The 127,435-nt window shown below is 53.4% G+C and overlaps 2 protein-coding genes across 7 annotated transcripts; both read left to right on the top strand.

Annotated features, from left to right (window-relative positions):
* Positions 1 to 5,020: 5,020 nt before the first annotated feature.
* KBTBD11 (kelch repeat and BTB domain containing 11) lies at positions 5,021 to 26,777 on the top strand. Of its 6 annotated transcripts, none has more exons than XM_070460152.1 (3): positions 5,021 to 5,295; positions 18,512 to 18,733; positions 19,910 to 26,777. In XM_070460152.1, exon 3 carries the CDS (start codon positions 20,625 to 20,627, stop codon positions 22,566 to 22,568), a length of 1,944 nt encoding a protein of 647 aa, XP_070316253.1. In that variant the 5' UTR covers positions 5,021 to 5,295; positions 18,512 to 18,733; positions 19,910 to 20,624; the 3' UTR covers positions 22,569 to 26,777. The 6 variants fall into 6 exon arrangements, with proteins under 6 accessions (XP_070316253.1, XP_070316251.1, XP_070316255.1 ...); XM_070460154.1 differs by lacking the exon at positions 5,021 to 5,295 and adding an exon at positions 5,302 to 5,470; XM_070460153.1 differs by lacking the exon at positions 5,021 to 5,295 and adding an exon at positions 5,477 to 5,574.
* Positions 26,778 to 45,304: 18,527 nt separating this feature from the next.
* On the top strand, positions 45,305 to 110,238 carry MYOM2 (myomesin 2). The gene is made up of 38 exons (XM_070460177.1): positions 45,305 to 45,383; positions 50,795 to 50,915; positions 51,879 to 52,097; positions 54,947 to 55,109; positions 55,214 to 55,371; positions 56,675 to 56,767; positions 62,361 to 62,449; positions 62,536 to 62,586; positions 63,295 to 63,459; positions 65,330 to 65,491; positions 70,225 to 70,366; positions 70,661 to 70,740; positions 72,123 to 72,323; positions 72,905 to 72,958; positions 77,851 to 77,978; positions 80,731 to 80,914; positions 81,653 to 81,827; positions 82,198 to 82,319; positions 83,986 to 84,173; positions 87,289 to 87,415; positions 88,511 to 88,689; positions 89,425 to 89,539; positions 90,531 to 90,687; positions 90,776 to 90,882; positions 93,435 to 93,479; positions 93,984 to 94,120; positions 98,163 to 98,307; positions 98,426 to 98,485; positions 99,757 to 99,824; positions 100,226 to 100,339; positions 100,725 to 100,812; positions 101,326 to 101,364; positions 103,564 to 103,669; positions 106,397 to 106,560; positions 106,805 to 106,841; positions 108,079 to 108,101; positions 109,162 to 109,217; positions 109,615 to 110,238. The coding sequence occupies exons 2-38, from the start codon at positions 50,806 to 50,808 to the stop codon at positions 109,930 to 109,932; spliced, it is 4,569 nt and encodes a 1,522-aa protein (XP_070316278.1). The 5' UTR covers positions 45,305 to 45,383; positions 50,795 to 50,805; the 3' UTR covers positions 109,933 to 110,238.
* Positions 110,239 to 127,435: the final 17,197 nt, after the last annotated feature.

Raw genomic sequence — 127,435 nt, 5'->3', positions numbered from 1 at the left:
CCTAGACAGCATATTAAAAAGCAGAGACATTACTTTGCCAACAAAGGTCGTCTAATCAAGGCTATGGTTTTTCCAGTGGTCATGTATGGATGTGAGAGTTGGACTATAAAGAAAGCTGAGCACCGAAGAATTGATGCTTTTGAACTGTGGTGTCGGAGAAGACTCTTGAGAGTCCCTTGGACTGCAAGGAGATCCAACCAGTCCGTCCTAAAGGAGATCAGTCCTGGGTATTCATTGGAAGGACTGATGTTGAAGCTGAAACTCCAATACTTTGGCCACCTGATGTGAAGAGCTAACTCATTGGAAAAGACCCTGATGCTGGGAAAGATTGATGGCGGAAGGAGAAGGGGACGACTGAGGATCAGATGGTTGGATGGCATCACCGACTCAATGGACATGAGCTTGAGTAAACTCTGGGAGTTGGTGATGAACAGGGAGGCCTGGAATGCTGCAGTCCATGGGGTTGCAGAGAGTCATACACGACTGAGCAACTGAACTGACCTGAGCTGAAGCCTTCCTGATTTGCTCTCTGAAGCAAGGATTCATTCAATCATTTGGAAGGAGAGTGTTTCACTGTGAACATGAACCAGGGCATTGGGGCTGGACTCCAATTCCTGCTCCACCTCATACAGAATGAAAGAGATAGTGAAAGCCTCTGAGAGTTCAACTTCCTCAGCTGTAAAATGGAAGGAGTCCCCACCTCCTAGGGTCCTACACATGTGTGTGTGCACGAGTGTGTGTGTCTCTACACTTAGTATTTTGCAGAATTATACTTGTGCTTACATATAGACATACTGCATAGATTTATGTGAAGTCATACTTAATTGCAGATAACTTGCTCAAACATTATGAATTCATACCTTGAAAATAGTTTAAAGTAACTAAAATTTTTAGTTTCCAAAAGAATATTTGCTAGGATCGACACTAATAAACGTATTGGCCATTTAATGATGGTAATATTTACTTGCTTGACGAGGATTTATCGCCTCCTGGTAGCTTGCAGTCTGCTGAGAAAAGTGTGTGGATGACACCTGACATGGTCCACGCAGACCAGGGTGTCCACGCAGACCAGAGTGTCCATGGAGACCAGAGCGTCCACGCAGACCAGAGTGCAGGGCGATGAGAGAGAGGCCTTCAGCCTCAATGAGGTCACTGGATCACTGACTCAGCAATGACTGAGGATCACAGCGCTGACGGTTACAGGAGGCCACAGAGACAGGCTCTGCTGTCGTACTGACGTCAGGATAACGAGGGCATGAGTGTGGACCAGGCACTGTGTATGGTGTGAAATGACTGCACTGGCACGACCAGGGCACAGTCCGTGTGGGCGCCCTGTCCAGTCAGGAGCCAGCAGTGCTCCAGAGAGCTTGGCAGCATCCTTTGTTCTGAGCACAAGGCTCTAGGCACCAGAAACACACATGAAGAAAGGAGCCCCCGCTGTTCACGGAGTAGCTCACAAAAGGATGGAGATGCACCCAGAGTCCAACAGAGCTGAAGGGAGTAGTCAGGCTGGGTCGGGGGAATGCAGGGAAGCAACTAGGAGCAGGGCTTGCCTTTTCTACAATGTGCACAGAACTCTTAAATGAACCAGGGAATGCGGTTTCCACGCCAACACACAGATATTCTAATTAATTTTTTATGCCAAGAGACTCAAAGTACTTTGTAGTGATTGGATCAATTCCTGACAGCTACTGGAATTTAATTGCTTTTTTTTCCCTTGTGGAAGGCTGGGGGAGCGTGTGAACTCGGGGCTGTTAAAAAGAAAATGCTCAGGGCTATTCAAGGGAAAATGCTCTGCTCTCTGGTACTAGCACGCAGGGCTCAGAACCAGTGGCCGTGACCTGCCAGCCACCCCCTCTTCTACACACGATGCACACTCTATGGGGGAGCACAGAGCTGGGGAGGCCAAGGTATTTGCTAGAAATCACCCTGAGCGCAGTGACAGAATTAGAAGTGACAAGGGTGAGTCTTGTTCCCCTAAGATTACGACCTACGGCGCTGAGTGCTTTGTAGCCAGCATCGTGGTTTCTTCCCCGGGGAGGACAGTCACACCCCACTTCACAGAGATGGACAGTGAGCACAGAGGGTAAAGATCTTGTCCGAAATTCACAGAACTTGCAGTGGTGAAACTGGTGTTAGAAACCCTACCAGCCAGATTCCAAAGTCCTGTTCTCCCCCCTGCTCCAGGAAGCTTCCAAATGTGGCTTTGAGCTCCCCCCACTGCCCCCAGACTGGGACCTGGGTCAACTTCAGGGGCCTTTTAACCATCGTGACCAGGATGATTCCATGAGCTTTAGTTCTATTTTTTGGGCACAGTTTTGCACAGTGATATATTTGCACAATTGAAGTCTACCATCAAGAGCAGGCTCTGAGCCATGAGAATTTAAATAGCAAAATAGTTTTCTTGAAAGACTCTAGAGATAGATGTCTTTAAAAAATATTTAAGATAGCTAGTGCTTCTTGACATTTTTATACCCCAGGTTCAGTTTCAGGAAATCTAGAGGTCCCTGGCATTTGAATGAACTCCTAATTAAATATATGTAATGTTTCTTAGATGGTGATTGCAGCAATGAAATTAAAAGATGCTTACTCCTTGGAAGAAAAATTATGACCAACCTAGAAATCATATTAAAAAGCAGAGACATTACATTGCCAACAAAGGTCCGTCTAGTCAAGGCTATGGTTTTTCCAGTGGTCATGTATGGATGTGAGAGCTGGACTATAAAGAAAGCTGAACGCTGAAGAATTGATGCTTTTGAACTGTGGTGTTGGAGAAGACTCTTGAGGGTCCTTTGGGCCACAAGGAGATCTAACCAGTCCATCCTAAAGGAGATCAGTCCTGGGTGTTCATTGGAAGAACTGATGTTGAAGCTGAAACTCCAATACTTTGGCCACCTGACGCGAAGAGCTGACTCATTGGAAAAGACCCTGATGCTGGGAAAGATTGAGGGCAGGAGGAGGATAGAGGATGAGATGGCTGGATGGCATCCCTGACTCTATGGGCATGGGTTTGGGTGGACTCCAGGAGTTGGTGATGGATAGGGAGGCCTGCTGTGCTGCGGTTCATGGGGTCACAAAGAGTTAGACACGACTGAACTGAACTGAACTGAACTGTTTTCTCTGCATTTTCCATTGATCACATTGGGGCCATCGTGCATTAAAAAAAAAAAAAAGCATCTAGGGACTTCCCTGGTGAGTCAGTGGTTAAGACACCGAGCTTCCACTGAAGGGGGCACAGGTTCGATGCCTGGCCGGGGATCTGGGATCCCTCATGTGGCATGGCATGGTCAAAAAGTAAAAAATAAAACATCTGAAGTCTGAAAATAAATGAGGTTCCCCACACGGCTTCTCCACTAGATGGTATAGAGATTGCACGGGTGTTTCAAGTTAATTCATTTATTTTTTCATTCCTTCAGTAAATGTTTACTGAGAACCTAGTATATGCCAAGTATTGTAAATCCGCTGGGGAGAAAAGTTAATATGACTTACGAGTGGATCTCTGGAAGCTGGCAGAGTGGTGGAGAGGACAGATCGGGACCTCAGTGGTGACAGCACCTGTGGCCGGGGAAGGCCTGGTGGCCCCTGGAGGCCCCTGGAGGCTGATGCAGATAGGTGGCCGAGGAAGCCAGATGGTGCTGTGAGGCTACGGTCAGGCCCGAGTTCCTCTTGAGAAGATGCGGGGAGAGGATACATTTAAACTCCCCTCCAGATATCTTTAAATCACGGTGTACGGTAAGCTGGTTACACGCAATCTCCGTTGAAAAAGGTAAAGTTTTTACCTTTCAGAGATGCACTAAAATGATCCCATAAGATTCTAAAATATTTCTGACATCAGTTGGGCAAAATAAAAATGGTGCAGGATAGGAGTTATTTTAGCATTCAAAGGTCTGCATCCGCTAGAATTAATTGATAATTTAAGGATGTTATTTCCCATAAGTTTGCTCTATGTCTGCCTCCTTTAACCCCAATCCTGATGTATTGTACTTAGTAATTAAACGATCTTTTAAAGGATGGTCTCAGGGCACTAACTCTGGTACTGAAAACCGAAGAGCACGTTAACATTTAACTGGTGAAGACTGATGAAGGCAAAATTTTTAAAAATAACAGTAAAGACATAAGCTTTCTACACCTATGGAAATTTAATCATCACTTTTCACAAAACCTTTAAAAATAACATTGGCCATCAGGGGGCCAGTCTTTTTTTTTTCCTTTCTTTATTTATTGAATGTGATCGAACTTCGTTGCTGCGAGCTTATTTTCTCTAGTTGCAGAGAGTAAGGGATACCCTCCAGCTATGGTATGAGGGCTTCTCACTGCAGCGGCCTCTCTTGTGGAGGACGGGACCTAGGGCATGTGGACTCAGCAGTCACGCCTCCCAGGCTTCAGAGCCCCACTCAGGAGCTGTGGTGCATGGGCTTAGTCGCTCCGAGGCATGTGGGATCATCCTGCACCAGGGATCGAACTCATGTCCCCTGCATTGGCAGGCGGATTCTTTACCATTAAGCCACCAGGGAAGCCCCAGCGGTCCCATCTTAACTAGAACTGACCCTGCAGGAGAGCTGTGTTCAGTAACAGAGCCGCGGAGGCTGGGGCGGGGTTGGGGGGGGCGCACCTCGTGTGCGCTGGCAGGTCTCTGGCTTCTCCCCGAGGTTCGCGGTCCAGGTTCGGAGGGCCCCCCGTCGTCCTGCGCCCGGTCCCCGCTGCGGGGACCTGGAGGTGGGGGGCCACGTTTCTAGATACAAGAACAAGTTTCAGCGTTTCCTCTACTTGAGTGTTCTCAATATTGCCTTTTTACTCCGGAGTCTGCACGGATGTAGGCAGTTTTTTAACCACTAAATGTTTCAACAACGCATCGTCCCTAATTTTCCAAAAACTTAAACTCTAAATTCCATTATTTTATTTTATGTATATTCTTTTCTCTGGGGGGGGGGGGGGGTGAGGGGACTAGGACACAAAAGAGCCTGGTCTGTGGCGGGGACCGCGCCAGCGGGGACCTGTTTCTCGCTCGGTGGTGGCGGAGCTGTTGGATTCAAGCTCAGTCTGTACGCTGTGCGAGGGGTCCAGGCCGCAGCCCGCGCCTCCCGCGCGTCCAGCCGGCTGGCCGCGGGACCTCCCTGTCCAGGAAAGGGTTAAGCGAGCGGCGAGGGCTCTGGGCTGGCGGCCGGGGGCCGGGGCGCGCCGGCGCGCTCCCGAGCACGCGCTCACGGCCCCGGGCTGCGGCCGCCCTCCCGCCCGCGTCCCCGCCTCGGCGCGTTTCTCAGATCCGCCAGCGCCCGGCGCGGCCTCCAGGACGCGGTGAGTGCCGGGCCCCGCCGCCGCGGCGGTCGAGCGCGCGCTGCCCGGGCCGGGGGCGCCGGGGGCACTCGCTGGGCCGACTGGCGTCTCCGGGCCCCGGAAAGACGCGCGGGCCCCCGCGGGCGCTCGCGCAGGTGCGCGGGAGGCAGCCCGCCCGCCCCCGGCGTTCTTACAGGTGCGCGGGAGAGACCGGCGCGCGCGCGTCGGGGACCCCGGCGAGGGCTCCGCATCCCGGGCGCGGGAGGGCGCCGGGTGGAGGGCGCGGCGCCGACCTGCGAGGTAGGGGTGGGCCCCCAGGGGCAGGCAGCGGCTATACGCTCCAGGAGGCGGAGGGTAATTGGGCCCGGGGCCCGAGAGTGGGCACTGCCCGGGACAGGGGTGGCCGACCGGGCGGGGGCGGTGGGCAGCGCGGGGAGACCGCCCGGTGGCCCTGCTTGCCGTGGGGGTGTGGGGTCCCGCCCGGCTCTGGCTCCGGGTTGCCTAGTGGAGGGGGCGGCGCGGGGACTCCCCGGGCGCTGCTGCCTGAAGCGGGGGGCGACCAGCCCCTGCGCCGTGCCCACGGAGATCGCCTCCGAGGACACAGACCCAGGGGTGCCGTGGTCTCCGTCGTTCCCGCCGCCGATCGCGCTTCGGCGAGCGCAGCCCAGACAGAGCCAGCTCGGGGGCGGAGCGGCCGGAGCCGGCGGGGAGGAGCCAGGCCCGCGCCCCGCGCCCCAGGCCGGACGCTCCTTGGGGAGGCGGTCCCGGCCCAGTGGCCACGTTTGCGGCCAGCGGGGCCGGTCACTTCCAGCTCCCGAGGAGTGCCTGGGCCTGTGCTCAGCGCCGCGCGGGCCTGGCTCGTGGGCGGCCATGGCCGGGCCTTGCTGCCTCCCGAGCATCCGTCTCGGCGCCACAGGAAGCGGGTGGGAGGGCCCTCCCGGACCTGGGACCGCGGAGGGGTGGGAAGTGCTGGAGTGCGTGCGGGGGCTCCTCGTCGGTTCGCCCCCATCACCCGCCCTGACTGCCTTGCGGACCTCCCGGGGCCCTCCGCGACCCCCAGGGGCCCCCTCCTGATGCAGCCGGCATTGCTGGGGGCTCTCGGGCTACTGGGCTGGCAAGGTAGCCCAGCGCTTTCTTTTCTCGGAGTCTTTGCCCCACTGACCGACCAGACGGGCCACCAGCGGTGCTTGTCGCTTGGGTTGGAACGTGCCTGACATCACGATGGCCCGGGGCGGGGCGCGAGAAGAAGCCGCATTTCAATAAAGACAGCGTGTGGCCGGCTCACGTGTCTGAAGGGGAGGTTAAATGCATTTCCGCGGAAAGCCTCCTGCCCACCCCCCAACCGCATTCAGGCGGGGTGGGAGGGCACCCCAGCCTCCTTGTCAGGGCCGGCAGGGTCCGCCACTCTGGCGTGGTTGCTCCTGTAGCCTTAAGTAAGTTTAAAAAAAAAAAAAATTCCACCGCTTCTTAGGTTCCTACAAAACCACATCCTCTATCTCCACCCACCCCCCACATCTATTCTAAGGGCAAGGAAAAGAACAAATCAGTGTAATAAGCTTTATTTCTGCTCAAAGCACTGAAGGCGCCGTGCAGGCAGATTTTAAATCCCCGTGCAGCCCCTCGGTGGGTGTGGGTGGGGGGATGCGAGTTCACTCTGTTCCCAGCCTGTGATCAGGCCGCCTCCCTCCTTTTGGCGTCAACCAGCAGGTTGACTAGCTTCCAGCTAGGACCCATAATGGACCGCCAGTGTTCCCCTGGCCTCTTACGCTGAGCTAATGGTGCCCTACTATTAGGAGTCCTCCTCCCTACCCGGGAAATGCAGAAGGGAGCACTCCATCCCTCAGATTTGCCCATGGACGGTCCCCTGAATGCACTGCAACAGGAGGTTCCAGCTATCCCTTTGGGGACTAACAAAGCAAATGTTTAAAGAAATAAAGTCTTTCCACCTTTTAACGTCAATTGCAGGGGATACTGCTGATAATATAATTAGAATGCAATGAAAAGAGTTCAGAGATTTTGCTTACAGGCCATAAGGCCCTCTTGGGTTTGAGAGGAGGGGAGAGACAGTGAAGTGTCCATGGTTCATCAGGATGGGCCGCTGGGGCAGCCTGGCTTTGTGTGGTCCCCTGTGGTTCCAGTGTCTGGGTGTTCCTGGGGTGGGACCGTGCTGGCTTCTGGCTCCAGCGCTGGGAGAACAGAGGGGCTGGGAACGTGGTGAGGCCGTCTCCTCATCCCTGAGCATCTTCCTGGCAGCCCCATCGCTCCGTTTCCGTATGTGCTCATACAAGCTGCCACGCTGGCACTGGGGAAGCAGGAGGCCTCCTTTTAGCTCCAAGTCCACTCTCGTCCCTGAGCTGAAACCAGGCGGCCCTCTGTGCTGTGGGGCCTCCATCTGGGATCCTGTTTCAGTTTTTTTCTAAATACCAACAGCATAAATTGTCTGTAATCACAGCTCTGCGGTGAATCTGGAACTACTTAGGCGGCTGTAATGCCCTCGGCCTCCCTAGTTGGAGGTGTGGTGGCCCAGGAGGACGGCTGTGGGGCTGCCCCAGAGGGGCCCGCAGGGCCTTCGGGGCACAGACCAGACACCCCCCCTGTCCCCTGGCGCGCCATCCCCTGCTGACCCTGGGCGGATCTGTTCTGGGGAGTTCAGGGATTTGTGTCTCCACTGGGGCCTTGACTTGGGTTTTTCTCTTGGAATTATTGTAATTACTCTAAAATGACAGTGTTGGCACCCGCAGCTCTTTGTTAAATAGTTAACAATGAGCACTGGCTTTTGGGATAAACTAAGAACTTCCAGGAGTTTGCCTTTTGCCAGCAAGCCAGCTCCTGCTGGAAAGAATATTAAAATAAACAGCACTTTGGAAATTGAAACCGTTGCAAGTCTTATACAATATTCAATGGATTAAAAACCAATTTCTTCCTTTCACAAACACCTATCGAGTGTCTGCCCCACCCAGGTCAGGCACAGTTCTAGGTGCTGGGAATATAATGGCATTTAAAACTGACACAGCCTCTGCCTCCCCCAAACTGTCTCCCGGCAGCTTGGGTCCTGATAACGGTGAAAGTGATGTTAATTCGTGTGTGGTAATAAGCAGGCAGTGTCTCTGAAGGAAAGGAACAAACCCCTATGAAAGCACCTGATGCAGGGATTGTGAGTTGGGGTCTGAAGGGTGAAGCCTAGCAAAGGAGGATGGCAGGGGACACCTCGCAGAGATGGTGGTCAGAGACGCTGGCGCGTCAGAGAAAGAAGGCAGGCCGATGGGCACCCTGGCCATGTCAGATTTGTGACTTAATACACGTTTATCCCTCATTAACTGTGGCATTTCCTCTGTAAATTGACAGAGCTTTACACACTAGGCCTTGATGCAGTAGGACGTGGATTAACTTTGAAGAGCTGAGACCGCGTGGCTCACAGAGCGAGACTGCCCAGGGGGAGGACGTGGATGCGCGTTGTGTAAGCAGGGGCCCCTGTGCTGAGGGGGGTGCCCTCAGCGCTGTCCCTGAGAACCCTTAGTTGCGGGGCCATGGTGCAGACGCGGAGCCGCTGCCTCTTTCCAAGCCAGGGTTGCCTCCTGCTCCCACTGTGGCACCCTGCTGGGCCCCCATCACAGCCCTGGGCCCCACGACCAGTTCTCAGACCAGTTCTCAGACAGCCGTCACAATGGTCGCTGACAGGCACGAGCCTTGTTATGGCACCGGGTGGCCTGTAGCTTCCCGTGGGCTGCGGTGGCCAGCACAGATAACAGGAATCTCGCTCTAGCCGGCGGGGTCGTCTGACGACCAACCCACAAACCTAGTGGCTGCTGCAGACTAAATGCACGTGCTGCGCCTAACACCCAGGTGATGGTGTTAGGAAGTGGGGGGCTTCGGGAGGTGATGAGGTCGTGAGGGTGCAGCCCCTATGATGGGGTAAGTGCCTGATAACAGAGACCCTGTGGAGACCCCAGCCCTTCCTCCAGCTGAGGACACAGAAGATGCCGTCGGTGAACCAGGGAGCGGGTCTCAGACACTGTGAAGAGTAATGACCTTTCCTCCAAGTCTGCTGGTCTGAATATTAATCTCATCTAAAAATACCTTCACAGAAATACCTTCTAGACTGGCATTTGAGCAAACACCTGGGTGTGGCAGCCCAGCCAGGCTGGTGCATCACCACTGTCCTGTCCAGACGGGAAGGGCAACACGCAGCGGCTGCTCCATGGGCAGCCCTGCAGGGCCGTCGGACACAAGCGGGCTCCGTTCCGGCTCCAGGAGTGATTCTCAGATGCTCCTGGCTCTGCCTTCTTGATCCTCCAAGTCATTCTCCCTTTTTCATAAAAAGTGCCTGGTGCTTGCAGCTGAGTGATTTTCTCAGCCTGCCTCCTGGTTTCTTTGAGCTGATCTGTCCCATTGACTCCAAGCTGGCAGAATCTCTTCCTGTGCAATTATCTTAAAAACACTGTGGGCTTTCTATGGATCTGCTGGGATTGAAGCCATTAGACAAAGGTGTCATCCAGAAATCCACTCAGTCCTTTCTCCGCCTTGGACTCCCTGCAAGGCTGCTGTGAAAAGCATCCTTAAAATTCCTAGAAGCCCTGTTGTTTACTGCAGGACCCTTCCAGGGCCTCTGCCTGGTGCCCCTCAGATACCAGGAGGTCTTAAGGAGAGATCAGATTGTGCTGCCTGGACTGATCTTGGCTCTGAAGCCGGGTCTGAATTTGGCAGTCTTGGAGGCACTGGAAAGGAGAAGAGCTTCATCTGTGAACCCAGTGAGCCTGCTTCCTTTATGTTTCCTCCAAATTGCACTTGAAAATGGAACCCTTCCTTCTCCAGCTCCCCCCTTCTCTCAAGTCACAGAGAGCGCACTCAGCAGTCCCACCTGGCCCCCCGGAAGTCTCCTCTGGCGTCATCCCCAGCCCAGCGAGCACCCTCCGTCTCTGGCATCGTGGGCCACAGTGCTGCTGAGCCCTGCCGCCCAGCGCCCAGTCCAGGAGCCCCGCCCGCCTGTCCTTCAAGCCCTGACGCAGTTGCCCACTGCCTGCCCAGCTGGGGCCACCGTGCTGTTCCTGCCTTGCTGGCAGCCCCGTCCAGATGGCTCCATAACTGACCACTCCAGACCTGCGGCTCAGAAGTGTGCCCTCTAGACTTGTAGCCTGGGCAGTCTGGCGGGGAAGCTCGATGGATGCCCTCAAGGCCGCTCATATCCGCTGCCAGCTGGGGGCACAGGTGGTGGCGCTGGGCCTCTGGCAGCACTGTTTCTCTGGGCTCCAGCTGGGTCCCCGGAGGCCCCGGACTTCTCACACGTCGGCACCAGGCCCCTGAGTGTGGGTGCTAAGAGCGCAAGCGGCGTGATTGCCGTTTTCAGCACAGGCTCCCTCACCGCAGTGACCAGCGTTTAGGATCCGGGGGATCCCGGATTAGCACACCCGCGGGGGCTGCTGTCACCTGGGAGATGACCGCCCCTCCTCTCTCATCCTGTCCACGCGGCCAGGCTGCACCAAGGGGCCTCGGGGACCATGAGCCACGTCCTGCGCCACCCCGCCGCGCCCCCTCCAGCTCCTTCCGCTGGCTGCGGGCTCCCAGGCTGAGCTGCCCGCCCTGAGGTGCTGAGTGCGGCCCTCCACCCACCCTCCCGGGGCCCGGCGCCCTAGCCCTTGAGGTTCGTGTCCCACCGAGGCTGGGTGTCCAGGTCTGAGCGCAGGGTCCTCGTGTGGGGGAAGTCAGCCTCGCTGGCCCTTTGGTCTCCGAGGGCAGGGCGGTGTGGGGCAGGGCTGCCCTGCAGAGCTCCAAAGAGAACAAGGCCAGCGGCCCAGGCGGAAAGCCTGGGAGAGAGGGCCCCGCCCCCGGGGTGCCTGGCCGTGGCCTGGGCCCTTCGCGCGGTGGAGCCCACCCTGCCCGGGAGAGCCCGCTGTGCGAGGGGCGCCCGGGTTGGCTGTGCTGGGACCGGACCTGCAGACCCCCCCACCCCGCCGGGCCCTGGGGCATCACAGCCGCCTCCCGCATTATCGCGGGGTGCGATAATGACTTCCAGACCCCAGAAGATGGCCGGAAAGGGCGATGTGTGTGTGGGGGGGGGCGGGGGTCACACCCTCCCAAGAGTCACTGCTGCCTGGCCTCCTGTGGTGTCTGCCCGAGTGGGAGTGCTGTTTCCCAAAATAGCCTCTTCCTGAAACTGAAGTGACCCCTCACCCTGACCCCACCGCAGCCCCGACTTCACACCCACATTTGGGGGAAATGCAGTGGAAACCAGTATGTTGGCAGCCTTCACCTATAAACTCTATTTAGGCAGATGTTGGGCTTCCCAGGCGACTGAGTGGTAAAGAATCTGCCTGCGATGCGGGAGACACAGGCTCGATCCCTGGGTTGGGAAGATCCCCTGGAGGAGGACATGGCAGCCTACCCCCTGGAGAATCCCGTGGACAGAGGAGCCTGGAGGGCTACAGTCCATGGGGTCAGAAAGGGCTAGACATGACTGAGCAGCTAACACTTTCACTTTCAAAGAGCTTGCAAAGACAGCAGGTTAATAATATATTGGGTTGGCCAAAATGCTTGGGTTTTTCCATATAATGTAACAAAAGCCCTAGCTAATTTTTTGGGCAACCCAATAGTTTCCTTGGATTGAGTCTCAAGATCATTTAAATATTTCGTTTTTGCATCCACTTATTCCTGGCTGTCTCAGGACTGTCCTGATGGGAGAGACCTCTCTGATGCTCACATGGAGGAACTCCCACTGGCAGAACGTGTCTGGATTTCTGCTTCAGAAGCCAGGTGTCAACAGTGAGAGACGAGCTGGCATTTCATCTGCCTCCGCGTCCCATCCGCCACCCTCGTTGCTTAGAGGACAGAGATCACATGTTGAATTTGGATGAATTCCTCCCTGTAAGCTCTCCGCCAGGTTCCTTGTCTCCTGACAGCCAAACAGAAGGCGGTTCTGCTCCGCTGCAGTTTCCAGGCAAGACTCAGGCCCTTTCCCAGGACCTGCTGAGCCGGAGGGGGCGGGCCTAGGTCAAGAGCATCGCTCCTGGGAACGGGCAGGATACCTGAGGACACAGGGGTGGGGCGGGTTGCGGGGGGGGGGGGGGGGGGGGCTCTATTTTTACGTCTTAACCACAGCAAAGCAGGGCAGAGGTCAGAGACAGGGCCTTCTAGCTGTGGTCCATTCGTGGTAAGTAAGCAAGTGCGATTAGTAGAGAGGGGGGTCTGGGTTCTAACTTGCCAGCAACGGGTGTGTGATCATGGACAAATCTCTATAAAACCAAGAGCTTAGAGCTTTGAAAATTATAAAATGTGAGTTTTTATTTAACTTCCTCACATTTCAGTTTGACCTTGACTTTACTCATATACTCTAGCTCTAAGAATATGGCAACTTAGGAGTCTTGTTACCTAGTGAGTGACTTAATTATGTTTCAGACTGTGTGGCTTCCATGAGAGTCAGTCGCAGTCCAGATTGATTATTTAATTGATGAATACTCATTACACATATGGGATAACATTTTTAAGTTGTAAGTTATGAAATAATCAAACACCATTAACAATGTGATTAACATATCGATGTTATCCCAGTGAGCTTTAATACATGTTATCATCTTGCCGTTTACACTTCAGATCCTTAGGAAACCAGGTGCTAACCCAGCAGGTAGACAACACCTCCCCCCCTATCCTGGCCCTTTCACACTTCCATGAGTGACACAAAGGTTTTTTTTCATGTTTAAATGTATGTAAATAGTATTATGGTACTCCCAGGTGGCTCAGTGGTTAGGAATCCACCTGCCAATGCAGGAGACGCGGGAGACAGGTTCAGTCCCCGGGTCAGGAAGATCGGCTGGGAGAGGAAATCGCAACCCACTCCAGTATTCTTGCTGGAAAATCCCAGGGACAGAGGAGCCTGGCGGGGTACAGTCCATGGGCTCGTACAGAGTCAGATACGGCCGAGCCCAAGCATGAGCAGAAAATCGTATTATACGGCATCTTTCTGCAAATGGCAAACCTTCCAAAATTCAAAATTATGTGTTTGGAATTTATTCACACCGGTACATGTAGATGTAGTTCATCCATTTTAATGTGTGTGGTCCTTTTGGCAGTGATGGAAAATCAGTCTAAAAGACGTTTAATCAAGCTTTTTGTACAGAAGGACACAAAGCATTCTTTCTGAAACAGGCTGCCTTGTCACCTCCCTTCACTTCTTTGAAGCCATCAGAGGATGCCTGTTGTCTTTCGGATGCGAGGGTGGGGCCCAGCCCTGCTCACCCCGGGGCTCCTGGCCGCGCCAGGCTCTCCAATTTCTGAACTGGTCAAGCTTGTTTCCAACCTAAGGAGTCTGTTCTCTTCCGCTGGCCCTGTGTCTGGCTCCCTCCTGCTCTCAGGAATCTTCCCCAATGCCAGTAGAAACCAGGTGTATCACGCCTCTCAGACCCTTGTTTACGTGGTTTGTAATTCACTAGAATTTGTATAATGATGGCTTAGGTTTACTTTCTCCCTAGACTGGGAGCTCCGCGGGGGCCAAGGTCAAGTCTTTTGGTTCCTGCTACTGTCTAGGACCAAGGGCACTTCCTGAAACATTGTGGGTGTTCAGCTATATCTGCTCAATATGTGAACCAAGTAAGTGATAGAATACTATTAATTATTTATCACCACTAATGGGACTTTAACAGATTGAAGAACTGGGGGAAGTGTGAATTTGTTCAGCCCAGGCAAGTCTCTCACTTCTGACTCCAGCTGTCCATCTCTGCTGGAGAGCTCACCTCTGATTTCAGAGGATGCACAAGACAGCCTTATCTTAGAAGAGTTCATGTTACTCAACCGTTGTTCAGAACTGGGTCTCATGGCTACAGGTTTTCTGCTGGGACTGCACCTCTTTCACTGCACTTCCATGCACCTCTTTCCAGCCCCGGTGGTTCCGTGTGGGATCGCGGTGTTCACAGTCGTGTCTGCCCAGGCCAACACCTCCCGAACCCGAGCTGCAAACCGAGGCACATATTTCTCTTGCAGCGCGTTCTGGCCTTGTTCCCTGAAGGCACATCTGGAAACCAAGGGTGTCATTTGCACTCATCTAACTTGGGAGTCTTCCAAGTGATGAATGCACACGTTTATCTCCACCTGTTCTCCTTTCAGCTCCTCGGGGTCTGTGACTCCGTGGAGCACAGGACCATGTTGTAACGGCACCAAGTCGGGTCCTGTCTGTGTGATGTCACGTTTGGTGGTGATTGAAGGCACAGGGTCCCCGGAGCCCGCAGCAGCAATACCCCACTCTAGTGTGCTGACTTCAGGAGTGAGAGTCCATCTCCTACCAAGGGCTGTCTCGTGAGTCACAATGCTCTGACACCGTGTGTGTGTCTCGAATTAAAAACAAAGACTGGTGATCTGACGAGGGAGGCGGAGTGGTGAAGCTCTCCTACAGATCTTCATGACCGAGTTGTTCTGTTGGATTAATGTACATCTCATCCCTTCACCCTGGGCACCATCTTACCCAGATGGCTCGTCACTGGTGACAGCCAAGGGCACAGAGACGCTCCCCTGATTTCGGCTCTCTGACCCGCGGGGCCTCTCTCCTGCATAAACTGAGGCAGTGCGGCTGCAGCAGGAGGACCGGCAGGCCGTGCTCTTGATGGCGCTCTGGGAGGGCAGGGTGCAGGGTCTGCACACAGAGGCACACCTGTGTAGGGTGTGCACACACAGAGCCTAGCAGGGCTCACCAAGGTGTGGGGTCTGCACACAGGTACACCTGTGTGGGGTGTGCACACACACACAGCCATGCAGGGCTCACCAGGGCACAGGGTCTGCACACAGGTACACCTGCGTGGGGTGTGCATGCACTGACAGCCATGCAGGGCTCACCAGGGCACGGGGTCTGCACACACAGGTACACCTGCGTGGGGTGTACACACACACACAGCCACGCAGGGCTCACCAGGGCACAGGGTCTGCACACACAAGTACACCTGCGTGGGGTGTGCACACACACAGCCATGCAGGGCTCACCAGGGCACAGGGTCTGCATGCAGAGGCACACCTACGTGGGGTGTGCACGCACACACAGCCTCATGGGGCTCATCAGGGTGTGGGGTCTGCACGCAGAGGCACATGTGCGTGGGGTGTGCACGCACACACAGCCTTACAGGGCTCATCAGGGCTCAGGCTCACCAAGGCGTGGGGTCAGCACACACAGGCACACGTGCGTGGGATGTGCATGCACACACAGCCACACAGGGCTCACCAGGGCATGGGATTTGCACACATAGGCACATGTGCATGGAGTGTGCACGCACACAGAGCCTCACCGGGCTCACCAGGGTGCGGGATCTGCACACACAGGCACACCTGCATGGGGTGTACATGTGCACACAGCCTCACCGGGCTCACCAGGGTGTGGGGTCTGCACACACAGGCGCACGTGTGTGGGGTGTACACGTGCACACAGCCTCATGGGGCTCACCAAGGTGCAGCGGCAGTTCTGTGCTTGCTCTGTGGGTGGAGAGGCCTAGAATTCTGGCCAAGGACGAGGGCCGAGCTCGGGGCACACCTGGGAGCAGACAGCTCAGTGCCTTGTTTTCCAGCCTAAGGAGTTTGGACTTTGTGAACAGCTATTACGTAAAGGCTTTTCTTCAGGAAATTCTCTAATTTTACTTCCACCAGTGCATCCCTGCCAGAGAGTCAGCCCGCTGTTATTCCCCTGAATCACGCCCACACAGACAGCCCCAGCAGCCAGTTCCCGCCAGACCTGCCTGCATCTCCATCTGCTTCCCTCTCAGGGCTGGGACAGCCCGCGCCCTCAGCATGCTGACCCCCAGACACGCTGGGCAGCGGACCAGACCCACCAGCATCTCGTAGGCGTCCCTCAGCCAGGCACGGGGATGCGGCAAAGTCCCGGGCTTCACCTTCAAAACTGGAACAGACAGGAAGGACCTCCCTGGTGGTTCAATGGTAAAGAATCCGCCCGCCAACGCAGGAGACTCAGGTTTGATCAGGAAGATCCCACATGCCTTGGAGCAACTGTGCGCCACAACTGCTGAGCCTGTGTTCCAGAGCCCGGGGAACCACCGCTACTGAAGACTGCAGGCCCTGGGGCTTGTGCCCCACAACAGGAGAGGCCATCGCCACAGCTCGAGAGCAGCGCCCCGTGCACTGCAACCAGAGAATGCTGGCACCCTGCAGACCCAGCACAGCCAAAATACATAATAAAATTTAAAAAAAAACCAACAAACAGAAGTAGCAGACAGAAGGACTCAGAGCATCGGGCGGGCGCTGGGCAGCATGGATGCTGGAGCCAGGCCGTGGGCCCCATCTGGCTCAGCCACCTGCCAGGCGCTGGGCTGGTTAATCATATAAAGTTGGTGAGACTGCTTCACATCTCATTTCCTCTGGCAAAACAGGGCTAAAAACTGCAGCCCCACAGAGGGGTGCTTGCAAGGGTCACGTGTGGAACACGTACGACAGCAGTGCCTGGAGGATAGAGATAGGCGTGAGCTGTGTCACGGCCACTCCTGCGCTGAGACTGCCTTACCATCTGCGGAGTCCTAGAAATGTCCTTCAGTGCTGTAGCCTGGCAGAGTAGACTCAGGTTAATGTCATCCCAGCATTCACTGGCTGCTCACTGTGTGGGTGGGGTCGTCCTGGTGTGTGTGGATCAGCGGCGGGCAGGGTCAGGGAGTGGTCCTGGGACCCTGCTGTCGAAAGCAGGTGGCTGGACACTCGGATTACACACACGGCGGGCCTGACCCAGAGGACCCCCGGAAGGAATTGGCTACAACAACAGGCACTGCAGGTCTTTAGATAAACTTCCTAAGTCTGTTCATTAATGGTTTTTAAAAAATTGACTTTATTTGAAAGGGAGATTCTCTTTAGCAACCTATATCATGACAATGAAATATACTTAATTTTAAATGATCTGATGTCCACATTAAGTGCATAAATAATGTCCACATTTGGAAATCATACACAGTCTTTTAAAAAAAAATTCATATTGAGAGTGAAGAAATTCATAGGAAGAGGCTAAAAACTTCTGCTTTGGTATTTACACTGTGGAAAAGAGATGTATATCCTTCACGGGGAGTGCTACCTAAGTTATATTTAAAGCAGACATGTTCCTATTAAAATATTTTCTCGCCAATAGTCAGGAAGGATCCTGTTACTATCGCATACCCACACCTCTGCTGACACATCCCTCCTGTCAGTCACAAGGAGAGGCGGTTGTCCATCTAACAACCCCAGAAAGGTGGTCGGGGGAGGCCCTTCCTGAGCCACGGTAGGCGGGGAGTCTGGTAGTTTCTTTGCTGTCAGGGTGGGCGCCAGGCTCAGAATCCTCCCAGAGCCTCCGAGGGGGGGGACTCTGATTCCAGAGCCAAGTACAACATGGGGAAAAGTCCCTTTGGAAATCCCAGACTTCCAACCAAAGCAACCTGACCTGAGCGTCTTGGCAGACCCGCCAATGCCTCCGAGGACTCTTATACACCCCGGCTGATTCCTTCCCATCCAGTTTAAGGCCAAACCACAGTAACGGGTCATTCTGGGGGAGAGGGTTTCGCTCTGAAAGTTGAGTTTCTTGAACGTCATTTGGGAAAGGAAGTGGTCCCCTGCTCTCTCCTGGGGATGCTGACCATTTGTCCTGCACCGTGTGTTGGGGTGGGGGTGAGGCAGGACCTGTCAGCCTGCAGCACCTTCCTTCAGACAGCGGACTGCACACGGGGAGCGGGCACGGCCGTGCCTGCTAAGGCCACTGACCGCCTAGATTGTGTCTGTTTCATCACGCAGCTCTTGCTCAGTGCAGCTATGACAAAATTTCTGCTTTGCCCGATTCTTTCAGGCTTTAAATGGATTCTGGAGAGCTTTTAAAACATGAGAGTTCCAAACTCAGGCTTTTCAAGTGAGTCCCATGCCCTGCCTTGGCTTCGAGTCTGTGATGACTCCCAAGAGGAGAACCCACAAGGGTTGGGCCTGTGCACATTCTGATGAGAGTCAGGCCAGAGAAGGAACTAGGAAGTTCTGGAACTCTTTTCCTGGCCAAAAACTAGTTAGTTTTTCTGAGGCCCAAGACTGGCCATACCATACAGAGAAAGTGTGAAAAGAAAGAGGCAAATCAGAAAGCCAGTTCTCCGGTTTGATTTCAGACATGGAGGTGCACACATATATTTGGGTAGGATATGTAAGTATGTGTTACTTTTTATCTAATTTTCCCTGAATAACTTAGCTGACTAAGAAAACACCTCTGGCAGTTTGGGAAAAAGCCAGAACCTTTGCTTATAAAATCTGTGCTTGTTTCCAGTCTGTCATCACATTCCGGTCACCAGGGGCCGGAGTTCATCTCCACCTCAGTGGACACAGCGCCTCCCCAGCAGCTCCGCGGGCTGGGGCACAGCTGAGTAAACACGCGGCACCCCCGTGACCCTCACGCCCGTGGTCAGAGTTTCAGCTCGTCCCCACCGTCCCCACGCTGCCTTTCCACACGTCCTAGACAGCGCTCTGCACCTGGGAATATGCCCACAGGGTACTGTTAACAGTTTCTGGGAAACAGAGAGGGAGGGAGGGGAAGAGAGACAGAGGAAGGGAGAGGGAACTGAACATCTAGAATTTCCAACTCTGAGACACTTGTATTTCTGAGAATATAGGAAAGCCTTTTTCCTAACATGGCAGCAGGAAAGAGCCGGGCAAGGATGTGTGTTTATATATATACATACACTCAACCCTGCACATTTATAGGGATCAGGTAACAGTATTAAGTACGGTTAGCAGAGAATCAGAAGCAGCTGAGGGTAGGTGGTTACATGTCACTGTATCTCGTCTAAGAGACGAACACAGCCTGGAAAGACGGCGGGCCTGGCTGCGTGTGTCTAGTGGGTTTCTCTTGTCCGCAGCCTCTCTGTAGGAAAACCAGAGCACAGCTGCCCCACCCCTTATGCCAAGACCTCCCCTCCAGGCTGCTGAGCCTCAGTGAAGATTTGGCCAATTTAGGAAAGATGGTTTATTCTTCTGATTCATCTGCAGGCGCTCACCTCTGCCTTCCAAGGAGTTATGTGGGTTTTGTTTTCTGATTTGTTTCGTCTTGGCTTCTCTTTGGGGGCATGTGTGCTCTTTGGAGCATCCCTTTCTTGGAGGTTTTCAGAGGTGCGATGCGGAGAAGGAGCCAATCAAACAGGTTTCAGGTTGGAGCCTTGGAGGCCAAGCCCACACAAGAGCCCTGGCTCAGCACCTTTCTTTAAATACTGGTTGTGACCAAATTTGAGATAGCTGACCGGATCAGGTTTCAGGAAAACTGTCCCAGGGTAGAACTGAGGAGGTGTCATAGGCTAACCATGCTTTCTCACTAAGAGTTCTTAATTTCACACATAACATCTCATTAGCTTGGAGTTTGGGAACGGTTGATATTGACTGTCACTGATCCCCAAACCAGAAGTTTTGTGGTTCAACCCAATGTATTAATATTTAAGGCCCTTGGCTGAACCAGGTCCTTCTTTACAGGCCTCACAAATCAGGGGAGGAACAGTCTTTTAATTCCTAAATAATATTCACTGAAGTATCTCTCCAGCACTGAAAAGCCAAAATCCCCTTCCCACCAAATCTGAAGCCTACAGCCTGTGGGGGTGCTGGGGACAGATGGTAGGTATCACACGAAATCGCCTATGGAAAATGCAAACTCAAACATCCTCTCTTTCCCCGTAAACAGGAACACGAAGAGCTGGTGACACGACATGGAAACACCTGATATTCCGACAAAGGAAAAGGAAGGCCCCGGTGGATGAGTGAGGAAGACGGGTCTAGTGTGTGCACTGACTTGCCCTAACGCCCACCTGGTGAATGAATTAAGCATCCCCGCCCGCCCCAGGTGAACACAGCCGAGCCAGGCCCCCACTCAGCGCTAATGGCGAACCGGGGTCACACACGAGATGAAAGCTCCCCGGGCAGCTGCCTGTAAAGCAGGACTGAAAGTCGGGGTTGGGAAGCGTGGGCCGCAGCCTGGCGCCGAGCGCAGACGCGATGGGATGCAGACAGATGGACGGTGACTCGGAGAGAGAGGGCGGGCCAGGTGCTTAGTACCCAACAGCTCGGCCCGCAGAGCGGGAGCCGTGCCCAGAGCGTCCCGTCCGCCGCGCGGAGCCGGGACCGCAGAGACCCGGGCAGACGGCCGCCCGCCAGCGGGGACCGCGCTGGGGTCACAAGTTCAGCCGCGAGCGGGAGCGCGCTCCCGCCGACACACCCCTTTCTCGGGAGAGCGGGCGGGCGGGCGCGAGCCAGCGGCGCGAGAGCGAAACCCGCTGTAGACACAAGTGAGGTCTGATCGCGCGCCCGGAGCCCGGAGGAGCCATCGACCTTGGGCGGCCCGAGTCTGGGCAGAGTGATGCGGGGCTGCTGAGCGGGGACAGCCGCCCGAGCACGCGCGCATGGAGAGCCCGGTGGTCCCCTGCGTCCTCTACCCGGGCGACGGAGCGTGCGGCCAGGCCGGGGGCCGGGGCGGCGCTCCCGAGGCTCCGGGAGAGGGCAGCCTGCAGCCGCCGGACGCGGCCGAGGGGGAGGGCGCGGCGTCCCCGGCGCAGACACCCTGCAGCCTCAGCGCGTCCCTGTGTTTCAGCTCCGGGGACGACTCCCCGCCGCAGTCTCGCGCCTCCTCCGCGGCGGAGGACGCAGCGGCCTCGCCGCCCTCGTGTCGCAGCGGCCGGGGGGTGGTGGAGAGGCAGTGGGGCGTCGGCAGCGCGGGCGCCGCGTCCCCGGAGGAGCCAGCGTTCCCGGAAGACTCCGCGTCCCCCGAGGAGCCCGCGTTTCCCGGGGAGCGCCCGCCGGCCAAGGAGCCCGCGTCCCCGGAGGAGCCCGCGGATCCCGCGCCCGTGCCCCCCGGCGTCGGTCCGGAGCACGGAGAGCCCGACCTGCTCATCGAGGTCTCGGGCCGCCGGCTGCGGGCGCATAAAGCGGTGCTGGCGGCGCGCAGCGACTACTTCCGCGCGCGCGCGTCCCGGGACGTGCTGCGGGTGCAGGGCGTGGGCTGGGCGGCGCTGCGGCTGCTGCTGGCCTACGCGTACAGCGGGCGCATGGCGGGCGTGCGCCCAGACAACGTGGCCGACGTAGTGGCCGGCGCGCGCCGCTTGCAGCTGCCCTGCGCCGCGCAGCGCGCCACCGATGCTGTGGCGCCGCAGCTGAGCCTGGCCAACTGCTTCGAGGTGCTGACCGCGGCCAAGCGGCAGCGGCTGGCCGAGCTGCGCGAGGCCGCCTACCGCTTCATGAGCGACCATTACCTGGAGGTGCTGCGCGAGCCTGCCGTCTTCGGGCGCCTGTCGGGAGCCGAGCGCGACCTGCTGCTGCGCCGCCGCCTACGCGCCGGCCGCACCCGCCTGCTGGCCGCCGCCCTCGGGCCGGCCGGGGAGCGCGCGGGCAGCCGGCCGCAGAGCCCCTCGGGAGACGCGGAGGGCCGCGGCGAGGCCGCCGTCTACTGCTTCCACGAGGCGGCTGGCGAGTGGCGCGAGCTGACGCGGCTGCCGGAGGGCGCGCCGGCGCGGGGCTGCGGCCTCTGCGTGCTCTACAACTACCTCTTCGTGGCTGGAGGCGTGGGGCCCGCGGGCCCCGACGGCCGCGCCAGGCCCTCCGACCGGGTCTTCTGCTACAACCCGGCCACTGATCGCTGGAGCACCGTGAGGCCGCTGCGCCAGGCGCGCTCGCAGCTGCAACTGCTGGCCCTGGACGGCCACCTGTACGCCGTGGGTGGCGAGTGCCTGCTCAGCGTGGAGCGCTACGACCCGCGCGCCGACCGCTGGGCTGCCGTGGCCCCGCTGCCCCGGGGCGCCTTCGCCGTGGCACACGAGGCCACCACGTGCAACGGCGAGATCTACGTGTCCGGGGGCTCCCTTTTCTACCGCCTGCTCAAGTACGACCCGCGGCGCGACGAGTGGCAGGAGTGCCCGTGCAGCAGCAGCCGCGAGCGCTCAGCCGACATGGTGGCCCTGGACGGCTTCATCTACCGCTTCGACCTGTGTGGGGCCCGCGGCGACGCGCCGGCGGCCGTGCCGGCCGGGGGGGTCAGCGTGCTCCGTTACCACTGCCTGGCTAAGCAGTGGAGCCGCTGTGCCTCGCACCTGCGGCCCCCGGGCGCGCCCTCGGGCCTGCAGCCCTTCCGCTGCGCCGCGCTGGAGGGCACCATCTACTGCGTGAGCCGCGCGGGCACCTGGCGCTTCGTGCCGCCCGCCGAGGGCGAGCCTGGCGCCGGTGACACGGGCCCGGAAGGCAGCTTTGAGCTCCATTCGCTCCAAACCCCGGCGGACGCCCGGGGCCTGCTCTTCCCCTTCGTGCTCAACTTGCCGGAGGAGAAGCCGGACCGAGGGGAGGAGGGCGCCGTGTAAGATGGGCCGGGTGGCCACTCGGCATGGCCCTCCGCGGCCCGAAACAGGGAACGCCCCGTGGGCCGAGGTCCCAACTGGGAACCCGGAAGGGCGCAAGGGGAGCGGAGGCGAGGGGAGAGGGTCGGGGGTGGGCGCTGCCCACGGGGATCACATAGGAGGTAGTGTTTGTTGCAGGGCCTGGGAGACCGTGTCCAACGCTGCCTCAAGGCCCCCTTTCTACTCTGCTTTCCTTCTGCTTTGCTTTGCTTTGCTTAAGGGGGGGTCGATGGCTTAAGATGCAGGATGTGAGCAAATAACTTTGCAAATAAGATACAACATACCTGAGAAAGAAGGAAACAGAATCAGAGACTGCTTCCGGGTGCAGTGGGTGGGCTTGAGTTCTGTGGGCTGCGGGGTGCCAGCCCCCTTGTTACTGCCCGCTGAGAAGGCCCTGGGAAACACGGAGGGGCTCCCAGACTAGAGTCCTAAAATGAGGCCAGTGTGAACTATATTCCTGGAAACACCTGAAAGAAGGTCACACTATTTTTAGCTTGGAGTTTAAAATTATAACCGATATATCAAGCTCTTAAAACTTTTCTAATTTAGTTTAAAAGTTCCTGCCCTATGTGCTCAACTTGCAATTGGCTCAACTCCAAATGTAAGAAGTGTTAAAGATGAAATTTTTGATTCCCAATAAGGTCTTCCGTCCAGTGAGCACTGGAGATATTTCCTGTCATCGAAGGGGCCCCAGACGGGGTCAGAGGTCCACACACCTGAGAGCAGGTCCCTCTCATCACCTAACTGAGGTGGGTTTAATACTTTCAATTTAAAGGGTGTATTATGTTCTGGAGAAGGCAATGGCACCCCACTCCAGTACTCTTGCCTGGAAAATCCCATGGATGGAGGAGCCTGGTAGGCTGCTGTCCATGGGGTTGTGAAGAGTCGGACCTGACTGAGCAACTTCACTCTCACTTTTCACTTTCCTGCTTTGGAGAAGGAAATGGCAACCCACTCCAGTGTTCTTGCTTGGAGAATCCCAGGGACGGGGGAGCCTGGCGGGCTGCCGTCTATGGGGTCGCACAGAATCGGACACAACTGAAGTGACGCAGCAGCAGCAGCATTATGTTCAAAGGTGTAGCAATGAGTGATTCTTACCTGGGTTTTAGATCAGTAGGAGAGGCTGACAGCGGCCTGGTGCTCGCCTGCTTTGAAAGCAGGGCCAGGTGTGCCCAGCCACGGTGATGTTTTATAGTGGGCTCGAAGAGAGCAGTATTCCCCCTGAAAGAGGACTGAAATCCTTTCTTGTCTGAGAGTTCTAAAGAAAAACATACAGGCATAGTTTGAACCCACTAATTGTGATGTTTTAAATATTAATTCTGTAACTCTGAGGGAACTTTACTTTTACAACCATTACTCTAAGAAAGTGTGGCAGAGTGACAGCATATTGACAGGAGAGGGAGCAAGGTAGTTGGGGGGTTTCCTGGTGGCTCTGCGGTAAAGAATCTGCCTGCCAACACGGGAGACTCGGGTGAGGAAGACCCCCTGGGTGAGGAAGTGGCAACCCGCTCTAATATTCTTGCCTGGGAAATCCCATGGACAGGAGCCTGGTGGGCTGCAGTCTATGGGGTTGCAAAAGAGTGGGACATGAATTAGCAACTAAACAACAACAACATAATGTAGTTTAGCAAATGAACTACTTTTGTCTAATTGTGAACTCCAAAATACCATTAATGAAACTAACATGAAGTTTCACTACTGTGATAGGGCACAAGGATTAAAAGGCAGGGTTTACTATTAAACATTTAAGGATAAAATATATGTTCATAAAGGGAGGCCAACTGACTTGGATTCTGAATCCAATCCACTTTTTTTTATGACAGCAAAAGTGCCCACTGAAGGTTACTGGCACAGAAGTCGATGAAGTCACGTGTAGCTTACTGTGGTTTCCTCATGAATCAGTGATGGGAGGGAACCTGCCTGTGTGATCTGTGGGTGGGCGGGGAATAGGTTATGCTTCCTAAAGTGGCAGTGGTCATTAAAGTGGTCAGTTAAGCATGCTTAGAAATTCAGCGTGACTCATGCATGTCCTGAGGACAGAGCTCTGCCGTCTCAGCTGGTGTGTTCTGTGTTCTGGGGATTTGTGCACCTGCCCATGACTGCTCCTGACACGACAGGATGTCTTGGCAACTTGGGTCAGCATCTTAGGGAAAACCAGGCTCCAGATTGCCTGACTTTGTAGGAGCAGACTGGAGACATGGCAGGAGAAGAAGAAGTGAGGTCCAAAAGAAACAAACAGTGTTCTTGTAAAGACACGAGCTTTTCACATGACAGTACATTTTTCTCCAGACTTTCATTATTTATGCTCAATTTTTATTTGAAATGGAACCGAGGTGATATTTTCATTCCTTCAATATCAAACTCATGAGATGTTATCACTGTGATTTTATTTGAGAAATCATTCCTAGGATGCTTACCATTGAAAAACACAAATGCTAAAGTGGGCTTCCAAAGTCAACGCTCCCCATTGGAGATGGGAGACATACTAGCTGTCAGACGTGGACAGCCAGACGATGACACACCCCGCTGGAGTGTTTGGATATTATTTCATCCTTGAATTGAATGAAGGGACGCCTGGCTGAGACGCAGCACTGCTTCCTGTGGGAGCTGGCCCCGAGCCCCAGGGAGTTGTCAAGACCAGATCCCGGAGGATGCCTAAGGAGGGTGATGGACTTAGAACCTTGCAGACCACGTTTCTCACAGCAGCATCACCGAGAACAGGTGCCAGAGGACCTGTGTGCTGCGAAGACCAGTTTATTTTGTTTGAGGGCCAGTACCTGGGGTGTGTGGCCAGCTGGGCAATGCGCCAAGTACACGAATGGAAAAGCCCCCCGCCCAGGATCCTTCCGCACAGGAGGGCGGGTCGAGGGGCAGGCCTCCAGGGCTGACGTTCCAGGACCGGGGCTTGTCCCATTGCTGAGCCTGTGTCCAGCTCTCTGTAGAGAACCAGTTGGTGCAAAAGTATCCCTGCTCTTCGATCGCTTGAATCAAATGAAGGCAGTGCATTTACGACATCCGTAATTCTCATGAAATTAAGAAACCCCCAAACACTGACATTTCCAGACATTTGAAAGAGCAGTGGGGCATTTTCAGGGGAAACGTAATTCGCGGAAGCTTAATCTTTTGGTTGGTTGACAGCAATGACTTCTGTGTTGTGAATCAAGGTTCATTTGGAACCAAGGGTTGGGGTGCAGTCATCTTCATTTCCTTTCTGTTTTTATTGCTGGCTGGGGAGAGCCTTGGTGCCAGCGCCAGCGTGGGCTCTGGCAGCTATGGGGCTGGCCTGGGGCCGTGGTGACTTTATCTCTGCACCAGTTTCCTTTCCTTTCAGAGAGTGAGTGCTGCAGAAGTTCTTTGGCTACTTGGTGACAACAACTGCCTGTATCACTTTTGCTACAAATACTTAAATGAATCACCTGGCCCATTTTTGTTACTTTCTAGTGTCACTTTATTAATGCTGGTAGCCACTGGTTAATTTGTTGGTCTCTTGGGTAACTTCCTCTGAAATGTTTTGAAATGAAATGTGTTTTTAAGTCTTGGCCTTTTCCTGAAGTTAAGATGGTTTCAGGACATTATCTGTTGTAACACCTTCCTGGGTCGAAATGTAAACACAAGTGCTCTTTTGCATTCTGTCTTATTGTAGATGGTTTCCTAGCTTACAAAATGTTTTATTTTTGGTGTCTTTAAAAAAACCAGTGTTCTCCTTTTCCCCATTCCTCTGTGACATCATCATTCACGGGAAGATAACAGGAACTAAGGAGGGAAATGCGTCGTGTTCTGGCTGCGTCTGAGTGTGCAGCAGAGCCGCGTTCTCTCTGCTTCCCTGCGTCCTGGAAGGCACCGCGAGGCTCCGGCTCCTAGTGTGGGAACTGGCATGGGTGAGGGCCTCCTACCTGCTTGGTGAATTGGTGTGAAATGAAACAAAAGACCAGATTTGTCCTCCTGTGAGTTGCAAGCTCCTCTGAGGCTTTGAAAGCGCTAAGCAGTGCTGTGATGTTGCTGGATGTTGGAAGACAAACAGCCGCCTTGAAGACACAGTTTTGCCCAGCTGATGCTGTACCGATCAGCGCTCGCGTTTCGAGTCCTGAGTGCCCACCCCATAAAACCCTGTCCATCTGCCTGCTTATGCCAAGATGAAATAAATCACTGGGCGATGCTAGCGCTCCTGCAGTCTGCGAGGCTGGCCTTGTGTCTTCTCTCCGGAGCAGAGCCCCTGGTGGCGGGCCTCTCTGGGAATGAGCTTCAGGACTGGGAGATTCCGGCCTGACCTGCGAGGCCTGGGGGTCGGGGGGCGACCCCTCTGTGAATGAGGCATGTGGAGTGTGGAGGGGCTTCCAGCGACCAGATCCAGGTATGGGGTCTCTTCATACTCCTCAGGCAACTGTGGGCACCTCTGCCCACCCTCCCCACCGTGCCCCTCCCAGCTCACTGCTCCTGGGGGGGCAGTGTCTATGCTAGGATGTTGCCCGTGGGCCATGGGAGGACCCAGGGCTGGGGGGCGGGGGTGGAGGCGGTCAGGGGCGCAGCACAAGGGTGAGGGGAACGCTTTACTGGGGTTTCCGTGGGAGAGGCGGGTGGGGGGGGACAGCGGGGTGCTGGCTGCTCTGAGCAGTCTCAGGGGCTGTCGGGGGGGGTCCCTGAGCTGCCCAGGGTGCCAGGCAGGGGGGATGAGTGAGGTGGGCTGGGGGCAGCCAGTTTGGGGGTGACTGAGGCTGGGAGTGCTGGGGGCTGGTGGCCGCGGGGCTGGGGGCGGCCTGGGTTGGGGCTGCAGGGCTGGGATGTGGGTGAGGGACAGGCAGGGGCCTCAGTGGGCAGAGAGGAAGCCTGTGCCCTGGAGGGAGGCCCTCCCGGGTCAAAACCTCCTGAGAGAGCAAGAAGCCAGGTGGGCATAGCTGTGGTCCCGTGGCTTAGTCCCGCCAAGGGTCTGAGGCCCAGGGGTGTCGGGCGAAGCTCGGGGCGCAGTCCCTGCTCCCTGGGATCCTCCTCCTTCCCTGAGAAGCACCTGATGCCACTCAAATCCAGGGGACACAGAGTGCCCAGGGCCTCCCCCCTGCTCCCCTCCCCACCCAGCCAAGTCACCCCCAAATGAGAAAGAGGCTCAGGAGGGGAGAGGAAGTGGGGCTTGGGTTACTTGGCGGAGTGGCTGGTACCCGCCCCCTGAATCACCGCCTGGGATGCAGGCCTGCAGACCCACGGGAGTGGGTCGGCTGTGTCCATTTAAAGTATTCTGTCTCCTGTGATGTTCTGACAGCTGAAATCCCACCTGGTGGGCAGATACCCCCCCCACCTGCCAAGGGCCTGGGAGCTGCCTGTGACCCGTGCCAACCCCCTGGGGAGGCCCGGCCTCCGCCACCTGCCCTGTCCCTGGAAGGGACACTCCTCTGCCCGAGTCACCCCGGCCAGGTGCCTGGCACCTCAGAACACCCCAAAGCCCAGAGAAATCACTAAACCCAGCCAGTGTCGTGTTCACCCTACCCTGCTGGCCTCTTCCTGGAAACCCGAGGATAGGCTGTGGCCTCCATCCCCCTCTGTCCTGTTGTCTGCCCCCCAATCCCCAACACCCACGTGCCCGGCAACTTGGGACACCCCTGTGGCCCAAAGCTCATCGACATCACGACAAATGGCCAGCCCCGTGCCTTATCTCTAGGGTTCTGCGAGGAGCCTGACGTTTCCTTCAGCAGCTTCTCCTGCTGCCACCGTCCCCTCTGCGGGCTGAGACCTGGTGTGGGCATTGGGTGCAGAAGGAAACTGGCCTTGGCAGGGGCAGGACTCACAGAGGGGGCCCAGGGTGTGACGGGCAGGGCCTGCCCCCAGTGCAGCACTCAGTGCCCCTCCCCTGGGCGAAGGGGGCAAGGTGCAGAGAGACCCAGGCGTGCCCCTGGAGATGCCCTCCGCACGGAAGAGGCGTGGAGAGGACCGTCCCACCGCAGCCATCTCCCGGGTGTGCTGGGAGGAGGAGACTTTCAGAGCTTGTCCACGGCGCTCTGCCTGGCTTCGGGCTGGAGTCAGATGGGTGCACCAGACCCGGGCGGGGTGGACATGGCCTCTGGCTCACTTGGCTCTGATCCGACTGCTCGGAATTTCCAACACAGCCCAAAGGGCCTCAGCTGCAGCCCGGCCTGGGCCGCACAGTCTGCCCCTCACCCCGTGCGCCAGCCATGTCGCCCCGCCACGCTTCTCCGGCACTGGGCCCGCCTCACTGGGCCTGGCAGGGCCCACCCCACGGCGTCCACACTGTCCCCTCTCTCCTCGCCCCTGCCCCATTCTCCTCTTTCTCTGTCTCCTGCCCCGGGACGGCCTTCCAACACCTCCTTCCAGCCTTCCAGCCATCCCAGCCACCGATCACTCAGCATGCTGTTTTCTCAATGGCTCTTGTTACTTTCTAGCTCATTGTGTCTTTATTATTATTGTCCATTACGTCTTGTCCTTATTGTTACTGTCCAGTGTATCACATGTTTATTGTCATCATCCTGTTCTATCAGACCCTTATTATTACTCAATTAGATCAATTCTTTATTGTTAATATCCCTCATGTCATATCTCTCTTTTTCTCCACTTATGTCTCTGGTCTGAGCCATTTAGGTCATGTTTCTGTTGTTAATGTGCAGTCAGAGCAGGTCCCTGTCTCTTTGCTGCTGTTTTTCATCCTCACTGGAAACCAAGCTCTTTGAAGACATGGGTGGGCGGGGTCGTCAGGACCCTTGGCTTCCAGATTCACGGTCAGCACTGGGGACGGTGGGCACTCAGCTGAGTCCACTCGTGAGCTGTGGACACCCCAGGCGGGCGTGCTACTGTCTGCAGACCGCGCCTCCCATCCAGAACATTCACCTCCGGGCTTGAGGTCACAGGTGCAAGGCCACTGCCTGCATGGCGGTGAAAACACTGGGGCCAAGCAGGGACACGGCACTGACCGGCCGGTTCCTCTCTGGAGCTCCGTGTTCGTGTGAGCCCCTGGGGCCGTGTTCTGAGTGAACGGCACCCGGGTGTTCTGTAGGAGAATCCACCAAACCCCAAACGGACAGACACACGTGGCCACACAGCGTTTTTCTCTGCTGTCTCCTCACACCTGCCGGTCCTCCGGGTCCGCAGTCCTGTGTCCACAGGGTCCTGGCCCAAGTCTCCTGCAGCCGCGCCCTCTGGTGCCCACAAAGTTGCTGAGCCGCTCACCACCCCCAAGTGTCATCAGGAGGTCGTGGGGGCCACTGTCTCTCCTCCACATCAAGGCTCGGGCAAGCGCAAGTTTCCTGGCCTTTGGAGCCCATTGAAGACAAACAGCTGGGCGTCCATTAAAGCGGATTCTGCTCACCCACGGTGAGAGGAGCCAGCATGGGGCTCAGCCAGGTGATGGCACCTTCGAGGGGGCAGGAGGGGGCAGCAGACAGTGCCGGGGCGGTTCCCAGACCGCAATGGGGCCGCGTCTGAACCTGGCAGCTGCTGAGTTAGGGCTCCGTCTCCCCCAGGGCTAGAGGGCCAGCCGTCCTTCCTCAAGCTTCCTCCAGAAGGCATGGCTCGCAGGCCCCCGAGAAGGATGCCCCGAATGGTGGGAGCACGCAGGTGTCTCGGAGAAACAGAGGAAGGGCCCATGCTCATCAGCCCTTCTTAGTGAAAGCTCTGGAAGGTCAGGGCCCAGCCGGGCACGGCGGGAGCGGACAGCGCACCCCTTGCTGCATCTCCGAGCTTCCGGGGAGGCGTTTCCACGGGGCTGGTGCCCCCAGGACCGCCTGGTGGGCGGGAGGCCCTTCTCGGGTCAGACTCGGGTCCTGGTGCTGAGCTCAGACGGAGCGGTGGGTGCCCGGGTCACCACCTTCAGACAGATGGGCCACACAGTGACTCCTACCCGCGATGAACGTTGAGTCCAAGCCACTGCTGGCTCTGCAGATTTCTAATGCACTCTGGAGACATTTCCTTCTGCTTCCAGGGCTTAATCTGAGAACTCTCTGAAATTGAGCAGCAATGGTATAATTGGGACCGCATATACAATGGAAAGAAGAGTCTAATGTATCAGAAGTATGCATCCTGGCTATGCCCGCGGTTTCAGGGCTGTATGATGCTTCAAACAGACTGCACGTGCCAAGTCAGGCTGCCCGGTTTCCACTTAGGCTTAGATTACAGGCCCCTCCGGAGCCCCTATGAGTAACCTGATTACGAGGCCGCTGCGTGCCGAGGGTGCTTTCCCTCCAGGGCGTCGGGGGCCTGGAGGTCCAGGCCCGCCCCCACGCCCAGCCCCGTCTGCCCCGCAGCTGCTGCCCCTTACAGCCCAGCGGGTCTGCCCTTCAGATGTGCTGTGACTCTGCAGTGAGTCACACAAGGCTGTGGGCAAACCGCCCCGCAGGCCGTGCGGTGCAGGCGCCGGCGGAGCAGGCAGGGCGGCGGTCCGGGCTGAGAACCCCAGGCTGGCCTGGGGCCCCCGGGGTGCACCGTCCTGGAAGGAGGCTGGGGGGAGGCGGGCCGGGCACCTGCAGCCAGCCCGGGCCGCAGGACGGCCAGGGGAGCTCTCTGTCCGCCTCCAGGATGGTGGCCGGGTGCCCCACCGGCTTTCTCGGCGCTTCTGTGCGCTTTTCCCCACAGGCTCTGTGCCACCCTGCTGCCCGCCGAGCCCGCCCCGCCCCTCTGTAAACAGCAGAGCAGTGTCCGCCGGCCTTTGTGACACAGCGGCTGTGGGAACCGGCCCTCAGGCAGACAAAGGCTCTTTCTCTCTGCGGCTCGCTCTGAATCTCCTCCTGTCCTCGGGCAGGCGGGCCGGCGTCCCCACAGCATCCTCAGCAGTTAAGGGCTCTGCGCTCTTTTCAGAAGGTCGTGGCCTGGGGCTCTGTGTCCGGGTCAGGGAGGCCACTCTCTGACCTTGGCCCTGAGGAATGGACGGGCCTCCTGCCCCCACCCACCCCATCTAGTTACTAATCACTTACTTGGCACAATTCAGATGCATTAAACCTAAAGAGAGTTCAGGTTCTAAGGAAGGATGAGTAATAGAGACATGTAAGTAGGAAGGGATGGATCATAGGACATCCTAAGTGGGAGCTGTGACTGGGGCAGCAGACGGGATGAGGGCAGCTGGGGGGCGAGGGGGCCGGATCCCCCCCTCTGTCTTTTCAGCCACCACCAGCCTGTCACAGCCCAGTTCTGGAATGCTAACTCAGTAACCTGACTTGGGCCATTGTTTTCCCATCTATTTGCCATGAAGTGATGGGGCCGGATGCCATGATCTTAGTTTTCTGAATACTGAGTTTGAAGCCAACTTTTTCACTCTCCTCTTTCACTTTCATCAAGAGACTCTTTAGTTCCTCTTTACTTTCTGCCATAAAGGTGGTGTCATCTGCATATCTGAGGTTATTGATATTTCTCCTGGCAATCACCTCATGGCAAATAGATGGGGAAACAGTGGAAACAGTGAGAGACTTTATTTTTGGGGGGCTCCAAAATCACTGCAGATGGTGACTGCAGCCATGAAATTAAAAGACGCTTGCTCCTTGGAAGAAAAGTTACTATCAATTTACACAGCATATTAAAAAGCAGAGACATTATTTTGCCAACAAAGGTCCGTCTAGTCAAGGCAATGGTTTTTCCAGTGGTCATGTATGGATGTGAGAGTTGGACTAGAAAGAAAGCTGAGCGCCAAAGAATTGATGCTTTTGAACTGTGGTGTTGGAGAAGACTCTTGAGAGTCCCTTGGGCTGCAAGGAGATCCAACCAGTCCATCCTAAAGGAGATCAGTCCTGGGTGTTCATTGGAAGGACTGATGCTGAAGCTGAAACTCCAGTACTTTGGCTGCCTGATGCGAAGAGCTGACTTATTTGAAAAGATCCTGATGCTGGGAAAGATTGAGGGCAGGAGGAGAAGGGGACGACAGAGGATGAGATGGCTGGATGGCCATCACTGACTCAATGGGTATGGGTTTGGGTAGACTCCAGGAGTTGGTGATGGACAGGGAGGCCTGGCATGCTGTGGTTCACGGGGTCTCAAAGAGTCGGACACGACTGAGCGACTGAACTGAACTATACTGACTTGGTCACTCCTTGCTTTTCCTCCTGTTCTTTGCCCAGGGCCACCCACACCCCCTTCGCCTTCACTGAGTCCTGGCATCCACCCTGGTTCCTCACTTCACTCTGGCCTCTGTGGGCATCTTCCCCTCTCATCACAGTCTCGACCTTCCCACACTCTCCCCACCTCCTGTCACCCCAAAGCACTGCCCACCAGAGTCAACGTTAAATTCATTAATGTCAAGAGGGGGCTGACCTTTTGCCCTCTGTCCTATTCTGAGCCTGTTTGTAAAGGTGACTGCATGATGGCAGGAAGTTGGTCACACATTACTTACAGTCCCCAGGAGAGACGGGAACTGCAGGACGTATGGATGCGCAGGGGGATGGCCTGGGATTGGGGCAGAGACACACCGGAGGCAGGACAAAGGCCGTGAGCTTCCCTGGGCTCCAGGATGGAGGGCAGGCGTCCGTCCTCGAAGGACACAAGGGGACTCAGTCTCAGGGCTGCAGCCCGCAGGGGGCCCGCGGTCCGCAGAGGAGGGTTCTGACGCTGCTCCAGCCACCCTGAAGCTGACGCTGAGGATGGGAGGGGCTGCCAGGACGCCCCCGCCCACCTGTAGCTGCTGCTTCGTTTTGTGTTTCTCAGTTCTGACAGTGAGTCCCTGCTCCCACCCCACACGGTCGGGCAGCTTCTACACAGCAGCAGGAATCAGCTGTCTTTGCGATCAGTGTTCTCAAACCTCAGGCTGTGACTCATTTGTCAGGATGTCAGTGTTCTCGGCTGCAACTGCACGTGTGAGTTGAAATAGAGCTGAATAACCAAAGTCAGAGCTCCTCCCCCGCCCCCCGCACCCACACGTGTCCTCTGAGACGGTGGGCAGGGGCCTTTGATTTCACATGCTCTCCTCTCCCCTCCTGTTTGCTGTCACATCCCCAGTGATCTTTGCATCATCCATGGTTTCTAGTTCAAGGACAAGGAGGCCGAATCAGAGAAACAGGAGCAGTAGGAGGTATAGAGACAGACAGGTAGGTAGATACTGGATAAATGAATGGATGGGAAGATACAGACATAGATGCACATTTGTGTCTGTGTATACACATATACCTGGGGCTTCCCTGGTGGCTCAGTGGTAAAGAAACTGCCTGCAGTGCAGGAGCTGCAGGAGGCACGGATTCCATCCCTTGGAGGAGGGCATGGCAACCCGCTCCAGTATCCTTGCCTAGAGAATCCCAGGGACAGAGGAGCCTGGTGGGCTACAGCCACGGGGTCGCAAAGAGTTGGACACGATGGAAACTACTTAGCATATACATATCTATATCTGTTTCTAGAAAGATCCTTCATAACGTGTTTGCTCACACGAGGCTGGAAGCTTAAGAGCCGGCGACCAGCCCTCCGTGAGCTGGTGGCCAGTGCGGCCGATGGTGCAGCCTGGGGCCTGAGCGGGGTGCTGCTGGGCAGACCCCGGTCTGAGCGCGAGGGCCGGGAATCCGGGGAGCTCAGGACAGAGGCTGGGTGCGGGCAGAAAGGCAGAGAGACGCATCCACCCTGCTCCGTCCACACAGCGGGTGGGATGATGCCTCCCAGACACACCCGGAAACAATGGTTAATCTGACATGAGACTGGCCCTGAGGCCCAAGGAGGTGTCAATTGAAACTGTCCGTCACAGGCAAGTCCATTTAACACAACGGACGCAGCCCTGGAGGCAGAGAACCCGGGCAGGGTCACCCGCAGAGGGGCTGTCACGGGGTAGCCGGCCGCTGCTGCTGTTCTGCTTAGAAAGATGATTTATACCCGCTCCCACGTGTCTCTACAAACCTGCACGTCCTTGGAGCCTCACTTGCTTAACTCTCAAGTGGGTGACAGCTTTGTTCGGTTTCTTCCGGTTTTGGCCGTAATTCACAGCACCCCGAGTCTACTGCACCTCCTGAATTTCTGAACTGTGACTCTCGCTGCAGACCCAGCAGGGGTAAACGCCCAGGCTTCCTGTCAGACCTGAGACTGGTCGGTTCCAGGGTCTGAGGGTCGGCCTGGGATCCCAGGCCTGAGCCCAGACTGTTTGGGCAGCGCTGCCTCCATCTGGTGGACAGCTTCAGACATTACACTTCAGAGCCCAGGGTGAACTAAATACTCATGAATTGGGGAAAGGTCAGTTCAGTTCAGTCGCTCAGTCGTGTCCGACTCTTTGCGGCCCCATGAATCGCAGCATGCCAGGCCTCGCTGTCTATCACCAACTCCCAGAGTTTACTCAAACTCATGTCCATCGAGTTGGTGATGCCACCCAGCCATCTCACCCTCTGTCGTCCCCTTCTTCTCCTGCCCCCAATCCCTCCCAGCATCAGGATCTTTTCCAATGAGTCAGCTCTTTGCATGAGGTGGCCAAAGCATTGGGGAAAGATCAGAAGGTTCTAAATTATACAGCTACTATAACATAGGACAGGGCACAGAAGATACTTGCAAAGCCCTTTTATGTACATCCACTATTATTTAAAGTGAATTCACACAATAGATGGTTGCTAATTAAAGGACTGACATGCATCTCTACTTTCAAAGGTGATGCACACCCCAGGACAAATTAAATCCTCCAGCGACACAGGTTTCTGATCATAACATGACACACGATTGGTCCCTTCATGCGTGTGCACTGTGGTGTGTGAAAGCAACCCTAAGGGGTGAACAAATGAGGATTCCTGCTATAGCAGGCACCTTTAGGAAAATCCCAAATAACAGCCCAGAGTTATTAAAGAGGCCAGAAAAGTTATATCTAGCATTTAGAATATAAGAAATCAGGAACCTTAAGTGGAAGTCTCTCGGAAATGCTAACATTTGCAACCACAAGTTCATCTAACATTGAGAAAGGATGTCTAGTTTCTTCTGACCTGGCCCTCTCCTGCTCCATCACTGTGTCCAAGGCTGCAGCCCAGCCCGGCTCCGGCCCCCAGAATGCAGCCAGCACCAGCGTGTTCCCGTGGGCCCCCTGGGTCCTGGACTACTGTGGCCTCTGTGGGCTGGGGCTCTGGCGTTTGGACACAAGCATGCACAGCGCCTGCCCAGGGGAGGTGCACGGGGCAGGGGCTGGGGGCGGCTGTGGGCTTCGAAAGGCCCCCGTGGCTCCCAGGGCCGTCAGCAGAACCAACAGGAGGTAACACAGGAAATCAGCGTAAGAGCCAAGCTAGGGTGGGAAGCCAGCTGACACCACTGCAGGCCAGCAAGCCCCAGATCTGCGGCGGCGGAACCCCGGCAAGGGTTGCAGTTCGGGTCTGAAGATGGTCTGCTGACAGAATCCTCTTTCTGGGACCTCGGTCTTTCCCTGTGGGGGCCATCAACTGATCGGGCAAGGCCCACCCACACTGTCGATAATCTGCTTCCCTCGAGCCCACGGATTTAAATCTTAATCCTTTCCAGAAAGGACCTTCACAGGAACAGCTGCATGGGTGTTTGACCAAATATCTAGGTGCCACAGCTTAGCTGAGTTGACACATAAAATTAACTGTCCCAGTGTGTGAACACACACATGCACACATATCTTCAGATTTTTTTAAATACATATTTTCAGTGTAAGAGTTACTATAAATAATTAACCTGACGTTACTCAACTTGGAGCTTTTTTTACACTGATATGTTTTTGTTTAGATAAAATTACTGTGATTAGCTGGAGCTGTGTTAGGATTATTATAATTTGTTTCAACACTGAAAAAGATTATTGGTAACACAATTATTTAAATTTGCATTTAGTGTTTTTCCTCTTTCTTAGAAAATGCTTTCAAATTTCTTGAAGGAACTGGTAATTTTTGGATAGTTCTGCCGGCTTGGTGCGCCCTCCAGTGGATGTAAGTTGAATATGCACTTGTTCAACATTTCAGTGGATGGTTCGTGGCTTTAGCATTTCTGAGCAAGGTCCGGAGTCACCCGGAGGTTTCTGATGCCGGAGGTTTCTGATGCCGCTTACAGAGCCTGGGTGTCAAGAATCATTCTCATAACGCTGATGAGATTGGTGGTTGTATCAGCAGTGTGAGCTTTTGCTCCTGTATGATGGAATTTGGAAGATCTGTGTAAATTCAGGGAACTCTTATTTTCCGAATGGCCAAGATAGGATGTCACAAAGTGTGTGAGTGTCCAAGCCGCAAGAGAGATCACAGGATGTAACAGGTGTGGAAGGTGGTGGCGGTTGTTCCAGGTTCCCTGCTGTAAAGAAGCTTTAAGAAATTATCAGAGAGCATCTGACTGCAGTAAAAGAAAAACCTATTCACTTCTGAGAAGGCTGTGAAGAGTGCCGTCTCCTGCACTGTGTATCTACAAGAGCCTGGATCTTTCCCACACATTCCAGCCAAGAAACAGACTGCAACAACCTGAACGCAGGAACACAGCCCCAGCGGACTTTTCTTAAACCAAACGTCAGTTCAGTTCAGTCGCTCAGTCGTCTCCGACTCTTTGCGACCCCACGAACTACAGCACGCCAGGCCTCCCTGTCCATCACCAACACCCGGAGTTTACTCAAACTCATGTCCGTTGAGTCGGTGATGCCATCCAGCCATCTCATCCTCTGTGTTCCCCTTCTCCTCCTGCCCTCAACCTTTCCCAGCATCAGGGTCTTTTCAAATGAGTCAACTCTTTGCATCAGGAGGCCAAAGTATTGGAGTTTCAGCTTCAGCTTCAGTCCTTCCAATGAACACCCAGGACTGATCTCCTTTAGGATGGACTGGTTGGATCTCCTTGCAGTCCAAGGGACTCTCAAGAGTCTTCTCCAACACCACAGTTCCAAAGCATCAATTCTTTGGCGCTCAGCTTTCTTTATAGTCCAACTCTCACATCCATACATGACCACTGGAAAAACCATAGTTTTGACTAGACGGACCTTTGTTGGCAAAGTAATGTCTGTTTTTTAATATGCTTTCTAGGTTGGTCATAACTTTCCTTCCAAAGAGTAAAACATCTTTTAGTTTCATGGCTGCAATCACTATCTGCAGTGATCTTGGTCAGAGAGAGTCTTAAAAATATAAAGAAGTGCCACTCTATTTTCTGTTTTAAAAATATATTTATTTTATGTAAATATGTTATTTGTGTTAACATATAATGGGTTAGATTTCATTACCATAAAGTGAACTAAATTTCTCATGTGGTAAATATAGGTAGACACAACCCATGTCACTAAGAACTGTTTGGGATATTTTAAAGGGCACATGGGGGTCCAAAAAGTTTGATTAAAATTTTCAAGAAATCTTGGGCTCAAGGAGTATTTGATAACCTGCAGATAATCAATAGTCAAACATAATGTTGAATTTATAAACTAGAATGGAGTAATGGATGATGTCTATATGTTGACACAAATAATAATGATGTCTATATGTTGTTACTTTTTTATACTTTAACATTATTTCATTTGTACCTCTAACAAGTCAAGAGTTGATACTTGTATCTTTACTTTTCACAGGATTAAAGCAGGTTCCACTCCTGCCTTGACCATATCTCTTAACTCAGTTCATTTAATTTACTTCTAAACAACCAAATCAAGGAATATTTATCAAGCATCTGTTCTTGCCAGCCCCGGGGATAGTTGTTTAAGACAAAAAGAGAATGAGACATGGTTTACGCCTCTCCTGGGGTAGAATAGCAATAGTTTTATTTATGCACACTTTTGAAAATAATTTGCTTAAATTTCTAAAATCATTGCCAAATTAGACTCGGACAGTCGTCTTTTAATTTATGAGTAACTGAGTACTCTTAGATCCTAGGCACTGTGGTCTGCAGTTTCATTCCTAATTGGCGGAAATTAGAAATTTATGTAAATAGCCGTTGCATGAACTTGGGCTATTTCAGCAGCGGGGGATTATCTGCACCCTGTTTCTTGGCATCTTCTCCGTACAATAGTCTGTGATGACGAAGGGAACCTTCTCAGGAAAAGCACCATAGGAAGCTTGAGTCTAATGAGTTGATCCTGTGACAGCTCTTCGCAGGCATGAAAAATAAAGTGCAGGAGCTCACAGGAGAGACAGCAAAGCTCCGTGAGCTCAGCTCCACATTCGGCTGGAAGGGGAAATAAGAGTCTTTTGGAGAAAAACGTCATCCTCACTGAGTGTGTCTCTAAAGTGCTTCATTTTCATGGGGCAAGTCTGGGCCCCCGCATGGCTCTGGGTCCCCATTCATGGGGTGCGCGTATGCTGGTTGTAATTAGGGTGCTGTGGTCAGCATGCTTCAGATAAACAGCCGGTGGGACAGACAGATGGACACGAGGGGAGGTTTAGAACAGGAAGTGGCCCAGGAGTCCCGCTGTCAGCCTTCGGCCTGTCTGGTCTGTTTCCGCGTTTGCAGGGGGCAGTGAAGGGCCAGGGGGTAGCAGCCGGTGCTGTCTGGCTCTGGGGGTCCTCTGAGGCTGGGCCTGTCTTTGCCCCCCACATCCACCCTGTGGCCGGGGCTCACGGCCGGCTCCTGCCACGCACAGGACACCGGCCCTGCCAGCTGAGCGCTCCTGCCACCCGCTCTGTTTTGTGACAACCACTATTTTCAAAGCACGGTGCACAGTGAGCTTGGTGATCTCCAGGCCATCAGGCGCTTATGGAGTGCACTCCTCTTGGCAGGCGCGTCCTGGGCTCTGGTTCCTGTTTCCTGGATCCTGTTCCGGGCCTGGCCGCTGGGGACCCTGTTCACGGGGGCTGCTCTCCCTTCCCTGGGCGCTGCCGTTCAGTACTGAAGTCACGGTGGATTGGGGCTTAGACAAGGACCATCTAATCCGCGTCTCGCTCTCCCACTGGGAAGCCAAGTCCCGGGCAGCGGAGCCTGTGCCCAGGGCATGCAGCTTCAGCCGCAGATTAACAGACAGGAAAACCAGGCTGGTGGCCAGTGCCCTTGACAACGGGCTCAGGGTGCCCCGGGCAGCTCTCACCTCCTCTGGCCCTGCCGTGATTATTTAGTGACAGGGTGGAGATAAACTTCCCATTAATTGAGGCCCATATCTGTAAACAAACCTGTAAATAGAATCTGCAGGACAAAGGCCATGTTCTCCCGGTTAGTAAACACGTCTTTATGGAGCTGAGATGATGCGGAGGCCCGATTCGGTCAGAGGGAGGGCGCAGCTGCCAACCAGCTTCCATCCCGGGGGGAGTCCTCGGGTGCTGGGGCGGTGGGTTAGGAAAAAGGCCCAAGGGTACAGTTCTGCTGGTCAGATGGCAGTTCTCAGCTTAAAAACACAACTACGAAAACTGCATTCAGGATTGAATTATAATTTCCAGCTTTGCCAAGACGTGGAAATCTGTGGTTGCCTTGACAACCGTAACCCACTTCAGGGCAGCCCTTCCCCTGCCATGTGGGTCTGTGGGCCTCTCTGGGTTTCTTACCTGCCGAGACAACTTTTATTCTCTAGCTGGTTGGGAAGAACCTCCTGAGTCAGGAAACACCAGCTCCCCGGGGGAGCTGGGCTGCAGGCCCCCCGTGGCCTGGGGGCTCCGACACCCCCATGTCGGGGAGGGACGCGGTGGAGGTCACTGAACAGAATGTACACATGACCCTGACGTGGTTGGGAGCTGGTGCCAGGTTTCCTAGGATTAGTTCCGATTTACAAAATATGGAAAAACTCCGGGCTCCATTACAGACACACTGAGGAATGCTCCAGGCACCCGCTCTTTGATGTCAGGGAGAGCGCGGGTTGGGTCACTCCTCCGTGTCTTGCTAATGTTGAAGGAGGCCTGTTAGCTAGTTCTGTGCGTTCATCAGGAAGCACCTCTTTGTTGAGCGTGCTTTCCCTGCGGGCCTTGAGCTGTTTTCATGGCCAGCTGGGTACCTGGTGCTCAGAGGCTGGAGGGTAGATGGACGGGCCAGGCCATCGCCCCGGTTACCGCACATGTATGTTTACCAACCACGATGAGGTCTCTCAGGGGACGTGACAGAGGAACCTGACTTAGACGGGGTCAGGGAGTGGTGCCCGAAAACGAGCTTGAGGTGGAATCTGAGTGGAAGGAGAGGGCAGCCCGGGGCCTTCCAGCTGGGATGCTGTGGCCAGGCAGACATCAGCACGCTAGTCTTTAAGGCGTGACGGGCTCTCAGAGGTTGGGATGATGGCTCAGATTTGCAGCCCAAGGCTGTCGCTTGGGATGGGGCCTGGGGAAGCCAGGGCACGTGTGGGTGCAGACAGTGGTGGTTCTGGCAGAAGGGCCCAGCTCTGCCCTGGAGGGGGACAGAGGCGTGGAGGGGGTTGTCAAGGAGGACTGTGCAGGGCCAGGTGTGCCTGGCAGAGGTGCCCAGGGTCCCTGCCTTGCGCTGCTCGTGGAGGGGGCACTGCTGGACACGGAGACCCGCGGGAGCAGAGTGGGCCTGAGCTCAGTCTTCACCTCACGGAAGTTACGAGTGCATCCACTCTGCAGGGGAGGACGGGTGTCCACATCGGGTACCCGCCCCCCCAGGCGCCTGCTCCCAGGCGGGGTGTCCGCGGGGTAAGGGGGGCAGAGGTGGGGAGAGAGGGGCTGTGGGTCGCACCCCAGGGCAGCTGCGATGTCTCTTCACGGAATCTCAAGGAGGTGGTCCCTGGGGTCAGAGGGTGGCAGAGGTGGCGGGTCACAGCCCCTGGAGGCGGTGACACGGGGTCGGGGGACTGCGGGCTATTCTGGTGAGTGACATTACGGGAGTGGAAGGCAGAGAGGCCCAAGGGCGGTGGAAAGTGGATAAACGGGGAATGTGGCCACATGCGGCCGGGAGCGGGGGAGGGCGAGGCCGGCAGAGCACGTGGGGGCTGGGGGGGCACCGCAAGGACGCCGGGGCTGAGGGGGTGGGCTGGGGGGCGAGGAGGGGAGCGGCGGGGCTGGGGTGGCGCCTGCACCCTCTGAGCACCTGGGGAGGGGGCTGGGTCCTGGGAGGAGGGGAGCAGGGCAGGGGCCCCGTGTGCAGGCTTAGCTGGCCCGGTGAAGAAGGAGGTGGCGGAGTCTGTGTGGGCTGTGATTGGATCAGGCCCCTCTGGCCCCAGCCTGGTGGGTCGGGGGGGTGGCTCGTGCTGCCTGGTTACTGGTGAGACCAGGGCACCCGGGCTCCACTGACACACCGGGTCTGAGGCAGGGGCACCTCTTGGGGGTCCCCCCCCAGGTTCCCACTCATAGCACCCCAGCTCTGTGTGTGCACGGGGGAGTCACCTTTATTTCTGAAAGTTTCTTTTTTTTTGGCTGAAGACTCTCCTTTGCACTGTTTCCATGAAAAGCCCTTCTCAGCTTCATCCCTCTGTGCAGAACGTGTCGTTTGAAGCTGTCCTGGTAATCATGACTGCTGGCTTTGAGCACTTGGATTACCATGTGACTGGCTGTAGCTTCGTTCATGTTACTTTTTATTTATTTATTTTAAAATTTTTTATTGTAGTGGTTTTTGCCATACATTGACATGAATCAGCCAAGGACCCACATGTGTTCCCCATCCTGATCCCCCCTGCCTCCCTCCCCGTCCCATCCCTCTGGGTCTTCCCAGTGCACCAGCCCTGAGCACCTGTCTCATGCATGCAACCTGGCCTGGGGATCTATTTCACCCTTGACAGTATACTTGTTTCAATGCTGTTCTCTTAGAACATCCCACCCTCACCTTCTCCCACAGAGTCTAAAAGTCTGTTCTGTACATGTTCCTTGACCTTGATGTCTGTTGAATTTCTTACATCCATGGGCTCAGAGTTTTAGCAAATTTAGAAACATCGTGCTGGTTATTTCTTCAGGTATTTTTTTCGGTCCAGCCCCTCCCTTGGGGACCCTGATGTCTCCGGTGGGACCACATGTATTACCTGCCTCAAGTCATCCTGCAGCTCTCGGAGGCTCTTATTTTTCCCCATCTTTTCCCTCTCTGTATTTTATCTTGCTTATGTCCTATTGTTGTATCTCCAATATTCAGTGAGGTTTTGATTCTGAAGGAATGTGCTGTCAATCCCATCAGTACTTTTGTTGCTGTTTTTCAGCCATTCAGTCATGTTCGACTCTTTGCGACCCCATGGACCACAGCACACCAGGCTTCTCTGTCTTTCACCATCTCCCAGAGTTTGCTCAAACTCATGTCCATTGAGTCAGTGATGCCATCCAACCTCTGTTGTCCCTTTCTCCTCCTGCCCTCAATCTTTCCCACCATCAGGGTCTTTTCCAAAGAGTCAGCTCTTTGCATCAGGTGGCCAAAGGATTGGAGTTTCAGCTTTAGCATCAGTCCTTCCAATGAATATTCAGGGTTGATTTCCTTTAGGATGGACTGGTTTGATCTCTTTGCTGTCCAAGGGACTCTCAAGAATCTTCTCCAGCAGCATAATTTGAAAGCAGCCTTCTTTATGGTCCAACTCTCACATCCATACATGACTACTGTAAAAACCATAGCTTTGACTAGATGGACCTTTGTTGGCAAAATGATGTCTCTGCTTTTTAACATGCTGTCTAGGTGGCTCAGATGGTAAAGCATCTGCCAACTATGTGGGAGACCCAAGTTTGATCCCTGGGTCAGGAATATCCTCTGGAGAAAGAAATGGCAACCCACTCCAGTACTCTTGCCTGGAAAATCCCATGGACAGAGGAGCCTGGTAGGCTACAGTCTGTGGGATCGCAAAGAGTCGGACACAACTGAGCAATTTCACTTTCACTTTAGGCTTTTCATAGCTATTCTTCCAAGGAGCAGGCAGCTTTTAATTTCATGGTTACAGTCACTGTCTGCAGTGATTTTGGGGCCCAAGAAAATAACATCTGTCACTGTTTCCATTGTTTCCCTATCAATTTGCCCTGAAGTGATGAGACCAGATACGATGATCTTAGTTTTTTGAACACTGAGTTTTAAGCCAGCTTTTTCACTCCTGGTGGTAATTAGGTATATGTATACACTGCTGGAAGCAATGTCGATGGAGTCATTCCTTTTGGATCTATTGATTAAAGTTTTTCATCAAATTTGGGAGGTTTTTGGCCATGATTTCTTCAGAAACCAGCAGTTTTGCTGTCAGAGGAAGCAAGTTTGTGGCTTGTGCCTTTTTAAGCTCAATGTGATGAGCAAAGTAGGAAATGGGATGGGGAAGCCCTCAGCTTCTCTAGCCTGAGGGAGAAGACCCAGTGAGGGTGAGCAGTGGCCCCCTGCACTGGACCAGCGGGGGGTCCCTGGGAAAGGTATTTGTGGAACTCTTCCAGGACACGCCTGCATCAGTGGAGCAGCGGCCTCGTGGGATGGTTGTGTCCCGAGGACGAGGTGCAGGGTGCAGAGTCCAGGAGGCAGAGCCCGAGGGGAAAGCCTGCAGCCCCCACGCAGGCTGGCCAGCAACAGGACAGGGATGGGATGCATGGGTGTGTGATGGGCACTGATCCCTGTCCCCCGTCGTGGGGCCCATCAGGGGGCGTCTGCAGGGCGTGCGCCCACTCCCCAGGAACAGGATGGGCCCAACAGGGGTCAGCTCCAGTGAGCTGCGGTAAGAATGTCAGGATCGCATTCTTCAGTGAGAAGCGAGGCCTTCAGCAGCAGAGGGGGAACCCGCCTGGGGGAAGAGCTGGGTTCTGGGGCTCGGGGCCAGCTCTCCAGGGTCCCTGCTGGCAGCGTCTGCCGGTGGGGACCCCCTGCAGAGGTGAAGACTGACATGCATGCCTGGTGCCACCGCAACCGGCCCTGGGCCTCCCGCTCTTGCCAAAGCCTGGAGCCTTCTTTCGATGGGCCTTCGTCCTCCGAAACGTAAGACAGTCATGAACATCTGGCCAGCTGTACACCTGTTCTCTAAACTGTGTTGAAAGATTTCTTTTGGTGCTTTCTGAGACAGAATATGTGGAAATTAACAAAATACCTTAGAATATTATGTTATTTTTTTCAAACATTCAAACAGGTTTCTCTGAACTGAGCATCAGTGTTGGCCCTGTGCTATAACTTCGAGAAATCCTTAGCACTCAGCAGATGGGGACACGGCCCGCTCCTGGCCCAGAAGCCTGGGGGCTGGTGCTGGGTGGGGCCTCAGAGATGGGGGTCCCTGGCTGGGGGGGCCTTGGAGATGGGGGTCCCCGGCTGGGGGGCCTCGGAGACGGGGGTCTCCCGCCGCCCCTCATCTCAGCGATAGGCGCCAGGTGGCAGCTGGAGCTTGATCGTGCCAGTCGTGTGTTATTTATATTTGGACTCGGGCCGCACGAAACGACGGGCACCCTGCAGTCATCTGGGCGGGTGAGATGCCACGCACGCCTGTGGTAATAACTATAAATAAGACGTAACTTGCCGACTAGGCATGGGTCTTCTTTTAGGTGGAAGTTCTGGGTAAATTAACCCCCGGATGAAACCTGGGGTGAAATTCCCAGCCGGAGTCATCTCTGAAATAAACTTAAAAACCCAGCCGGAACCTCCCCTGTCCCCGCCAAGGCCACCTTCCTGCACCCACGGCTCAGAGCCTTCTCGGGGTTTGGAGCCCAAACAGTTCAGTGTTTGCTGCAGTCCACTCTCTGTGAGAGAGCTGTCTAGGGGTGTCCGTTCATGAACCAGGGAGACTTTAGCTCAAAACTGCTGGAATAGATCTGTGGAACCCTAAGGAGAGGGAAGCTGGTGGGGGGGTGGGCGGGCGGCAGGGGGTCAGGCCCACGCTCCTTTTCTGGGTCAGGTGCCTCAGTTTCCTGGGTGTGAAAGGTGCGCCTGGGGAGTGCAGGCGGGTGCTCTCAACGTTTCCATTTTCCCGACTTGAATTGGACTTTTTCCGTCCTCAGTTCAGGCTAATGATTTATGACACAGGTAGCCCCGTGGGGCCAGGCGTCCCGGGGTCTATAAATAGCATCTCCTCGGCCATAAATGGACCGCAGCCGGGCATCGGGAGGGAGTCGTGCTTAGCTGTCCCAGCAGAGCCTGTGGCCAGCCCCTCCTGCGGTGAGTCTCCTCTTCTCTCCCTCGCTCGCGGCAGGCTGGGCAGGGAGGACTGAGCGTGGGTAGGAGCTGACCGCACTCAGACTCCCAGTGGGTGTCAGGGGGAGAAACGTGAACCAGAGCAGTCCACTCCGCGCAGACAAACGTCAGCCAGGAGTTGGAGTTGAACTGGGAGTTTCTGTGCCGGGATTTGAAACTTTCTGTGCCATTAGACGCTTCTGAGCCCGTCCCAGCCCTCGCACCTTAGCCTGCATTTTGCAGCATCTCCAGGTTGCCCAGTTGGTTGATGGATGTCTGCAATTTTCTGGAGTCTCAGAAATGACAGCCTCTGGCAGGAGAGGGCAGGTTTGAAGTGGTGTGAAATGAAGCTGGATATTTTCTTAAGAGAAAAAGAGAACCCAGGGCCATTCTGCTCTGACCTGACCACAGCGTCTCGGGGAGGGGACAGCTCTGTGCTCCTCGTCACTGTTTCCAAGAGCTCCTGTCACGGCAGTGGGCTGCTCCTGGCGCTCTTCTGTGCATTACGAGCCTGCACGATTCTCCCTCGGTTCCCCTGAGAGAGCCGGAGTGCTGGCCATGCTCTTGAAACGCTACCCCTGAGGAAGGCAGTGGGGCTGGAGCCTGCACCCGGAAGGTCCGGGGTGGTGGGAGGAGTGGCGAGGCAGGAAGGTGGGGGCTCAGCGGTGGGAATCCCATGGGAAGACTTGGGCTCGAGCCCTGGTCCTGGCCGGGGAGGGTCCTGCAGGCCGCACGGTGCCAGCAAAGAACCCAGAAATGCTGAGCTCGCCCCACCTCTGGATCTAAGGTCCTGCCCTGACGAATGCAGCAGTAACACAGGCTTCCAAGAGCACTCGGGGCAAAGCTCATTTAGAGCTCTGCCCTAGACTGAGGCTGAGTTGTACCTGCAGGGCATCTGTGTGAAGCTAACGCTGAACTGGGGAGCTTGGCCCACATGTTCTTATGGAGACAAGGAAACTGGTGGGTCAAGTTTGTGGGATGAAATCTCTGGATAATCTCCTTTGTTTCTAGTTCTCTCCATTTGTGAAAAATGCGGCAGGCCACTGGGCTGCTGGAGAGGGCCGTGCTCCTGTCCAGGAAGCAGCGCCTTATCCTGTTTCTCCGTCTAATTTGATCCTGCTTAAGCGCCGGGGCAGCATGGACCAGCTCCCGGGGAGCCAGGGACTGCGGCAGCAAGGAGGGAACTGCTAAGACATTCAGTCCCGGGGCTCAGAGGCTATTTGGGGAACACTTGAAAAACTGGCAGCCAGACACTAGGCGTCAGGCCGTGTCGGGGGGTGAGGATTTGAAGGGCTGCTCTGTACTCCGTTACACTGACTTCTGGGCTGAGTAGTCCGGAAAGCCTCAGGCAGAGCAGTGCGTGTCTTGGGAACCCGGGTGGGGGCAGCTCCCCGGGGTGGGGGAGCGGCTCCCTGGGGTGGGGGGTGGCTCCCTGGGGTGAGGGGTGGCTCCGTCGGGTGGGGGGCTCCACAGGGGTGGGGGCAGCTGTGTGCTCTGCTTCTCTGGAGGCGCTCTCACCTGGTGTGCCCGTGGACTCTGACCACTTTAGTGGCACAAACGACACTTTCTTTTACTACATGGAAGTAAATGGACATGTTTCCACGGATTAAAGCCCTTCTGGGGACACGAGTGATGACTCCAGTCTGCGCGCGGGACGGGACCAGGGCAGAGCCTCTCACGGAGGCACGTCCCTGCGCCCGAGGACAGGCTCGCATTTCATTTCGGGGTCACAATCCCCAAACGTGTCAGGAGCACCCGTGGGTGGAGAACCGGCGGTTTCGGGTCAGACAGATGCTCGGCTCTGTTGCCGGGAACCAGTGAGCAGGAGGCTTATTTGCATCACCTGAGACCATTTCCTAGCAGGAAAGGTCGAGACTCAAACCGGGACAGAAGGAGATGATGCAGCTCGAGTTGCGTAAATTCACTCACAGTTGAAAACACCGAAACCCCTGTGATTTGACCACGTTGACTGGTCAGAGTGGGGTATTGTCTCTAGGGGTCACAGAGCCGGCCCACTGGTGTGCCCAATGTCCCCTGCCCCCTCTTCCAGCCCCTCTATTCTCCGTGAAGGACACTGACCCGGGTGGGCGGCCAGGTTAGAGCTGGGATCTGGCCCCAGTGCCCCCTCCCCTGGGACTCACTCCCCTAAGCTGTGCTGGGGGCGGCTGAGGGGTCAGTGGGGGGATTGTTTTCCTAAAGAGGAGAAAGCCGAGGAAGGTCTGTGGAGATGGCCCGTCACCCCCTTCTCTTGGGGGGGTCCTCCTAGGGCAACTGGCCGTGTCCCTGTGGTCCCCTGAGACTTGGGGCTGCAACTCTGGAGCAGGCGCTGGGCCTGCAGGGCTTGCTTCCACAGGCATCCTCCCACTGTTGACAGGCCCCAGGTGGGCGGGGACGGGCACAGTTGGGCAGGTTCTAGAATCTGAGGCCCACTGAGCAGTGCCCACGCGGGGCCTGGCATGGGCTCTGGCTGTGTGGGAGTCCCGCCAGCAGGAGTTGCGTGCACAAAGGTGGGAGTTCACTGCCAGCCTGAAGCAGGCATCCCTAAGGCCTCTCCACCCTTGAGATGCAACAGGCCGGGGTCCAGGCTTGGCCGGTACGGGCAGGTGCGCCCGCTGTGGGCAGGGTGGATGTGGGGCAGCCTCCTGGATCTCTGGGCAAGATGTCTACTCAGTGAGTGGAGCAGCGTGGGGGCTGGGGGCTGGGTACCGCCAGGCCCCCGGTGTCCTGGGGGACGCATCTCGGGCAAGTCCACAGTCAGAGCAGGGGAAGTGCGGGCACTCCACTCCAGCCTTGCATCCCCATCGCTGCAGAGGGCTCGCCCGTGGCCGGAGACGGCGGACTCACCAGCCACACGTCAGCCAGCACGGGCCGGGCAACCCCGCACGCGGAGCCCGTGGGCCGCTGGCTCTGAACAGCACCGGGGTCCCGCCAAGGGGGGCTGCCTCTATGGGGCGCTCGCTGCCACACTCTGAAACGCGTCCTGACAGCTTACTCTCTCCTGTCACCTTGGCCATTTTTGGACTCTTCCCTCTGCCAAGAAAGGCGACAGATTTGACGGGTGTCTCAGCAGAGACATGTACACATCACGATGGGACGGGACACCAGTGCAACAGCAGCTGCGGGGCGTCCTGGGCTTCTCTGCTGTAGGACTCTTCCCCACAAGTGCAGGGTCGATGGGAGATGGTGTCTCGGAGACAGAACTGGCCCCCAACACATGGACTCAGAGGCCCGTTTCCAGAGATGCAATGTGTGCCTTATTAGAGGGGAAGCTTTCCTTGAAGATTTGCTCTGAGTCTGGAAAATCCCAGGGATGTAGCTGAGGGCTCTGCAGATATTAAAATGATAAGCACGGGCTTTCAGATACCCAGTCCTGCCTGCAGAATTAAGCTCGACAACAGCAGACACGAGTGTGCCAGGCCCAGACGGCCACTGGTGTTGGTGTGCGTTCCTCCCTGGGGAGCGTGGTGCCTGCGCTGTGTACATTCAGCCGGAGGTCCGGGTTAGAGACAGGACAAGAGCGCCAAGGCCACGCAGAGGGCTGCAGGTGTTGGAACCTGCGCACTTGACCTCAGCATTGGCGCCTCTTCAGAGCTGGGTGGGATGGAGCATCTGCGTCTGTACCGGCTCCCTCAGGCGGAACTTTCCATTGAGTGTTTACAGTCAGACATACACCACGTGCCACACGCCGGACCCCGGGGATCCGTGGTGGGTGGTTGACTAGCTGGTCTCTAGGAGGGAATCTGGAGATGAGTTAGTGTAGAAAAGTATAAAAGGCCCAGGAAGAGCAGTCTGGTGGCGTCTGGACTGGGTCTTCTGTGTGCTCCTGTATGCTTCTGTGTGCACATAGGTCATTTCTGTTTGCTTCTGGGAAATCAGCCCCCTCTCCGGCCACGGGGGCACCTGCCCATCCTCCTGCAAGGGCAGGAGCTTGGCTAACACCCAACGACCTTTCTGAGCTCCGCAGTTCTGTGATTCTGGGAGATCACAGTCTAAAGGGACCTGACTGTGAGTCACAGGCGAGGAACAAACCCTGCGTTTGGAAGGCTTCCTAGCCTCCGCTCAGGAGTGTGGGTGGTGGTGCAGAGTGGGGGGCTGCCGCAGGCAGGACCCCGCGCTTGCCCCTCGGCTTTCACCCTGTCCCGTGGGCTGTGCTCTGGGCCAGATCACAGTTTGAACACAGACGATGAGAGTGGACCGGGGTTTGAGGGTGTCCTTGAGCCCCTCTGCCTGGAGGTCAGCAACCACAGGGCCTGGGGGATGCTGTCTGCACCCCTCAGAGAGGCAGGCAGCTGGGAAGCCAGCGGGCTACTGGCTTGGCGAGCATGTGCAGCACACGCTGCTAACAGGCCCTGCCTCAGACCCCCACGTCCCTGCCGCAGGGGGGCCCCTGTCTCTGGGATCTAATGCTTGATAATCTGAGGAACTGATCATAGGAATAAAGAGCACAATATATCTAATGCACTTGAATCATCCCAACCCTGCCCCCTCCAGTCTGTGGGAAAACTATCCTCCTCAAAACTGGTCCCTAGTGCCAAAAAGGTTGGGGACCATTGCTCTAGCAGACTTCTTGTTTGGGGAGGATTTAGCTGATACATGCTCACTCTCCTGCACCCCGCAGGCTTTGAGCTGGGCTCCATCCCTAGGCCTGCTCCTCCCACGAAGTGAGCTGACAGGTCACCCACGAGTGTGAGCGGGTCAGGCTGTTGGAGGGGTGGGCCTGGGGGTGTCCTGGAGACACGATCCTTTCTCAAAGCCCCTTCAATCAGAAGTGGCTTCAGCCCCTGCAAGATGCCGAACCCTCTACCCATGGCCGTGGTCTTTGCAGAGTGAAAGGTCTCTTATTGGGACCCTGAGACCCTGTGTCCTGCCTTGCCTTGCTCCAGGGACACCCTCATCCGCCCTGCAGCTGCCGTCACCTCCCCACCCAAAGAGGCTCCTTTCAAACGGCGCCTTCTTGGGGGCCGCTGGCTGCCACGCTCTGAGGCCGCTTCCCTGAGGGCTTCGCGCCTCCCTCTGCTGTGTCTCCTCCTTGCTCGTGTTCTAAGCGCTTGTGTACTTCTTTGACCTGTGCTTCAATTATTTTTATCCTTATCACTCACATTGCTTTCCATGTTGCCTGAACGAACTAGGTCATCTGTAGACACTGGGTGAGTTTATTAATTAAGTGGAAAGTGTAGCTCAGTCTTCCGATTTTTTATGGACTCAAACAAGAAATGCAGTCAGGTGCCGGGGGACCTAATAGGTGTCCAACACTATTTCCTCTTATAGAATCTTCCTTTTGTTCCCTTCTTTTAGCCAGGGTTGAGTTAGTTGGAGCTGATTTCCGTGCAGGCGTTGCAGCAGCCTGGTCGGTGGCAACGCAGGGTCTCAGCTCCGCCTGTCGCTCTTGCCTGCAGGAGTCGCCAAGATGTCGCTTGTCGCGGTGCCCTTCTACCAAAAGAGACACAAGCACTTTGACCAGTCCTACCGCAATATCCAAACACGGTACCTTCTGGATGAATACGCAGCGAGAAAGAAGTAAGTCGATGAGGCAGCCGATCTCGAGTATGAGCTGTGTCTGACCTTGGAGGCTTCCTGAAGCCCAGAGATGACCTGGTTTGGGGGTTCAGGGAGGGCTGTGATCCCCGATGCCCGCGTCCAGAGCAGACAGGGGGCGTGGCTGACCCAGCTGCACAGAAAGCTGTCGGGCTACTGCATGACATCCTGGCAGGTCCCAGCAGGTCCTCTTAGATTGGCTCTGAGCCCCGGGTTTAGCTCATGAGACAGGGACCTTCCTTCACACGCCTTCCAGAACTATAATCTAGAAGCTCACCCAGAAGCAAGGACCACGAGAAGGAAATCCGTGGGGGGGAAGGCCGCTGGGACCAAGGTGTGTGGGGGTAAACTGATGATTGGATGGAAGCTGATCTCAGAGAGAACACTGCTACGTTAATGACAAATGCAGCAGAAGGCAGATTGCTCTCTGTCTGATGGGCTGGTGTCAAGCCGCAGCAGCATCAGTGAGTTCCTGTGGCGACAATTTAGGAGATGGACACTGAGCGGGGCTCTGGCCTCAGCTCCATGGCCCCTATATTTAGAGCTGCCCATGGCCCTTGTGGTCGGCTGCCATCCCAGGAACAAACAGAGCCAAACATTCGCTGCCCCTCCCCGCAGCCTTGGGGAGCTTCAGATCTCTTAAGATAGACATCACTGTGGCCTCAGGCCAGAAGGGCCTGGCGGGCACCTGCTGGCCCCAGAGGGTGGGGTGGGGGTGGCAGGGAGCTGAGTCCGGGGAGAGGGGGCGCCCCTGGGGGTGGGCACGGGCAGATGGGGCGGAGGTCACACACGGGGATTTGTGTGTGTGTGTATGCGAGCCGGTAGGTGTGTACACACATGGGTGCCCGCAGGCGTGGACACCCGTAAATTCCGAGGAGAGGCTGGGGGTATGGCAAGAGTGATGCTGTTTGTAACTACACATTTGTGCTTCTCCCCTGCACCAAGGCGCGCTTCTGCCCAGTCGTCTTTGCAGAGATCCGTCACTCGGAAGTCGTCCTCGCAGAGGGAGTCCAGCCGGGCGGCGCTGGGAGAGACCACCCTGGGAGAGACCACCCTCGGGGAGACCACTCTGGGGGAGTCCACCCTGGGCAGGACCACCTGCCGGCTGTGCGCCAAGAGGCTGAGCAGTGCGCTGGAAGAGGAGGCGCAAGAGAGGAAGCGCAGGTAACCCCCCAACCCCCACTGCCACACTCGTCCCAGCCTGGGGACCAGGGGCTGTGCGGTCAGAGAGCAGGGGCAGAGCTGGAGGGGCCTGGGAGACGCGGGGGGGCTCCTGCTGCAGCAGAAGCCACGAACGGCCGCTTTCGGCCCATCTTGCTCTGCAACCCCGTTGTCTCCATTGGTCCCTGCAAGGAAGCGCCCGGGGTGGCTTTTCTGCAACCTCGGGTCCAGGAGATGGACCCCAAGGGTCCAGGGTCCAGCGCGCAGTCCAGGGGACCCACGTCTGCTTCCCCGCGACAGAGCTGGACTGGCCCCAGGCCTCTGTCCCCTTCCCGCTAAACACACTTCCCCACCCAGGGAACATGACTGCCACACTTGGAAGCATCGAGACCTAAAGGTGTGAATTGGAGTTTTCAAATTTCCATCAACAACCTCGGGCTACTAAAGGCCAGCTGTGAGGCCTGCACTCAAGCAGGGGACCTTCCAGAGAGGGACCAGGCTGCCAGCCAGCTGTCTGTGGACCCCCGTGTTTCACATTTCTACTGGCTCAGCTCACAGGGGAGAAGCCGCTGGAATGGGGTGGGCAGGCGACTGAGAACTCTGGGCTTAAAATTATCCCAGATCACAAGAAGCCGGTGGTCAGCTGACTCCAGTCTTCTAAGAACAGAGTGCTTACGCACCTCGAGAATGCTTTGTATCTGCTCTATTTTTCCTCCTCACCTTCTACTTATTTCTAGAAATTTCTCTCTATATCTCTAAAACACTCAAAACCAGAAGGAAAAATGGGATTTAGGTCAACATGTTTCAGTCGGAAAGTTGCACTATGACTAAGGAATCTGTTTAATGAAAATATTGTATAGCTGAAAATATTAGCCTTTATTTTTGAAAATTTGAATTATCTTTAAATGCCTTATGGGAATGTTGTCCTGTAAATTAATTTCATTGTCAAGTGAAGACTTATTTTGTAAAAGAATCAATTCAAAATGTGTACATTAAGAAGTTGGGTTTTTATATGTTGGATTATTGCAGAAAGAGTTCTACTGTACTTAAAGTTTTGGCACAGCAAGTGAGAAGACCAGAGCCTTATCACTTTATCTTTATTTGAACCAGCAGTTATATTAATAACTTGCAGTGATCCTGTCCCATAAATTCCCATTCCTCAGTTTCCTGAGGTGGAATGGATGAGGAAAGTAAACTTGTATTGATTTGAACAGTTAGGGAGTTGGTGACTGTGACTCCTGTGGTTTCAGCAAAAAATGACTTTTGTGACAGTCCTGGCTGTTGGAAGTTTTCCTAAAACACTTGAAGCTGTTCTCTTGAAGTAGCAGATCTGACTCAAGAACGTATTTTGATTCTCAGTGACTGGTTATGATCTTACTGTGTCCCTGGAGCTCAGGGTGAAGTCAGTCTGGGCAGGTGCAGTGGAGATGGCACGGTTGTGCCAACCCTCCAAGGGCCCAGCACCCACGCCTTGGGCGCTGCTTTTAGGACCTTCACAGGGTTTTACTCTCACAATCCATGTGCACATCTCCCACGTGAAAGATCCTACAAGGTCTTTCCTCCCTTCAAAGTGAACCTGAGTACAACTGGAGGTTTTGGTGAGCTGAGCCAGAATTCATGGAGATTTTGTAGCAATTCCCGCTCTGTACTGGCCATGGAGGGGGATTTGAGGAGTTAGATGAATTCCAGTCCTGGTGATGATTTACTGCTTTTGTTGGCCTGAAGTGTTACTGAAAGCACATATTTATTCCTATGTCCTGTGGCAGATAGGAGTTTAATCTACAGGACAAATCAGTCTTTGGTGAAAGATGAAATTGTGGCTCCATCGGTGTGAGTTAAGCTGTGAGATCTTCATGCGAGCTAAAAGCCAACGCGGCACCAGTGTGCTCTGAAGGGTCTCGGCGTGCCCTCCTGAAAGATACAGCCGATTAGCTGTGTCCCTGTGATGCCTGTCTATCTGTCCTGGGCAAAGTGGGCCTCCTAGACTCACGCAGCTGTCCAAGGGGTGTGTCCTTAGGGCAGAAGCTCGGACACTGACATTACTCGGCGCAGGAGGACGGGGTCCTGGCCTCCTGGACAGGGACCAGCAGGGACGCGTTGTCAGTGTCCTGAGTCATGTATTTGGGGCGAGGGGTGATTCCAGTTCAATAATAAATCACTAGGGGCTGGTGGTGCCATCAACAAGCCCCGGACTCGTAGAGTTTGGACACAGGTCAAAGTGGGACTTCTGATCCTTCAGTCTTGTCAGGACAGTCTGCGGCACACGCAGAGCTCCATCAGTGCTGTGACTGTCACCTCCTGGGATCCCTGCAGACAAGAAGGCTCCGTTTCTGGGAGCCTGCTTAGCAGGCCCCCGCTGTCTCCAGCACAGACTCGCAGAGCCACTTGCGCGAGAGTGAAGTGGAGCCCAGCAGCCAGGTTCAGGGTGTCTGGAGCCGGCCGAGCCTGGATGCCTGCTGGGCCGGGGTGTTGGGGGTTGTCTGTGGGCACACGGGAGGTGGCCCTCGGCAGGAGGAATGGACCCCTCACTTCTCCGCCCCTACAGATCGAGAAGCTGCTGACTGTGTGCTCTGGAATACAGACTATTTTAGTCTGAATTTGCTAGTTCAGAAGGCTTTACATGGGTCTGAAATTCACTCAGACATGGCAGCCTCGGGGGGGACGAGTGGGTTTTGTGTGACGCTGGGTTCGCGGAACAAGCGAGTGGAGAGGAACAAGAGGAGCGGAGCTCGCGGAACAAGCCGGGTTAGGAGATCCTGAGAGGCGGGGTCGGGTCCCGGTTAGGAGATCCTGGGAGGCGGGGTCGGGCCCCGCCCGCCGTCACCGCGCCCCCTTCTCTGCGCCTCGCGCAGGTACCAGTCAATGGTGGCTGCCTACGGGGAGGCCAAGCGGGAGCGCTACCTGAGCGAGCTGGCCCAGCTGGAGGAGGATGTGCACGTGGCCCGCACCCACGCCCGGGACCAGCTGGACAGGCTGGCCCTGCAGCACGCAGGCAGACACGGCCTGCACCACGCGGTAGGCGCGCGCACTGGGGGCGTCCGGGGGCGGTGGGGTGCTCCGGGGCCCCGGGGCGCACCGGTGCGCCCCCCGGGGCCCTGACCGTGCTGGACCCCGGACAGGTGGACGACAGGCTGGCCTGGGAGCGGCACTCGTTCGAGGATCGAATAAGCCGGGCGCCCGAGATCCTGGTGCGGCTGCGCTCACACACCGTCTGGGAGCGGATGTCAGTCAAGCTGTGCTTCACTGTGCAGGGGTTCCCCACCCCCGTGGTGCAGTGGTGAGTGGGCGCCCTTCGGGGCGGCCGGCTGCTTCCCTTTGAAGGCTCCGCAGCCTTTGGCTCACCTGGGTGGACAGAGAAGGTCCGAGTGCAGGGAGCTGCACCCGCTCCAGGGACCAACACACACAAAACCCACGGGGAAAGGCAGCTGTAAACGTGCCGTGGGGCCTGGGCAGGTGGTTTCATTTCACTGCAGTTGAGCCACTGATTGTCCAGAGGTTTGTTATGTAAAACCCGGGAATTCCCTGGAGGTCCCCTGGTCAGGACTCTGAGCTCTCACTGCCGGGGGCCTGGGGTTCCACTCCTAGTTGAGGAACTAAGATCCTGCAAGCAGCACCATGCAGCCAGGAAAATACAATAAAGGAAAATAAAACCAGGTTTCCTGAAATGACCAGTGTCGACACCCACGGTTCTGCTTTTACTCGTGTGAATGGAGACACTAAACTCCAAGGCCCTGGAGCCCTACAGTAGGGTTCCTCAAGCCTTGAGACACTGACAGATGAAGTCTCTAAGCCCATCGACACTTGGTATTGATGTGCATTGCTAAAGTTGACGTATCTGTCCATTTCCTTCCCTCTTGCTCATGCTGGGTCCCTGGGGTCTGTCTGGCCACAGAAGACATTTTGCTCATGTCTCGGGTTGGGTCTCTTGGCAGCAGAGGAGACAAGGGTTGCCTGGCTCCTCTGGCTGCTTGACAGGCGGGCTAAGGAGACTGGGGCTGCCCGCCCTTGGTCTTGGGGAGCCATGGTCCTGTGTCCTGGGGGACCGCCGGGTCCAGCCTCGTCCTGGTGAGACCAGAGTGGCTGGCTATCTCCATGTGGGTCCCGGTGACCCTGTGGCTTCCAGAGGCTGTACCAAGGCCTAACCAACCTTGGTTACGTTTTTTCTTGGAATGACGTATCCTGAGTTTCTAGAAAGTTCCAGGGGGTCTTGGCCCATGCCCTGTTGCAGGCTGAGGGTTGCCCAGGCTATCCGAGTGTAGTGAGAGCTGCCCCCTCTTCAACAGTTGAGGGGGTGCTGGACGTTTCCTGAAGCTGCTCCCCCTGCCCATCCACCTGAGATGTGAGCAGTGACTCAGGCAGAAGCAGGGCAATGATGCGTGTGTGTGTGTGCATACGTGTGTGTCCATGCGCGCATGTGTGCATGCACGTGTGTGTGCACGCGCGTGTGCGTGCGTGTGTATGCATGCGCGCATGTGTGTGTGAGTGTGGGGCCAGGCGGGGGCAGGGATGGAAAACAAGCAAGGTCGGGACATGCGCCAAACCTCCACCTGCCTTCACACTCAGGTGCTTCCCTTGTTCAGGTATAAAGACGGCAGCTTGATCTGCCAGGCCGGGGAGCCGGGCAAGTACAGAATCGACAGCAAGTACGGCGTGCACACGCTGGAGATCAACAGGTAAGTGCCCGGACGCCTGCTCAGGTGGTCAGGCTCCCATCATGGGAGTAGAGGCTATGTTCCACACGGCGCTCTGGGAGCCTCTGAGTTAACTATTGGCAGGAGACACAAGCGTCCCTCCGTCTCCCTGGTGGCATCTGAGGGTTGTGGACCCGAGAGTTCTGCCCAGGCTTCTGCTTTGGGCACAGAGGGAGTAGGTGGTTTAAACAGTTTATTGAAGGACGACGGTGGCCAGTCCAGGTGTGAGGCCACGGGGAAAGCGGGGCCTCACGCCCGCCCACCAGCAGGGCTGAATCTTCTCCCAGGTTTGGGCCACAGTTCCTAAGCTCCACTCTTCAAGGAAATGTGACTTTTTTTTTCTCACAACAAATTGGAAACATGTAATAAATACAGGTGGGCTTCCCAGGTGGTGCTGGTGGTGAAGAATCCACCTGCCAATGCAGGAGACCTAACAGACACAGGTTCGATCCCTGGGTTGGGAAGATCCCCTGGAGGAGCTCGTGGCAGCCCACTCCAGTGCTCTTGCTGGAGAATCCCACGGACAGAGGAGCCCAGCGGGCTACAGTCCATGGGGTCGCAAAGTTAGACACGACGGACGCGACTAAGTATGCACACACACACGGTAAATACAGCTAAGTAAAAGATAATGACGTTCACCTGTTTCCAGCGTCTGGGGTCAGTATTCCGGAGCACTTAAGCACTGCTGTTTCTGTTATCCAACACTCACCCTCCATGCGCACTTCAAATTTTTTTTTACAAAAAGTGAAATTCTGCTGTTCATTTTCTCTCTGCTTTTCTGAATACACAGCTTTTATTTTTTTACAAAAAGATCATAACATTATGCAGGTTAATGAGGACAGAGGCTAACAGGTTACAGTTAAGATTAAAGTCTGTGTTGAGTCATGACTTTGCTTCTCTGAAGGAAAGCTGAGGCCCCACTGGCACTGTTGGCTGAGAACGTACTGTGTGCCCCACACTGTCCGGGGGCTTGGGATAAAGCCGCCAGAAGCTGGCTTCCTGACTTGGAGGTCTAGCACACGGAGGTGAGCCGTGTGGAAAGGAGAATCAGGCCCGGGTGACGGTGCTGGGCACCCAGATCCAGACGCAGTCCGGCCCTGCAGCGGGTGTGAACTGAAGAGGCAGGTCTTTGGGGAGAAGCCATCTAAGCGCCAGGCCTGCAGGCGACGGAAAAGGGACAGGGGCTCCCAGGAGGGGAACTGCCCCGGGGCTGCAGCGGTCGGCGGTCGTCGGACAGGAGGGCAGAGACGACCGCCTCCACCCTGAAGCCGTCCTGCTGGGACCGTGGCTGTTGTCAGGCACAAGGGGAAGGGCAGGTCTGACGGGTCCCCGAGAGTCACCGCTGGGAGTGGCAGGAGGGCGGATGGGCAGCTTGGCCGGAACGTAGGGAAGGTGGCGGCACGTGGGTAGGTGGATGGTGGGGTGAGGACAGGTTTCGCGGGTGGAGCAGGAGAGCTTGTGATGGAGTGGATGCGAAAGGCGAAGCCAGGCAGTCCCCCGTCCGCTGGGGTGTGGACGGCTGGGGGACGGTGGGGGGCCGGGCATCCACGTTCCTTCGAGTCCCAGAGTTTCCGGAAATGTCCACAGGCAGTGAACCATGCAGTTTATGAACAGGGAGAGGGGTCAGCCGCCGTTTAGAACACTGCTTTAATTTGAGGTGACTTTTCTCACCTGGGGTGCTCTGGGACTGCTTGGGGTGAGCTTGAGAGAGCAACTGCTTCATTTCAAAGCTGTATTTTAGTCATTATTTTGAAAAGAGAAGCAAATTCCCTTTCTCAAGTATGTGTGTGTTAATCAGTTGTGTCTGACTCTGTGCAACCCCTTGGACTGTAGCCCACCAGGCTCCTCTGTTCATGGGGATTCTCCGGCAAGAATACTGGAGTGGGTGGCCTTTCCCTCCTCCAGGGGATCTTCCCGACCTAGGGACAACACCTGGGTCTCCTGCATTGCAGGTGGATTCTTTATCATCGGAGCCCCTGGGGAAGCGCTTCTCAAGTATGAAAAGGTCCCACTCACCCTCGTGAGGCAACTTTTCATGGTGTATCGGGAATAAGAGAAGCTTTGAACTAGGGGAACTAAATAAGTGAGGCCCCAGTATACCCAGGGATCCTCAGATATACTTGGTGTTGGCATCAGCTTGCAAGCAGCCAAGGAACTGGGGACAAGGACATTCCCAAGACTGACGCTTCTCTCAGTGTTCTTACCCGTGTGGGGACATTCGTAGCAGCTGAAATGAGCATATTCTCCTGAAGAAGGGCCGGGAGGTCCCACACACGACAGCTGCGCTCAGCTGTTCATTCCAAACTGCTGAGCTGCCATCATCTGATCCGCGCCCGGTAGGTGTGGGAGAATGCGCCCGCGCCTCGCCGCCCAGAGGGAGCCAGCCCCGCCTTCTCTTACCCACTCACATTTGCTCCTATGAATATTTTTTGGCTGCTGCTGCCAGATTCTTGAAGTGCCGAAAAGGAAGCTCCGTCCCCTTCGGTGCTGTTCAAGTTGAAGCTGTAATTGACACAGTTTTACATGTTCATAAGACTTTCTCTTGGGACTCAAAGTGTGAGTTCTGTTTCTGCAAAGAATTTTCATGCTGCCGCCGTGTTTTGGTAAAGGCGCTTAGAACATACCATCTTGTGTTTCAGTCTGACCCCAACGCGCCCCACTCCTTGTAGGGTGACTCCAGGGCTGGCCTCTTCTCACGCTTTATTTTTAGACTTTGATATTCAAATTCTACTTTGAGTGAAAATTTAAATACCATGTCAACACTGCTTAGAGTTTGAGGACATGGGACCTGATGACCCAGAAGAAATTCGTGTCCTGCTTGAACGTTCTGCCCCTCTTTTAAAATAGACAAGGGACTTCCCTGGTGGTCCAGTGGCTGAGACCCCACGCTCCCAATGCTGCTAGCCTGGGTTCGATCCCTGGTCAGGAAAATAGATCCCAGGGGCTGCAACTAGGAGTTCGAATGCCACAATCAAAGATCCCGCATGCCGCAGATGAGACCTGGTGCAGCCAAGTCAATGAGTAAATATTCAAGTAAAACAAAACGGACCACGGTGGACTTCCTGGTGATCCAGTGGTTAAGACTCTGCGCTTCCACTGCAGGGGGCACGGCTTTGATCCCTGGCTGCAGAAGTTCCACATGCCACTCGGAGTGACCCCCCCCCCCAAAAAAAATAGATAAGGTTTCTCGCCTGGGGAGGCTTTGGGATGCAAAAGTGCCCCACAGACGTTTGAAACAACTGAGATGGAAGGAGCCTGCCTCTGTGTGCCCCGGGATGTCGTCCAGGTAGAAAGGAAGCTTCTCTGCCCCTTCATCACTTGTGTGCGGCTTCTGACAGTCTTGAGTTAAGACTCTGGGCTTCCCCTGGTGCGGCCTCGGAAAGGAGAGACAGATTGGGGGCCCCTGGCTGTGGTCAGGTGTGCGGGTCTCCAGGTGACTTGTGAACGAAATTTCAAGTGGGGCGCGGTCCCCTCTGAACACTCCGTCCTGCACGCCCTGGCCCTGCTGTCTGCCCCTCCACGTGGTGCCACCGCGTACGAGGCTTCCTGCGGCCCACCCCTGCACTGGAGCCAACAAATATATATGGGCATCCCCGCATGCCCGTGTGCTTATTTATCATCTGTTTATGTTCCAATGTGTTTCATAGGGGTAAAACGTTTACAGAGACATGTCTAAGAAGAAAGAGATGAAACTAACCAGAGTTCCGCCCTACCCCATGTGCCCCCTCGGCAGGCGTGCCTGCCTGGGGACCGCTGCAGTGAGTCAGCAGGTCTGGGCACTTGCAGGGGGCGTGGGCTTCTGTCCACATCACACGGCCCATGGAGCCTCTGTACTGGCTAAGTGCATGTGAGTGGGCACACACGCCTTCCACGCATCAGGACCCTGGGTCCCAGATGCCCTCTCCCCAGCCCGGTCCCTCTTGCTAAGCGCCAAGTGCTGGCGGGTTACTTGACCTGCGTCGGCGCTAATGCGTTAGGGAGCTCTGCCCCGGGTCCTAATTCTGTGAATCAACCGAGGAAGACCTCAGACTCTGGCAGGAGATGCTGTTGTCCAGGTGGGCTTGGCACCTGGGGCTTGCCCAGAACCTCTTTAGGGTGGGCCAGGGTTTCTCCGAATGTTCTGAAATACGCCCTCCTTCTGTTGGTAAAGAATCTGCCTGCAGTGCAGGAGATGCAGGTTCGATCCCTGGGTCTGGAAGATCCCCTGGAGAAGGGAATGGCAACCCACTCCAGTATCCTTGCCTGGAAAATCTCATGGACAGAGGAGCCTGGTGGGCTGCAGTCCATGGAGTCGCAAAGAGTCGGGCACGACTGGGTGACTAACACTTACTTACTGTTGGAGACACTGTGTACTTTTTGGTCAAAGAAACTATTTTTAGCCCCAGGTGGAATAGAACGTGCAGTAAAATTAAAGGACTTCTGAAGCACAGGTTTGTCTCTGGGTCACCGGATGCCTGAAGCATCTAAACATGACGCTTGAGTAAGCATTCTCCGTGGTTTTGTCACTGTGCGTGTGATGCGCATGATTGGAGAGGTGGTAGAAGGCAGAAAGCTGCAGATTTCAGGATTTTGTGTGTGTTGTTTACCCGGCTTCTTAGAGACTCTGCTTTCTCTCTGTATTGATAGGGTAACAGGACTCTCTTGCCTGGCACTTGAGACTTTAATACAAAATAGCTGATGAAAAATGACCAGCGGAGTGTGTGTATGCTAAGTTGCTTCAGTCGTGTCTGACTCTTGGCGACCCCGTGGACTGTAGCCCCCAGCCTCCTCTGTCCATGGGGTTCTCCAGGCAAGAACACTGGAGTGGGTGGCCATGCTCTCCTCCAGGGGACCTTCCTGACCCAGGGATCGAACCTGTATCTCTGGTGTCTCCTGCGTTGGGAGGTGGCTTCTTTACCCATGGCACCACCTGGAACCCAGACAGCAGAGAGTCTGCATTTAGTGTAAGTTCTCGCCTACTCGTGACGCAGTGATGTTTCTGGGGGAAGCTGGTGGGAAGACAGTGCAGATCCAGAAAATAAGCTTCAGCTTCTGTGAGATGGACATGGGGCGAGGATCCCCTCCCCGGGAAACTGGGGTCTGTGGTGCCCGGGTCACTGTCCTTCCTGGGACTGAGCACACGTCCCCATGATTCTCCGGACCCCAAGGCCTCGGGCGGGTCCAGTCCAGGCACCCGCCAGTGGGTGCTTTGGGGTCTGCACAGGGGCCCCCTGGTGGTGAGGGAGATGGGGTGATTCTCCCAGAGGCTGAGGCCATTGGAACTGCCCCATGACAAGACAAAACCACTGGTGCAGCAGGTAGGAAAACAGAACCAGAGGGAACACAGGCTCCTCCTCGAGGGTGAAACTCGGGGTTTTAGGAAGGGCCAGCACATAATTTTCCCTGCAAAGCCAAGGCATAGTGTGTGTAATTAATACCTCATTCCGAGGACAAGCTGGCATTGTTCTTAAAAAATCACTCATGGATGAGGGATCCAGGTCACCCGAGCCGCTTTCTAGGAAGGCTGTGCTTGTGTCTGGGGCAGAGCAGGGCGGTCCCAGGGCACCACCGGGACCGCGTCTGGCTTCTCCCCCAGGGCCGACTTCGACGACACTGCGACCTACTCGGCGGTGGCCACGAACGTTCATGGACAGGTGTCCACCAACGCGGCAGTGGTGGTGAGAAGTGAGTGTGCCCTCGGGGTGGCTGGGGGCTGCTCCCGCCTTCTCGCCCCTTTCTCTGCCCGCCGTGACCACCCGGCTGTCTTGCAGGGTTCCGGGGTGACGAGGAGCCGTTCCATTCGGTGGGGCTCCCGATTGGATGTAAGTTGATTATTTTCCTGTTTGTGCAGAAAAATGTGTCCAAATATTTTCTAAGCATCAGATGTTTTCTAAAACTGTATTCCAAAAGGCCCTTTCTGCTGGCTGGTGTCCATGTGCTGACAGTTGCTGTTGGGGCTTGGGGCTCAGGGTGCTACGACTTGACTTGATGGCAGCCACATGTCTTGGGGCTGGTGCAGGGTTTAGATCCCTTACTCTTGCATGGTGCTCAGAGCACACACGCCCTGCACACTCTGATTCTCCCTCCTCGTTTGGCACAAATGGCCAGATGTGACTCCACGCTGGTTTTCTGGTTCTTCAGAGGTGGCTGAGTCCACGCAGGCATCGTGACGAACATCACACATGGGCTTGAACATCAGACTCTTCCCTTCCCCAGTGCTGGAGGCTGGGGGTCCCAGGTCGAGGTGCCCGCCGAGTGGGTGAGGGATGCTGCGTCCTCTCTGAGAGGAGACACAGGGCTCTGGTCTCGTCCTCTTTGTATGAGGGCATGGATCCTGTCCAGGGCCCCACCCTCATGACGTCATCATCCACAGACCCCCAGTATCATCACAGAGGAGCTCTCCCACATGAGACCTGGGGGACACAGACATTCCATCCACAGCTGTCTGATGGAGGCAGTGGGCACAGGGGTGGTGGGGGACCCGCTCTGCCTGCTGGCCTGGCTGTGACCGCGTCTGCTGCTCTGTGCAGTGCCCCTGTCGTCCGTGATCCCGTACACGCACTTTGACGTCCAGTTCATTGAGAAGTTCGGAGTCACCTTCCGGCGGGAGGGCGAGACCCTGACCCTCAAGTGCACACTGCTGGTGACGCCGGACCTGAAGCGTGTGCAGCCCAGGGCCGAGTGGTACCGAGATGGTGAGTTGCCGTGGGCTCCTCCTGGGCCCTGTGGGCGGCCGTGAGCTCCGAACCTGGCGCTGACGTGGCGCTGTCTCCGCCTCCGTGACAACTGAGGTGGGCAGAGCCTGGGCCTGCCGTGACCTTGACCTTCCCCGGAATGCGGTTCACGGGCCTGGAAGAGATGAGGCATCAGGGCTGTTCTTGGTCTACAGAGAGAGTCTCGTGTGATTAGGGGGAGAGAGCAAGGTGTTTGTTTCTGTATGTTTTTCCTCGGCTACAGCAGTTGTGAACAGTCACTAGAGCTAACTGTCCAACTGTTCTGAGGTTGGTGACCCAGTTGATTTCATTAGGACTTTCGGAGGGACTGCGGTCAACCCCTCATGGGTGGGTAGCTGAGGCAAGGAACCGCTGACCTTGCCTCTCTGCCTCTGGGAGTCGGCAGGACAGGGAGTGGGACCTGGGCAGCCTGGCCCCGGTCTCCACGGCCCCAGGACCCTGCCCCATGCTGCCGCCTGTGCATGTGTGAGTGTGTGTGTTTTTGTGTGTGAGTTTGCATGTGTATATGAGCAAACTCGTGTGTATGTGTGTGACTACATGTGAGCTCTTATGTGTGTGTGAGCTCCCATGTGTGCATGTGTGTGTGTAAGAGAGAGCTCCTGCATGCACGTGTGTGTATGAGCAGACTGTAGGAGGAATTTCACCTCTGGAGGATTTGGTCACAGAACCCTCTGCTTTTATCAGTCCAGGGACCTAACACAATGCAAAATACCACAAAGAATCCTATGCCATATCTGTCACTGTCCATAAGGTAGTTTATAACCTAGCTGGGAAAATACACAAGATGGTAAATCGAGGTCTCTGTGAAGTATAAGGAGTGTCCCAGGAAAGCCTGTGACAATTTGCCAAATGCCTGGTTCTGGCCCCTGGTGCTGTCAGACGTAGCCAGGAAACCAGGTCTGCGGTGATGACGGAGAGCTCGATGGAAAAGAAGCTGCTGACAGAGGGGGCGGCTCTGGGGGATGCGGGGAACTGCTGCTGACCTTGCAGCCACTGCGAGGGTGCTTTAGGTTTGAGGGAGTTGACAGTTGGGATCTTGGTTGGAAAAGGACAGTGTGTCTTTATCTTCACGGCCCAGGAGGGCGAGGGGCGGGGAGAGAGATGCTTTGTGGTCGCAGAGGAGATTAATCTATGCTTTGTAGTTCTGAGTTAGGATTTAAGGTCTCATGTAAGTCCTAAGGTTCTAATTTACCCTTTCTGGAGAGAACTGACAGGGACGTGAGGAGGGGTCTCCTGATATTTCCAGAGGGTGTTGGCCTGGATGCTAGAAGGTGTTCCCGGTGCCGGGATCCCCAGACCACGTGGTGTCACAGTCTTGGTCCATTAGGGCAGAGCAGGCAGGCCGTCTCTGCACTTTCTGGTTGAGGACGTTACCGAGTCAGCAGGTGAAAAATAATAGATAATTTCTCATTATTTTATCCTGTGTCTCCTTGACGCCCAGTGTCGATTATTATTTTTTTTTATTATTTACATTTCTTCTCCCGAAATTTGCCCTTTTAGTTCTGTTCCCTTTAGGTTGTAGTTTCTTGGCACGTTATTATTACTGTGTAAGGAACACTGTGGGGGCCTCGTGGTGCGTTTCCAAGGCTCAGCAGGGCCGTGTGGGACCCTCCCGCCCTCCACACGCCGCGAGCGACCCTCTACTCTGCCCTGGGCCGGGCCCCATGCGCGCTGCCCTCCGCACGTCCTGCCGCGTGCGCCGTCCCCCGCTGCGCGCCATCCCCCGCTGCGCGCTGTCCTCCGCTATGCGCCGCCCCCCGCTACGCGCCGTCCTCCGCGCGCTCCTGGGCCCTGCGTGTCCCTGAGGCCCGTCTCCTTGCCCGTCTTGCAGACGTGCTGCTGAAGGAGTCCAAGTGGACCAAGATGTTCTTCGGGGAAGGCCAGGCCTCGCTGTCCTTCAGCCACCTCAACAAGGACGACGAGGGGCTCTACACCCTGAGGATCGTGTCCAGGGGGGGGATCACCGACCACAGCGCCTTCCTGTTTGTCCGAGGTGCGCAGGCTCCCTGGGGGCGGGGAGCACCGTGACACCGTGTGCGTGGGGCTGGGGCGGAGGCAGGGCTCGCTGCCTGGGCGCGGACGAGCCGCTGGAACCCGGGGGATGAGTCCCGGGGTGAGCACCTGCGGTTCAGGGGCCACGCCGGGCCGGGGGGGCGAGGCCGGTTCCAGGCACCTCCCTCCCTCCCCTCTGCCACCCCTGAGGCCCGTGACATCAGAGGCTGGGGGCAGGAGGAACCAACCTCAGCACGTGTGAGTGCACAAGACGGTCACAGGGCAGCCGCACCCGGAGTGTTCACACAGGACACACCCGTGCTGTCTCATTCCATCCTCACAGCAGCTCGCGGGAGGCCTCACCCACCCAGGTGTGGACGCGGGGACAGAGCTCAGGACATCGCAGGCACGATGGGCGAGGCTGTATATGAAAGAGCGTTTACCTTTAGACCCAAGTGTGACGTATGCATTTATGCATCACATACACGTGCCTATCCTTTTAGGCTTATAGGTACCCATTCATGTGTGCATGAAGTATAGGTCATACATACATATTTCATATACATTTTACATGTAAAATGGATAAAGGAATATATAAAATGGATATAATTATACATATATAATGTACATATATATGTATACATACAAGTGTATATATATGTATTAATATATATGTACACACATATATTCATATACCATATGTAATCTAAATTTCGTAACAGTTTTGTAAGGAATATTCTTCTGTTTTGTGCGGCAGGCAGAGGCCTGGGCCCTTCTGCAGGGAGGGTGTCCGAGCTGGGGAGGGTCCCCTGTGCTGTGTTGGGGGCCTCGCTCCCCCAGCCGAGCGCTCAGCCTGCATGGCCTCTGGGCGTGCAGGGACCTCAGGCACAGAGACCCCACCTGGCCAAGGCACAGCTGACTGCCCTCACCTAGGACACCAGCACGGTCTATTCTGGGTGGCCGGTGGCCACTGTCCTAGCCCGCCCGCCTCACCGTGGCTCAGCCCCCCACCTTGTCCTGGGCTTGTGTCTCCTGCACCTTCATGCCCACTCGGGCTCCCGGTTCTGTGTGCCTGGAGTAACCTTCCCCTGTCATTATGTTTCCAAACCAGATCAGTTAGATCCATGCATGAAGGAAGGGCTGTACCGTCAGAGAATATTTTAGCTTAAAAAAAAAGGCAAAACAAGTACAGACACCCATCCTCCCCACCCCCTCAAGACCGCGAGGCTGGGGTTTCAGACACTTCCACAGAGTGTTGCCATTTTTATGAGGATGGCATCAAAATGTCCCTTCCATTCTCTGGGCAGACCTTCCAGCAAGATGTTTCGCCTCATCGAAGTGCAATACATACAATGGAGCTGCAATTTCTAGCTTGTGCAGCACCGCCAACAGGAAGTAAACAATGAACATATGGTGGGGGCAGGGCTGGGGGTGGTTAACTGTTCTGACTACTCTCTGAGGATTTTGAATGTGAGAAAGAATACTTGGCTTAGTGTCAAGAAATCCTTAGGTTTCAATGTGCTGAGGAGACAGAACAAGAAATCGTATACACCTAACACTGTTAGGAGGTCCAGTGGCCACAGGTCCCAAGTGAATACACACTCCACACCAGGAGATTAAATGCTCAGTGTATTAACACTTCTAAGCAGCTCTGTTGGCCTTCAGAGCTGCTGTAATTAACATTTGGAAACAAATGCAACTGCACTGTGGTCATAAACGACGGAGGAAGGGACACATGAGTACAGACTCAAATGTGGTCACAACTTGCAGGAAAAAATGTAAGTCTTCAGACCTTCTGAGGACTCTGAAACACATGGGTGTCCAAGGTGCCGTGTCTCCAGTGTTCAAAAGGCCTCCTGATAATAGTAATATTTCATCGGTCAGTTTTTGATGACCTGACGTTATGTGACAACCAGCCATCAGGAGAAGGTGAACTTCAACTTTGGAGTCAGTTATGGAAACTCATAGACTGAATGTGTGATAGAGGACAGAACGTTTTGTGTTTGACAGTCACACATACGGGCATCTCTCTGGTTACCAGCCTGTCACAGTCGAGTCATCTGGGTGTCAGGGTTAAGCTGGGGAACGGAGCGAGCCGGGGGGACTCTGGGTTTGAGGGGCTGTCAGTGCCTCAGCTGCCCCCAGGCCCCGGCCACGTTCCTCTCCCCCTCCCCCCAGATGCTGACCCCTGGTCCCTGTCCTCTCCTCTCCCCCCAGATGCTGACCCCTGCTCACTGTCTTCCCCCCCCAGATGCTGACCCCTGCTCACTGTCCTCTCCCCTCCCCCCAGATGCTGACCCCTGGTCCCTGTCCTCTCCCCTCCCCCCAGATGCTGACCCCTGGTCCCTGTCCTCTCCCCTCTCCCCAGATGCTGACCCCTGGTCCCTGTCCTCTCCCCTCCCCCCAGATGCTGACCCCTGGTCCCTGTCCTCTCCCCTCCCCCCAGATGCTGACCCCTGGTCCCTGTCCTCTCCCCTCTCCCCCAGATGCTGACCCCTGGTCCCTGTCCTCTCCCCTCCCCCCAGATGCTGACCCCTGGTCCCTGTCCTCTCCCCTCTCCCCAGATGCTGACCCCTGGTCCCTGTCCTCTCCCCTCCCCCCAAGATGCTGACCCCTGCTCACTGTCCTCTCCCCTCCCCCCAGACGCTGACCCCTGGTCCCTGTCCTCTCCCCTCCCCCCAGATGCTGACCCCTGGTCCCTGTCCTCTCCCCTCCCCCCCCGACGCTGACCCCTGCTCACTGTCCTCTCCCCTCTCCCCAGATGCTGACCCCTGGTCCCTGTCCTCTCCCCGCCCCCCAAGATGCTGACCCCTGCTCACTGTCCTCCCCCCTCCCCCCCAGACGCTGACCCCTGGTCCCTGTCCTCTCCCCTCCCCCCAGATGCTGACCCCTGCTCACTGTCCTCTCCCCTCCCCCCCAGACGCTGACCCCTGGTCCCTGTCCTCTCCCCTCCCCCCAGATGCTGACCCCTGCTCACTGTCCTCTCCCCTCCCCCCCAGACGCTGACCCCTGGTCCCTGTCCTCTCCCCTCCCCCCAGACGCTGACCCCTGGTCCCTGTCCTCTCCCCTCCCCCCAGACGCTGACCCCTGGTCCCTGTCCTCTCCCCTCCCCCCCAGATGCTGACCCCTGCTCACTGTCCTCTCCCCTCCCCCAGACGCTGACCCCTGGCCCCTGTCCTCTCCCCTCCCCCCAGACGCTGACCCCTGGTCCCTGTCCTCTCCCCTCCCCCGAGATGCTGACCCCTGGTCCCTGTCCTCTCCCCTCCCCCCAAGATGCGGACCACTGCTCACTGTCCTCCCCCCTCAGATGCTGACCCCTGGTCCCTGTCCTCTCCCCTCCCCCAGACGCTGACCCCTGGTCCCTGTCCTCTCCCCTCCCCCCAGACGCTGACCCCTGGTCCCTGTCCTCTCCCCTCCCCCCCAGACTCTGACCCCTGGTCCCTGTCCTCTCCCCTCCCCCCCAGACGCTGACCCCTGGTCCCTGTCCTCCCCCCTCAGATGCTGACCCCTGCTCACTGTCCTCTCCCCTCCCCCCAAATACTGACCTCTGGTCACTGTCCTCTCCCCTCCCCCCAGACACTGACCCCTGCTCACTGTCCTCTCCCCTCCCCCCCAGACGCTGACCCCTGGTCCCTGTCCTCTCCCCTCCACCCAGATGCTGACCCCTGGTCCCTGTCCTCTCCCCTCCCCCCAGACGCTGACCCCTGGTCCCTGTCCTCTCCCCTCCCCCCCAGACGCTGACCCCTGGTCCCTGTCCTCTCCCCTCCCCCCCAGACGCTGACCCCTGGTCCCTGTCCTCTCCCCTCCACCCAGATGCTGACCCTGGTCCCTGTCCTCTCCCCTCCCCCCAGATGCTGACCCCTGGTCCCTGTCCTCTCCCCTCCACCCAGATGCTGACCCCTGGTCACTGTCCTCTCCCCTCCCCCCAGACGCTGACCCCTGGTCCCTGTCCTCTCCCCTCCCCCAGATGCTGACCCCTGGTCCCTGTCCTCTCCCCTCCCCCAGCTGCTGACCCCTGCTCACTGTCCTCCCCCCTCAGATGCTGAGCCCTGCTCACTGTCCTCTCCCCTCCCCCCAAATACTGACCTCTGGTCACTGTCCTCTCCCCTCCCCCCAGACACTGACCCCTGGTCACTGTCCTCTCCCCTCCCCCCCAGACGCTGACCCCTGGTCCCTGTCCTCTCCCCTCCACCCAGATGCTGACCCCTGGTCCCTGTCCTCCCCCCTCCCCCCCAGACGCTGACCCCTGGTCCCTGTCCTCCCCCCTCAGATGCTGACCCCTGCTCACTGTCCTCTCCCCTCCCCCCAAATACTGACCTCTGGTCACTGTCCTCTCCCCTCACTCCCAGACACTGACCCCTGGTCCCTGTCCTCTCCCCTCCCCCCAGATGCTGACCCCTGCTCACTGTCCTCCCCCCTCAGATGCTGACCCCTGCTCACTGTCCTCTCCCCTCCCCCCCAGATGCTGACCCCTGGTCCCTGTCCTCTCCCCTCCCCCCAGATGCTGACCCCTGGTCCCTGTCCTCTCCCCTCACCCCCAGACACTGACCCCTGGTCCCTGTCCTCTCCCCTCACCCCAGATGCTGACCCCGGGTCCCTGTCCTCTCCCCGCCCCCCAAGATGCTGACCCCTGCTCACTGTCCTCTCCCCTCCCCCCCAGATGCTGACCCCTGGTCCCTGTCCTCTCCCCTCCCCCCCAGATGCTGACCCCTGCTCACTGTCCTCCCCCCTCAGATGCTGACCCCCTGGTCACCGGGGCCCCGGGAGCGCCTATGGACGTGCATTGCCATGATGCGAACCGGGACTACGTCATCGTGAGCTGGAAGCCCCCCAACACGACCAAGGAGAGCCCGGTCATCGGCTACTTCATCGACCGGTGAGTGTCCTGCTCCTCCGGGGCTGGAACGTGCCCGAGGCGAGTCTCCTGGACAACGGGCGCAGGTGTCTTTCTCATCTGAAGCTTGGGATGCCTTCTGCGGGGTGTAGGTGGCTTCATGATGTGGTTGTTTATGGCTCCTGGCTGGGTGGTTGGAAAACATCAGCTCCTTGGCAGGGCCTTGTGAGCCCTTGATTCCTGTGTGTGCTGACCGGGCTCCGTGTGCCTGACCAACACTAATGGCGAATTCCAGCCCGCTCCAGGCCGCTTGAGGCCGCCTTGGGCTCTGCTCAGGTCCAGCTGGGGACACTGTGGGTCCAGTGAGATGTTCCTGCTCAGCCCTGTCCCTCTCTATGGGGCTAGAGCCCGGCACGGTGACATGTAGACGAGGACACCAGCTCATTCACACCAAAAGTCCATCTTCTTCTTGGTTAACTAGTATTTTCTTCTTGTTTCCAAGTAGAAAATGTTGATGTTCTAATGCACACAATATTGGGATTTGTCTTTGAGTGATAACGTGATGGTAGGTCATCTCTGATCTGGAAGGAGTTTGAACTCTTTCCTTTTCGTTCACCTGGAAAGGAACTCCAATCCTGGGAGGGAGACCAAGGGGAGCTGCAAATTTACTGGAAATGCAATTTATCATCCATTCTCATCAGTGGATGGAATTACGTCAAAGATCATGAATTCAGAAGTAAGAGAGAAGGGTATAAGCTATTTGGTTATAAGAGGATGGCTCTGGGTAGGAATTTAGGGTTTTGTATATGTAAAATGCATTAGCATAAGGGAGTTATTTCAGCAAAGAACAAGCAGCTTTTTTTGTTTGTTTGTTTGTTTAAAATTGGTTAAATTCACTTCCTCATCCAACATGTATGTCTTGGTCCTTATGTATTGGTTCCATCCTTTGACTGGTTTTCTACATGAAAGCAAAATGAATACAGGCATTCCAGGTCTTTTATCTATATAATACACACCCTATAGCAAAAGAGATTTTCACTAGTTAGTCAAGCCATGGGGTTTCGAAGAGGCAGACACGACTGAGCGACTTCACTTTCACTGTTCACTTTCCTCATTGGAGAAGGACATGGCAACCCACTCCAGTGTTCTTGCCTGGAGAATCCCAGGGACGGGGGAGCCTGGTGGACTGCTGTCTTTGGGGTCACACAGAGTCAGACACGACTGAAGCGACTTAGCAGCAGCAGCAGCAGCATCCAACAAAGCTATGTGTTTAGGTAAAACATGCACCATCAGGGTGATAATTTGCTATGCTAGGGTCAGACTTGTATTATTCAGGGTTTGCGTTGAATTAAGTACAGAAACCGAAACAGATTGGGAGATGCCCTCCCGTTGTAATTGTTCTATATGTGTGTGTAATGTATCCTGTTGTTGCTCAATTGCCAAGTCATGTCTGACACTCTTCGACCCCATGAACTCCAGAACACCAGGCTTCCCTGTTCTTCACTATCTCCCTAAGTTTGTTCAAGCTAATGTCGGTTGGGTCAGTGATGCCACCCAACCATCTCATCCTCTGTCGTCCCCTTCTCCTCTTGCCCTCAATGTTTCCCAGCATCAAGGTCTTTTCCAGTGAATCGACTCTTCACATCAGGTGGCCAAAGGATTGGAGCTTCAGCTTCAGCATCAGTCCTTCCCATGAATATTCAGGGTTGATTTCCTTTAGCATTTACGGGTTTGATCTCCTGCATACATGTACTAGACTGATGCAGTTTTACTCTCTGCTCTCTTTTGTAATCTGAAGATGTGAAGGTGGGAACTGACAGCTGGGTACAGTGCAATGATGCCCCCGTGAAGATCTGTAAATACCCCGTGACTGGACTCTTTGAGGGGAGGTCTTACGTATTCCGCGTGCGTGCCGTCAACAGCGCAGGGATCAGCCGGCCTTCCAGAGTCTCTGAGGCCGTGGCTGCCCTGGACCCTCTGGACCTCAGAAGGTTACAAGGTAGGTCCTTTGGAGTTCAACGTCCGGCAGGTTTGTGTGGCTTGTTCTTTCTCTTTCCCCCAACTTGGCTCTGAGCCTTGAGAGAATCCTCAGGGCTGAGCATGGCACGACTGTGGCCCACAGGCCCCGGAAAACCCTCGAGGTCACGTGAGGGGTGTGGACACCAGACCCATGTTTACACCTTGAAAGGAAGGTTCATCATCCTAAGGCTCTTCACTGAGATCAGCCAAACTGGTTCAGAATTAGACTTCGGCCACTGGTTCTGCCACTTCAGTGCATAATGAGAGATGGAAGGCGTTGACGCCAAGCCCCTCTCTTTCTGAATTTTAATTTCATGCGACTCAGATTGCTCAGCAGGATTGTGTCCTTAACGAATCTCCTTAATGATGTTTGAAGCGGTCGCTGCGCTGTCCCGAGCTGTGGGGTCTCTTGAATCCAGTACAAAGGACTGAGAAACACTGGCTCTCCTTAAGCCCGCTTCCAAAACGCCAACTCAGACCCCCTCAGCCTAGTGCAGATGCTGCCATCGTAATGCAGAGGCTTTCTGGATTCAGATTCAGCACCGACCTTTCTCTCTGCAGCCGTCCACTTGGAGGGAGAGAAAGACATCGTGATCTACGAGGAGGACCTTGAAGGTGAGGCGCTTGGCACCACTTCCTTCTTGCTGTTTTTGCCCGAGGGGTCTAGGGCTGTGATTAGAGAGAAGAGGGTATGCTCTTCACACGTAAAAATGAAGCCTTTGGGCCCAGCTTAAGGTCATTGAATCAGGAAGATGGGCAGGCAGAGGGCAGGGCTGAGAGAGGAGGTCAGCGGAGTCCTGGCTTCATGTGGGTCATTCCAGCGTCTGCAGGGGCCATGGAGTGGTGACCAGCCCAGCCCAAGCCCTGATTCCTGGCCAAGGAGGCAGTCCTTTACCCAGGACTACATGCATGAACAGTATTCTATTTTTTTCTTTTAAAGCACAGATTTTATTTCTAGCATTGTAACTAAGAGGGACTAGTTTTCCCATCAAATAACATCCCTGTGATTTGAAAGTTTGCATTTCCTTTTGTATACTGGCTTTTCTGAACACTTTTCCGGGATGTTCGTCCCTGCTGTAGGAAGATCGATTCACTGAGGAGGAGAATCCTGCATCATTAACCTGGGATCCAAAGATTTTGATTGGAATTATGATTATAGTCCACAGAGGACAATGAATGAAAATTTAAATGTGAAAAACTAGCTTAATTTGGAGCTTCTGTCCAGGGAGATGTACTTCTGAGCTCTTTTTAAAAATAGCCCGGGTTCTTTCCCTGGAGAGCTGCAGAGTCAGAAAGTCAGAGGTTGATTTTCATATTTGCTGCTCAATCTGCCCCCTAAACATTGTATCTTCTACCCCATAAAGATTTTCCTTTAGTGTCTCAAAACGAACACATGTCTTTCAGAGGAACTCCTTGACGAATTTTGGTTAATTCCATGGTAACATTAACGTCTCCATTAAAACCTCTGCTTCCAGAAAAACGCAGAAACTGAGAAGGAAGCCTAATAAAAAAATAACAAAAGAAAATAATTTAGGCGATGCTGACATAATGACCCCCTGTACAGCTGAGAGGGGTTTCCCTGGTGGCTCAGCGGTAAAGAATCTGCCTGCCAGTGGGGTCGCAAAGAGTCGGACACGGCTTAGCAATAAAGCACCACCACCAGACAACTGATGAAGACATGGGTGTTTGAATGAATGAAAATGACCCTGATGATGTTAGAGCAGATGTTTCGTAGGACACCAGACTGTACAAAATATGCGTTTTTGACCTGAAAGAGGAAAAAGAGGCTCTTTTTCTCCTAAAGTTATCAGTGAGGAGAGCAGTGATCTTAGTTACCCTGAGCGGACACATCAGAGTTCAGATAAGGTAAAAATTACCTAAAATGAAGGGGTGTAAGTTGTTACGTAAAGTGAAAGTGAAACTTGCTCAGTCGTGTCCAGCTCTTTGTGATTCCATGGACCGTATAGTCCATGGAATTCTCCAGGCTAGAATACTGGAGTGGGTAGTCTTTCTCTTCTCCAGGGGATCTTCCCAATCCAGGGATCCAACCCAGGTCTCCTGCATTGCAGGCAGATTCTTTACCAGCTGAGCCACCAGGGAAACCCCATATAGGTTGCTACATAGATGCTGAATATCCAGGATATTCAGCACTGTATAAAGGTCACTGTGAAAAGCGTGTGTGTGTGTGTGTGTGTGTGTGTGAAGTAATATTTCCTGACACACTTTCCAAGGCAGGAATGTGCCCCTCTGGGCAGAATATGTACCTCTTGAAACATAGATATGTATGTTCTGGGGTTGAAACAGCCAGTGATTCACTAAGCACCAAACGAAGAGATAACCCATTTCCAAAGACTTGCTTTTCCAACCGATTCCATGGGAGTGTGTCTTACAGACACAGTAGGTCTTCTTTCTAGGTCTTCTAAAGTCACAGAAAACACCTTTCGTGTCTTGCCTCCTGTTTCCTTGTAAGAAGGCAGGGTTTCATACCAGCTGGTTGTAAAGGGCTGAGGCTCAGACCCTCAGAATCGCTGGAGTTGGGCGTTGATGTGGCCTGGAGTCAGCCTCGCGGGCCTCAGCTGTTATGTGAGGCTTTGCGTGTGGGGCACAGGCAGTGTCCATGGTCTAGAACAAACCAGGTGCGAAACAAAGACTTGTGCACTCACACAGGGATTGGAGAGTTCACTTGCTTACCTTTCTTGTTTTAAACAACGGATACCTCTTCCAATCTATAAAAGTCTTTAGCGAGAGAAACGCCACGATGTTTTCAAGGAAACCATTTCTGGGTTCAAAATGGGCTATGAGGAACTTCTTCCTTTCCTACCTGTATCTCTTTTCTCCATCTAAGCTGAACTTCCTTGGCATAGCTTTAACTAGAAAAGTGCTGGGAAATACCATTTGTTTTAATGAGAAAGAAATGTTATTTTTGTTGGCTAACAAAATGCTTTTCTGTTAGTTCAGGGTATTTTTTATGTTTTTTTGTTTTTCTAATTTTTTTCTAATCATTTTAATGTTGGTTAGTGTCTTCCTGCAAACATTTAAATTAATATCTGTGCTCTTCTCTTAATATCATCTAGCTCTTGCAACCTTTCTTGAGTGGTTCCCTGGAAGAATAGATACTTCATTCTTAGAAAGACGAGAAGAGGCTCTTGCAGAAATAATGAGATGGTTTCTGTTCTGCTAAACGTCCTGGACCTGGTCCACTGCCCTGGACCAGGTCATCTGTAGCCAACACACTGAGCTCATCCTTTGCTCTGATGCTGCAGACTCATTTACAGTCGTTCATTCCTGAATCCTGTCTTTTTGGGTGTTCTAAGACTTCCAAGTAAACTTTATGTTTCACTGACTTAGCTGAGAGCCTCCTGGGCTGGCTGTGGAGGCTGGGGCTTCCTTAGGACTACAGAACAGAAAGCCAGAATTGGAGTCAGGAGACCCAGGCTGGGCCCCTGGTGGGCTGTGTGATCCCAGGAAGGCGCTGCGTTTTCCTGTGTTCCTTCCTGGGCCACCTTTGCACGTCGCATGTCTGCTTTCACCGGTGCTCACGTGGCTCCTCAGAACAGCCCCTGGAACAGGCCGTGGTGCTGAGGCGGGGCTGCGGGCCGTGCTCACCACCATCACCACCGCGAGCACATCCTTCTCTTCTTTTTTGCCTTCATCTGCTTCTCTCTCTCTGAGGCGCCTCTCCATGGTCGGAGGGTCAGTAACAGACCTCAGCTTCTGTCCGTGGTCCCCCCTTGGCTCGCCGGACCATGTAGGGACCCCTCCTCCTCTGCCTGGGCTGGGGGCACCTGCTGGTCTCAGGGGCTCAGGCTGGTGCCAGGTGTCTGGATGACAAAGTGTGCTGCCCGATTGGGGATTCCCTGCTGACAGGGAGGCTTCTTCCCTCTTGCCTGGGATCAGATCGAATGCTTGTCACTCCACTTTCCTCTGTGCCTAGACGTTACATACAAGTCTAAACGCACCGAGGCCCCTGGGTCGACCATGTGGGAGAGTCCAGTCTGCACTATCTCCCATGCTCCCCCTGTGGTGTCATCTGCGTGGCTTCCGTCCGTCCTGCAGTTTGTCCCTGTGTTGTCCAGTGCCTCTGAGACGAGCCGGGACTCAGTTTTGGAAGCGTGGCTACGTTGCTGGGTTTGGGTGATCCGAGCCCTAACTCTGTCTGACTCTCCCTGGGTGCGGATGCGGCAGGTGGGCCCCAGGGGCCCTGCTCTGCCTGCACACTCAACATCTTTCTGGACACACTCTGGCTCCATCTGAAATCCAATCCACTTGCCAGATGCTGCCAGGTAAGACCAGGCTGTGCCTCGGCGCCCCTGTGGCCTGTAAAATGTGATGAGCTGGGTCTCAGGGCTCTTGATGAAACAAACCCAGGCTTGTGTGTGCTGTTTCCCTGCAGCCGGGCAACTCCTCACCGGCAGCAGAGTCTGGAGGGAGCAACTGGATACTGAGCAGGGCCCGAGACGTCCCCGGGGATGTCTGAACCTTTTTAATCATGTGCTAATCTAATCAGAAGCTCGTAATATTTTGTATCGCAATGACTGGGACTGTGTGTCTGGAGAACCTCCACTCCTTACGAGAAGCTCTCATGTCCAAACATAACACTGCCGACACCTAACGTTTTATTAGAGAGAGACATGTGGCAGAACAGAGGAAGCGGGCTGCTCTGATGCAACGTTCTGTTATGGCTGCTTGCTAATGGATGTCACGTGGAAATGTCAAGTATACAGACCTGGAAGGCAGTGCCTGTGTTGTGGGCCAGACCTACCCGGGGAGGTGGGGGAAAACCACATGCTTCGCTAGTTGATGTATAGTCTCAGTGCTTTGAGGGCGTCGTGCAAGGAAGACAGCAGAGAGGGCTCCACTGCCTGCTGTAGGGCACGGTTGCGCATACCTTCTCTGCACAGACTCCCCACCCAGTTAGAGCTGCATGTCTGGTTAAATGCCCTATTTCTTAGGCTTCTCAGGTGGGGCTAGTGGTAAAGAACCTGTCTGCCAATGCAGGAGACATAAGAGACATAGGTTTGATCCCTGGGTTGGGAAGATCCCCTGGAGGAGGGCGTGGCAACCCACCCCAGTCTTCTTGCCTGGAGAATTCCATGGACAGAGGAACTTGGTGGGCTGCAGTCCATGGCTTGCAAAGAGTTGGACTTGACTGAGCGACTTAGCAAACACGCATGCCCTGTTTTTTCTGGGTGAACCCTCCTCCTCCCATGTCCAGCTGAAATTCTGGATGAGCTTGGGATTAGATTCTGTTCTTATGAACTGGGAACAGCTCCCAGTTATACTGGGAACAAAAGTACTTGGATGATCACCCGTCCATTACACTTTGGCTCTGGAAAAACAGTTCTTGCCATTTACTGACTTTCCCAAAATAGAAGTGGAGCAAAGGCTGACACTGACACTCGAGTCCTGCAGGGCCTGTGAAGCAGCGGAGGGACCTGCTCCAGGATGGGCCGGGGGAGCGGGGGACCGGCTTTGGCCAGCGCTCACGGTGTTGCCTCCTCCTCCAGGCGAAGTCCAGATCCCGGGACCTCCCACCAACGTGCACGCCTCAGAAACCAGCAGGACATACGTGGTCCTCAGCTGGGACCCCCCCGAGCCCCGGGGCAAGGAGCCGCTGATGTACTTCATTGAGAAGGTACGCGCCGGCCGGGTTTCCAGGAGCAGCGAGTCTGTCGGGTCTGCCCAGGCTCTGGGTTGTGTGTTCTCGGGGTGGGCGGCTTTCGGATGTCATCTCAGAGACTCCATGCGGTTTTCCATCATGAAGCTGCAGGCAGTGGCTGAGCAGCAATGCCTGAGCAGTGCTGCAGTGGACGTGGCCTCGGGAACATGGCGGGCTTGGGCTGTGCGGCCTTCGTTCGGGCCAGGTGGCCCCCCGGGTCCCCGCCACACATGAGGGCCTGTGCTGGGGGAGCCTGCAGTGTGCTTCCTGCTGGAGCATCCTAGGCCCCGGTTCTGAGGATCCGGGACATGGGGGACAGCGGCCCTGCTCTCAACTTGCTCATAAGCAGAGTAACGACTCGGTGGCGGCGATCGCATTGAGCAGTTCATGCTTCGGTGGTGAATGATTACACAGAGTCGCTGCTTTTAGGTCTGGACACATGCAAAGAAAGAGTGTGTACACAATAAATGTACACCCCCACCCAAACTCCAAGCACACGTCCTCACTGCACGCCCCGTGCCCTCCCTCCTGCTTTGGTTGGCCGATCTCACTAAAATGCAGGTTGTGACCTGCTTGTGCAGATCACTGACCTGTGACTGGGTCGTGGGCTGTTGAAAAACCCTGTGTAGCCACGTGAACCCTGTAACCGTGGTTTCATGATACTGACATTATGTTACAATATAACACACAAGCCAGTACACGCAACATACACGTAGAGTCTATACCACTTACATGAGTAAACGTCTCACCCAGTGATGACGTGAAGTACTACAAGGTGAAGCAAAGCAGAGTGAATATGAACAGTTTTCAGGCTCCAGAAGGTGTAACGACCCTCAGCTTTCCCCACTTATCTGCAAGACTTTCCTGTGTTGCAGAGTCGTGTTAACCTCTTTCTTCTGAGTCTAACTTCTAGTTCTTGCCTCATGAAAACCCCAGAGGAAGGGCTGGCAGAGGAGGAAACCTGTTTTCTCTCCCCCTCTTCAGGGATATTTCCTTATCTACTTATCCAGAGATGGAAAGGTCAAGTTTTAATTTTTCAATTAAAAATCTTAAAAGATTTTAAATTATATTAAACTGAAATATAGTTTATGTGTCATATAATGTTCTTTTTGGAAAGGAAGGCACATCTCCAGAGGGGTGGAAATTTACATTAGGCATGCAATCCTGGTTTTTAAAGTAATTATCATTCATCGCATCACTGTTTATAATAGCCAGGACATGGAAGCAACCTAGATGCCCATCAGCAGACGAATGGATAAGGAAGCTATGGTATATATACACAATGGAATATTACTCAGCCATTAAAAAGAATTAATTTGAATCAGTTCTAATGAGATGGATGAAACTGGAGCCCATCATACAGAGTGAAGTAAGCCAGAAAGATAAAGACCAATACAGTATACTAACACATATATATGGAATTTAAAAAGATGGTAACGATAACCCTATATGTAAAACAGAAAAAGAAACACAGATGTACAGAACAGACTTTTGGACTCTGTGGGAGAAGGCAAGGGTGGGATGTTGTCAGAGAATAGCATTGAAACAAGTATACTATCAAGGGTGAAACAGATCACCAGCCCAGGTTGGATGCATTAGACAAGTGCTCAGGGCTGGTGCACTAGGATGACCCAGAGGGATGGGATGGGGAGGGAGGTGGGAGGGGGGATCAGGATGGGGAACACATGTAAATCCATGGCTGATTCATGTCAAAAACCACTACCATATTGTAAAGTAATTAGCCTCCAACTAATAAAAATAAATGAAAAAAAAAGTAATTATCAGTGATAAAAATTAAAAACACTATAAAAAATTTGGAAAATACATAGATGTTATATAGGACAAAATGAAAATCACCAATAATTTGATCATGTAAAATAGTCATTATTAACACGGCACATGTTTAGTCCTTTTCTCTATGGGTATTTGTATCTTGATATATCGAGCCCATAGATATGGACTTCCCAGGTGGCACTAGTGGAATTTGCCTGCCAATGCAGGAGACATAAGAGACTCAGGTTCAATTCCTGGGTCAGGAAGATCCTCTGAAGGAGGGCATGGCAACCCACTGCAGTATTCTTGCCTGGAGAATCCCATGGACAGAGGAGCCTGGTGGGCTACAATCCATGGAGTGGCAGAGAGCCAGACGCTACTGAAGTGACTTAGCACATACATGCACACATATGCACACATATTGTAGATATGGTTGGCATGCTGTATTACATTTAACAAAATGATACACTTTCTCTCACCCCAGTGAAGGTCTTTATACAATGACTGAAGTGGCTACATTTAATAAATATGTGTCATTTTGCATTATTTAGGGAGGTGTCACTTTGTGACTACTATAGTAGCTGGGAAACAGTGAAAATTTTAAACTGACATGTGAGAAGTTATGATGGAATTTTCTGCATCTACTCCTCAATTAGCTCTGTTTACAGTTCACTTCACCTTGCCTAGAGCTGCAGCCTGTGTATTGATTCCCTGAAGTTTTCCATCATTCATTGGCTTTCACATAAAATTTTTCATTGGTAACATATCCAGCTTTGGGTAATTTCTCACCCTCTTCTCCAAATTGGCTTCCTTTTCCTAAAATTCAGAATAGGGGTGTTGATGGACTCCGAGGAGCCGTTGGCTATGGTCTCCCGCCGTGTAATCTGGGAGCCGAGCACCCCCTGGGATGCGGGTTCAGGGAGCGTGGCTCCCAGCGCAGCCCTTGTCTTCTCAGTCCATGGTGGGGAGCGGCAGCTGGCAGCGGGTGAATGCCCAGATGGCCGTGAGGTCCCCCAGGTACGCCGTCTTCGACCTCGCCGAGGGGAAGCCGTACGTGTTCCGAGTGTTGTCAGCAAACAAGCACGGCCTGAGCGACCCGTCGGAAATCACTGCCCCCATCCAGGCCCAGGACACCATTGGTGAGTAGTCCCTGCACGTGACCCGTGTGCGAGACGGGCCCTGGGCAACATCGCACAGAACAGCGAATGTTGACAAAGACATTGACGTCACCTGTGGGTTAAAATTCAAGTTGTCTTAAAATTCCACTGTACACGAGCTGACGATCTCTCTGCCTTGATTTGATCAACATTTCTCCCAAGTTCCATCTTCTTTTTATGGAGCCAATAGATGGGTTAGAAATATTTTAAAGCAGTGTCTACTTAAAACAACAACACAACCCTACATGCACCAAGGTTCTTGTCCGCGTGGCTTGAAGTTCTGTCTCTGAAGATGTCAAGTCTGGGTTAGAGGGGTTCTGACTTGCACCAGGGGAGAGGTCCAAGGTTGCATCATTGTTTGATTTGAGCCCTTGCTGAGTCTCTCCAATCTGCTGGAAATGTGTCCTGGTTTTCTTGAATGGCTAACTTTACACCCCAGTTAAGAAAGCACGTGAGTCAGTGGAGGAGCACCCTGGAGGTTCTGGGCCAGGGCCGGTGGGGCTGGGAGACTCTGTGATGGGGATTCTTTCTTGGGGAGCCAGGCTGGCACTTCGGGACAGAGCGTGAGGACTGCCTGGTGCCTCCTGGGCCCCCTTCCCTGCGCTGTCCTCGTTGTCCAAACCTCACCAAAGCCCCTGGCCCTGCAGACGAGGGGGCTGTGGGCCTCCAGCCTGGCCCCGAGACCCTGATGCCTCTGGGCCTGCATGCCTGTCTCTGCAGTGGTGCCCTCGGCGCCTGGCCGTGTCCTTGCGTCCCGGAACACCAGAACCTCGGTGGTGGTGCAGTGGGACCGGCCGAAGCACGAGGAAGATCTGCTGGGCTACTACGTGGACTGCTCCGTGGCCGGCTCCAATGTCTGGGAGCCCTGCAACCACAAGCCCATCGGCTACAACAGGTGCGGCCGCCCGCACCCCCAACCCTGCCCCCGAGTGAGACGGGAGAGGCCCAGCCCGGGACCAGGGCCCTCGGCTCGGGCCGGGGGGATGCTGAGGCGTCCAGGATGCAGGCATCCACTCTGGGCCCCCGTCAGAGTCCAGCTTCCTCCAGCCCTCAATCTGGGACCCACCAGTGGTCACAGGAAGTAGTGAACTACAACTGCAGATGAGAATGGATGGATGTTAGGTGTTCCTGAGACACTCAAAAGAGTAAACTTCCTTTCAGTCCCAGTGACTATGTTTCTGGTGTGTTCAAGGCGATTTCTGTGTCTGTTGCAGAAGGGAACAGGGCTGGCCCTGGTCGTCACGCCCCTGATTCATGTTTTCCAGGTTCGTGGTGCATGGCCTCACCACTGGCGAGCAGTACATCTTCCGCGTTAAGGCTGTTAATGCTGTCGGCACGAGTGAGAACTCGCAGGAGTCGGACGTCATCAAAGTCCAGGCCGCCCTCAGTAAGTCCTTCTCGGGCGGCTCTGCACCAGCTCCCGGTTCTCCAGGAATTAACTTACGTCTTAACTTCTGCAGGAATCAACTTTTATGATGCTGTTTGGAACATTACCAGAGAGGAAGAGTGGATGTGAATTGTTGAACAGAGAACATGCAGTTATATGGCACCTTCTCATCAACTGGCTACTTGTCTTGCAAATGCCAGTGTGAGGGGGGAAATGATAATATGCATTAAAAATAGGAAATACTATTAGAGGTCACATTGGTTTCCAAGCACACATGCCCACATTAAAATGCATGCTGTAGGGTGTGACTGTTTCTTTTCAAAATAAGATGCTAAAATAGAACATCAGTGGTCTTTTCAGCTATTCTTAGTTCAAGGAACTTACTCATTCCAGAAAATTTCAAATGTTTATGTAACTTTATGGCTTTGTTCATAAATGGTGATCTTTAGAAATTATTATATTGATCACATTGAACAATTTGGGTCTTAGCTTGTAGCATTGTGCCCTAGGAAACTTGATCTGTGCAGCTCTGCATTTTATAATTGTTTATAATTATTTCATATAAAGTGGAACTCAAGGCTTAAAAGTACCCATGAACATTTTGAAATAAGATCATCTCTTATACACATTTTGAATCAGAGTATTGATATTATTTTTACTTCAGAGAGACACATTTTGCTCTTTATTTCTGTTTCCATCTAAATCTAAAAACATCTTCAGAAATTATGATCTCTCTTCTAACAGTAAATAACCTTACTGGAGTTTCCAAGGAATGTCAAATCTGATAATACTTAGGTGGGCAATATAATGAAACATTAATGCTCCTTTTATTTTATGGTCATTGTCTTAATCTATCAGTTTTTCTCAGGAGGGACTTTCAAACATTATCACTTGCCTCTTCAAGTCATTCCTACGAAAGGAAAAGCAGTCATTTGTGTTTTAGTTCCATAATAGGGGTAACTCATTCCCGGGCACAGTGTTTGGGTATCAGTGTTTGGGTGTTTGGGTATCATTGGGGGGGTGTTTGGATATCAGTGGAGGGGGTGCCATGGGGTCTTCAGAGTCAAGCAGAGGCAGCGACATCCTTGCCAACCTGGTGGGAAAAGATGGTCCGTTTCCAAACACGGTGGTCAAAAGGGAAATGAACTAGTCTGAAGTTTCTGTAACCATGTAGGAAGTTAAGACTCACTGGCCTAAGGGTACTGGCCATCACTGGCCACGGGAGGCTTGGCAGTCCTTCACAGGCATAACGAAAAAGCTGCTCTCTCAATCTTTTCCTTAGAGGACCAGGGAGAGTCTGGACTTCACATGTCCAGGCCAGACTGAAATAATTCTTTCTTGGCCCTTGTATTATTGAAATATTGGAAGACCTGTGTATGTATTGAAGGTGTGTTTAGAGATTCCAGTGAACATGCATGAGAGGCTCTTACCCATATTTCTTAAGCCTCCTGCATGGACGGTGGGTTCTTTACCACAAGTTTCCTCTGGGAAGCCCTTTATAAAACCATTCTCTTTAAAAGAAGCAGCAGAGATGGGGCAGGGAGGCAGGACAGGAGGGAGGAGGGCACGGGGCTGGGGTGCCACCCGTGGCGGAGAGGTGGCCATGGAGGGGGGTTCGGGATGAGGCGCTGGGACCCAGGCAACTTTCCCCCTGTGTTTCCTGCAGCCGTCCCTTCCCATCCTTACGGGATCACCCTCCTGAACTGTGATGGCCACTCCATGATCCTGGGTTGGAAGGTGCCCAAGTTCAGCGGCGGCTCCCCCATCCTCGGGTACTACATCGACAAGCGGGAGGCTCACCACAAAAACTGGCATGAGGTCAACTCCTCGCCACTCAAAGAGAGGATCCTGACGGTGGGTGCCCGCGGGTTCAGTTCCTCTCGCCTGGGACTTCTCCCTGGGGGCGCAGTCCCCCATCAGCTATCTCAGAGTTCAGTGACATTAGAGAATTTGATGCGGAAGCAAAGATGAATGAAAACAGTTCAGCGTGAGACCTGAGGCCTTTAGGGAGCACCTTCTTCTGAGAAGCAGGGAGGAGGAGAGCGAGGTGGTGGGCTGTTTCCCGGGGCTGGTGGGCTGGTAGGGGCGCTGGAGGCAAGAGGCTCCATCCTCGGGGTGGGAAGGGCGGAGGCGGTGGAGAACGGCGCTGTTGGGCCTGTGCGACCCCGTCTCCCAGGCCCCTCAGCGAGTCACTTGCTCAGGTGCACATTGTGTCCGGGTGCAGGGAACTGGGGCCATGAGGACTTAGGGCAAGAAAGCCCCAGAGTCAAGTCCCAGGCAAGCCCTCGGTCACTGCTCTTGCTCCCGGAGTGCCTCCCTGTGAGCCGCCACTCAGGGTTTCTCGGAGAGAAATAAGCAAGGGGCCATTGGCCTACCAGGGTCCCGGGTGATGATCGTTCACCGTTGCCAGGCGACATGGCCGTGTGCCCTGCCCCCAGCGTGCTCTGCCACTGGCCCCTTGTGGCTCTTGTCTGAGTCCTGATCTCCATATCGGCTTGTCCTGTAGTCCTTTAGTCCTGTAGGTTGTACTCTAGGTCATCCTGTAGGTCGTCCTCTAGGTCATCCTGTAGGTCTTGTAGGTGGTCCTGTAGGTCCTGTAGGTCATCCTGTAGTCCTGTAGATCATCCTGTAGGTCATCCTGTAGTCTTGTAGGTCCTGTAGGTGGTCCTGTAGTCCTGTAGGTGGTCCTGTAGATGTTCCTGTAGTCCTGTAGTCCTGTAGGTTGTCCTATAGGTCCTGTAGATCGTCATGTAGTCCTGTAGGTCATCCTATAGGTCATCCTGTAGATCCTGTAGGTCATCCTGTAGTCCTGTAGGTCCTGTAGGTCATCCTGTAGGTCATCCTGTAGGTCCTGTAGGTCATCCTGTAGTCCTGTAGGTCATCCTGTAGATCGTCCTGTAGTCCTGTAGGTCAACCTGTAGGCCATCCTGTAGTCCTGTAGGTCAACCTGTAGGCTGTCCTGTAGGTCATCCTGTAGGTCATCCTGTAGGCTGTCCTATAGGTTGTCCTGTAGTCCTATAGGTCATCCTGTAGGTCATCCTGTAGTCCTGTAGGTCATCCTGTAGGTCATCCTGTAGTCTTGTAGGTCATCCTGTAGGTCATCCTGTAGGTCATCCTGTAGTCCTGTAGGTCATCCTGTAGGTTGTCCTGTAGATCGTCATGTAGTCCTGTAGGTCATCCTGTAGTCCTGTAGGTCATCCTGTAGGTCATCCTGTAGGTCCTATAGGTCATCCTGTAGGTTGTCCTGTAGATCCTGTAGGTCATCCTGTAGGTCGTCCTGTAGTCCTGTAGGTCATCCTGTAGGTCATCCTGTAGATCCTGTAGGTCATCCTGTAGGTCATCCTGTAGTCCTGTAGGTCATCCTGTAGGTCATCCTGTAGGTCATCCTGTAGTCCTGTAGGTCATCCTGTAGGTCATCCTGTAGGTCGTCCTGTAGTCCTGTAGGTCATCCTGTAGATCCTGTAGGTCATCCTGTAGGTCATCCTGTAGTCCTGTAGGTCATCCTGTAGGTCATCCTGTAGGTCATCCTGTAGTCCTGTAGGTCATCCTGTAGGTCATCCTGTAGGTCCTGTAGGTCATCCTATAGGTCGTCCTGTAGTCCTGTAGGTCATCCTGTAGGTCATCCTGTAGGTCATCCTGTAGTCCTATAGGTCATCCTGTAGGTCATCCTGTAGGTCCTGTAGGTCATCCTGTAGGCCGTCCTGTAGTCCTGTAGGTCAACCTGTAGGCCGTCCTGTAGTCCTGTAGGTCATCCTGTAGGTCATCCTGTAGATCCTGTAGGTCATCCTGTAGGTCATCCTGTAGTCCTGTAGGTCATCCTGTAGGTCATCCTGTAGGTCATCCTGTAGGTCGTCCTGTAGGTCCTGTAGGTCATCCTGTAGATCCTGTAGGTCATCCTGTAGTCCCGTAGGCCATCCTGTAGTCCCGTAGGTCATCCTGTAGTCCTGTAGGTCATCCTGTAGGTCATCCTGTAGGTCCTGTAGGTCATCCTGTAGGTCGTCCTGTAGTCCTGTAGGTCGTCCTGTAGTCCTGTAGGTCATCCTGTAGTCCTGTAGGTCATCCTGTAGGTCATCCTGTAGTCCTGTAGGTCATCCTGTAGGTCATCCTGTAGGTCCTGTAGGTCATCCTGTAGGCCGTCCTGTAGTCCTGTAGGTCATCCTGTAGGCCGTCTTGTAGTCCTGTAGGTCATCCTGTAGGTCATCCTGTAGATCCTGTAGGTCATCCTGTAGTCCTGTAGGTCATCCTGTAGGTCATCCTGTAGGTCATCCTGTAGGTCATCCTGTAGGTCCTGTAGGTCATCCTGTAGGTCGTCCTGTAGATCCTGTAGGTCATCCTGTAGATCCTGTAGGTCATCCTGTAGTCCCCTAGGCCATCCTGTAGTCCTGTAGGTCATCCTGTAGTCCTGTAGGTCATCCTGTAGTCCCGTAGGTCATCCTGTAGTCCTGTAGGTCATTCTGTAGGCCGTCCTGTAGTCCGTCCTGTAGTCCTGTGGTCCTGATTTCCCTACCAGGTCATCACGTCATCCCCGAGGGAGGGCGTATGGAGTGCACAAGGCAACCGTGTGAGAGGGAGAGTGGGGATGGCCCCGTGGCAGGTGGGCTGGACTCACTGACCGGCCTCTTGATCGGCCAGAAATGCCTGCTTCCCCTGATGCACTGTGGGTTGTAATGCAGCTTTGTTTCGCTTAATAATTAGAAATTGAGCCGATTTGCACTGTTGTGTCAGCTTCAGGTGCAGAGCACAGTGATTCAGCTATGCACACACATGCGTGTGAGTTTATTATTTTCCATTCTGCCACAGAACGCGTGGCAGAGTCCCTGTGCTGACTGGGAGGTCCTTACACACAGGGGTGTGTATGTCAGACGTTGATCCCAGTCTCCTGACATACTCCTTCCTTTCCCCTTTGGTGACAGAAAGTTTGTCTTCTGTATCTGTGGGCTCACTGTTAATGTAGACATCCTCTGGATAGGTGGAGGGCTTGACCGAAGGCTCGCTCTATGAATTCAAAATTGCCGCCGCCAACATGGCGGGGATCGGGCAGCCATCGGACCCCAGCGAGCTGTTCAAGTGTGAGGCCTGGACGATGCCGGAACCAGGTAAGGGGGCATCTCCTGGACACCCAGGGATAGCGCGTGCACACACGGGGCAGCCCAGAGGAGGGGCCTTCTGTGGGGCAGCCCTCCCAGCCAGCAGGTGCTCAGTCCCCCTCACAGGTTCTGACACCACTGCCCCCGCGGGCCAGGGCTGAGTGGCAGGTGGCCTTCCCTGTGTCCGGGCAGTGACAAGGGGGCGTGTGAGGTGGGGGGCCACCCACCCCCACTGCAGAATGAGCCCAGCTCCCCTGAGTCAGAGACACTGAGGCCGGAGGCTGGTCTGGGGCAGATCTGCTCCAGGGGTGGGGTGAGGCCAGCTCCTGGGAGTGGGGCGGGAGCCGGGACCAGTGTGGGGCAGCTGGACGCCTCTGGCTGTGTGTTTGTGCAGGACCCCCTCCCAGAGCACCCAGGAGCCTGGGGTCTCTGGTTCTGAAAGGCCTCAATGTCAAAGATCTGCATTTACTCAGGGCTCCACATGCACAGATGTGTTTTCACAAATTTGCAAGGACTGGGCACATCCAGAGAAACTGATCCAGCCCCTCAGGACCCATCAGGGTATCCGGTCCATCAGGGTCCCTAATGAAATGATTAATATGCTCATATTTTGAACAAAACCAAACAACATAAAACAATAAACCCAAAGTTGAAGCCTAAAATATCAGAAATTCTGAGGCACAAAATTTTCAATTTTTGGACCAGACTGTATTGCTTTTTCCCTTCTTTTTTGGGCAGGGAGGGAGGGGAATTGTTTTAGTGATATTAATCTTTGCCCCTTAGAAAACTCAGTGGAAGAGAAAGCTGTGGAAGTTCCCCGAGGCTTTGGGGGTGTAGAGTGATTAGTCAGGGTGGTGCTCTGGCCCCCCCTTTCGCTGCTCAGAGCTCCTCTGGACCTGGGGAGTCAGCTGCACCCCAGTGGTGCTGTCGCAGTGGGAGGGGTCCCCTGGTGGTGGAGCAGGTGCCTGGTCCCCCGGGTGAGTCCTGTGATGCTCGGGTGTCAGGGCAGAGGTGGGTGGGTACCGTCCTGCACGCCTTTCTCTCTGTGAGACGGGCCTGCGGGCCTGGGCGGGCATGGGGACTTGGGCATCCGTGCGTTTTCAGGCCCTGCCTACGACCTGACGTTCTGTGAGGTCCGGGACACGTCCCTGGTGCTGCTCTGGAAACCCCCGGTGTACTCGGGCAGCAGTCCCATCTCTGGCTACTTCGTGGACTACAAAGAGGAGGACTCTGGAGAATGGCTCACTGTCAACGAGGCCACCACACCGCATCGCTACTTGAAGGTGACGCAGGCCCCTCAGGCCTGTCTTCCGGGGAGCGGCTTCATCGGGGTCTAGTCTGAGGTGCCCAGGGGCCAGAGCGTGTGGTCGGGAACCCCTCCTGCTTGCCGGGGGTTCGGCACTGCCTGCCCTCTGCGGACCTGGGCAGCCACTGCGTGTGCGGACCGTCTGCACAGGGCCAGTTTCCTCTCCTTCCCGCCACCCGGCCACCCCCGACGGTGCTGAGACGTCATGGGCCTGGCTGCATGGATGTGCCTTCCACAGTGATGACTGGAATCACATCTTTTCACACCAACTCTGTGTTTTATTTACTCAATTCATGTGACTGCTGACGGACGTCTATCTGATAAACACACACATATGCATGGTGCGAACACTTCTGAAGAGTGTATTCTCCAAATGTTTCTATTTCTAGCTCCTGCAGTTCACTAGTCACTGGGGTCAGGTCAGTGGTGATGGGTTAGCAGGGATGGGTCAGGTCAGCGGTGATGAGTCAGTGGTGCCTGGTCAGCGGTGACGGGTCTGGTTATCGATGAGGGTCAGGTCGGTGGCTCAGACCCGAGGCCCTGCCCCTGGATCTCGTCTCCCCTCCTGATCCCCTGACCTCCTCTGCGTGGCTGGTTGACCAGGAAGAACACGATAGTTGTAAAAAGAAAGCATGTTCGTAATAAAATGTGATGAAGGATGAAGTCATCTTCGTTTATCAGTTCGCATGTGACTCTGCTTTCATCTCTCAAGGTGTGTGACCTTCACCATGGAAAGACCTACGTGTTCCGCGTGCGGGCAGTGAACGCCAGTGGGGTGGGGAGGCCCTCGGACACGTCGGAGCCCGTGCTGGTGGAGGCCAGGCCAGGTGAGACTCGCCTGCTCAGCCGGCAACAGGCCGGGCCTCCGGTGGGGCGACCTGGAGGAGGGGACAAGCGGGCGGGTGGATGGCGGGACTGTCGTGGAAGGAGGTGGGTTGATTCATGTGCTAAAGGGTGTCTTCAGAGACATGCCACATGCCCCGACACCCCAGGCGGAGAGGGGCGCGTGAGGTCATCCCGAGGGGGTGGGTGTCTTTACTGGCAGCGGCAGAACAGCAGGCAAGCAGTGGTGGTGGTGTTTTAGGTTATGGCTGAGTTTTGATCAGAAATTATAAAGCTTCTGGTAACTGTCTTGGTTACAAGTAGTAAGAGCTTAGTGAGGGGCCCTTGGTGGGGCAGTGGTTCTGAGTGGGGGAGGTAAGCTTCCAGAACAGGAGACGTTCTGGGAGGGGGCCCCTGCCTCCCAGAAGGGGTGGAACAGCGAACTGGAAGCCATGGCGTCCCTGGGGTCTCCCCTCCCCGAGATCGGCGAGGGTGGGTGTTCTGCCTCCCGGCTCCGTCGTCTTGGTGAGGAGGGTGTCTGCGAGCTCCCGGCTTGGCTGGCACGCCTCCTCCAGCTCTGACTCCTAAGGGGACAGGTGTCCAGCTGCGTCCAGCACACACTCCCTGACCCAGAGGAAAAGTGGGGACAGGAGAGCGGGGTGTGGGGGAGACTGCTGTGACCGTGCTGCCCGGGGCCCAGGGGTAGAAGGGGTCAGACCCCAGGGGGAGGACCGAGTGTTTGGATCTCAGCCCTGAGGGTTTCTTCAGGGGTGCCGGGTGCAGAAAAGGAAGTGGACAGAAGGTGATGTCGGGAAAGCAGACCTGCCCTCCTCTGCCCTCCGTCACTGCCGAGGGTGTGTTAACCGATATCCCGGGTGGACAGTCGGCGAAAACGGCTGATTCGATGTGACATGCGCTCTCTGCCGGGGCCACCCCTTCTCCAGAGAGAGCCCGGGGCGGATGCCGCGTCCCTAAGTGCTCCCGGCTCCTCCGCAGGCACGAAGGAGGTCAGCGCGGGCGTGGACGAGGAGGGCAACATCTACCTGAGCTTCGACTGCCCGGAGGTGACGGACGCCTCCCACTTCACGTGGTGCAAGTCCTACGAGGACATCGCGGATGACGACAGGTTCAAGGTCGAGACCGCGGGGGACCAGTAAGTTCCTCCCCGGGCCGGCCGGCGTGACCCGTTAGGAGCACCTCCCAGCACAGCAACTCACGCTCCGGGCTCTCTCCCCTTCCAGCTCGAAGCTATATTTCAAGAACCTGGACAAAGAGGACCTGGGAACGTACTCTGTGTCCGTCAGCGACACGGACGGCGTGTCCTCAAGCTTTGTCATGGATGAGGAAGGTAACGCCTGCGGGACACTGGCTCGCCTTTGGTGTTTTTATAACACTTTGAGAGATTGATGCTCATAGAGAAAAGACTTACTTGCTCAGAAAAGGGGTGTGTCTTTGCAGGAGGCTAAGGGTGGGGAATCTTTTTTAAATCCAAAAATTATTTTGGGAATTACACAAACTGTAGCCACTAAGTAAATCACTGGTCTGGGAGTATTTTATTTATTGCTGTCTATATTACATTTATTGCCTCCCACTTGCATTTTAGAGATGAGTTTTATTTACATTTCATTAGTTTGGCAAGTAGCAACTAGCATATTATAAATAAGTCCATAAAACTAATGAGAGGCGTGCAAAGAAGCTTTCCTTTCCTCCCAGCACTGAATAATCAGGTAATCGGTTAATAAAAGAAAACACACACATATGGATGTATTTGTGTGCATGAGATAACATTTAATTGCCACAGTTAAGATCCCTCGCTGTCTTACAAATAGCAGATGGCAGAAAGGAGTGAAGGAAGTCAGCTCATCACGACCCGGTGAAGAGCAGCCCTTCTCTTAGGCGGGCCCCCAGGTCTGAGTCCCCAGGCACTGAGCCAGCCTTTGGGGGAGGCTTCCCCCTGCCTGGGTTGATATTTCTTATGTCTGTGATCTAGATGGGACTGTATAACCCTGGGTAGAAGCCTCAGATCTTCTTGTTGGGTCTTTGAAGGCTTCCGAGTGCCTGAGAGTCCTCAGTCAGAAATGCCACAGCTTGCTCATCTAATCCTTTCCTTACCAGCTGGCAGTTTGTTTGACACAGCCAGAGGGTGGTCTCAGAAGAGGGATACAGTTGTGGGGGGAGGCTAGGACGGGAGGGGGGGCTAGGGCGGGGAGGGGCTAGGACGGGAGCGGGAGCTAGGGCGGCAGCGGGAGGGGACAGGGTCTGCTGATGGCAGACGTCTGAGGGTCCCATGCAGACCTTGGGTAAGTTGTGGGGAGCCCCTGTGATCTGACGGGACCAGGAGGAGAATGGCAGAGGGGTGTACCATCTCTGCTTCCTGGGGTCCCCAGCAAGCTCCCCAGCAAGTAGGAACAGGCTAGAATCTGCTCACAGGCCTTTTAAGCTGCCTTGTCTGACCCCTACATGGTGGTCTTCAAACAGCCTTTTACTTGGAAAACATCCTTTATGAATTCTGACAAGTGTTGTACTCCTCTGCTCCATTTGAGAGTCTGGAGACATTTCACCTTAATTTTAAATCATTGCGAAGGACAGACCCTTCCAGTACCTTTTGTATTGTATATGGACATCAAGTACATTCAGGCAAAACCTTGATGCTGAAGCTTTAGGTCATCTGATGTATGGGAGTTCCTGCTGCGAGACCCGCTGGGACACCCTCAGATCAGCGGTGCAGGCTGAGTTACTTCTGGTCACGAGAAGTCTGCTTCAGTGTTCAGTTCCAATGCTGTGCTGTGCTCGGTCGTGTCCGACTCTTTCTGGCACCCTGGACTGTAGCCCACCAGGCTCCTCTGTCCACGGGCTTCTCCAGGCAAGAGCACTGGAGTGGATTGCCATTTCCTCCCCAGGGGATCTTCCCCACTCACGGATGGATCCAGCCTGAGTCGCCTTTACTGCAGGCGGATTCTTTACCCCTGAGCCATGGGGAAGCCCAAAGTCTGGGGTGGATTTGCATACAGACCTTTGTAGCCATGATCTCATTTCTAAATTCTGACTTTAAGAAGGAAGGAAGGAAGGTGAAAGAAATTATTTAGAACCTTCAATTTTTCTTAACTTGTTCTTGAGACTCTTAGGAGCAATGTATTCTGTTTTTCTATTATTATTGTTTAGTTTATTATAAATTTTTTTAAACTCATGAAAATACGCCACAGTATAATTCTTGGTAGGTGAGAGAGATGTTGAGGCAGGACAGTCTGAAAGCAGAAGGAAAAATCACAGAGCAGCATGTTCTCGGTGAGCCAGACCGATTTCATGGAAGAGTTCATGCGGAATGAGAGGACGTGGAAGTGGAGCCCTCTGCGTTACCCTGCGCAGGTCGGCCTTTACTCTGGAACACACCTGCCCTCCCAGCCCCGTACTCAGGATCTCTGCCCTAATCAGTCCTAACTCACCCCTTTAGGAAGTGGGTTGTCTCAACGGTGAGGCACCACTGACTTCCTGGGGGGCTTCCCAGGTGGCGCTACTGGTCAAGAACCTGCCTGCCAACTCAGGAGACATAAGAGATGGGGGTTCAGTCCCTGATTCGGGAGGATCCCTGGAGGGGGGCGTGGCAGCCCACTCCAGTGTTCTCGCCTGGAGAATCCCGTGGACAGAGGTGCCCGGTGGGCTGCAGTCCATGGGGTGGCAGAGATTCAGACATGAGTGAAGCGACTGAGCAGGCATGCCCTGATTCCCCAGAGGGAGCGCTTACAGCTCACGTTACCCCGTCTCCTCATTTCAGTTCTCACTTCTTTCACAGCCTCAAATGAAATCCTGGTGACGTCGAATCTCTTTTGTCTAGCTTTGCTCTGGCTTAAAACTTCTGAACATACAGGTCAAAACCACTGATGATGTTTGTCTTAATTTCAGAGCTGGAACGTCTGAAGGCCCTGAGCAATGAGATCAAGAACCCCAGTAAGTGGGCCTGGGTCGGAGCAGGGCTGTGTCTGTGACCTGTGCAGTCCAGGGGGCCTGGCTTCGTGTGGCAGCTGGCATGCTTGTCAGCGTGTGGCTCAGAACAAGTCATGGCTGATACTGTAACCGGTTGTGATTTTCATTGCATGCCAAGTTTTGGATTTTGGGTTGAATGTGTCTGCTTAATCCAAGTGAGAATTGCATCCGGTGGGATCTTCAGCTGTGGATTACGTTGGATTCAGATGGATTATGTCTGTGGTCCCTGGGCCCTCGGGGAAGCAGACCATGCGTGCTGAGGCCCCCGGGCGTGAGGCTTTGATTGCAGTTCCGGGCTAACTAGAGTTTTTTCTTAGTTTTGCTTTTCATAATCAAGTCAATCTTCAGGGGCTTTTTACATTTTCAAAAAATGTAATAGTGAGGGTTGATATTTTCCTATAACATGCAGCTCTGCTTTCTTACAGGGGTTTGCGCACTGTTGACTTGTGATTTCTTTTCTTCCTCTAGCGATTCCTCTGAAGTCAGAATTAGCTTATGAGATTTTCGACAAGGGCCAGGTCCGCTTCTGGCTCCAGGCTGAGCATTTATCCCCAGACTCCAGCTACCGCTTTATCATCAACGACAGAGAAGTCTCTGACAGCGAGGTGAGTGCATGTGAGTGTGGTCTCTGGCTTTGGAGACACCGGGTACAAATGGGGAGGTCAGTTCCTGAAAGTCGGCATTCTGGGTTTGCTTTCATCCCTTTTGGGCTGTAGAAGGCTGACAAGGTGGGTGAGAGAAGGTTGAGGCTGGCACTGTTCAGAGCTTTGGTCTGGGTTACATGAGAGATGGGAAGGTCTTTAAATTAAAGCCTATTCCAATTAAGAAACGACAGTCTACGTTTTAGAGACATTGAGCTTGGTGTTATGGAAAGGTTCTGGTTACACGGGGTGAGGGATACGCTCCACAGATCCATTTATTTCCTCTTCATAGGGGTTTTGCAGGGGTGTATTTTTGCCCTGATGGGAGCAAGGCCTCCCTCACCCTGCCCCAGGCTCAGAGCTCCTGTGGAGGCAACTCCAGAGAAATTAGTGTCCGCACCCCTTGAGCTTTAGGCTGCCCCCTGGCGAATCTGGGCCAAGAAAATGCATAGGATGCTGTGATGCAATACTTCGTCCTTCTGCTGCTTTTAATTGTATAGAATGAAGCTCACAAATGTTAGAAGGTTCCTGTTTTGCTTGTGGAATATTGTGTTTTGATATACGTCATTCTGTCTAATTACTACAGCGCAACCGGAAACCCAGTTAAAAGCCGACCGCTTGACAGGAACCCTTCCTTACTGTTCGGTGGTGCCCTGGGGGCCTCTTGAGTCCCAGCATCTTTACCTCCTCCTTCCTCTTGCTCCTCGATACCCACGGCTTCGTATCTATTTAGCAATCCCACTGAGTCTCAGTCAGGTGCCTCAACCATTTGCGGCATGAGTCTGAACAGGACTGGCTGGGAGGCAGGGTCGCTCACTCTCCTGAGCCGGGCTCCTCATCCCCAGGCTGATGTCTGTGTCTGACAGGTTTTAGTAAAGCTGGGTTAGAGGGAGAGGTCGCGTGGACAGAGATCCTGGGAGTTTCTTTCCCAGTCCATCCTCCCCTCGAGAACAATGACGTCCTTGAAGGACTGTACTAGCCGGGGGTTGGCTAGTAAGCAGAAAGCACGCAGCTTCCTCTTGGCTGCAGAAGAACCCACAGTATGGACACTGTGCCTAGGAGAGCGTCGTGACTGAGGTAACTGGAGACATCTTTTATGAGCAGAGATCATGTGGGCGTGCAGTGGAATTTAGTGTAATTGTGCTTTATCTGTAGAGCGTCTTTTGCTGTGGATAGCTGGCTTTAAGAATGACATCTTCACTGCACAGCTCATCTTTTGCAATCGGGCTGTACTATTTCACGCCTTAATTAGCAATCCACAGGTGACTTTTCTGTGTGGAGATTGATGCTGTTTTGTGAAAGTCACATAGAAACCTGTATTTATGGCCCCCATAAAATCATTGAACTTTGTCTCACTGCATAATGGCAGTCGCCAGAAGCCTAATTTTTTCTCAAACCTAGACCCTGTGGTGCAGAAGCTAAGAGAACGGGGAAGGCTCTGGGTTGTTGAGGATCCGGTTGGTGAGAGAGGTTCCTTTTCACCTCTCAGGCCTAATCAGAGCAGGTTCCTGCAGGCTGCTCCTCACAGATGCTTGAAGGGAGCGAAAATGGACAGAATCAGAGTGGCTCCTTGAAATTTGCTCCTGTTTGCAAAAGCAAATACTCAGAACTACAAAGACACCCGCGGGCCCCACAAGGTACTCTGTTCAGCCCTCAGCCCCTTCCTTGTCCAGCCCCCGAGAACCACCCGAGTCTCCGGGAAGGAGACAGGTCCCATGCACTCCCTGTGATCAGCACTGTCTCTCAAAATGACCTCCCTCAAAAAGTAACCTGAGCTCACGTGTCTCATTCATTTGTCTCTCACTTTATATACACCAGTTTCCCATCAAGAAAAATACCTAAGCCATCCTGTGCAAGAACACAGCGTATGCTTCACCTGTTACAAATGGTCTATTGGAATTTGCAACTGTCAAGGTGATTTTTTTTATGTTTACCAGAAGTTAAGGCCCATGGGCATGGGCTGGCTTGATTCAGTTAAAGCCTGAAGTCATCTTTGGTCAAAGAGAACCTGAGGCATCATGTTAACCCCCGGGACCTCACACACTCATTCTCTTTTCCCCATGGTTGGCAGCTTATATTCTGCAAATTGCATTTGAGTGCCCTCTGTAGCCTAGAAAAATGACATATAACCTTGCCTTCCTGGAGGTTATCCCAGAGTGAAAGAAACACAACTTGAGTCAGAGGATGATATAGAAAAAGAGCGTGTTAAAACAATTATGTGCGAGCTAAGTCATTTAAGAGAGAAAGAAAGTGAAGTCGCTCAGTCGTGTCTGACTCTTTGCAATCCCACGTACCGTAGCCCACCAGGCTCCTCCGTCCAAGGGATTTTCTAGGCAAGAGCAATGGGTCACCATTCCCTTCTCCAGGGGATATCCCAGATGCAGGGATGAAACTCTCACGTTTCCTGCATTGGCAGGTGGGTTTTTTACCGCGAGCACCACATACAGTGGGTGCTGATTCTGAGAAGGAGCTATTAGAACCTGAGTATTTAAGGAGATTCCCACAGTAGTGGGTTCCTGGGTTCTCCTCGGGAGGAATAGTTTGGGGACCAGGCGTCCCCTGCAGCCTCCCCGAGGGAGAGTGGGCAAGGTGTGGGCCGGAGATGAGGGGGTGCGCTGACTGAGCAGAGTGGCCACGGATGGGGCATCTTGGAAACTCACTTGGATAAAACGGAAGGTGGGAGAAGGCAGAGGGGTCTCCTCCAACACCAAGCGGAGGAATTTGGAGCCAACCCTTGATGCCAAGTTTGCTGAGCTTAGGGACGCTGAACAGAGGTGCTATTTCACTAACATCTATCTCGGCACTCTTGGGATACTGGCATTTGGAATCCGAAATATAAATGCCAGCTGAAAGAGGAAGACGAGCATCCCGAAAATAGATGCGCATGCTCTGTCAGGACGTGGCTGATCTTACGCACTTTGTGTCAGTCGCCTAAGACAGAAGTGCGTCTGGTAGTGTCGTCAAGGTGAGGGTCGCAGGAGGCGGGTGTCTCTAAGGAATAGAGCGGCCTCCCCTGGTCCCCGCACTGGGTGCTGACCACAAGTCCTGAGCGGCGACCCTGCTCACCTCGCTCCAGGTCCCGCTCTCCTGGGACCTGGGTCAGGTCCAGGTGGGGAAGGCTTTGCTTAAATCCCGGCTGCCTGCCTCTGAAAGGAGGCAGGAATGCCTGCAGGAAGCGTCACCTGGAGAGGTGGCCGTGCCTTTGCTCACTGGGCGTGGAGCAGGCTGAGGCCCAGGCTGAGGGAGCAGCCCATCTCTGCTGTTGCATTGCCCCCCCGGGGAGCCCCGTCCTGGTGTCTCTGCCCCGTTTCCCTGCCTGGCGGCTGCGCTGGACACAGTCATCCATGCGCTTGTGCCCCTCCTGCCTCTGATGTGCTCGCTGGCGACCTCATACCTGGGGTGGAGTAACACGTGGCCCATCAGCAACCACAGGGCGTCAGAGCACCACAGGCTATGAGGGTTGATTCTGTGAGACTGAGCCCTGGGCGGGCTGCCCCGGGACGGGTCCCCCCGACCCGAGGCTGCCCAGATGGGGTTGCAGAGCCTGGAGACCCTCAGCCCCGGTGCCAGCGTGGTGATGGGAGGGGCCCCGAGCCCCCGAGACTGAAGCCCCCGCGGCGTGGATTTGGTTGTGCTACTGTTTCCGGTTCTGTGGTCACACAGGTCCCAGGGCACCCCGCTCTGCTCCCCATGTGCTGAGTTATCTCATGGCAGGTGCACGTTCCCAGGGAGTGTGCAGAGTTTCTGCTGGATTCGAGTGTAGGTCGCTCCCCATGTAGACCCAGGGCGTCATCACCAAATGTCCCTTATTTGACCTTTGCTTCACCAAGTGAAGCAAACTTGCTCCACCAAGTTCAGTGGGTGAAATTTCACTTTCTGGTTTTTGGGCAGCCTACTTCCTTAAGATACAATAGTTGAGTGACTGTCAGATCCCAGAGGGGAAGCTTCAGGAAGGCATTTTCCCTTTCAGGAAGGTGGGATTCTCACCTCCCCTGTGTCCTTCCAGGCACACAGAATCAAGTGTGACAAGTCCACTGGCGTCATTGAGATGGTGATGGATCGGTTCACCATTGATAACGAGGGCACCTACACCGTGCAGATTCAGGACGGGAAAGCCAAAAGCCAGTCTTCCCTGGTTCTCATTGGAGACGGTACGCCATGTGGGAGGTCCTTGTGTGTCCATAAGAGAGAATTCAAAACAGATTCTTCTGATTGGAGGGAAACATGTGTGTTTCATTTCTGTCTTTTTCCCTTAAATATTGGATTTAGCATTCAAGACTGTCCTAGAAGAGGCTGAATTTCAAAGAAAGGAGTTCCTCAGGAAACAAGGTAGGTGGTCTGCTGGCTCTCCCACCACTAGCATAGACGAAGGTGTAGGATTTGAGTATTTGCTTGGAGAAGATCCTGTCGGAGTCCAGAAGGCTAACTGCAATTTTAAATGATGGAGAAGTCAGATCTCTTCTATTCTGTAGAAGCTTGGACACTTTCTGTTCCTTTATTTCATCTGTACTTTTTTCTCGCTTCTACTTGAAAAGCCCTGGAATCTCTTGTTTAGTGTTCATGTTCTCCTGCAGAGACAAGGAAAGGTCCTTGTGAGTCCAGTGATTGTAACAAAAAGAGGAAAGAACAGAGCGGGGCAGTGAGGTGGGGGCTTTATTAGGACAGATGGAGAGAGGCCTGGAGACCCAACTCCAATTCCCATGAACTTGTTATTTTACTTAAAATTGTATGAAGGTGAACTTTTAGATGTAATTGTTTAGTTACAAATAATATATTTAAGATACATTGTTTTAAAAATGCATCTTAGCAATAACTAGATATGAAGGAAAATAGATAAATTTTAAAAACTGAAATATAGCCCAGGGGTTTATTTGAAAAACATTTTTATATGGAATTTCTATTTTTTTTTAAAAAGTTAGAATACAGATTTTAAAATATACAAATATTATTTTTATTGTTTTACATTATTTTTATTTTTAATAGACAAAAATATTTATTTTACCCATTTCTACCATATGATTCTTTAACTTTGTAGAATGTATTTATATAGAAGAAATTAAAAAATACTTTCTAAGTCTGCTTTGTATTTTTATGTTGAATGTGTTATTAGCATATGACTTTTACATTTATATTAAGCAAAATGGTATTTTTTTACAGATATATAAATTCATCTTTGATTTCAGATGCTATGTAAATAAAATATCACATGTTGATATGATTGCTAGGTCAAACTGCTTTTTCTTCACCATACCTAGATTAGTTCTCCTATTTCAAGGTTTTTATAGGCTATGCTGGTGGATGTTCAGTCAGACACGTGCCTTGAGAAGAAATATAGTATTTCATTATTCATCTTTCTAAAGGGCAGGAGCTGTTAGATGTCAGTAGGCAGGAGAGACTGGGCAGCATCGTCCTGTTGGGAATAGAGATTTTTTGTACCAGGATTGCACACACTGAGGTCAAAGCCCTGAAGATTAGTTTTATTAAGTCATCTTGGTTTCAGACTGAACAACTACTTTCTTCTGCCCTGAATGCATTTATATGTATGTGTATGTGTATACATTTTTCTCCTTTTTAAGAACTTTTTCCCTTCTCCCCCTCAGGCCCGCATTTCGCTGAGTACCTACACTGGGATGTTACAGACGAATGTGAGGTTCGGCTTGTGTGTAAGGTGAGAGATCGGTTCCACCCGGAAGGGAGTGACGACCAGGGAGATGATCAGATCACACTCGTGTGGTTTTATATTATTTATAAATTTAAAATACACTGCTCACAACTTGTCTTTATTATTGAAATCTTGTATGAACCAAACTTACACCATCTAATTTTATAGGTCAGAAGAAAGAGGAGTCACTTGTTCTTCCTGTCAGGCCTTAATTATTTCAGAAGCTAGAATTTAGAAATGTATTTACCATTGATAGAACAGACAGCTTTCCTGTGAGCTTCTGTCTGACACTGTCCATAATAAAAGTTTATTTACTTTTTTTAGGTCTGTGATTTGAAATCAGAAAAGACTTTTTTCTCATGAGCTCCAGCAATTCACATACTCAACATAAGACCCCTGTCTTGTAGGTTGCAAACACCAAGAAGGAAACGGTTTTCAAGTGGCTAAAAGATGATGTTCTGTATGAAACGGAGAAGATGCCTGACCTGGAGAAGGGGATCTGTGAGCTGCTCATACCAAAGGTGTGTGCGTGCATGTGTGTGCACGTGTGTGTGCATGTTTGTGAGCGTGTGCACATGTGTGCGTGTGTGCACGTGTGTGCACATTTGTGCATGCACGTGTGTGTGTGCGCACGTGTGTGCGCACTCTGTCATTTCAGTCATGTCTGACTCTTTGCGACCTTCTGGCTCCTCTGTCCACGGGATTCTCCAGGCAGGAATACTAGAGTGGGGTAAAGAAAACAGAGAGACAAGGAAGAAAAGTCTTTCAAATCCCTTGTGAATTCTGCCTCATCTCCTAATTTGCATGCTGAATTTCCATGGTTTGCAAAGGACATGTATCAGCTTGCATTAGGTTTTATATCATGGCATCAGTTTTACACTCATATGGGATCTGTTTCATTTGCAGTTGTCGAAGAAGGATCATGGTGAATACAAGGCGACCTTGAAAGACGACAGGGGTCAGGATGTGTCTACCCTTGAGATAGCTGGCAAAGGTAGATGAGAGCTTTCTCCCTCCGCCCCAGGGAAGTGCACTTGGCCAGCAGGATGCGTGTGAGATGCAGGCGAGGCCTCCTGTGTCCTTAGGCATATTCTGTCTTTAGTGGGAGCACCATAGAGGACAGGTTTCTACTCCTGCTGTCCTCAGAGGTGTTTGAGTGAGTTGAGAATGATGCTACTCTGTGCTTCTCTGAAACGCCCTCTTCATCCACCAACAGGAGCCAAATCCTGTCCCGTGACTAATGTGTTACAATGATTGAACCCGGGATGAGGTGGTTCAATTAAATTCAAGGTCACATGAATGTCGAGCAAAATGTCCTTGTTCCAGGTTTAAAAAGTGGAGAAATTAGAAGGATTTATCGCCACATAAGCCTTTCATGGATACACATTGCCACTTTAATGTTTCATTTTTCAACTGAACATCCTGCTTTCCAGTATCAATTTAATTAAACGTGAAAATGCTGCTGATACATTAGGCCTGTAACTGTGCATTTCCTCCTTCCTTTCAGTGTACGAGGATATGATTTTGGCGATGAGTAGAGTCTGTGGTAAGTAAATGCCTTCTAATTTTCAAGTCATTTCGGGGCTAGACTTTCTATTTCCCAAGAAGGGCATTTTCCACAGCTGATGGAACCACAGCACATCTGTGAACAGGCCCAGGTTCAGTGGCAGGACAGCGTCTTGTGGATGACAGGCATAAGGAAGGGGCTTTCCTGTGGGGTCAGGCTAATGGCCCACAGAACAAGAGTCTGTTCTTAGTGTCCCCAGGGCTAAAGGCTGTGTGTGTCTGCAAAGCAAACCTGTTGTGACAGAGTTAGGGTCCCTCGACCTCCTCACCCTTGTGATAGGGAATCTGGAGGGGTGACTTTCAGGTTCTCATCCAGAGGTAAAATTCTGTAACTCTGTGGATGCAAACAAACCTGTTATAAGAATTGATGCCAAAGTGACAGTTCTCTGCGTGGAGGATGCTGTTTATGTGTGAACACAAACCTGAGAACATGCTGTTGACACTTCTCTCCGTTTCCACCTGACTTCTGAGGTGGGAAGGCAGAACTGGAGCCTCAGGCTCCTGAGACTGAATCTCAGCATCTCATCACTGTGTCCACGAGCTGTGCTGAGGGGCCCTGTGTACTTCTGCAGCGTCTTAGGAGAGACCGCAGTGTTCAGACGAGGACTCTGGTCCCTGGGAGCTGTGTGACCTGCTGTCACCGGCAGAGTCCTGGGCAGCACTGGGGTGGTCGTGTGTCCCTAGTTCAGGAGCCCAGGCTTCCTTCTGATATCCTTCAGCATTCCCTCCTCTCACGAGACGTGTGCTCTAAGATGCGACCCATCCAGTTCTTTCACGTTGGTAATCCTCCTATTTCACAAAAATGTCTGAGGTGTATGTTCTCTAAAGGGGTCCAAACTTACAGTGTATCCCTTGATTCTTAATACTTACAGAACTCTGAAATGTCTAATCAAATAAGAATCAATTGTGAAACAGAAACACCAATGGCAGAACTTACTTTTTGGTATGGTGACTGCAAAGATTAAATGCGTTATCTGGTTAAATTTTGTCTGATAAGACATAGATGCTCCTTAAAGCTTCAAAGTCAAGGCTTAGTAAGGACACAGTTGAGATAAAGTTGAGGATAAGCACAAGACTTCCTGGGCCATGTTGCCCCGGTCAGCGTCAGCCCTGGAAGCCAGGCTCTTGTCGTCTGATTACCCGGGGGGTGCATCCCGCCGTCCCTTCTCCCCGTGGTGGGCGCAGTTACTTATCCGTGGATTCCAGCTGAAGTGAGCCCCTGCTGGTGGTGTGGGCAGAGTGTAACCGCCTGCAGCTTGATGAGGAGCACAGGGGACATGGTGGCACCTGGATCTGAGCCGAGATATTTCCCAGAACCGCTCTCCTGCCCGGCTGTCCCACGTGTGTGCTTAGGCACCGCAGTCAGATCCGGCCACTCTCCTCTGCCCCGGCGTCTTACAGACTACAGGCGGTACCATTCCCCGCTCCCTGCTTGACTGGAAACCCTTCTGGACACGCTATCATTTACTGACCCTAACTGTGGTCTGAAAAACGAGCCTCTTCTTTACGCTCTTCTGTTAAGGCTGCAGCGTTTCCACATCTTTGTGTTCCAGGATGTGTGGCTTGCTGCCCTCTGCGGTTAGCCCCTGCACCCCCCCACCACAGGGTGAAATGTGGGGAGAAGCACGATGCAGGAAGGGGTTTATCTTCAGGCAGGAGCAGAGAGAGGACTCCAGAGGCCATGGGGCGGGGTGTTCAGGTAGCCTGCTCCGAGCTCAGAGCCCCGGGGAGGTACTCCCACTGGGGCATTGTTGATGCATTTCCAGAAAACATGTAGGCGATGGAATGCCCAGGGCTTCTTCTCTTCAGGGGGAAGGAAGAGGGAGGCGAGGGGTGTGAGAAGCTGGGTGCGGTCTTGCCCAGCGGGCCGGCCCATCAGCATGGGGCCCCGTCTGCACTGGAGGCTTCCCTGGGGTCTAGTTGTAAGTGGACGCCTGTAATAGTGGCTGTATGGACATGGTCAGGACGTGAGGAGCCCCTTGAGAACATTTTCTTGGGGCCATCTGAGTCCCGTCATGGCTCTGTCATAGAGATTTTCGGGTACTTTCGGTGTGGATGTTAGAACACTTGGGTGAGGATGTTTTTACGGAGACGTGGCCGGGCTTCCTGGCCCAGGGCTGGCCCGCTCTCACCCAGCGCAGACCACTCTCCTCGGCTCTGAGTCTGCTGTCTTCTGCAGGAGCCTCTGCGTCTCCACTGAAGATTCTCTGCACCCCAGAAGGAATAAGGCTTCAGTGCTTCATGAAATACTTCACTGAGGAAATGAAGGTGAACTGGTACCACAAGTAAGTGTCCACATGCCATGGCCATGGCCCTGGGTGTCCGCAGGGAGGTGCCCAGGGCCCGTTGCTGGGCCACGGGGCTCCTGGCCTAGTCCTCTTGAGACTTTGCAGTTTTGAGAAGTGATGACAGCCGTGGGCTCAGCGCGGGGCCATCTCAGAAATGGGAGGAGAAGGACAAAGAGGAGAAGTGCTGAAGGTGCCCGAGATCGCGTTCTCTGCTTTCTTGGTTTAGACGAGGGTGGCTTTGTCGGTGACACACATTTTGTCTGGAATCTGGCAGAGCTAATCGAAAAAGTATTCAGAAACCACGCTCCAGATTTCCAGTCTGTTGCTTTCTCATTAGATCAATTAAAAAGAAAGGACCACACACTTAACAGTACTTAAGAGAGGAAAGCGAGTGAGACCAAGCCCTGCACACAGCGGGTTTCTCTGTTTTCACCTCTGCTGTGGTTGCCCCTCCAGGTGGGCATGCTCACAATTAAAACGATAGAGACTGCCATGATGTCCACGGTGGTGGACCAGGGCCTGCCCCCAGCCCCTTGGGGTCTGCCCTTCTGACCCTCCTCCCCAGCCCTGTCTCCAGCACACTCATCAAAGCTTCAGGTCTGTCAGGAACAGGACCAGGTTCAGGGTTACCATCCCCCGGGCCTGGCCTCCCACAGGCAGTAGGGACTGTGGTTAGTCTGCCTCTAACCTGAGGACACGGGCAACCTTTGCAGACCACGTTTTCAGTGATGTCCACAAGCTCAGACCTTCTGTTCCTCAGCGGCCAGGACCCCAGCGTGTTCACATGTGCCCTACAGAACCTCGGCTATATGTCACTGACAAGCAAGTTCTTGTTAGACAGTAATCGGACACATAGAGAATAACAAGCATTTGTTGAAATACAGCCTGCCGTGGGAGGCTACTGGGCCCACTTAACAGAGTCGGGGTTCCCGAGGGAGACTTGTCCTGGGGAACCAGACATTCTGCACCAGTAGGTGATAAGAAATCGATAGAGATGAGGATTTGGTGAAACGTGTGCGTCAGCAAGGCCGATTGCTCTTTGAGGAAAATGCTGAGTAAGACACCAAGGCCACTTAGAGGAAGGCGTAAACCTTCTCCTAAGGACTTAGAATCCCACAAAGTGGACCTGGCAGAAATGCCCTTTGATAGGGGATTTTCTTCTCTTGCTGGAAGGTGAAATGACTGTGATGCGGGAGGGCTAGACCTCAAAGTGCGAAGTACTGGCTGCTGAAGGCATTGAAGCAAAGACTCCAGCGGCCTCTTTACAGAAGGAAGCAGTTAACACTGCTTTAATCCCAGAGTGCAGATTTTAACTCAACTTGGGGAGCTTTGTTCAGAGGCCCCTGAAGTCTCAGTGAAGCCTGGGGCTCCCGGGGGAGGGGAGGTTCCAGGCGACCCTGCCGCCAGCCCACCGCCCTCCCCGCCCACCGCTGCAAGGACCAGCCTCCTGGTTGCTTTCACACAGACGGGCAGACACGTGTAGGCTTTTGCACATCTTCCTCTTTCTCTCCTTAATGCAAGATGTTTGAAGATTACTGGGGAATAAAGGGATTCAGTCAGGTTTTGTGATCAACTCATAAAACCAAGGAGGCGGTTTTATCCAATTTGGCTCATTTAAGTCCCCAAGCAGTAAGGAACAGCTAGTCCTTTGAGCCAAGGTCGCTGTCAGAGGGGTGACGGTGACAGTGAATTCTGCGGCTGTTGTGCTGCTCCAGGAGGATTGGTTTGCCTTCTAAGCTGACGGGTTCATGGAACTGCTGTGGCAGGTGTGAGCTGACCGTGGGGCTGCTGGCCAGGGAAGGTTCTGGAGGCAAGTGTTCATCTGGGGATGCAGCCAGGCCAGGGGTGGTGGAGGGGTGGGTCTGCTGCAGACGGGGGGCTTCCTGTGTGTCTGGGGGACAGAATGTGTCCCCAGTCCAAGACGGCAGGGCTGTGACCATGGGGTGGGGGCAGAGGTCAAGTCTGGGCTTGGGACTGGAGAGTGGGGCTGATCTCAGGGTCACGCTGGGCTGGGGACGTGCTCGCCCAGGGGCCAGGGGTTCCTGCAGGAGACCTGGTGGGTGGCAGGGCTCCAGACACTTGCGGGCAGGTTGTGTGTGGTCTGGTGTTCGGTGGATGCCCCCTCCTTCAGTGCCGTGTTCAGCCTTCGTCATGGCTGAGTCGATGCTGGGGGTAGTTCTCCCTTCATGATCTGGTGGTTTTACTCGCCCTGATGTCCTTGAGGCCCATCCGTGCTGTAGTGAGTGTCAGAATTTCCTTCCATTCCATCGTGCAGATGGGCCACCATTTGCTTACCCGTCGTCTGTCATGGACACATGTTTCCACCTTTGGCTACTGAGTCATGCCTTGTGAGCATTTGTTCCAGTCCCTGCTGCCCATCCTTTTGGTTACATATCCACTGGATCATACAGTGATTCTGTTTTTAATTTTTTAAGTAGAGAAATAACTCATGGCCTAGAGGATTTGATAGTCTATGTGTGGCCAGCAAGCGAATGTTAAACAGCAGTGTATCTCTATGAAATAAGTATCAGATTTAATTTCGGAAAGTTTTCAGAGCTGAGCTGCTGATGTGGTTCGTAAATGTACAATATCCAGAGACATCTACGCTGACATTGACTCTACAGCTTGGAGGAGGCTCCCTCCGAAAGACGCCCAACATGCCTCAGAGGTGTCTCACGTGCAATGTGAGATTGTAAATCGAATGTGTCCTGTGACTTTTCAAAGGGACGCTAAGATCGCATCGAGCGAGCACATGAGGATCGGTGGCAGTGAGGAGATGGCCTGGCTGCAGATCTGCGAGCCCACGGAGAAGGACAAGGGGAAGTACACCTTCGAGATTCTCGACGGCAAGAAGAACCACCAGCGCTCGCTCGACCTGTCTGGTCAGGGTAAGATCACTATTCTCTGGCCCCTGGTAATTTTGTACTAGGTGGTCAGGGTAATAAGCTGGATGCTGAAAAGGAAACCACCAAGTTTACGATTTTCATTCAGAGAGGATTACTTCTGAATCAGCGCTTTATTCATTTGGCTATTTGTCAGTGTTCACTAAGCAAACTTGGGAGCAGAGAGAGTGAGGGGATAAAAGCCAAGCACATTCAGACGCTTACTAATGTGTGAAATATCCCCTTGCAGCTTTCGATGAAGCGTTTGCCGAATTCCAGCAGCTCAAGTAAGATTTTCACGTTTGGCTGTAGATTCTTCCTTCTGGGGTCCCGGGGACAAGGTGTCATTTTGGTTGAGTGTGGGGATCTCTGTGGATGCCTCACTGACCCAAGGGATGTGAAGCTGTAGGAACTGGGATACATTGGCAATTTAAGCCATTCCACATCCAGAAGAAGGTGTCCTTCTAAATGATAAATGCATCTAACAATTAATTTTAGAGTTATAATGACCCTGGGTTACTTTAAATGAATTTAAATACTGAATTTCTGAAATAGGCATAATTACATATGCATATATATGTGTCCATAATTATATATGCATATATATGTGTCCATAATTATATATACTCATCATACAGAGCAATTTTTAAAATGTTGTTTGTTTAGTTTCCTTTTAAAGACTTCATATTTTTAGGGCAGTTTTAGGTTCACAGCAAAATTGAGACGAAGGTACTGAAAATACCCTCACCCCCGCTCATGCGTGGCCTCCTGCCTCAGCACCCCAGCGCACAGTCCACGAGTTACAGCTGGTGAGCCTGCGTGGACAGGTCACCGTCACCCCGGGTCTGTGGGTCCGTTAGGGCTCGCTCTGGTGTTGGACAGTCTGTGGGCTGGGACAAACATACAATGTTTGACAGGTATACACACAAGAGTTTTCCTACCCTGGTGCTTTTTGAGGGTCACTTATACTGGGAATCCTATGGTCCGCAGCCTTCTCAGACTGGCTACTTCCACTGGGTTATAAGCACATAATCTTCTTCTGTGTCTTTTCATGGCTTGAGAGCTCATTTCTTTTTATCCAATTAATATTCCATTGCTCAGAGCAACTTTTTAAAGAATGACTTGGGATTTCTAATCTGTGTCTCAATTTTAGAGCATCTTTAAAACTGAGAACAGTCTTTGTCCCACACTAAGTTATTCAGTGAATATTTGTTGATGAATGAATGGATAACTGGGGTAAATCAGAAACTGACATTTTCAAAAAATATCTAAAAATCTCCAGTGCAATCTGGTGAAAAAAGAAATCTCTTCACCCCGCGAGTGTGGATGGCAGACCTTTCTGTGGGTTTCAGCAGCTGGGAGGCAGGGCGGTGGGAGGCATCAGAACTCTGTCCGACCCTGGGACCCGGGTGTATTCTCGGAGAAGCTCTGTCTCTAGCAGACCTCTTGAATGTGTGATGCTTTAGTTGACAGCATTTCTCATGACTATTTTATTCTCTCTCCTCTGCCCTCTTCACTTTTTAGGGCTGCTGCTTTTGCAGAGAAAAGTGAGTACATGCTTGATTACAACAAGCGCAGTACACTCTTTGGAGTGGGGTTAAAGGGTCTGTATTTTAGGACCCTGTGTCACTGAGGGAGCCCAGCAGATCCGCCTCACCTGACGAAGCCCCAGGACTGCCCATGCCCCCTCTTGGCCCCAGCCCCCCACCCCCGCTCCCCACAGCCCAATGCCAGCCCCCTTCCCCCCTGCCCTCCTTCCCACACCCCCCCCCACCAGTTCTGTGTCCTTTTATTCGTTGCTCACCCAGGATAGGCCACTAGAGGAGATGCAGGACAGGCTTCCAGTCTTGGAGGCAGGGGCACGTGGGGGTCGGGGGTCAGGGAGCAAGGGGCAGAGGGCAGGACAGAGGGGGACGGAGGCCATGGTCTGTCCTGGGGTTTCCAGGGAAAGGCAGGCAGGGTGGGGTGAACATGAGACTGGCTCATTCTAGTGATATCTCTGGGCTTTAGGCAACAGGGGTGTTCTGAGCTGCCGGACACCCGGCTGGGGTGATCCAGGCAGAGGAGTGTCCCTTCCGGGGGCAGGGCAGATGGTGGAGGCTGGCCTGGCTGGGGGGTTGGCACAGGTCACGGGTGGTTCCTCGTGGGCCCTTGGCTGGTGGGGGTTATCTGCCCAGCCAGGTGAGATTTCAGATGTCAGAACATCACAGGAGACAGAAAACTACACACACATATATATTATATATACAAAACACTGCTCTTGTAGAATCCTCTCTCCAGAGGCCAGGCCCCTCCAGCTCCTGAAGGAATTCAGGAGGACTCGGTTTACCCGGCATTGTGGCCGGGGTGATTCTTCACCCTCGAAGCCCCGCTCAGAGTCTGAGCTTCTCGAGTGTTTCACAAGCCCCCTCTCTGCCCACCACCCTGCCAGCCCCTCCCAACATGGAATCACTCACTCCTCTGCTCGGACCTCAGCCGGGGGCCCCTCAGCCATGAGCCTTGTCGGGCAGCACCCCCACACCTGAGCCCCCCTGGCCACTGGGTGCCCCGAGCCCCAGGAACAGCCCCACGGATGGTGTTCTCAGCCAAGCTGCTTTCCTGTTGCAGATCGTGGCAAGGTGATCGGCGGCCTGCCCGACGTGGTGACCATCATGGAGGGGAAGGTGAGGGTGGGGGGGTGCCCAGGATGGCCGGGGGGTCTTCACGTGGGCCCAGGGTGTGAAGCTGGTGTGGGGGTCCCTGCATCCTACCAGTTTGGAGCCGGGGTAGGGGGGTCCCTGCGTCCTGCTGGGCCTGGGCTGCCTCTGTGGACCTCGTCTCCTCGAGGGACGGATGGTTCATTCTTCCAAACACACAGAGCACCCCTTCCACCACAGGAGACCTTCCATGTCTGAGGCTCCTGGGGTCTCCAGCGGTGCCTCCATATACAAAGAGCAAGTTGACCAAATAAATGATGGGTGGGGCAGATCAATACCTGGGTGGGGTCGCTGGTCCAGCCACACAGAGGCTGCCTGACTCTTCTTTCTCTCTCTCCCCCTCTGCGCCTGCTCTTCCCCCAAGACCTTGAACCTGACCTGCACGGTGTTTGGGAACCCTGACCCAGAGGTCGTGTGGTTCAAGAACGACAAGGACATCGAGCTGAGCGACCACTTCTCGGTCAAGGTGGAGCAGGCCAAGTATGTCAGCATGACCATCAAGGGCGTGACCTCCGAGGACTCCGGCAAGTACAGCATCCACGTGAAGAACAAGTACGGCGGCGAGAAGATCGACGTGACGGTCAGCGTATACAAGCACGGGGAGCAGATCCCCGACGTGGTGCCGCCCCAGCAGGCCAAGCCCAAGCTCCTCCCCGCGGCCGCCGCCTCACCCAACCACTGAGGGCTGGGGCCCTGCCATCCCCGCGGGTGGCGGCCCGCGTGGCCTGATAGCCCCTCGCACATTGCGGTTTTATCTTGGTGTTCTGTTGTTAGTAGTTTCGGTCCTTCTGAGCAGAAGGGCGTTTCCCCGTACAACTGTGTCTGCCTGCCCTGGACAGGGTGGGCTGGGGGTGAGCTGACGCCTCGCCGGGGTGTTCTGTCCATGATGCCTGCAGGCCCGGGGGCTCTGAGATGCTGAGGGGGTCAGCACGTGTGCCTCTTGCTCTCTGCTTTCTCTCGCTTCAGACAATAAAACTTCAAAAGGCAACTTTTGGTGTCTCTCCTGTACCAAGCAGTTCCCAGCACGTCAGCCTGCTCGTGTCCCCGATCTGGTCTGGTTAATTGCAGGACCCCGGGGCAGCTTCACAGCAGGAACCGGCAGGCCTCGTGCTCTGAGGAGCCAGGCGTCCCGGGTGGAGAGGGGTCCAGACTCCCGCATGCGCCCTGCTCCCTGCAACTTCCCACAGGCAGGACACCCCGGCCCGCGAGAGGCCTCTGGTTTCCTAGGATTCCACCTGAATCCTTTCCTGAAAAGGGCCGCCACTTTCCCCAGTCAATAAACACAGAGTGAAGCCCATTCCTGTGCTGACCCCAACTGCATATCCATTCTCAAAATAGGAGGAGCCCTTGCTGGGTATTTATGTACACTGCAGACAGACGTGAATAGGTTGTGAACAATGCCAGTGCTGTTACTCAGGCTTGAGCATAACTCTTCTGCCTCCTTCCGAGGGAGACAAATGTGCTGCTGTTGGGAAAACATGTGTTTTTTTTTTTTTCCATGAAAGGTTTTTCACCCAGGAGAGCAGTGAGAATCCACATGTGAACGTTAATGACATAGAAAATTAAAAGCCATAAATAGATTGAGAAATTAAATTTCATAAAAGTGCATTCACGGTACTGATGGCGTGAAACAAATGAGCAGACACACATTTGTGACTCGTCTGAAAGCGTCTCATCAGTGGGTGGGTATTTATGAAAGCATCTTTTAAAAAACTGATTCAAACAATTGTTTAAGTAAATAAAGGTAGGTTTGTGTGTCCGTCGATGGGGAAAGCTTCCGTAGCTGGGGAGTGAGGGCTTTGCTTCTGCGTCACAGAGAGTCGTTTCCCATGTCTGGGGTCCTGGGCTGGTGCCTTGCAGAGCTGGGTTCTGCAAACACGGTTTCCAGCAGGTGCAAGAGCTGCATTAGGGCCGTGACTGCGACGTGGCCAAGAAGGGGAGCTGGGCCCCTTCTCAGTTCTCACGGGAGGCAGGCGGCCACAGAGGTCAGCCCAGCAGGCGCTCCTGCTCTTCTCTAGGGCCAGCTTCTTGGTGGCTCCGGGTTCTGCAGCTTCCCTGGGCTTCTCTGTCCTCAGTGCATACCTGCCCCAGGTTCGCTTCAGCCCCACCCCTGTGCTCCCCTCTCCGCTGGGAAGGTTTCTGCAGGCTGGCTGAGCGTGAAGGGATGAGATGCCCGAGCTCTTAGACATGTTCACTCTCAGCCTCGGGGGTACACTCTCCAGGATAAGTTAACGAAAGCGCAGAAAGCCCTGCCAGCCAGTGCCTGCGCTGGGGCTCACCACCTCTAGATGGCACTCTTAGAGCGGGCACTGAACCACCGCGTGCCCGTCGGCATGGCCAGACCAGACCCATCTTTCTGTCGCAGACACGTTGCTTAGTGAATGGAAGATTATTGAGGGTGTTATGCTCGCCCCAGAGGCAAGGACAGGTCCGGCAAATTACTGTTTCCAGGAAATAGCAGGTCATTTTGAAGGCGATAATATAGCCTCTTAATCTTCACGTGATACACATTACTAGGAATAAAACATACCTTGTGAGAGGTTATGAGGCTCTTCTTATACCAGCGAAGCCATAAAAAGATGTGATCTATCCATGCATTAAGTTTGGGGTATGGATTTTAAATATTCTGTGTTTCAAAGAAGCACGTCAAACGCAGCAGGCTCCCTCATTTTTCAAAGCAGTAAATTACAGCTTTGGGACTTTTCCCATTAAATCCACCGGCGCTGCAGGGCTGTGGGGCGGGAGTGGGACTGGAGGACCTGGAGGAGCTTTGGGGTCTTCGGGGAGCTGTGCCCACCCAGCTGCCCTTGTCTGTCCTTGAGCATTTCTCAGTGGTTGCTCTGCCTCTTGATTTTTTAAAGGACTTTCTTACAATGGATGTTTGGGAGAGGAAGCTGCTGGTCGGCATGAGCAACCTCTATCATCTTCTGTTTTATAGTGAACAATGTGGTACATTGGGAGGGGGCATCTGTTTTTTTATTGTAGTTGCCCCCTTGGATGTACAGTTAAATAAAGAAATGGAACAAAAGTGTACATATAACCATCTCTTTTTTTGGCATAAAGTAGTTGAAAATCCATTTAAACATCATTTAAGCATAAGATTATACTGGCATTTTAGCACAGACTTATGATGGTATTTTTAAACAAAGGGGGCATACAAACCAGGTACACTTAAGGGCTGTGTTAAAAGTAAAGGGAAGATGCAGCACCCCACTCGGCATGGATCCGGGACGCCGAGCACAGCGCGGTCCCTCTCCTGTGTCCTGTTCATCAGTCAGCCTTGCCCACCAGCTGCACTCTCTGAGCAGCTTTTATTTCACTCAGATGACGGCTTCTCTGGTACCCAGACGTCGTTTCTTTCACTGCTTTTAATGCATTGCCCTAGAAAAGCATGCTGGGGTGGGGAACACAGCCGAGGGAGCACGGGGGTTAGTCCTGGCTCTCTCAGAGCCAGCCACCCAGGAGCCCTGGACAAACCTGCATCCGCGTGCGCCCAGGGTCCTCACTGTAGAGGGGACCCCGACAAGCCTCCATCCATTTGTGCTCACTGCCCTCACTGTATGGGGGGACCCCCAGTTCTCCAGCCGAGTGCCATCCGGGTGTCCTAGGAATGCCCCGAGTGGCCAGTTCCCTGGTAGCCTCGGGCCCCTCTGTGGTGACCTCACCTTCTGTCTCCTTCATGGGACATTCTGAAAGGCTCTTGGGATTTTTCAGTAGTTCCAAGGTTTCCTCCTCGGATCAGAGGTTTAGGATACTGGCCTTTGTGCCTGTGGTTCTACTGGGGGCTCCGTTGGAGCCGGGGTGGGGGCTGGAACAGGTTGGGGGCCCAGCTCCGGTGGTTCTGGGGGCTCCGGGGGGCGGCCCTGCCTGGGGGGTCCATGCTTCGGGCTAGCTCCTCAGGTCCTAACTGAGCCACAGAGAGCATTTAAAGAAACTGGTCAATGCCTGGGGACAGATGGCGGCCATGAACCCAAAGGGTGAGAACAGGGAAGCAGGGGGCCCGTGGTCTCACCCGCAGCACCTGGAGGGTCAGCAGGCATTTATTAACCGGCAGAGCGCCGGGACCCTGGGGGCAGCAGGGTGAGAGGGGCTCAGGGCCCAGGGGTGAACCTCGGCGCTGGGCGAGGAAGGAGCACGGTGTCCGGAGGGCCGGTCCCCACAGGCGGGCCGGTCCCCACGGGCGGGCACAGGCGGGTGCAGGCGGGCCGGTCCCCAGCGGTGGGCGCAGGCGGGCCTTGCTCGCTGCACTGGGTAGCCTGGAATGCGTGGACCGCTCCGCCCCATCGGGACTCCAGTCAAGGCTGCCGCCTGGTGGCTTTTTTAGAGGCCTCAGCTCTTTCGTGCAACGTAAGAAAATGCACAGGTACATCAGTGCATGTTTTCCCTTCTAAAGATTAACAGAAGGAAAAAAAAAGGATGCTCAACCATTTCCCTGGCTCTGCTATTGTCACCTGCCTCAGTCTCTCACGGAAATGACCCATCCCGCCTGCACCCCAGGGTCTCACGCACTCCCCCCACTTCAGGACCCGGGGGCCCTGCTGCTCAGTGGTCACTGCCTGTGCTCCTGTTCACCACACATGTGCATCGAGCAAGAAAGCGGGGAGCTTTGCATTTTTTCCAGCACACGTTCACCTCCTCGGCAGGAAGTTCCTGTGTTCAGTGCACCAGCCGGCTGCCCTGTGAGGCCCCGGAGCCCGGCCAGCCCACATGCCCAGCTCCGTCTCCCCCAGGTCCATCTCCCCCAGTTCCGTCTCCCACGTTCCCAGCTCCGTCTCCCCCAGCTCCGTCTCCCCCAGTTCTGTCTCCCACTTTCCCAACTCCGTCTCCCCCAGCTCCGTCTCCCCCAGCTCCAACTCCCCCAGCTCCTCGGCTCCTGCTGCCGGGCCTCACATTCCATTGAGAAACTTCAGTAGCAGCACTTCTGGGTATTTGCAGGAGGAATTTTTTTCTACATTATCCCTCTCTGCCACTTTTCTCAAATGGGCAGCCTCAGGGAGTATTTATATAAAGATAGCGTGCAAAGACGTGTTTTAATCAAGTCCAAGCCTTAAAGGGTGAGGCGGGGGCGTGGGCCCCTCCCACGCGGATCCTTACGTGGGGTGCGGCATTTGTGGCCGTCCAGTCAATCTTAGACGATGTTCTGGGCACAAACATGATTCCCTGTGCTGCTGTCTGCTGTGCGCTTTCTGTCTGGGACACAGCTCACAGGTGAGTGGTGGTTTCTGTAGGGAGATGATTTCTTAATTTATCAAGCATCATGCTCTTTAACTGAATGACTTCATTTGTTACTCAGTCTCCGTCTTGGTTACCTCTCTGTTGATGAATACCATCCTCGAAAGGCTCTTCTCTTCCCTGAAGCTGTGATGGATTCCAGAGAGAAGAATACCATTCTGTAAGGGGCAAATAAGGGGCCTTCCAGGTGGTTCAGTGGTAAAGAACCCGCCTGTATTGCAGGAGACACAGGTTCTGTCCCTGGGTCAGGAAGATCCCCTGGAAGAAAAATGACAATCCACTCCAGTATTTTGCCTGGGAAATCCCAGGGACAGAGGAGCCGGGTGGACTCCCGCCCAGCGGGTCACAGAAGAGTTGGACATGGCTGAACAACGGAACACACACGCAGGAGGGGCAGATGTCAGGGAGTGACCCGACTGTCTCACGTGTGTGATCCCAGGCAGCTCAGTGGTAAAGGATCCGCCTGGTCATGCAGGAGACACAAGCCATGTGGGTTCGATCCCTGGGCTGGGAAGATCCCTCGGAGAAGGAAACGGCAACCCACTCCAGTATTGTAGCCTGGAGAATGCCATGAACATTCATGGAACACTCAGAGGAACCTGGGGAGCTGCAGTCCATGCGGTCACAAAGAGTCGGACACGACTTGGGGACTGAACATGCACACGTAGTCTACACCCCCTCTTCACGTCCTTCTGTGCCCTTACTTTGGTTCAGGCCCTCAATCCCTCTGACCAAGACCTCCCTGGCTTCCTCCGTGGGTCTGCATCCTCCCACTCGCCTTACCTGGCTACCGCCTGCGGCCCAATTCACCCTCTGAAAGCAAAGCGCTGACAAAGAGAAGGCTTCTGTTTCACCACTCAGCCATAAAAAGAATGAAATTTTGCCATTTGCAACAACATGGATGAACTTGGAGCATATTACACTATGTGAAATAAGTCAGAGAAAGACAGATACTGTATGATATCACTTATATGTGGAGTTTAAAATATACAACAAACTAGAAAACTCACAGATGTAGAGAACAACCTAGTGCTTACCAGTGGGGAGAGGGGCTAAAAGGTAGAGACTATTAGGTATAAAATAAGCTATAGGGATATACTCTACAACACACAATATACTCACTGTTTTGCAATAACTGTAGATGGAGTGTGGGCTTCCCAGGTTGCTCAGTGGTAAAGAATCAGCCTGCTGCTGCAAGAGACTCGGGTTCAAATCCCTGGGTTGGAGAAGATCACTGGGAGAAGGAAACGGCAACCCACTCCAGTACTCTTGCCTGGAGAATCCCATGGATCAGAGGAGCCTGGCAGGCTACAGTCCATGGGGTTGCAGAGTCAGATAGTACCAAGCGACTTAACACACACTCACACACACATACATACACAACGGAGTATAACCTTAAAAAACCGTGAATCACTATGGGGTACACATGCAATTTATATAATATTTTACATCAACTATTCTTCATTGAAGAAATGCAATCATACAAAAAAGAAAGCTTCTGTCTGAAAAACGTTAGGTGACTCCTTGTTACCTGTAGATCCCCAGACTGACTTTCATTAGATAGAATCCATCGTTTAGGCTGGTTTCGGGGAAGATGATTTTTCTACAGACCAGAGTTGGGGGGGATGGTCTGGGGATGATTCAAGCAGATTACCTCTATTGAGCACTTCATTTCTGCCCTCAATGCAAACTCACAAGTTCCCAGAAGGCGTCTTTAAGTTTAGTTCATCATTTCCTCTGGAGGCTTAGGAGGCAGACTGCTCCGCTGTGCAGCTGCTCTGCCCGACGTGTTTCTGCTATAGACACTCACAGCGACATGCGTTCCCTGGACAGGCCTCCAGACGCACCATCCACAGCCAGGCAGGTCCTTGCTGGGCTGGGAGGGCAGGTGGGTCCCTGGTCCCCTGAGCCTGATTCTCCAGTGCCCTCAACTCAGTCTGTGTTTACCTGCAGCCAAAGTTCCCTCTTGATTAAAAAGACATGAGTCATGTACACAACATGAGACAATAAAAGAAATCAAGGAGGTGGAGCCTACAGAAAACGACCCTTCCTAGGGAAAGAGTGCAGGGATGATCGGCTCTGGGCTTCCCCGGTGGCTCAGTGGTAAGAATCTGCCAGCAATGTAGGAGCCACAGGGGACACGGGTTCGATCCCTGGGTCAGGAAGATCCCCCCGAGGAGGGCATGGTAACTCATTCCAGTATTCTTGCCTGGAGAATCCCATGGACAGAAGAGCCTGGTGGGCTACAGACCATGGGGTCACAAAGAATCAGACATGACTGAAGCGATTTAGCACGCAAGCACGCACACACGATCAGCTGGATCCCACGATCAGCTGGCCTGGGTCCCACTTCTTAGTTAGACGAGGGTCAGTGACCCCTCCCCTGGCCATGGGTTCCTGACTGTAAACTGGCTCTTGTGGGCATGGGAGCAGCTGGGAGAAGTTCCTCACTGACCTGAGGGGTTTCTGAGGCTTCCTCGCAGGACCAGCCCTGCCCTGCAGCCTCCACCTGGCGCCGGCAGGCTCCCTGTCCTCTGACCCACCACCTCTCAGTCATGGACTGTGTGGCTCCGCTGCATAAATTTGGCTTCTTGAAGTTCTCTGTTCCTGATTTTAAGGGACTTTTAGCATCTTCACTCCCCTCCCCCTTCACCTGGCAGACCACCTTTAGCTTGTTTGTAATTACAACTCCAGGAAACACCACTAGGAACAGTTAGCCTCATCAGTTAGCAGTGCATACCTTCACATCATTTCTCTCATGCTTATGATCTTTCTAAGATGCTGCTTTTTCCCTAAGTGATGAGAAGTTTGTCAGGTATGGGTGGATGGAATACCCAAGAGGTGGGAAGGGCCAGTGGAAAAGGAGAAATTCTGGCATGGGCTGAATATTCAGGAAATGCTCTTTTTATATTAATTTGCTTTTAAACATAAAGCAACGTAATATCATTTTAAGTTTGCAACCATTTAGAGAGGTGGAATTTGCATGGTTTTTGGACCCTGTGCAGTTTTCTCTTGAAAAATAAGAAGTTGACAGGCAAAGGAAGTGATCTTAGATAAAACTAGAAACTTAAAATCAATTATAACACTTCTCCCATCATTGAAAGTACACTATAAAATGATGGCTTGAGTGAACATAGCTCTGGGAAGAATAACACAGTGGAAGAGTTAATAAATTTTTATGCAACCTGCATCCAACTGTGGGAAGTGGTCTTAAATTCCTGAAGGGGGACGAGTTGCTTCCACGTGGTGAGGGTTTGCCTTTTCCTAGGCATAACGAGAGCTGGAACCGGGCCACTTGTCAGAGTTGGCACCACACCTCCCCCCCAAGGAGGGGTAGCACCCACCTCCTGCAGCGCTGGCGCCCCCCAAGCAGCAAGTTCTCCCAGCTTCTCCCCAGATCCGAGGGCTCATGGCTCCACCTCTGATCAGTCCTGGAGCGTCTCCTGGGTCGCACCTTTGGCGGGATGGCTGGAGATGCCCCTGCAGTGGTGCTGCAAGAGGTGGGTACCTTTGTTGTTGTCACTGGTGTGAGCAGCTGTTTCTCTCCAGTTGGAGTTGACCGTTTCTAGAGCCTTCTGAAGCACCGAGGTCTGCCTTCAATCTGTCTCCATCTCGTTGGTGGAGGGCCCGTCTTCCCGGTTTTCTGATTTCTGCTCTCAGCTGCTGTTAACTGTTTCAAGTGCCAGGTGTTGAGAGCTCAACAGCAACCACGCCCCTGGTTCGCTTTCATCACAATATGTGCTGATAATGAAAATGACCAAAGCCGCCCCGGCAGTCGCCTCGTCAAGCTGCAGGTACTGAAGTAAAGCACCTCTGTTCTCTCTGGCTTCCTCCCTCTGTTTGTGAAATCGAGGCAGCAACTCTTTGCAGGGTTGTTATAAGACTGAAGACAGCTTGCCCTGTTGACAGAGTGGACACGGGGCTGTGTGATGTTGAAATTAATGGCTTCTCCCCTCCGTCTTTGGTTCACAGAGATGTCACCCCTTGGGAATTTTCAGACTGCATCAACTTCAGACTTAACTAATATGTGATTTTGTTTCCTCTCCCTGAGTTCTGCTATTCGCATTTCTAAGAAATCGAGACTTAGCAGCGAGCTGACATTTTCTTAATCCAGTTTTCCAAGTCAGACACAGGAAAGGATGGTGCAGACACCGTGGTTTTGAGAGGGAGTGTGAGTTTTGTCTTTTTGAAAACGTTAGCCATTTTCACCCATGCCGTCATTGCCTATTTCAGAATGAGGAGGGGAGAAACTTTATTTATAGAGCATCCACCATGCTGGGCTGTGAAGGTAATGAAGAGACTGCTGTCTGTGGGACAATTTGTGCCAACTTTCTGCCAGCGATGGAGAGGGTGAAGGTATTGGCTGACGATTTTAGCAGGAACTTGCGCAACACGGCTCTGACGATCCACACACACCAGGCGTCCTGCTCGTCCTGACGGAATGTGGCTGTCAGCGCCCCTGCCCCACGGGTGTGCTCTTGTGCGGCTTTTGTGAACTCCACAGGCTATAAATACCCCGTCCAGGGCCGCCTCTGCCAGCGTGTCAGGACGCAGGCTCACAACTTTAGGAAATTCATCCTTGAAAAGTCAAATGTCTCTTTCTCCTATGTTGGCCTTTGCAACCCAGTATAATTCCTGCTCCTTAAAGTACTGTGTTGACAGATTGTTTAGCTGGTATAAAACATTTTCTTTACAATAATATTTAGTACTATTAATATTATTAAAATAATATTAAAATTAAATTTTATCCACGAAGCTTGTGTAGGGGAAAGAGGAGAAATCAGGAGAAAATAAGTGAGAAGTGTGTGTCTATGTGTTTGTGTGTGTGTGTATATGTGTATATATATTTTGTGTGTCTGTGCCATTTTTAGCTTCAATGTTTTGTGTGAATCAAAAATTTCCTCTAGATTTTATTATTTTTTATTATTTAAAAATAAAAGTATCCACCGTATATATAAACATGTCTATTTCTAAATAATTAATACATTTAATTAAAAATCTCATGGACTCTAATTTACCACAAATCTTACCTACTAAGCAAACAAAAATAAAATCATTTAATAAAAACAGTTAATGATCATGCTGTTAATATTCTGCTATAAATTTACTGGAAAATATTTATCTCTAAACTCTCATGGAGAGTGAGTTAAATATCAGTGTGGGTCTGTCTTTGCTCTCTCTTCAGTCTTAGATAATCTATTTGATACTATCTTTCAAATATACAGTGTTTATGTAATAGAGGTGACTTTTAGGCACCTTTGAATAGATGAGAAAGTAGGTTTTCAACAACTTGGAGAGGGTGTGGGAAAAAAGGCAGCCCTGTGCACTATTGATGGGAATGCACACTGCTTCGGCCTTCATGCCTTTTATATGAAGAATTTAAAGACACATTACATGTCGACCCTACATTTGCTTTATATTTATGGACTCATTTATATTTCTAATATTTTATTTATGTAGCATTTATTTTATAGAGTATACATGTTGCTAATGCTCTGCATTTTAAACTATTGAAAGTAACAAGTGCTCATTGCAAAGAAAAAATACTGGAAAGTGGTAAAAGGAAAATAACTGCTTGCTCATCTTTATTCCGGTTTCCTCTTGTGGTCAAATCAGGTCATCAGTGCCAAAAATCTGATTCATGTTCTTCTACATAGGTGTAGAGGACTAATAACATCATGAATTATTCTACCATCTATTTATGTATGTACCTATCTATCAACTATATAGATATCTATCACCTCTGTATTGATCTACCCTATTTATCCATCTTCTATCTGTTCATCCATCCATCTGGTCAATCTATCCCATTCCTCATTTCAGAACTGTTTATAGATAATTTACAAAAGAGTGTCCTTACAAATAACACAAAGTGATGGACAGTTAGGTCAGAGAGAAAATAAGAAGGAAATACTAAGATAAAAACAGAAATGCACAGAAATGCCTGTGGTGATGAGAACTTGCATAGTGATTAAATATGGCAAAAACTCATCTCTGAGCTCAGCAGCATCCAAAGACAACAGGGAAACTTGAGCAGGACTCAAGAAACACCGAAGCAATTTTGTGGGTGCCGAGTCCTTTGATGTTTGGGGAAAGATAACAGAAGGGAAAATAGCTTTCATCTTAAAAGGTTTAATGCATGTTTAATTCAATTTAAAACAGCACACAATAAAACCACCAATCAACCTATGTGCCCAGCACAGTACTTTAATATCTCATTGCAAAAATAGCCTATAAATATGAAGAGAAGTGGTATTGTTGAAATGTGAAAAAACGGTTTTGAGAGGTAATTCATGGTTGTTTCTGCAGATAAGAGACGTGACGCTGCTCAGATCTGGCTGGAATTACAGCCCACGGATCACGGATGTGATTTGTGTGGCTGTAGCCTGCCCTCCTATGAATCTTAGAGTGTGGTGTTTCCTGAAGCCTCTCGCAGCTCAGGCGCAGACAGTGAGCATAAATCTCAGAGGAGTAGCTACTCTTAAGCAGGCTGAGTGTGATGGAGGAGAAGCCGATGCATATTCATGACAGAAAGGAATAAATAAGAGGGGATGGTAAACATATGGACAAGAGCTGAGAGGGCAGCCGCTGTGCAGTGCAGGCAGCTATTAATAACTGCGTGGAGGGGCTCCTCGGCAGTGTACCTTAAATAGCACTGTTTCAGTAATGATCTATGTTTTCTCCACTTTGTTTGCTTGTTTGTTCTCTGAAAAATAGTGACTATTTTTTATTTAGCCTGAGGCTAAATACTTCCTGAAGGATGGACTAGGTGATGAATCATAACTAATCTTGATGACATTAAACCAGAGACACACAGTGTTTTTTGGAAATACATGCATGTAGATGGATTTTGTTGCTTTCTGAATGTTTAACGAAATCTTGTATGTGTAACAAAGTAATCTATTCATTGTATGGTAAACATATTTTCCTTTTAACACTTTTCTTTAAACAGCCCTGCCTTTTCCCCCCTAGATTTCTGTCACCCACATGGGTATATGCAGTCAGTTTTATACTGATTAGATTTATGTTGCATGTGCTGTTTACTTTCATGCGTGTTTTGCTTGCCTTTTCTCTCCACCTCTAACCCCTAAATCCACTGGTGTTCAGGGGGCAAGGATGGGGTTTGTCTGTAATGTCTAAATGCTTTCCGCAGCAGCCAGGCAGGGGTTTATCCTGTAAGTCAGATGTCACAGAGGCAGCCCCGAGGGTCCTGGGGGACACTGGGCCCCGGGTGGCGGGGCCTGGGGTGCGTGCCATGAGGACAGCAGGATTAAAGCTCAAGCCCCTCTGATGCCCACAGACCAGGGCTGGGCTGCTGGACCATGGTGCTCCCAGAAGTGAGGCTGGTGGGACGCTTACTAAACTCTGACCGGGTTAAATAATGTGAAATCAGCTAAAGTTGAGAGAGAGGTTCTGTCTTGTTTATATAGAGCCTTTCTGGGTTTTAGACCTTATCAGTGAAGGTTTCCAAAAAGCTCTACATGGCTGGGAGAAAGGGAAACCCAGGAGTGATGTGTGACAGCCAAGATCACGACAAGGTTTCAGAGGTTTCCCAGTCCCCCATGGGAGGGTGGCTCTTTGGAAAACCCAGGACAGAGCCTGGTCCAACCCGACCCAGTGGCATCCCAGGCCCTGAAGGCCTCAGCACCCGCCCTCAGATAAACGAAAGCTCCTTGCACTTGACTCCAGCTCTCAGATCTGTGCTGAGAGCTTGCAAAACCATTACAGCCCATTTTCCAGCTCACGCTGGTTTATTGTCACCTGCCCAGCTGTATTTCTTTGTATTATTTTAGATCCAGAATATATTAAGCCTGGTCTTCACTTGGGCAGTTAATAAAAGCACCGCTGAATTGTGGCCGTGCACGGATGGTGGACTGGGGTGCTCCCCTCTTCCTTCTTGTCGTGACTCTGGGTCTTCCCTGGCTTCCACGGGCTCCGGGGTCTTCTGGTTCCAGGTAATGCTTGTTTGGAGGCTCCAAGGCCAGACCCACTGGAGCCACTTCCCCTAAGATGGTTCGTGGAGCCGGGAAGGGGGTTTGTGGTGACCTTGGGGTTACTGACTGGTATGAAATGCACTGTTTCCATGTTGGTGGGAATGGCTAGGTACAGATGTCATAAACCAGTAAAGCAGCAGTGTAAACACAACTAAGGAAACCTAAGAAAAATACCAACATCAATAATACAACGGTATTCAACACTGTTTTCAAAAATAAAATTTACAAACAGAACATAGGTTTTTCCCGACAATGAGGCTCACATTTTCTCCATGAAGAGGGATGTGTCGATGGTCAGAGACACGAGCTTCTCCTCCGTCGGGTCGTGCACCTGCCTGAGTGTCGGCCGGGTCCCAGACTCCCTGCCTCCTCACTGCGTTAATGGCACGTCTTGCAGGATGAACGTCCACTGGCAATTTCAGCAGGTGTGACCTCAATTTCTGAGCAGTCATGTCTGTTTCGGAGGTGAGCCCCATTGCCAATTCCACATGACAGTTCTGAGGCACGGGGCGGCGGTCCAGCCCTGGGGTTTCTGGCTTCTTGGAAACGTGGAAATCACTTTGTCAATCAGGCTGTCTTTATCCTTCACAAAATGGGGCCATGACACCATCACATTTCCCCAGGGAGGCAGGAGGATAATCCTGCACCTTGCGCCACACGCCTGCACATGCAGGAGCATCTTATTTTGCTCTCGTGAGGATATTTTGAGGGGAGGAAGGCTGGCCAGACTCTGCACTAAACCCCGACACACCCAGCGTAAGCCTTTTCCCCTCAGCATCTTCCAGAGCCCTCCTCGTTTTGTTAGATATGCAATATCACTGTGAACAGATTAATCTCTTCCTAGATTTAAACTGAAGCAATTTGAGAGGTAACGATGGCTAATTATGAATTCCAGCCCCAGAGAAAGGCTTTGACACGGCTCTGAGGGCCAGGAGGGCCTTCAGGTGATGACGAAGCCGGCTGCCTTAGCTGGTTCTGTCAAACTGCCCCTTGGAGTCCGTAAGGACATACGAGCTAACAGGTTATTTGCTTAGTGATATGGAATGATTCTTTCCAAGTCTGCCTATGAGGCATAACAAAACCCGAGGAAATTGTTTAACTTTCCACCTGAGACCCGGCATAGTCCGGGCAAATAAAACGGCCCCGTGGGCCGCACTCGCCGCGTCTGTGGAGGGTTGCTTTCTGCCTGCATGGGGTGGCGGGGAATCTGTGTTTGTCCCCAGGGAACCCCAGCCTCCACCTGCCCAGATTCTCAACCGTGCAGTCAGACTCACGCTCCCCTCTGTTCCCAGTCCCTGAAGCGCAGACCCAGAGGTCCTGCTGGCTTTCCACTCCATGCCGTCCCCTCTTGTTCCCAGTCCCTGAAGCGCAGACACAGAGGTCCTGCCGGCTTTCTTCTCCGTGCCGAGAACACCCTTGGGCTGTTGTTCAAACGCTCAGTTGTGTCCGACTCTTTGTGACCCCATGGACTGTAGCCCACCAGGCTCCTCCGTCCACGGGATTCTCCAGGCAGGAATACTGGAGTGGATTGCCATTTCCTCCTCCAGGGGATCTTCCCAACCCAGGGGTCAAACCTGGGTCTCTGGTTTCTCCTGCATTGGCAGGCGGTTTCCTCAACACGAGCACCTCCTGGGAAGCCCTCGGAGCACAGAACTGCCACCGATAACTTTCCTTTTGAGATTTCTGGTGGCTGAGATGGCGTCCCTGGGATTTGCTCGGCTCCGGGCTGACTCTCCCTACAGGGAGCAGATCTATCCTGCGTCGAGTGAGGAGAGAGCAGAGAAAACCGTGACCTGGGAACAGAGAGACCGCGTTGCAGCCCAGACTAAACCTGTGGTTCCTAACCTGTAATAATATGCAATTAACCAGGACATGTAATTAGTGTGTTTTCCAGGATGGCTTGGAGGCACCTTAAAGACCTAACGCACGACTTACGACAGAAACGAGAGCTGTGGCAGTGACATGCAGCAAGTCGTCGGCAGAAGAGACAGTGCCCTGAGCACTTCCTACCCTGCGGCCAGCGACCTTATGGGCATTCCCGCTCTTGAATCATCTACTCTGCGTTTCATCGATATGCCCTCTTCCACCCCACTTTTCATTGACACCTTCATACAGCAGTTGGGAAGCTAAGTGTTTCAGAAGAAACTGAAATTAAAATAGATTTATATTGGGAAGAGCTGAGTTTGGAGTTTGATAGTCTATAAAAACGTGAAAATTCCTCTCTTTTATTAGCCCGTAGGGCATGCATTATCGATGGAGCTGACATACGAGAGCTGATACACTACACTGCATTTCATCAATAACATCTCTCCTGTTTAGCTTAAGCTCAGCATTAAGTGGACAAAATCAAGCGATGAAAATATCTACTCCCCCACCGTGATAGACAGAAGAGGCTGTCAATCCCGTGATGATGGGTTCCTTGACAGGGTATCTGAGCAGCTCTCTTCAGAGAAACTCCCAGAGTCGCCGTGTCAGAGACTCTGAGGGTGGGCACCGAGAGAGCCCCTCCCCATGGCGTGTGGTTGCAGGGCTGCTTCGGGAGTCGCCAAGCCACGGCCTCCCGGCTTCATGGTCCCAGCTGAGGAGCCGGGCCCTGGACACTGGCTTGGGGATGCTGTTGCTTACTTTGTTTTTAAAGATGCAGATTTTATTCTTGGCTGGTGTCCTGAATTTGTGAGGATCTCCGATTTCTAGGTCATTACAAGTTAGACTTCAGATTCTAGAGAGGCAGAAACCTGTTAAGACATTTGAAATAAATATATCAGATAAGAGCAGTGGACGTGAGCACACTGGACTCTCCACTGTGAAAGAGATCTCCTAGTGAGTATATTCAAAATGGGCCACTTTCTCTAATTTTAGCAATGTGCTCCTAAAGGAGATCAGTCCTGGGTGTTCATTGGAAGGACTGATGCTGAAGATGAAACTCCAGTACTTTGGCCATCTCATGCAAAGAGTTGACTCATTGGAAAAGACCCTGATGCTGGGAGGGATTGGGGGCAGGAGGAGAAGGGGACAACAGAGGCTGAGATGGCTGGATGGCATCACTGACTCGATGGGCATGAGCTTGAGTAAACTCCAGGAGTTTGTGATGGACAGGGACGCCTGGCGTGCTGCTATTCATGGGGTCGCAGAGTCGGACATGACTGAGCGACTGAATTGAACCGAACTCAAAGAGGGGGTGATTTTTTAAAGCCAATATTATGCCATTTTGAGAACAAGGTAGAAGGGTGTTGACATGTCTCTGCATGCGGAGGTTCTATCTAACTTCCCATGTGTGTGAATTCCAGCTTCTTCGCCTGATGGAGCTAAGGATTGCAGGTGAGACCTCTGTGCATCTGGAATGTCTCTGACCTGTGGAATAAGATGGGGCCCAGTCCCTCCAGGGGCAGGACTCACCCAGGACGGGGCTCTGGCTAAATCCTCCCGGATTAAGGGCAGTGAAGAAGGAGGCTCTGCAAATGTTCTCTCTCCTCGCAGTGACTCCAGGTAAGGTTTCCATGCACATAGCATTTTGTTGATCTTGAGATCACTCTTGCAGCCCAGGTTTTCGAAACTTTATCAATCAATTAGAAGGCACTTATGTAATTTGAGGTAAAAATCAGTAAATCGATCAATTATGGAAATGAGACTTCCCTGGAGTGGCCTGTGAGTAGACAGTTCACGACCCAGAAGCACTTTGCTGGCCCTCTGCTTAGCTGCATGTCATTCAGGCCGCTCAGGCCGTTTCAGAAATTTTCTAAGCAAATCGATTCCAATGCTTTTATTCCATGAGAGATTAATGAGCACATTGATCAATTATGGGAATGAAGACATCCTCAGTGTGTTTCATAGATAAAAACTTTAAGCAACAGAAAGCATTAATCTGCCAGCTTTATTTTTTTTAGTTCTGACACCCTTGCATGTTGTAATTAAGACAGAGCAAAATCAGGCAGACACAGACATGTCACTTGAAAGGACCTGATCTTTTTCAGTTAGTCTTTTCAAATGGAGTTTAAAAAAGTCATAAGTTAAAAACCATGTGTTTCTCATTAGAGCCTATTCAAAGGATTAAAAAAATTCTTACAGAGAGAATAAACATCAAAAGGATGATGACATTTCCGAGGCAGAGCTTCTTTCAGCCGCTTTCTCGTCCTCGTATCAGATACTAGGCAGCGCTCTTGATCTGCACTTTTCTGTGCTCTGCTTTGAAAACAAAATGGGTTATAAATTGCCTCACGAAGTCCTGGGAAACCCACCAACTTTCAAGGGGGAGCTCAGAATGATGAACTGGGTGATGGGGTCGCCCGTCCTGCCTCTGTGTGGCAGAGTGGACGTCCGTGCCTCCCAAATCTGGGTTTTTGTTTTCTTTGTGCTTTTTTCTTTTTTAAATAAAACCACAGGGTTGGATTCAGCAAGGCCTGATGGTGTTACCAGTCCCCTGGTCCCTTGACTCTCCTGTTGCTGGCATTTGCAGAAGGCAAAATTTCCACACATGGCGGTTTATGAACGGCGTTGGTCTCTCTCAGTTCCCGTTCATTGATGGCTGCAGTCACTGCTTCCTCATGTGGCAGAGGGGGCAAGGGAGCTTCTGGGGTCTCTTCTCATAAAGGCACTGATCCTACTCATGGGGTCTCTACCCTCATGACCTCGTCACCTCCCAAAGCCCCAGCCCCCCACCTTAACGCCATCGCCCGTGGTGTTAGAATTCAGCATAAGTTCTCAGGGGACACAGATCGCCAGGCCATACCACTGAGATTATTAGCATTCCCTGTGGTCTGTGGCAAACCTTGCTCATCTGGCCTTGGCTGTGCTCACACTGAAAGGGGGCTTGATGTTATTTAGTTAGGGTCATGGCAAGACCGAGAGGAAGGTGCAAAAATTCCCCCACACACCATCCCTGCCTCGCACAGCCTTACCTCCATCAACATCCGCACCGGATGTATTAGTACCTGTATGACAGTGGGCGGACCTGCAGGCATC

Source organism: Odocoileus virginianus, chromosome 32, assembly GCF_023699985.2.
Source record: "Odocoileus virginianus isolate 20LAN1187 ecotype Illinois chromosome 32, Ovbor_1.2, whole genome shotgun sequence".
NCBI classification, from domain to species: Eukaryota; Metazoa; Chordata; class Mammalia; order Artiodactyla; family Cervidae; genus Odocoileus; species Odocoileus virginianus.
The sequence above is the reverse complement of the archived record's forward strand: the minus strand, read 5'-3'. Positions and strand labels throughout refer to the sequence as shown.

What these genes read in the sequence shown, in the direction of transcription:
- MYOM2 (XM_070460177.1), top strand. Translation starts at nt 50,806, where the DNA reads ATGTCGCTTGTCGCGGTGCCCTTCTACCAAAAGAGACACAAGCACTTT. An exon ending in CTACGAGGAGGACCTTGAAG is followed by an intron (nt 72,959 to 77,850) that starts GTGAGGCGCTTG and finishes CTCCTCCTCCAG; the next exon opens with GCGAAGTCCAGATCCCGGGA. An exon ending in GGAGTTCCTCAGGAAACAAG is followed by an intron (nt 98,486 to 99,756) that starts GTAGGTGGTCTG and finishes TCTCCCCCTCAG; the next exon opens with GCCCGCATTTCGCTGAGTAC.
- KBTBD11 (XM_070460150.1), top strand. Translation starts at nt 20,625, where the DNA reads ATGGAGAGCCCGGTGGTCCCCTGCGTCCTCTACCCGGGCGACGGAGCG.